The sequence below is a fragment of the Poecile atricapillus genome, chromosome W (assembly GCF_030490865.1).
Source record: "Poecile atricapillus isolate bPoeAtr1 chromosome W, bPoeAtr1.hap1, whole genome shotgun sequence".
Lineage (NCBI taxonomy): Eukaryota > Metazoa > Chordata > Aves > Passeriformes > Paridae > Poecile > Poecile atricapillus.
Window position 1 is genome coordinate 54,988,417 of NC_081288.1, and position 120,106 is coordinate 55,108,522.

General features: G+C 39.2%; 3 protein-coding genes across 4 annotated transcripts; 2 read left to right on the plus strand and 1 right to left on the minus strand.

Annotated features, from left to right (window-relative positions):
• Nucleotides 1–401: 401 nt before the first annotated feature.
• On the plus strand, nt 402–6,774 carry LOC131592473 (leiomodin-2). Its single transcript, XM_058864003.1, has 3 exons — nt 402–914; nt 4,670–5,995; nt 6,340–6,774. Exons 1-3 carry the CDS (start codon nt 642–644, stop codon nt 6,364–6,366), a joined length of 1,626 nt encoding a protein of 541 aa, XP_058719986.1. The 5' UTR covers nt 402–641; the 3' UTR covers nt 6,367–6,774.
• A 17,784-nt stretch (nt 6,775–24,558) lies between these two features.
• On the minus strand, nt 24,559–75,365 carry LOC131591870 (actin nucleation-promoting factor WASL). Of its 2 annotated transcripts, XM_058862977.1 has the most exons (12): nt 74,895–75,365; nt 49,332–49,466; nt 47,962–48,048; nt 47,356–47,452; nt 42,493–42,516; nt 37,511–37,679; nt 34,260–34,302; nt 33,711–33,864; nt 32,902–32,919; nt 30,105–30,625; nt 28,861–28,969; nt 24,559–27,376 (listed from the first exon to the last, which is right to left on the minus strand). In XM_058862977.1, exons 1-12 carry the CDS (start codon nt 75,006–75,008, stop codon nt 27,315–27,317), a joined length of 1,533 nt encoding a protein of 510 aa, XP_058718960.1. In that variant the 5' UTR covers nt 75,009–75,365; the 3' UTR covers nt 24,559–27,314. The 2 variants fall into 2 exon arrangements, with proteins under 2 accessions (XP_058718960.1, XP_058718961.1); XM_058862978.1 differs by lacking the exon at nt 32,902–32,919.
• Nucleotides 75,366–107,623: 32,258 nt separating this feature from the next.
• Nucleotides 107,624–116,622, plus strand: LOC131592099 (hyaluronidase-1-like). The gene is made up of 3 exons (XM_058863376.1): nt 107,624–108,541; nt 114,992–115,081; nt 116,194–116,622. Exons 1-3 carry the CDS (start codon nt 107,624–107,626, stop codon nt 116,620–116,622), a joined length of 1,437 nt encoding a protein of 478 aa, XP_058719359.1.
• Nucleotides 116,623–120,106: the final 3,484 nt, after the last annotated feature.

Below are 120,106 nucleotides of genomic sequence, written 5' to 3' on the forward strand. Positions count from 1 at the left end.
ATTTGTTACAGGCAACATGTGGCACTGCAGGAGCAGTGCTCCCCACAGCTGCCGGCACGCTCACCTCTTCCCCTTGGCTGCCTTTCCACCGATCCCAACCTCCTGCAAACACCTTGGTGGGATAACAGCCTTCCACTAGAAAACCGTGAGAGTGAGAGGAAGTCCACTGAACAACAGCAAGGGTGTTTTATTTCCAGCCCCTGTGACAGCTCAGGATTAAATGGATTTTCATTGTTCTTCCCTGCTGCAATTTGGACATGATGCCAGTGTAAGTGCACCCAGGTTTTTATTTGGTGCCGCCCCCCCGTCTGCAAGGCTGGTATTCTCCCACTAGCTGCCTGTTCTAAATATGGCCATGGCCAGTGTGTCAATAATCCCCCTCTTTAAGGGACTTGCAAACATTAGTGTTGGGACATTCTTGCTGTTCAGATGTCTAGCTGACGTCTGATGCTTAAAACGGAGCATGCTTTCATCCCTTCATGCATTGTCGTAAGCCCCCAGTGATTACTCTTAAAAGGGTGCCTCTGGCTATGCAGGGAAACAGTTGCTGACCACAGGAGACACAGCTTGCTTGCTGTGCTTGCTTGCCTTCTTGAATGCCTGGTCACTTTAGCTTTGTACCAGCCTGACCAAGCAGGACCATGTCTACCTTTGGGTATAGAAGAGAGCTCAGTAAATATGAAGACATTGATGAAGATGAGCTCCTCGCGTCCCTCACTGAAGAGGAGCTGAAGGAGCTGGAGCGGGAGCTAGAGGACATAGAGCCCGACCGTAACCTTCCAGTGGGACAGCGGCAGAAGAGCCTGACAGAGAAAACACCGACAGGGACTTTCAGCCGGGAAGCACTGATGGCCTACTGGGAGAGGGAGACCAAGAAACTCCTAGAAAAAGAGAGGCTGGGTGCATGCGAGAAGGTAAGATGCTGAGGCATTTGCTGTTTCCTATAGGTGTTTGTTTTTTTCTTCATTGGCATGATCTCACTGACTGATTTAATTTCTTTTCAGTCTCTTGTAGAATTTTTAAGAACATTGTTAGCCATACCTCTATGCCTGCTAAAGCACTGAGTATTAGCTCAGAGAGTTTTTGCTCTCTCTGGAGGTACCTTAAGGGCTCAGCTCAGAACAGAGGAAAGTGCCATAAAAACTATAATTAGTGATTAAAATAGGAAAAAAATTAAAGGGCTTGTTAAAAAATATTAATAGGTAGAGATGTGGACTTTTGGATAGCATTTGATTTTTTAAGAAAGCTACAAAAACTGCCTTTTCCTTTTCTTAAAAAACAGCCAGTATTGACTACTGAGAAGCATGTAAGGAAGATAATTTTGACTACATGTTATGTCAGAAGTTGAGTAAGCGGATGCCAGGCTTTGTGCTCACTGGAAGAAAGCAGCTTGTGTTGCTTTGTTCCTGCTGAGGATCCTTGGCATGGTTCAGCGGTCTTCTGGCAACTGTTGTCAGAGGGCAGCTGTACATTATTTAAAAAGTGGCCTGGGATAGAGTCATCAGTCAAACCATTTAACTGCATTCCCAAAAAAAACAACCAATAATGTTTGTTAGGCAACTCATCTCCCAAAATAAAAATGTTAGTAATAAAAGCCATTTCCTGAACTGCAAATGAACAGTACAGCTGGGCAGGAGTGAAGGGCTTAGTTTTGGCAAGCAGTGAGCACTCTAAGTCTCAGCTGATGTCCACATTGGCACTCCTGATCTGTGCTAAAAGTGTATGTGATACTGAGCCCAGCCAAAAAGCAACTTCTATTTTCATGATGGCTCCATGTAATTTCAAAGCAAAGCGGGACTTGGTAATTTTTAAGCACTGCTTCATATCAAGCTCTTACTCTGTTTTTAGGGAGACATTTTCCCATGTTTAAGCACAAAGTAATTCAACAAAGGCAAAGACAGCAAAACTGAACTCAGAACCTCTAACAGCCCTCATTTGGGAGCTAATTTAATTTGCAAGGTAATAATTTCAGTTTATACATTAGATAAAATATCCTCCTAGAGGAAAGTCAGATGGATTAAATTACCCTGCAATATCCAGGATGTTTTTACATGTAAGTATTTTCTCTTGTTCGTGAATGGTGATATAAGGCCTTTGCAAGCAAGAGCACAGAGCAGTAGCTGTCATCAGACCATTAGTATCAGCTTGCAGACATCGACTTCACTCCCTGTTTGTCAGTCCTAGAGAGTAAATGGCAAGATTAATGTTTATTTCCAGCTTAGCCTGGAACTTGAAACCTGGGCAGCTCTAGAAAACCTGCTGAACAGGTCTAGTTCAGTATCTTATACAATGTCAGGATCTTCCTTTTTTTTTTTCCTCCTTTTTCCATGTATACACAGCATTAATGATGGGTAGTGGCTAAACCTCCAAGTCCTGGCAAAAGACTCTATACTTTTTGATCTGAGAAAAAACATCCTAAATGCATCCTTAAATAAGAAAAGGTTGATATGCTGATATAGAGATCACAAAGACTCTAGTGATGGCAATAAGAAAGCTCCTTGAAAATAATTTTCTTCTTGGTTTCAACTGTCTGGAAATGTTGCACCTTTATCTAAGATGGTTATTCATGCTCCTTCTATAGTTAGTGGTGACAGATGAGCTGGTCCAAAAGGCAAACAACTTGCAGATAGCCTTTTAGGGTGAGTAACTTGTCCTCCAGAGATATTTACCTCTACATTGACTCTCTTAGTCCTAACTTTTCATTAAATTACCCCCACAGAGTAAGGTGAAGCCCTACAGGCTGCCAGCAGCAGTCCTGTACCACAGTGCTGCCACAGTAAGAATACATCTCTGTATTAAATTTCAAAATTATCATGCAGATTATTATGACACCAGACAATGTACATGACAGGCAACTAAATTCTGCATTTGACCTCAGAAATGCCACTCAAAAATGCTTTTATTAATCTAGCAACACTAAACATATCAATAGTGCATTTAAAGGCACCTCCTTCTGCTCATCTGTAGCATATATTCCTCAAGATATAAAACCAAAGCGGTGAAAACAGGACTTTGGATACCTGGTGTTTTCAGGCCTTAAAGCCCTACACATATATAGAAGATACAGATACAAATCTTGATCCCATAATAAGCCTATAGGTGGCAAAATATCTCTCAGCATAAGGGCGTTGCTGCACATGTTCTGCAGGAGAAGCAATGGGCCTGGGTCCTACAAGATCTCTGTGTCCAGGCCAATGCAATCAGACCCTGCAAGACCCCCAGGTACTGACTGCTCAGGAACATCAGGCAGAAACAGCTCAATGTTCTGTTTCATTAAGAGTCACAGTTCTGCAAACATTACAATTGGCATCTTTTTTGCATATATCCCAGCACAGAATTGTGCTGAAAATTGTGAAACAGTAGTACCATGCATTTTAACAGTTTTCTATTTTCAGAACCAGATAACTAAAACTGCACAGGTTGTCTAAAAAGAGGCTGTCCTGTTAGTAACACTTTTGTTTTCCAGAAACAGAATCACCATGTCTCTGCAGAGTGTACTCATTTTGGAAAATGCACTCTAGTATTTTACAGAGATTAAAACATGAATATTGCTAAACTAGTGCATACAGAAAAAATATAATTCATCATGTAAAGAAAAATACTTACCTCTAGTTTTTCCAGTAGACAAAACATGACATGGAAGGTCTTTTTGAGCAAGAAGTTTAAGGTTGATTGTTGATTCTGGGTTCTGTCATGCCCCATAGATCCCCATCACACTACTGGAGTCTCCATGTGGAGAGTGAGGCTTTCCTGGGTGAAGACCTATTCCTGCTCCTCTGTAGAGTGCTCTCTTTTGCCACCATAACTGCCAAAGGCAGCAAGCAGGGCTTTGGGGCATGGTTCCAAACTTGCCTTCCTGGTACCCACCAAACACACTAAAATAACCTTGTGTTTCAGCAAAACAGTGCATTGGCTCTGTAGGCAATGAGTTATAACAATTCACAGTATGGCAGCTGACCTGTGACAGCTGGCAGTGAGCACCAGTTTAGCTCTTGACAAGCACAAAGAAATTCAGGGGTTATTGACATGTGATTATATGTTACCTGTGGGAGTGCATCTCAATCCTTTCTTCACAAATAGTTTATTAGTATGTACAGCCCATGCAGTACATCCAAAGTATTTTTGACATGACTTCTGTGATTCTGTACAGAATGTTTTGCATGCTGGTATACAAGACTACACATGGAGACACTATTTGTTTTGCAAATCATGGCAACCTTTAATTTTTTAGATATACTGACATATTCAAGGGAGTCCGAGATGTCTAATCCTCATGAAATGAAGAAGCTTGTTGCTCATGTTCATTCTGAAACTGTTGTCTTATGTTTCTGCTGTCAAGGATCCAAATTGTATCCCCTTGTAGACATGCCAACACATAGAAAACCTGAAGTATGTCCGTGTCATAATACCTTGTATCAAGTTTTCTTTTGGCAGAAATCTCTGGCATTGGTAAAGTGGTTGCAGTTTTTGCTGAGCATTTTCTAAAGTATGTAAAAGAAATAATGTTAAAAAGGTGTTAATTGAAACATTTTCTGTTCTCCTAACTATCTGTTTGCTTTTAGCTTTCAATGTTAACTTACATAGTGTCAGTATAATTGTTCCTGTGCTAAAAGGCAGTAGTTACATTACTTCAATCATGTTTAACACCCACACCTGCATTCCTGTTCAGGATTCTGAGCAAGAAGAAGACAATTCAGAAGAACTTCAAGAAGAATGTTTCACAGAAAGCAATAGTGAAGTGTCTGAGGAGGCATATACCGAAGAGGATGATGAAGAAGAAGATGAAGAGGAAGATGAAGCTGAGAGTGATGATGAACATGAGGACGAGCAAAATGCTGCAGCTGGCAGGCGTTCTGACCACATCAGACACAAAAAGTGTAATGGTGCAAAGGACAATGAAAACTTCCTCAATGGCCATCATGGAAAAGACAGTGATAATCGGAGCTTAAAAAGCAGTGCCATCCACCCTTGTGGAAATCCAACAGTTATTGAAGATGCTTTGGAAAAAGTTAGGAGCAATGACCCTGACACCACGGAGGTCAATCTGAACAACATTGAAAACATCACTTCACAGATGCTTATACAATTTTCTCAAGCGCTGAGGGACAACACAGTGGTTAAGTCGTTCAGCTTGGCTAACACCCATGCTGATGACAACGTGGCAATAGCTATTGCTGGTATGTTAAAGGTTAATCAGCATATAACTAGTCTGAATATTGAGTCAAATTTTATCACAGGTAAAGGTGTGCTGGCCATCATGAGAGCTTTGCAGCATAACAAGGTTCTAACAGAACTGCGGTTCCACAATCAGAGGCACATCATGGGCAGCCAGGTGGAAATGGACATAGTCAAACTGTTGAAAGAGAACACCACCCTGGTAAAGCTGGGGTACCACTTTGACCTTGCTGGCCCAAGAATGAGCATGACAAGTATCCTGACAAGAAATATGGATAAACAAAGGCAAAAGCGTATGCAGGAGCAGCGGCAACAAGAGTCAGGTTGTGATGGAGCTGTCAGTCCAAAGACCAAAGTTTTGCAGAAGGGGACACCTCGGTCCTCACCTTATGTGTCGCCTAGAAGCTCACCATGGTCTTCCCCAAAGCTCCCTAAGAAAGCACTGCCAGTGAAATGTCAGCCTTCAGCACCTGCACCCCCACCTCCCCTTCCCCCCTCGCCCCCACCTCCCCCTCCTCCTCCCCCTCTTCCAGTTGTTCCAGAGAAGAAGGCACCTACCAGGAATATAGCTGAAGTCATCAAACAGCAAGAAAGCTCAAAAAAAGCCTTACATAATGGACAGAAAAAGAAAAAAGGCAAAAAAAGCAGAAAACATGAGAACAGCATATTGAAAGAAATTAAAGATTCTTTAAAATCAGTCTCAGACAGAAAATCAGAGGAAGGTTCACGACCCTCCACCCGGCCATCCACCCCACAAAGGTCTCTCCATGACAACCTTATGGAAGCAATTCGGGCAAGCAGCATAAAGCAATTAAGGAGGGTAAGTGAGAGATCCTAGTTCAGTAACTGATTGTGGTCCAAATATAGCGCAAGTTCAGTTAATTTTAGTACACTTAGTTTTAAAAAAAAAAAAAAATCTTAGAAATGTGAGCATAATAAAGCACTTGGGAGGAGACCTCCCTCTGATTTGGCTTTTCTCAGCACAGTGATTTCTGTCTGACTGTGATTTTAACAGCAAGTGGGGTACTTTCCGAGTCTCAGTCTTGTGGGAGATGATGTGTAGCACAGAGCTCTTGGCAGTATGTCTGGCCGTAGTTTCAGGTATTTTTCCATCTAGACTGTATAGCAAATGTAATGAATGTCCTTCCTACCACTGTTTCATAGGTGGAGGTACCAGAAGCCCTTCGGTGAAAGCCCGGGTGACAGGAGAAGCAGAGCAGTGATCGAGGGGAGGCTGCTTGTCCTTTCACTGGTGGTAACAGACTGTCTAGAAAGCTGCTTCCGAAGTACACTCTTAGATTCAAGCCATTTCTCTTTTATTTCAAAGAAATAAACCCGCTAAATATAAAATAATGCTTTAAGGATCCACTTACATTGTAATCTGTAAATATGGAAATAATTTTCTTTTTTATTTAATGAGATTTATATTGAGAAGTTGTTGCTTATTTAGATACTCTTGTCAATATCCAATTGCACATCACTGAACAAGTTCTTTACACTGAGATGTAATAGTTTACCAGCCTGTAATTTCTTCTTTTTCTTTCTTTTTTTTTTTTTTTTTTTTCCATTAATTTACAATAAATGTGGTTTGAAGCTTTCAAGCAGGCACATAGTCCTGGATTTCTGTGAGTGAAAACCCACCAGATGATTGCACCAAGTTCATGAGCATTTGGGAAGTCTCATGGGAAAGAACCTGAAATCTTTCTCAGCTGCACCTGAGCCTGTGAGGAGGATAGTATCTGAGACCACATGAGTGCAGTTTCATATTTGCATTGGGAAAAATGGTTTATAAAGCTATATACCACTAAAACTAAGCCATGAGTTGTGTCAGGTCACCAGTGTTGCACACCAGGTCCTGAATCTTGGCCTAAAGAACTGGGAGATGAGTAGAGCTGTAGTTCACCTTTACTTACAGGCTGATAGTTAATGACAATATGTTAAGGATGCAACAGATTTATTCAAGTGAGATCCATTCAGTACAAGTACTGTTGGTAATCAGAACTAACCCCAGTGCAGACATCCAGTCAGAGGAACTTGAAAAGCAGCCTACCCTCCAGGTGGAAAAAGGCTTTCCAATAGTATCAGTTGAACAACAAGCAGGGTGTGAACTGTCAGTATGATACAGTGGAAGCAGAGCCAACATCTCTTGGAGATGAACGACTGGAGGTATCACATCACGGGCAATGGCACAAATAGCCCTTCTTCATGTAGCACTAGGCATCTCCCTCTGTCAAATTAGTTATGGTTCTTGGTGCTTCAGCTACTGTGAAGGCAGTGATAACATGAAGAAGATTGAGTAGTGGCCAAAATGTTGAAAGGTGAGAAAAGAGATATGTTCAGAAACACTACTAAGTATTAGTTTGCTCATTGCAATGATAAATAACAGAATTAGTATTTCTTTTATATAAAGCCACATCAAAGAGAATTACTTAGGGTTACCCAGTAGCGGCACTGAAAAAATATGGGTAAGCTTGTACCTACAAATATTAATGAGACAGATTTTCACAGAAATAGGAACAAATTACTGGAGGGAAATAAGCCTAATGGAGAGGGAGTCTTCTAATGAGTTGTCACAAATGTTACTGCCATGGCAAGGAAACAGTGAAGACACCTTTTTCTTTTGTATTTATTGACCAAAACATACCAAAAGCAATTTATAACTGAAACACTTTCCAACAATTTTCTTCCTGCTCAGGATCACAACAACTTATGAGTATTTCTAGATCCAGTATTACAGGAAATATGTACAATTGGTCTTTAGCTGCCTTTATAATTGCATAAGCTCCCATAACATAAAAATCAACCTATGGTCAATCTCCCATGACGAAATGCAAACTGGGGCTTGGGATCTTCTGAGGATGGAAGCAATACTGGAATGCAGACCACATTCAGGTGTAGACCTGTGGCTCCAGAAACTTGGGAAGGATGAGAAACATCCTGGATGTTTAATCAAATGGCAAAAGCAGCTAAGCAGCTGCAAGGGAAAACAAAAAGCAATGAGAGAACTCATGGAAAGCATGATGGAGAGGATTTGGTCAAGTAAATGTTTTTTAAAAACAATACCATACTTTTGAGGAAAGAAGTAGAGTGACAAGTGAGGAAATTGTCTGTATGAGAGGTGAAAAATTACATAGAAAAAGGAGACAATAAAGAAGAAAATGAATACTTGAAAGTGGCAGATGAGAGAAGAGAAGAGAAGAGAAGAGAAGAGAAGAGAAGAGAAGAGAAGAGAAGAGAAGAGAAGAGAAGAGAAGAGAAGAGAAGAGAAGAGAAGAGAAGAGAAGAGAAGAGAAGAGAAGAGAAGAGAAGAGAAGAGAAGAGAAGAGAAGAGAAGAGAAGAGAAGAGAAGAGAAGAGAAGAGAAGAGAAGAGAAGAGAAGAGAAGAGAAGAGAAGAGAAGAGAAGAGAAGAGAAGAGAAGAGAAGAGAAGAGAAGAGAAGAGAAGAGAAGAGAAGAGAAGAGAAAAATGTGGAAGAATAAAAAGCCTAGAAGAAAGGAAGAGGGTAGAATTCATTTTTCAGGTTGGTGAGAGCTGTTGTAATTACCCTTTTGCAGAAGGAGAGAACAATGAGCACAGCTCCTATGAGGCTCTGTGTGGAGCTTCTGCCTGTGGGGGCTGTCAAGTGGCCATCAGCCCTCGCAGGTGTGAGCCCTGCTCCGAGGTGTTGTGCAGTCAGGAAGGAGCAGCCACAAGCAGTTATCAAAGCCCCTGCAGCACACTCCCTCACCAAGTGTCAAGTCCTGTGCCTTAGCCAAAGTCTAATCTGGGCAATTACCTTCTGCCTACATACATTTCACAGCAGTTTCCCTTGGAGGCATTTCAAGGCATGGCTCTTATTTGCAGAGCCACGAGGCACCCCCGAATACCTTGTTAAGGTTTTGATGCCCCACTGAAAGGAAAGCCAGTCCCCTCCTCTCCGGGGTGTCAGCTCAGCTGCCAGTGCTGCTGAGCTCCCTCACAGATGTGTCCAAGAAGCAATTTCTTTTCCATTCAAACAGGCAAGCAAGCACTGTATCACAAGCATGCCAACCCCTCTGGGAGCTACTGTGCTGCCTTCCTGGACAGTAATATGGTTCATTCATAAACCATTCATATGGTTTAGCAGGAGCCAAGAGGTGCCAAGACATGTTTCTGCTTTGGGAACAGACACCCCTGGGCCATTTCCCCTGGGGCCCAGGTCCTGCCTGTAAGCTCTGTCCACTTCTTTTTGATCACAGGGAGACAAGTGATCTCTGCTGGAGGCCTGACTGCCTCTTGTTTGACCCGCAGGAAAGGTGTCCTGGAGTCAGCTCCTGCACGCCCTGTGCTATGCTCCCATCAGGGTTGGACATGGGAGCCCCAGGATGCGGGCATGCTCCTCATTTGGACTCATGAGGCTCCTGCAGTGGGTGGCCAGTCAGAAAAACACACATCAAAATCCATCATCTACATGTTCCATGTGGAACACAGGACAACTCAGCAGCATGAGGCCGCACCTCAAATCCTGTGTGCCGCAAAAAAGACATTGAGGGGCTGGAGCATGTCCAGAGAAGGACAACAGAGCTGGTGAAGGGTCTAGAGAGTGACCCATATGAGGAGTGTCTGGGGTAGCTGTGTGTGCTCAGCCTGAAGAAAAGGGAGACCTTGTTGCTATCTGTAATTACCTGACAGAAGGCTGAAGCCAGATGGGCGTCAGTCTCCTCTCCTGGATAAAAAGTGACAGAACGAGAGGAAATGCCATCAAATTTTACCAGGAGAAGTTTAAACTGGTTATTTTAAAAAATTTCTTCAGCAAAATGCGATCAAGTCCTAGAATAGGGTGCCCAAGTAAGCTGCGGAGGTGTCCCTGGAAGTGTTCAGAAAATGTGTAGGTGTGGTGCTTAGAGACATGGTTTAGAGGTGAATCTGGCTCTACTGGGTTAAGGGTTAGACTCAATGATCTTAGAGTAATGACCTTAGGGCAACCTTAAGGATTCTGTGATTCTATAAAAAAGCTGATCTTTGAAAGAACCAGATACCAGAGCCTGACTGTTACCTGTAAATCCAGTATGTGGCCCTTTAGTTCATGCCTCACCACCTAGAGAAGTGTCTGAAATTATAGAAAGAAAAGGAGCTCATAAAAGAGCAAGAAATTTTATTTTCATGTCTTCTGGAAGTTTTGCTGCCTCCTTTTGAGTCCCCTGTTGATGTTCTGGAGAGTGGCCCACCTTTCTAGGGCTTGGCTGAGGGCAAAGGTGCTGGTCCAACCACCCTGCAGAGGTGACACCTTCCCACCAAACAGGGCAGGTGACCATGGGGACTCCTGCCAGGTGAAGCCACATGCATTTCTGGAGGCCAAGTCTGTGCTGCACACAGGTGGGGAGCCAGAAGGGCTGGTGTAGGACAGTCATATAGCCAAGGCCTCTCCATTGCCCACATGGTAGCACAACACCGTTACAACTCTTGCAGAATGCAGCAGAAGCTGGGAGTATTGCAGACTTCCACGCCACCACCTGTACATCTTTCTCAGAAGTCCATCAGTTCAGTGGAAGTAATGATTAAGGCAGAGCAGCTCCACACCCAAAATAGAGAGGACTTGTCTGCAGGCTGTTTAGAGGGTGGCACGAATGACCACGGTGAGTGAGCCACGAAGGGGGTACTTGCAATGCTGGATGTAAGGGGAGGGGTAGCTCCAAACACTATTTTCACAGGTGCAGGCCCAAATGAAACAGCATCTGGAAGGGTGTGTACAATTTCAGTAACCACCAGCCAGGAAAAATTGTTTTGAATTGGAAGAGGGACAGAAAATGGCTGAGATAATTGGGGAACTGAGGAGCTGTCCTGTGAGAGAGATGAGAACAGGTGGTTGGATCAATCTAGCCAAACAAAGGCTCAAAGGGATTTCTGCTCATGTCTATAAATACTGCAATGTGGAAAGAGCTACAGGACATAGTTAGCAGTAGAAAAAAAAATCCAGAAACTGTGCATGACTGCATTTGGATCAGAAATTAGAAGCCATATCCAAACTCTTAGAACAAGAAGGTGCTTGGAACAGTCTTCCCATTAAAAAAGAATGGGGAAATTCTTACTGTTAAAATAATGCAAGAAGCTTATGAAAATAAGCTTCTATGGTTTGGTGTTTTCAGAAGCAGAAGCTTGAAACTGGTAACACAGAAGCCCTGCCATTATTAAATTAATGCTCTTAGATGTGATAACTCCACAGGATCTGCAACATGGAATAGTACTGAAAGTTGTAAAAATATCCTACAATTTGTAGTAAGATGCTCTATTTTCAAATCCATGTGAGATGTAACTTTAGACAGAGACTATCACATGGAAATTGAAGTCTTCTACTAGATTCTGGCTTACTATCATCCATACTTGATGCCAGCAGGAAACTAATAATTTACTAGAGGGAGTACAATTTGATTCACATATTGATAAGCCCAGCACTGCATGTAGACTCTCTGATTCTGTCAGATCTGTTTGTCCAATACTGCACTTATGACAGAATTAATTTTTAGATTCATTCCGCAAAAAATATAAAACAAGTTTACTTTGACTTGCCAGATCAATTACTTGATTTTGAATTTTGAGTTCTTAAATAGGATAGTAATAATTGTGCCACACACATAATGAGAAATACTGCACCCAGGAAAAAAAGCCTTGCTTAAAAAAATTGTGTACCTATATCACTGAGAAGATGCTCTTCAGAATCACCTCGTGATTTTTCATGGCCCCTTTTATTTAAGTAGCATGAGATATTTTTCTTTACACATGTGTGAAATATCTGCCCACTAACAGTGTTTCAAGTTAGGCACTAAATGAAGTTTCTGTTTGGGACTGTGTTTTTTGCAGTATTTTAGTAATTTTATTTTATATGACAGTTCTCTTGCTCTGAGAAGTACAGAGGACTCATGTTGAAGAGTTTTTTTACTCAGAAAACACCATTATCAAGGGTGTATACTCAATATCCTACCTATTGGCTGGGTCTTGAGCTTCTCAGTCCTCAGCCTGACCCTGAGCTGCCAAGACCTGGAGCCAGAGAGGATTAGGGACAAGGGGTGCTGTCACAGCTTGGGTAGGCAGAGTGAAGGTGTACATCTGGACAAAGTGGGTGATTGGTAAGGATGAGGTAGCTCCCAGCACAGACTGACCAATTGCCCCAGCTCCACACTGCTCCCTGCCTTGCCAGGGCTGTCCTGCAAGGGCAGCATGGGCTGGAGGTCCATGGTGGTGGTGGGTCTGCTGGGGGGATGCAACCTTGTGCTGAAACTGGAAGGCAAAGGAGAGAATTGCAGTGAGAGAGAGCACAGCAGCTGAGGGCTTTCTTTCTGCATAGATAGTGGAAAAATAGGGCAACTGTCATGCATGGGCTGCAGGGTAGCTGGGGAACTATCAGATCTAAATGTAACTGTTCTGTGTGAAAAGGATGGATCAGTCCAAAGGAAAAATGGAGATATGAAAAAATTCTGTCGTTGTGGAAAGTGAGGAAACAGTCTATCTGCTGAATGTATTTATTTCTATCTGTAACCTTTGACTACTTTCAGCTTCAAATGAATATTAATTTTATAAAGCTTTTTTAATGGCAAAAAAATTGGGTTATTTTCTACAGAACTATACCACAGAGAGACGTTTTTCTTTTAATAAAATACAGTCACAGTAAAAAATCTTACTGAGTGTCTGGTAAGAGCCCAGACATGTATCTCAAAGCCAAGACTGAGGGGTATGGGCTGTTTGTGTACTCTGGGGTATATTTTTAAATTTGTTATGCCTCTACTTTGCCTTGGAGAGATCAGTACTGATCCATCTCACAGTGCTGATCCATCTCACAGTACTGCAAGGTTATGGTCACACGGGCTGAAGTGTGCTCCAAGACCCTCAGGCATCAAGTGCTATTGGATTCACTATTACTATATTTATTTTATTTTTATTTTTGCTAACAGGAATACTTTGACTGGTGGAATATAACTTCATATTTCTAAATGGTGTATTTCTAAATGGTGAGAGAAGCACAGCCTATGATCCAATGCAGGAAATTTTGCAAATGCAGATGAGGCAAGCCATGAGGACAGGAGTCACCTGGCTGTGAAAGAATGCCTGTGAAAAGGAAGACTTCCTCACTTAAGAAAAGGGCAGCTAAGGAACTGATAGTCAGAAATGCTTATGCAATCTGAGGAGGATAAATTTGGGATTATTCCCAGGAGTGGCCTAAAAGACATTTCACCAGACTAACCAAGTATAGCCTCCATGCATGAGACTATTTTTCTTGTGTAGGACATACTTGAAGTTTCAATTCTGTAGGTAAGAAATTCCTTCTGCAGCCCATTATGCCTTTCTCCTGAGAGCATTAGGTCAATCCACCCATGAAGGACTAAGTATATCCTGGGCTTTTCTTTCCAGTTGCTTGTGTGGTTTTTTTTGCGAGAAACATTTGGAGCTATAGGTTTATTTTTTAATTATTACATTCATGAGTGTTCTTGAGGGCTGTCACTGACCTACAGTTAAAGCAGTGAATTTTGCAGGCACCTGAAGGAAGTGTTTATGTGTACACAGTGTGGGGTCACCCCTGTTGCTCGGTCTCAGCTTACTGCTCTCTAAATCTGCAACCCATGCATGTGTTGCTGTGTTTCACAAACAAGTTGGAAGGCAACAGTGCTCAGGTTTCATGTGCTCTTAATCACTTCTGCCAAATTCCAGGCCTTTGTTTTCCTCCTCCCCAAGTGTGCCTGGACTGTGGCAGGTCAGTCTCAGCTGTGGAGGATGGGCAGGTACACACAAACTCTGCCTGTATTGTGAGTGGTGGGACAGGAGCACCAGTCCAGGAGGTTTGTGACTGCACAGGCAGCACCCAGACAAGGCAAATACTGCCTTTCATCCCAATTTAGCATGGGTTTGGGTGTGTTACAAGTCCTTGTTACAAGATTTATGTCATCCCATGCCAGGATTATCTTCTGTCTAACCAGTCATGAGCTAAACTTGTCAGTCTCTGCTATAGTTTAAAGTGACTAAAATCAGTTTGAGGTCCAATCACTCCAAATATACCAGTAGTTGGATTTTAGGTGCAACACCAGGACAATTTTGCAGCTCTGGATGTACACTGTAGAAAAAAAATATAAATCAACCAACATAAAGGAAGACTCTTCCAGTTTTCTTCCTTAGACCTCTCACTGCAGTTTCAGAGCTGTGTTGCTGGTGCAAAGGAGATGCTGGGAACCTCTAGCTAGGAGCAGAGGGAGGACAGTATTGGGCAGCATGGATTTAGCTTGGATTTAATTTTTCTGGATCAGTACCCTGACTACAGAGCCACAGATGTTGATAATTGATAGCCCAGCACAGCTGAGCAGCCTGAATAACCCCACCGTGCCACTGGCTGCCACTCTCAAATTCCCACTGCAAAGAATCCCACAGGTCACATAGAGAACTGAGCTCACAGCTGGGTGTCAGACAATCCTGAGCCCTAATCCTGCTCTGACAGCTCCCTGTTACAAGACATGGTGTTACCTCAAGGGCGCTGAGCACATTTTGTCAGCTTCCTGTCTGTAGAGCATAAAGACTCCTCCAGACTGGCCTTTGCTCCAAGAAAACATCAAACGTAATTAAATCGGCTCTTAAAAATACATAGTAGATAGAGTTCTTAGTCTGCCTAAACAATATCCACTGGAAAGTCTTATTTAGTACATTGTCATCTTCCTAGGTGAAAAGTAAAGTCATTAATACCAACCTCACTGGACATGGAGGACCATTCCCACTGGATAGTATCACCTCAGTGTGGCAATGAGCGGCCTTGCCTATGAGTGTACAGAATGTCAATACTCCAACTTGCTGTGTCTCATTCTAATGCTTACTTAAATGCAGGGTGAGCAGTTGCAAAGGGCACGAGGTGCTCAGACTGCCTCCTCAGGGCCCATGTCAGCCAGCTGTGATCCCACCTACAGACTGATTCTGAAGCCGTCAGCTTTCCCCTCTGCAGTGTGTTTCTCCTCAGCTTTATTCCACACCAGAGGAGATGTGGTGCTGAGTAACTGGGAAAGCGGGGTCCTCATCACATTTGGGGACCTGCATTACCCAAGACTGCTCTCCCATCACTTGCTCTGCCTCACATGCCTGAGATGGCTCAGAGCAAAGACCTGAACTTCACTCTGTCATATTTCAATGAATGTATAAACACCTGCTTTCCAAATCAGCTTCTTTCCAAGATGATAAATATTTAACCCCTCCTACAAATGGAGCAATGGTCTCAAAAGATTTTAAATTTGACTATAGTTTTGTTTAAAGGATATTTTCTTTGAAATTCAAAGTTAATGTGTCTCTTGGGCAAACTCAGGGTCTCTGTCTCATTTGATTTTAAATTAAGAACTCTGGACAGTTCATTACTTCTGGGGAAAATGGTAAAACTGCTCAGTTCTTCAACAAGCCATGAGGTGGAAAACTGCAGGGTCGTTCAGTCCTCTTGCTGGTTCTGGGGGAGTTGCAATGGTCTGTGAAAAGAAGATTCACATGTGGTCACCTTGTTCCATTATTTGTCAGCGAAAGATGCTACCTGCTGTCCTGAAGTCATGGGAGATTTCCAGGGTGCTTCCTGGCATGTAAAAGCAAGCAGTGGGCTTGAGTAGCTATTTCTGACACAGAATATCACACTTTAAAAGCAGAACATCTGGTTTAGTTGAAATCAGCTGTGCATGACCTGAAGGCAAATCAGGAGTTGCATAATTACACTTAGCTTCTAAGTGAAATTAGGGATTTAGTCTGGAAATTCTGTAGAAGCTCTTGCTCTGCTCTGCTCTCCTGCCTCTTACACCAGATATATTATAATCCTTCAAAATACAAACACGGAGCTAACCAGTGCCAGCAGTATTTCCTTCACGGTAGCTGCTTTTGGGCGGGGCCCACACCGTGCTGCGGAGGGGAAGGCTGCATTCAAATGCATGAGGAAGAAAAGATACCACACCCCAGCACAGTAAGGACATGTACCTTGAAGCAATCCAGAGGAGGCCATCAAGTTGATTAGAGGGATGGAGCACTTTTCCTGTGTAAAAAGACTAAGATAAATGGGATTGTACAGCCTGGAAAAAAAAGGGCTTTGGGGTGACCTAATTGCAGCCTTCCAGTACCTGAAGGGAGCCTACAAGAAGGCTGGAGGGGATTTTTCTAGATCAGGCAGTGACAGGACAAGGGGAATGGCTTCAAACTGAAAGACAGCAGGTTAAGATTAGATATTAGGAAGAGATTCTTTACTGTAAGGGTGGTGACACACTGGAACAGGCTGCTTAGAGAATCTGTGGATGCCTCATCCCTAGAAATCTTTAGGGCCAGGTTGGATGGAGCTCTGAGAAACCTGATCCAGTGCAAGGTGTCCCTGTCCATTGGCAGGGGGTTGGAACTAAATGCTCTTTAAGGTCCCTTCCAGCTCAGGCTCTATGACTCTATGATTTTACTTGCCTTTCCCCCAAGCGGTGTGTGAAGATCACCTTGCAGTGGGGCAGAGGTGAGCACCATCCTGCCAGTGATCTGACTTCTCACTTGAAGGGCCTTCTCACAGCCTGGCCTCCGTGCTGCACAGCACCAAGAAAAGCTTGGCTATGGCCAGTTTTTCTTTTTTCTTCCCATATCTCTCGTCATTCCTCCAATTACCGCTTTCAAAATTATGGAGGAATATGCTCTATCCCTTCAATTTTCTTCTGCTGACCCTTCCCTTCATTGCAGTGTTTTGCATAGAAGAGGCTTGATTTTTTTCTCGTTTGCTTTGGGACATTTGTCTGTTTAATAACTCTCTCGGAGACATAACCAGGGTGATTCAAATGTTATCAGCTTGGGCTCAGGGGCTCTCATCAGTGTCAACCCTTTCCTCACATGTCTGCTTAAGTTCACATTTTTATGTCAAAAGACACCGTGCAACCTTTTCCTCTTTAATCCTCATCTGTCATTATTTGGATAATGGAAGAGGAAAGTACCTGAGGTAAGAAAATCCAAGCCTAATCCATGAAGACAGTCTGAATCAAAGTTTCATCAAGCTGCCTTTTCCTTCCCACTGGCTCTGAACCGAAACAAAGGATAAGAAATCTTTTCATCTTATGTCTCACTACTGATAAAGAATATTCTCTCCTAGTATATATCACACAATCCCTCAATTGACATCCCTCACTGTGTTTCAGGTAAAGGGTTGTGTCCTTGTGGTTGTGGTACCAAGCCCCTCAAGATCCGAGCCCCCCAAAATCTGAATCAAACTGCAACTTTTTTTGTTGCTAGTCAGTAGCTAGAGATGGATAGTTATGATTAAGCAATTGCATTGTGAACATTGTGTGCTGAACTAATCTTTTAAGGGAAAGGGAAGACAGTCCCAAGCTAAATGGACTGTTTGGACAAGAGCCACCAGGAGTGAAGTCAGCACAACTGAGCAGTAACTGGGGGAAAGGTAATACCAGCAGTGGGAGATCCTGACCACCAACCCACTGACCACCAACTCAAAATGAACCCAACTCCAGTGGAGGGAACAACTGTGCATGCCGACTAATTAGCATGAGAATGAGAGACATAACTTGGGAATAGGAGTTTCAACACTAATTAATGAAAAAGTTATGTAATCTGTAACCAATGAATGCTGAGGCCTTTGTTAAAATGTATAAATAACATGAAGCTCTGATGATTGAGAAGCCAGCCTTTTGTGAGTTACGTCCCAGCTCCCTACTTTGCACGAACTTGAATAAAAAATAGAAATACCTCATCTCAGTGTGAATTGGTGCCCTGCACCCAATAGCAAGCTTGTGTTTGGGACAACAGCTGGAAATGTGATAAACACGAGAGGCTTACTTGGTATATAAAGATAAAACTGAAACTTCCACTGTGAATCTAAATAAATGTTCTTCAGCATTGATTTCTCAAAAGCAAAAAAATCACAAAGCATTTTTAATACAGATTTGCTTCTGTTCTGTATTGTAAAAATCTTTCTTATAGATTTTATTAGAAAACATTTACATAATCACCTGCACTGCATATAAAATATGTAATTGTATCTAGGGGGACAAAATAGGCCTGTTCTGGTAATAAAAATTCTCTATCAGTAGAATTTTGTAAATACAGTGCAGCATGCAGAATCAGCCTTTTTTTAAACTGCCTTCTCCAGTACCACAGAGCTATGTCCTCTATATAGCTCCAACCTCTGCTCAGCCTAACGATGACCCCTGATACTATGCAATGTTTTGCCAGTTTGCAAGAACCACCAAAACTGTAGCAAGAACTTGTGGAACTCTTGAAACCCACTGATATCCTTCTGTGTAATGGGGCACTGCTTCAGATCGCCTGGAAAATCCCTTCTGAACTCTGTAACTCCTGCCTTTGTTTTGCCCTGTGAATTCTGCCAATCCACAGCAGAGAGAACGGGGCTTTGTACACACTGCGCAGATTGCTTCAGATGCTCCCATCTGCAGTGTAAGCTTGTACCTTGTGTATCAGCTGTGTGCTTCTCTGAACTAGCTCACACTTCAGAGAAGCAGGGAAGAGATGCAGAGACAACCTCACAGCACAGTTAGCTAGGGCACAGTGGCCATTATGAATCCTACAGGGACTCACTCTCTGCAGACTGTTAACTCTATTCCTGTGGTTGAAGTATCAAACCAATTAAATAGATATTCTTCTCTGGGACTGAGACTACTGCTAGGGAAGTACAACTGTACCTCTGCACTTGCTGCTGTAGAGCTCCCATCCTGGCTGTTTCCAGGACATCCCAACAGCATGCACATGCATGCACAGAACAAACAATAGTTAAACTAAGTAAAAAAACTTGGTGTGAGTGCCTCTATGAGCTTCTGCTCAGTAAGACCTTAAGAAATTGTGTAGGGCAGAAACATTTTGCCAGTTTCACTCAAATTAGCAACACAATGGACAAAGGTTTTGCTTCTTTTTTCCTTCTTTAATGCAACAACATAGATGCTGCTAAATAAGCGCCGTCTTCATAGGGACAAAATAGGAGGTCAGATTTAAAGAGCTGCGCTTGCCCTTGTGTTTCTTAGAAGCCTTCTCTGTCTCCATGTTGACAGTGCAGCTGTCCACTGAAAATTATGCAGAAAGATTAATAAAATCTTAGCTGGAATCTAAAAATGTATGCAAGTCCTAAATTTTTTTAAGTAAGCAAGGATCATGTCGTTCAGATGCAATGGCTGACACATTTTTACCTTATGGCTGTAGTAGTTATCAAGTGCAAATTGTAAAAAAAGAAATTTAATAGAGGAAAGTAAATCAATCTGACTTCAGCCACATCCTGTCACAATTTCTCCTAATGTCCCATGATGACCCAAGAGGCTGGGGAATATAGTGTGACTATCATCCAGCAGCAAAAATATTATCACACGCTTCGAAGCTACTGGCTGCCTTTCCTCTAACAAAGTCAGAGCTGTAACGTGCACCCTGATGAAAACAGGATGGCCCCTTTCAAACCGAGGTGACAGAGACAGACGAGGCAGTAAGACGAAACCAGCAGAAGCCAGCACACACAGAGCTGCAGTAAATCTAAGCCATAAACAGAATGCCTTCTGTACTTCCAGTCTTCCAAGGGCCCTGCACTTTCTGAAAGCACAGCAGCAGCACTGCTGCGCCTTTGACCTTGCAGACCTACAGGCAGTCGGAGAAGCAACGATTCTGGTGATTTTAAAATGACTCAGGCCCATGAAACTCCATTTTCACCTGTTTGGGGAGGAATGTGTGGCTGTTGGTGGACAGCCAGGGAGGCAGCCTGGTGCAGCCTGGGCACAGCCATACGATAGGGCTGCCCACACAGTGCTGCAGGACTCCCTGTTCGGGATCAGCTAAGCTTCTGACACCGTCACTCACAGTGAAGTGCTCCTGATGCGAGCTGTGCTGCAAACCTGGCTTGTAAACCAAGGGATTAGCAACTAGTCTGTAGGTCCCAAACCTCCTGTCTTTCACACAGTATATTAAAACATTTTTAGTTTATTAAAACTAAATCCATGGGGAACTGCATGCTGTGGCTGGGTTTCCAAAATATTAAATTGAAAACCAGTTTGATGCAACACTAGAGCACGACCCAATATTTGCACCTACAAGTAATCAAACTGCTCAGATTAACTGCTCTACAGACATGATTCATGTTGTTTTGATTTTCATTTTGAGAGCTTAAAAATGGCTTCTGTTTCTGAAAACCAGACCTTGTGGAAATGAAGAAGTCTTACCTAATGTTTTTGTTCTGAGAACTGAGATAACTAAATTTGAACACGGAAAATTTAAAAATATTTTAAGTGTCACACGTCTGGACTGCAGTACATGTCTGGACTAGATGTATTTATATGCATTGTGCTATTAGCACCGTTAGACAAATGAGCAACTGAGGCACAGAGCAAGACAGATTTGGTTTCAGTTAAAACACCTGCATCGAAGTGTCTGGAGTACAAGATGGCACCTGCTCAGCGTCTACATGCTCATTGCAGCGGGTGGAGATGAGTACAGGGTCAGAAGAGTGACTGAGTTGGACAAATGCAGGATTCCACATTGAGCTGAATCCCCTATTGCTCAGTCACACGTCACACGTTTCTGAGCACAGCTACCCCTCCTGAGCGCTGGGCCATGGGGCCTGCTGTAGGGGACACGATCCCCACGCTGTTCTCTAGACTTTCAGTACACACTGCCGAGATGCCCTGTGCAGACAATCTGCCCTGATGGCCTGATGACTCTGTGGAGTCACCTTCAAACAAGCACCAACAGAGAACCTACTTGAGGTTACACAAGATGCTTCTGTCACACATAGCAGCAGTTTCAGTTCAGGGCTCTGTCCTCCTGCTAGCAACCTGAACTTGTTTTATGGCAAAGAATGGATGAGACAGCAAATGTACAGACAGCTTGACTCTTCTCTGTCTTTCAGAAGGCACTAGTTCTACCTAGGCAGAGAAGGAATATTTGATCACAAGCCCTAAGAGGCTGAAAATGGCTTGGGGAAGGACAGAAGGCAGCATATAATCTAGTTTAGGTGGAAAGTCAGAAACTATGAAGATCTGTAATGCTTCCATACTGTAATGATTTTGTATTCCATCACTCTTCTGGAAGATTTTAGAAGCAACAGAAAAGCTGTTCTGACTGAAAACACAAGGGATGCAACTAACAACTTGATCTACTACAGTATTTGATTTCAGTCAGGAGGTTGAAATTACAGCCTTTTAGAAAACAAAGATACCTTGTGTCTACAAGGGAGCACTGTGACATTTCACTTCTGCTTGGCAGAATACACAGGACTCACCAAATCCTCCCCACTGCAGCGTAGTTGAAGGCAACTCAGGTAAAACCTATCATCCAGGGCACAAAGTACAAGGAATCTGCTCTGAGCTCATTCCCAATCCAGGTATCATCTCTAGACTGAACAGGCAGCTTGAGCAAGGATGCATATCCTATATATAAATATATATAAATATGCATATCCTATATATAAAATGTTGGAATGATGATGATTAGCCTTGGTTGCTGCCAAGGTGTGCATGGTTTCCTGAGGTTTGTAGCCAGGAGAGTGAGCACACACAATGAACCAGGCAATGTGCCCAGTACCAAAGAAAGACTGTAGACTTTTTGTTTTCCACCCACCTCTTACAGTGCTCGTGAGAGCAACCAGCACAGTGTTTTCCCAACTGATCATTTAGGATCTCTGCTGTCCTTCACCTTGGTAGATAGATAATTTTTTTTCCCACAGAATCTATATCAGGACAACTGTTCCTTTGAAATGTGCTAAACAATAGCCGTGTGCTGTTAAGCTGTATTTCTACCTGGAAGTTTAGGGGAATTGTTAATGAAGACAAGAATGGTCAAGTAGCAAGGGCTGAGATGTTTTAACATCTGGGTTATTCAGGCAGGACATGAGTGTGAGTCAGGAGAGTATCCCAGCTCCTGTAGGGCAAGCACAGAAGATACTACAGCACAAAAGGGATCTTTTAACATTACAGAATTAATTCATACTCTTTTTCTTCTACTAGCTGCAGGCCTGAGCACTGTGAACACAACTGACAGGACACAGCTTTGCTCTCCAAAAATTCCTACACTTCTTACCTGTCTTGGAGACAGCAGGTGAGTTTCAGTAACATATTCTCTAGGGATTAGATACTAGCAGCTACTACAGGTGAAAAAGACTACTACTAACTACCAGATTTCTGCTTTAACTATGGGCCTTTCACATTCATACACAGGAGATGAACCACAGAAAACATTTTTTATGTTAATTTGGTGTAGTCTGTTTTTCCCATTTAATTTTGAATTTAAAAATAAAGCCAGATTCTCTGCTGACAGTTGGAGAGCCGTAAGTCTGAATGACTATATTCTGAGGATTATTTCTTCTCGATTATTAAATAAGCACTGTTTTGGTCCAAAGGACTACTGCTCTGTAGTATTATCCAGAAAGAAAGAGAACAGAAAATGTGCAAGCTTCTCAACAGTTTGTCCGTCCATGTTGCTTGTATCCTGAGCATCTGGGAATGACCCATCTACCAACAGAGTGCTCCAAATACAGCTCAGATGCTCCAGCAGTTCCCTGCTTTTTGACATCAACATCCAAAAGAGCCAGTTCACAATTCTGTGTTCCTGCCAATGTCATTTAAGCAAATACTTTGTGACTGATATATGATACAACCATTATCCTATTTCTTAAGCTTTAAACACCAGATTTCATTGTGTTCCCAAAGTGGTATATACAAAAATATAATGCTGGTCATGGGTGTTTTTTAAGCAAAATTTGCACTCCCTCATCTAGTCCTTAGGTAATAAATTCAGAATTCACACTGCACAAGTAACCAAACTCAAGATGATTAAGCTTCAGGGAGGAAAAAGCACGCACATGAAGTAATGGCTCAAGAATTTCACTCCAGAGAGTCTCCAAAAACCCTTTAGAGCACAAGAAAAAAGGCCTTAAAGTATATTTCTTGATACTAATAGATGGAAAAAACAACCAAAACCCACAATAAATGTAACATATCAAACTTCCTAATTTCAGGCATTGCTTATAGATGGATAAGTCCTGAAGTTATTACTTAAAATTATGTTAGAGAAAAATCTGAGTATCTGATAAATTACTAGTCTAATTAATTTTAGCAGGTCACACCTGCAAATTCTGTAAAATTCAGCATAAAATAAAATTTGTCAGAAAAACATCCCATTAATTATATTTGGGCAATGATTCTATTTCTCAACATGGATCTGAATTGTTTTCAAACCTGTGATTTCAAGCAACCAATTTTTTATTTTTCAAGCTCAATATAGCAGACAAGCCGCAGCAATTTGGAAATTAAAAAAAAACAAACCAAAAAGGCTCCTTCACAACTGGATAAACATCCTCCAACTTTCAGAGACTGTCTTAGACATGACAGGCTAGAGTCACTGACAAGGTAGTTAGAACACGGATATGAAACCTCCCCAGCTCATATTCTAGCTCTTACTACCCCATCCTTTCCATCTTCTCACTCACAAGAAAATTCCAGGCAGTAAACAAATACATAGCAACAGGAGTCCTTACTGCAGCACTAGAGGGTAACACTGGTCCTTTGAGAGACAAAGGCTGAGTATCTTCTAAGCTCCCCTAAACCATTTTCACTTTTCTATAAATAAAGCTGCTTATCACTGTACTTAAGCTTCAGGAACTTTAATTAGACCAAGAATTCCTCTAATGATTAGATAAAGGTTGTTGCAGTTGACTGCTCAAAGTCTTAAAAGCAATAGGAACTTTCCTCCTTTTTCCTCTTTACAAGAAACTTACTTGGGAAAGTGAGCACTGTCAAATAAAAAAAAAGCCTCTTTTCAAAAGCATATTTTGACCTTCTTCTTATGAAGTGGAAAGGAAATTATTATATACCTCAGCTCACCCTGCAATTAACAATTCCAACTTTGCCTCACACTTAAGGCCTAGAAATCAGATAAGCACTAAACCTCAAAGCCTAGTGTACACCAGGTGACAGCTTGAAATGCTGGATTCTTCAGATGCTTTAGGAGAGAGAAGCAAACTTCTGAAGTATCCTGAACTCAAACTCTGGAACATGCAGGACAAGGATTTACATCTGTATAACCCAGGTTAAGTCAGAGCATTCACTGACTAGAGTTAATTATTTAGAACTTCTAGAATGTTTATTAATGATCCCGTTTGTTTGACCTTGAAATGTTGCTGGTTTATTGCACTTGCCTGCAGCAGTAGCTGTTTCCAAGGAAGCTGCTTAGCAGTGGTGAGATCTGCCAGGACGGGGTGTCACATTCTTACTCATTGTGTTTATTCAACAGCACAATCCAACTTTCCAGAGACATGAAACTACTGCGATTTGACAGTGGCTATTTACTGCTTTGTGAACTTGGCCAGGTGACCAAAGTCACTTTTAAAGCGTGTAATCAATCTACAGATCTATTTTAAAACCTGTGCCGCAATCAGCACTTAAAAACCACACAGTTTTACACTAGTTGGGTCAAATTAATTTTATTATGCTTCATGATGAATTGCCACCAGTGCAACATCCTATTCACTGTACATTTCAAAAATTCACATACTAAAAATTTCAGTTTGATAAATGGAAAACTGAATGATTGAGAAGTTCTTACGAATTTCATACGTACAAGTGGCTAGCTGATATTGTCTATGCACATAGAGTGTTGAGATACAAAAGCCTCATGCTAGTTTGTTAATTGCTAAGGCTATCTGGACAGTCAATTAACCAGAATATATAGGAGGCCTTCATTACAATGTTTAGCAACAATGCACCAGTATCATGAAATGCTATCTTCTGCTTGGAGTGCAAGTGGCAGAGTGCTGAAGCATGCAGCTATGACTAACTTAACTGCCGTCACAGTCTTTATGCCTGAAATTTATCATGAACAAACACTACTTTAAAGTAAATATTAACCTGGACACCACAGGTGTGAGTGTACTTCTTGTATGAAGAAATAGAAAACCCAAAAACTTTCTTTGGCCAGTATCTACAAATCAAAGTTTTATTCAATAATGCAACTTCAGAGCTCCTAAAATCCAGAACAGAAATTTGATTAATGAACTGTGGTGCTTAATTATGAACTATATTACAGAAATTCCAATTCTGGGAACAAAACAGCTAAACATATCTAGGAAGTAGCATGTTAGGAAAACCTCTAGGCCTCATCTGCTTAATTTTAAAATGCCCTATATGCAATAAAAATAAGAGTGCAGTGCCAGAAGTTATATGAAAGCCATACAAATATTTTCCTTAACTCCACTGCCATTAGCTACACCAGGCTGCACTTGCACTTGATCCAAAGCTCAAGCTATTACAGCAGCAAAGCTAGCAGGAAGTGTTTCCAGCAGCGGAGGCCAATGTGAAAGTTACTGCAAGAAAGTGAGACCACTTGGCAAATTTTTTCTCAAGTGATGTGCTTAAATTACTCTTGGAAGGAAGTTAGCATCCTCTGAATAATTTAACTACAACCATACCTCTCCCACTACTTTTCAGCAACTTTCTTTTCTCCTCCTACAACTAAATTAATTTGCTAAAGACTAGGTTATAATTGGGTTAGAAATCCAAGCCGTATCATGCAGGTCCAGCCTGTCAAGATCAGGTCAACACTGGGTTTCCGTCAATACTTTTCTGATAACTTAAATTCCGTTTGATACCCTGACTACAGTCAAAGACCCAGGACACTATGTATTAACTACACTCCAAATGTAACTGACTTAGCTAAACATTCTGTGTCAGATAATGTGGTTTTTAAAAAGATTTTCTACCTGAAAATTACAGTAAGTACAGTAATTAATGCTGCAGATATTAAATACCCACATAGCATAGATTAGTATTTCATAATAGGCAGATGTGCCAATGTTTACTGCGCTACAAAGTACAATGTATATAAATGTGCAAGCTGTGAAATGAAAATCCCATTTTCTGTCCATTTATTCAAATACTACTCTTGTGAATCAGGTTCTTGATCTTCATCACAACCCTCGGTCTTAAAGCCAACATATGAAGACAAAATAATGCCATAAAGTTCAGTACTTATCCAAAGTGTATAATTCTGAGTTAATGACTTTCCAACCTACAACAGGATGTAGGATTGGTGTTTCAGTATCTGCTGTGTACCATAAAGCAAAGACTGCAAAGTAATACCACTTGTGTTTATTAGTACACCAATGTCCTACAAATTTTAAAAAGTAATTAAATGCTATTGAAGCAAGCCTTAAATGCAGCCCTTCAGCCTAAAAAAACCACAAAAAATTGATTTTAAAAACAGATCACACTGTAGCAATTGCCAGCCTCCAGTACAGCCCCCAGTAATTTAGATATTTTCATTCTGAAAGTAAGAGCGGGGAACAAAAAAAACCAAATAAACAAAAACAAACAAAAAGCCCCCAAACCACCATAAACAAAAAATCCACCAAACAAAAAGCTAACCAACAGAACCCAACCACCCAAAAATCCCCTAGAAACCCATCCCAAAAACAAAACAAACCAACCAAAAGTTGAACCTGTCTGCATCAAAGTTGCCATTACCACTATGACAATATAGAGGCACCCTGTTTAACTTAGATAGAGGTCCCCAGTTGAAGAATTTAATTACTACTGCTGTTCATAGCAGTCAGTACTATAGTCAGGGCAAGGTAATTTTCACAACTACCTGTGCATTTCTGTAGTGCTTTTCTGTTATGTAAAGCATACTGCTAAGATTTGAACTGCAATGTTTTGATGTATTTGAAACCATGCAATCGTATAAACCAGCCTCAACATTCATATAGCATTGCATTTGAAATCAAGGGGCTAAATAAACTAAGAGCTGCATCACTTAAAGAACATAGTGCTATACTAGGCTTTAATAAGAAAATTTAGATACAGAAAAAGTAGGGTATGAAAATAGTGTTTTCCTTCTTGCATTATAACTAAATTACATTAAGGTTTTTGTCAGTCTCACATATTACATTTAAACTCCCTTATTGATGGAATGGAAAGTATTCACATGTACATGATCATCCAGGTGTAAACTTGCACACATTAACAGGGAGTAGCTTTGTAGAGGATTATGACAAACCTTTACAGATTAAATGAGGTATTGCACAGATTAATAAAAAAGCAAAAGGCAACAAAAATATACAGCAAAATTGGTAGAACATTTACATGATAATTTTACAGAATCCATAGACAGAAAGCAGTGTTTAGTATCTCATTCACCTTAAAAAATATATATATAATAATATATGATCAATCATCCCATTCGTCATCATCCTCAAAGTCTTCTTCATCGTCTTCATCCTCATCTTCATCTGCAAGACAGGAAAAGAAAGTCACTTGCATGCACAGAATTAACATGATAAAAGTATTACTGATTTCTGTCACAATTTTCTGAAAAGAGAATGATCAGTTCAAGGTCGTCATGACAATATGTTTAGTAATACTCCATTTTAAGATTGCTAGACATGACATCCAGTTCAGATAGTTACTAGCTGGAAGTTAAATCTAATTTTCTTCTTCTCTTACTCCTTTCCTCATGTAGGAAAAAAGTGTTTTGTTCTAGAGAAAAAGGAATCAGAAGCTCTCATTTAACAGTTACTACTTATTACTCTTTCTTAAAGAATGTGCAAGTAGCCAGCATGTTCCAGACTGGCTGTTAAACTTCAGGAACAGATTAATTCCTGGAATGTAAGAACTGCTTCCCCAGCTTTAGTACATAATGGAATTTGTTTACTTTACAAGCAGATAAAAAACAGTCCCCCATAAAAGGTCTGGTGAGCTAAAGACCATCATGGATACTGGAATATTCAAAGTTGTGTAATGAATATTAACTTCAAAGTCAATGTTTGTTGACTTTATTCAGCCTTCCACTTTTTTAATATACATAATACTTAAAAAAATGTAGCCTGCTAAAATTAAACTATTTATTTGTTGGACAAGAGCATTTCCTTCCCATAAGAAAACGTTGTATTTAGCTCCCTTCAGGTATTTAGTTTATATTAAGTACCAAAATTGTCAATTATTACATAGGGCAGCATATCAACAAACCATACTGCACTTGGTGAGATGCTCTGCAAACTGAATACCCAATTCTGATATCAAGGCAAGCTCTAGAAATGTATCAAAGCCTAGACAGAAGAAATGTACCCAAACAGCTGCATTGCAGCTACTGAACTAAATTTATTACAAGCTGGTATTTGAGAAATGCAAATCCTCTTGCAGCCCTAATTTCTCTCAGCTCTTTAGCATGGAAAGTTGTTTTGGTCCCGATAGAAGCCTAGTCAAGTAACACTGAATATCTGCTCCTTATCCAGGAGGTGGCAGCCAAAGCCCACTGGGAACCGCAGCACAGGAACTGAACACTGGCAAGAGATTTAGCATCAACAAACAGAAAGCATCAAAAACTTTCTTCCAAAATATTTTGACAGCTTATTTCATCAGATAGCTAGTAAATTAAAACAAGTCAGTTGCAACAACAACAACAAAACCTTTATAAGATAAAGCATATATGTTTTATCTTATATTATTATCTTATATATCTTTATATACAGAAATAAGCAGTATATTAACTCTGCTTAGTAACTTAATCGAGGATTACTGCAAATTGCTATACCCCAGTAGCTCAAAGCAGCATGAAGGAATCATTCAGCCCATTTCCAGGGCACTGCCAAGAGCATTCTACCCTGCACTACCTGCTGGAATTCATGCTTTTCTCCAGGAGTATTTTGTGATAAACACAAGTGCGAAGTCTTGAAAGCATGACATCATGAGGTCAGAAAAATTCCATCAGACACACCTGAAGAATGAATGGCTTTGCTCCTTTTCTGCATAACTTCCATTAACGCACCCACAATTCCTGAGGTGGGTGCAGGTGTAGGTGGTGCACTCTCCTGACCATCAGATACCTTGGAACAAAAAGGTTACAACAGAAAGATGCAATTAGCAAAACAGAACCTCTGTATTTTGAGACAAACTTCCTTTATGATTAATGAGTTTATTTTCCACTAGAAGAAAGTGTGGAACAGCTTGTTCATTTAGCTCAAACTGCAAAATCTTTATTAAGAAAAGTCAACTTTTTTAACATATAGCTGAACAGTAGTTAGCTATACCCAAGGTTAAATATTTCAGCTCTGATGAAGTGAGTACTCATCTAAAGGAAAGCTTCGTAATATGGCTGTACAGGAATGACTTGTGTGGCTGCATAAACATTATTTATTTAATCTTTGGTATATACATATATATATCACAAAATATTTTTCATTGTTTGGGTTTGTAAACTGAGACTGCTTTGGGCCAATAATCCCTTCTGAAGTAATTAACTTGGATAATGCCTACCTCTGATGGCAAATAAATATGAACACACCCTTACACTTTTTACAGTCAAAGCCTTGAGTGCAGAGGAGCGGTAAAAAATAAGCATAACAGGCAATATAGTTTTTAAGAAATTATTTTTAAGATAATCAGTGGCATCAGTAAGAAACAGTAATAGCCTGTGCTGCAGCAGGGACAGCTAAGGCATCTCTTATGGGCAGCACTTGTAGCAACACAAGCAGCCACCTTCTTATAAGCCTCAGTATTTGCAGAATACAGGCCCATTTTAGGATGAAAATAAAAACAAACTAATAAATCTAGTGCTTGCCTTCCACTACCATTACTCCTAAACTCATCCCCTGCAGTTTAGATTATTTTACTGTATAGTCAGGAAAGCAGTAATCTTTCATAATTCTTGCAAAAGTTCTGTACAGCCATGACACTATGGCATCACCATTTGTGGATTGTAGAAATTGTAGATTGTACAAATTGTAGGATTTACAGATTTTACTCAAAAATGATAAATGAGTTTGAAAGGGTAATTTCTTGCACCAAGACTCATCTATAGCAGATGTATGTTCTTTGCATTTTCTCAGTACTATTGTTAAGGAACCACTTCAAAAACTCTAAAACTTAAAATCCAGTCCCCAAAGCAGAGCCACATTTTACTGCTCATATTGCATTTGCAAGTCCCAAGGGGACCTAGATAAGAAAGAAGCTTTTACTCACAGATTTCAACTGTATACCCTGTCGTATCTGGTCTAGCAGTGCATCTCTTCCTGAGCAGGACACTGGTCGACTGTTCTGTTCTACCTTCTTTAACTGAGCTCCTTCTCTGATTTGATCCAAGAGTGCTGCTTTGTTTCCCACAGGAACTGGAAGCTGGTGATCAACCTCCGAAGGAAGGCCTGGTGGTGGAGGAGGACCAGGAGGGGGTGGAGGAGGCGGAGGGGGTGGAGGAACAGATGACCCACTTGCTGGTGGCGGTGGGGGCGGAGGAGGGCCGGATGGTGCAGATGAGGAATGCACTGGAGGTGGTGGAGGATACATCCGGTTGGGAGGAGGCGGGGGCACTGTTGCACCAGGTCTAGATGGAGGTGGGGGTGGAGGTGCCGCTGTGGGAGCTCTTGAAGGAGGTGGAGGTGGTGCCCCTCGGCCCCTAGCAGGTGGAGGAGGAGGGCCCGAGCTATGGGGAGGGGGAGGTGGAGGTGGAGGGGGTCCTCCTCTGCAAGGTGGTGGCGGAGGTGGAGCTGAAATGAAACAGAACAACTTTGAATTATCTGCTACTCAACACCTCTAAGTCTTTCAGACACCAGCAGAAAAAGAACACAGGCTGTGCCTTGCCTTTTGCAAGGATCTCTGTGCCTGTGCAAATTTTACCAATTCTGGATTAAATTGGATACAGCTGAATATAAGGTATGCCTATAGGGCAAATCAAGCTAAACATAGCCTATATCAGTTGTGTATTTTGTAAAAGAGTCAACCACTGCAGGAAGCAGGTGCAATACAAAAAATGACTGATTAAAATTCGTAAGAATCTTGTAAAATTTTGTTGAGCTAGGACAGAACAAAATAGAAAAACTTTTCAGAAAATACACTTAAAGTGAAATACAGAATTTCCACTTTCTAATATATCCATTATTTTATTAGGTAATTAAAGAAGCAAGCAGTTTTTGAAGCAGTATCTTCTAGTAACAATCTCCCCCAACTACTGCATTATAATGCAGCACAAACTGACTCTTAGTCTCCTACTGAAAATTACTTACAACAATGTCTTTATGGTAGGGGCTGTCAAAAGGAAACAACTTTAGGGCTACACACAGGGTCATTTCTCTGTGAAGTGGTGTTGAAATGTACTTGCTCTGCTAATGGCATTTTGAATAGCACTGTTTCATTTTTTCTTCCATTAAGCATCTAATGGCTCATGGTACTTGAGGTTGTGTGGTTGCTATACATAATTACTTAATAATCCAGGTGCCATCATATGACTAAGGAAATTCATGTTTGATTTCACATGCCTTTATAACAAAAAGGGTATTACACTCAAGAAGATAGTTCTTTACCCCTTCTATTATCCCCTTCACGTTATTTGCAAAGAAAGCAGGCTGGTTGCACTGGCATAGAGAAGGGAACATCCATAAAAATGGGATTGTGGGGAAGCAGGAGTCACTAGTACCTCAATGCCTCCTTCTCTGCTCATCTTTAGAGAAAGATACTACTCTAAATCATGTATTATGCTCTTAAGGTCCACGAGCTGCTGGTTTTTTTCCTACCCCTTCAAAAGAGCACTACAGAGAGAATTGCCTCTGAAATGCCATGTATTTTCCAAGAGATATACTACCAACATTCTTGATTTTAAAACCTGCCATTTTTGGCTGACATGGCTGTAGTTCATGTAGTAATGCCACTGGAGGGCGGCATTACCAGGTGTAACAACCTGCCAAGCACTACAGATGGGTTTTTGTGATACTGAGGAGATACTCGGTGTGGTCAGGGCTCCAGAGCCTCAGCTGCTCCTAAGATTTCAAACACAAGGTTTAGGTTTTCCAGTGGGGAAATGGTTTATTCATATTATAACTAGAGAGATATGCCACATCCAATTTGCAGAACCAGCATTCTGCCTGTCTGCACTCAAGTGTAGTGAAATGAGGGAGAAGCAGCAAGGAAGAGCACCATTAACTTATCCTCTGTCCCTTCCCCCTAAAACAGGTGGAACAATCAAAGCAAGAAAATAATTTTAGTTTTTTTTATAATTGCACACTAACCTGTACACTGCTATTAACAATAAAGTTCGTATAATTGTCTATAGATGGTAGTGACACCAAAAAAAACAACCACCAGTACCAAAACTAAGGAAAGGGCAGAGAAAACAGGAAAATAATTTCCATCTCAGGAGAATGGCTTGTCTGCAACTCTCTAGTCAGCATCCTAGCAGGGTGAATATGTAAGCACAGAAATTCTTGCAATAAACACAGAAAAATGTTTTTCAGTTGAGAAAGAGCACTTCAAACAGCAGTGAAGCCCATACATCAAATAACGCAATTGTGGATAAACCCACTGAAATACTGGAGTATTTTACCTACCTCTATCAAAAAGCACAGAGGTAGATTATCATCATGCATATTATAGATGAGGCAGTTTTTCTTTTAATTGCATACATGCAAATGGCCATAATGTGAAGTTAACACGTACGAAATAGAAAAATAGGCATTTAAAAAATATTTTAAGCTAGTCATAAGACTCCAAGGCAAGTCTCCTCAATCTAGTTTTAAAGTTAGCAATCTGGGATCAACAACCCTGTAAACATTTCAAACAGAGTTAAGATTCTATATAGAAGCTGACAGATTTCTTACTGAGCAAAAAATTTGTAATTAGGAGTTTTGCTTGAAGTTTAACTAGGAAGTTTGAACATATTTTTTAGTATTGCATTCAAACAGGTGCAGACTAAGGTATCATCTAGGAAAGAAATCACACAACAGCATGAATACTTTGAAGCATATGCTTAGACACCAGCTCAAGTACATACCACTCCACCGAGGGGGACCTAAGGAATAAATGTAACAAGTCATTGTACCCTGATTCTGTATCTCTTCAGTCACTGAACAATTTACTCACTGCTTTCAAACTGCTATAATTTCACCTTAGATATACTGTTAAGAAGAGCTCTAAGCAAATTTTTGGAAGTTTGATACTGGCAGTGTAATTTTCAACTGACTTGCTATCTTCACTAGATAATGCATCAGCTGGGGTCACATTTAAAGGTTAGGCAGGCAGCAGAGTATTTGAGAATTTTTTTGCAGCAGAGGCATGTTCAAAACTACTATTTTAAATTTCAAATTAGAAAAAACCCTAACTTTAAAAAATATAAAAATTGCAGGTCTGTAGCTGTTGCAAGTCTCTCTACAGAGTACTGCCAGGGTAAATGGGCAGCATACATACCTGCCAGCCATCTACTACCACTACAGTTGACAACAGCATTATGGCTTCCAATATTTTAATTTACTTATAAGATTGAGATTATAAATAAATATTTAATGTACACAGTCTGAAAAATCTGTATCAAACATACTACATAGCTTTGCATTCAGACTAAGTGCCACTGGAAATTACTTAACTGGCATAAATGTCCTTACTCCTCAGGGACAAGTACTCTCATGGATCATGCCAGAACGTTTTTACATGGTGTGTAGTGTGGAAACATGATCCAGTGCAACTGCAGTGACATGAAGCCCAGAGATGAGAATCAAAAACTGGTCACCATCAACAGTTTCTATGCTAATCCTTAAGATAAAAAATACCCTGTTAATTTTTATGTGGAAATGAAAAGAATCCCACCTTGTCTGCGCAGTTCATTTTTAACAGCCTCCACACCTCCTGTTTTTTCAATGAAATCGTATATGACCTTTGAAGTTTCTTTGTCTTTTAGCTGAGCCTCTGAAATCCCACACAGATCGAACAGATTTTTCAGTTCTGGGTCTAAGTTGTTCACCTGCAAGTCAGATAGATTAGTTTTGAGTAGCTTGGAATGTGGAGATATTTTAAAATATCATTTGTATTAGGGGGAAAAAAATACCCACAAACCATATAGTTTGGATAGGAACAGCAGGGTGACCTATCTGTCTCTGAATCAACTTTTCAAGTCAGAAAGTACTACTTTAGGAGTGGTAAGTACCCTGCATGAAAAACTGAAGGTTTTGAATCTTTTCCCCCCCTCACTCCCCCTGCCTATTCCCTTTCTACTCCAACATCTGTTTACATCACATCATAAAATCCCAATTTATAACTATGTAATTGTACAGTTAACTTTTTCTTAATGCAAATCTTTAATGCAAAAAGTCTCTAAAGCTTAAATCATTCTCTTCAGTAACTTATTAAATTACTTACATCAAAACCTGTGTTTGGATCCCAACCAACATGTCCAATGTGTCTAAAAAAGCAAAAAAGTCCATTTAATCAGCATAAAAAAGATCTTGTTAACTAAAACAAGAGGACGCCAAGACAACCAGAGACGACTACCAGCTTCTAAGCAATTCTTATTTCTCAGTGCCCCACCTGAGAATGGAATAGTGAAACCTCTTTACTTTCACTTTTTGTCTCATGTCCAGAAGACCAAGTAGATAATTTCTCTCCTTAGGTTACAATCTGTGGCAAAACATGAAGGTTTCATGCTACCCTGTGGTGCATACAGATAATGATGGAAGGACTGCACACAGATCAAGAAGTTTAGCCTTTACATAGCACCTGGACCTTGAACTACTGCCAAATTTTTCAGTGCCATGCTACTGGAAAACCTCCTCCTCCCTATCACCACTGGGTGTTCTCCTATCAGCCCTTTCCCACTCACATCTCTCAAAGGTAAGTCAGGACTGTTTTCAGCTGCCATCTTCCTAAGCCTCTAGTAGCTATTTCATGTGGCTACTAAAATATTATTTTATATGATGCTATAACCAGCTAGAACACAGACGAGTTTTGTGCCCCTCCAAGTTACATCACGATACTGCCACTGGATATGGAAAAGAGGGCCATCATGTTACCTACCAGGATTCCACGTTTTGTGATTCTTTTCACATACAGTGACTTCTAGAAGCAAGATACAGTTTTCAGGAAGTTCAACTCAGAGTTATAAAAAATACCAGGTGAGCTGTTAGTAGCCAATGCAGTGTAGGCTTAGCTTGCTAAATTACAAAGACTGTTTGGCTGCTGTTAAACAGTGCCTTGCACAACAGACCTTCCATTCTTGCTTGGGTCTGTTTTTATCAAGAGCACAAGTTTTCTTCATTAAAATACTGAAATACAATGATCAGTTTAGGTTTTGGTATAACTGTGACTAGTTAGCTAATTTTAAGAAGCAAGAAAAGTAAAAGACCTGGTTTAAAGTGACATTATGCCATTAAAAAGGAAACCAAAGTCCCCATTTTGCCAATTACTTAAATGCTTTTACCAAACTACCAGAATATGGGATGATTTGTTAATTACAGAATTTTGAATGCTAAACTACAGCTTGCTTCACATAAATTAGACATGCATTTCCCAACAGGGTCTCACAGCTGATCACCATGCATTAACCTGGCATACGTAAGTTGACATTAGTTTACCAATAACATAATCTTACCCACATATAAATATACAATATAATCTTACACACATCTATGCAACATGGGATGCTCTTAAGAGGCTCTGAGTGTACAAATCAGAATTTAGTGCACCTAATTGACACTAAAGTTTCATATGCCATAGTTTTAGCATTATTTTTCATTTATTTTTCACCCTTTCAGAATATGATAAATTACTTGTACACACTGACTGTAACACACTTTTTCAGATCTTTTCAATGCAAATACAATTAACAGGTAACCCCGAGTCTTATGCTACTTATAAGAATGTATACAGTAATAAGTTACATTCATGCTGAGTACAGACTGTTGCTTTTTTTCTGAAAACATTGAAACTCTACATCTGTCTAATAGAAGGCATTTAAAAATTTTATCCACCAATTGCAACTTTAATCTGGTATAAACAGTGACCATGTTGGTCTTCAGAAGTATCACAGCACATCACAGCACAAGTGATACAAGTTATCCTACTGGCTTATTTGCCCAACAATACCAAGTACCAGTTTGTACAAAACCAGCAATTAAAGTATCTTACATAATAAGATGACACATAACTGCTGCACTCTACAGGAAACTTAAATAGACCTTAAGCCACAAAGACTTTCAACAGACTTCTTTTGTAACATTAAATTGTAAATTTAGTGATACTGAAACGTATCTTTTGTTTGAATATCATTAAATATTTTATCATCTTACTCTCAGCTTCTCTAGGTCACAATCTGATACATAAACGATGTCTCAAAATAATTTTTTATCTATGCTGCTGCACAACCCCTTCCACAAATTCCAAACAGAGGTTTTGACAGGGCAATGCAAATTTTGTCTGCATATGCTCAAGTCTGCATCAGTAGACATCATCACAACAGTGACCACCTACTAAGCACTCTTCATTTTTGTTTTCCTTTTCCTTCTTTTCTGTATTTTTCCGTTCACTAATGTGACTAATGTGTTAGTGTGACACACGTGCAGAACTTCAGTGATACTCAGATCAGTAAGAAAAAGCCTGATGCCTGAATTTTCTATGCAGAGTCTGTTTAGGGAAGTGTTTTAGCCCACCTCTTGTGTTCCATCCACTATCCCATTCCACAGAGCACTGTCTCAAAACACTGCAGTAATGTTACTGTAACTAGTAAAGTCAATATTATTTTAATGGAATTTTATTCTGGGAAAACACATCAGTGTAATGATGCATCACACCAGTTCAAAAGAATAAGACATTCACTTGGCATGTAAGCATCACACTGGTTTTCTCATGCTTCACAGAAACAGATCTCTCCTGTAACTAACTCAAGCTCTTCAAATTCCTGTTGCTTCAGCAAATAAAGTACATTTATTTTAAAAGGCAGAAGATTATTATGTCAATTAATGTTCATGAAAGCAACAGTTAATTGAGTAAAGTGATCAAAATCAAGTTTCATGAAAGTAAAGCTTAAAGTGATACACTCTAACTACTCCAAAAGATTAAAGATACGTAAGAAATGACAACCGGAAAAATTCCTGAAGGGTGTATGCTGTACTTTCATCACAAGATACAGGTCCCAGCCTACACATCAGAAAAAGTTTGTAAACAGAAAGCCAAAGATGAAATGATGGCAAGTAATTTCAGCAATTATGACAAGTCAGGACCCAAATATGTATTTCACATGACAATGCACAGCTAAATATGCACAGGTGTAAGAATCACAGTGTTGAAGAGTTGACCACTGAGGGTGAATGTGTGTGTCCACTGAGCTGACAACTTCAATAAGGCAACTTTATGCAGCAAAAGTGTTTTCTAAGCTGATTCTGTATAGCAAGTTACTTTTTGTTTACAGCTGCAGGAAAATCTTCATCTGCGCATAAGCTAGCATTTACTTAGTTCAGGTTACACAGATTTAAGAGTTGGCCACTTTCAAGTGTAACTGACACAAAAAAAAAAAAAATCAGAAAAGCAAAATGCCAACATCACCTCAGCCCACCACCTCAGACAAAAAAAAAATCCCACCCATTCAAAACCAAACTCTAACTCAAGAACATACTTACTGGAAATTAGATGGAGTTCCAATATCTGCCTTCGTCAATCTTCTCTTTTTAGTTTTTCCTTTCTTTTTTTCTTTGGTATATGAAATATTGTTGACTTGTGGAGTATAAAATCTGTTAGTTGTAATTTCTGGGTTTTTGATATCAACAGTTGCCATTGGTAGATTTGGACCTGTGGAAGTCAAGTACGGGATTTTTACTGCTGTGTTTTACCAATGCCATTTTCAATCCACAAACTTCAGGAGTTGTTTTTGAGCTGTCGATTACCTGTACTCTAGGCCACATGCATCCAGAAGGGTTCTGAATGTCAGATGCATAAACAAAGATATTTGATGAAAAAAAAAAATGTTGCTAGAGCAGAGAGACAGGAATATTTTCTGAACTACAACTTTTTTTGCCACATGCACAGAACACATGGAATGATGAGATATATTAAGTAAGATACAACATGGCTACATCCTAGATAGGATCAAAGATGTGACTTTTATAAACAGTTAAACCCAAAGAGCCAGCAGGCCATTACCTGGGTAGCACATTAAACTGATCTTTCAGGAGACAGAATCTTCTTCTAATAAGCCCCAAGTGGGAATGCCCTCTGCCAGCACACACAGAACCTGAACATCACAACAGCTTCAGAAGGCTGCTCTGGACACACTACTGTCTTCAAATACAGGACAATATCTGTGGAACTATTCAGGATTTCTTGTCTTACTCTTTGACAGGTTTTCAAAACAGTAAAGTCCCAGATAAGAAACAGCTTTCAGAGACAGTAAAAAGGGCACTAGAAATACAATTCGTAATTCGTGTGTTTCATTTATGTTCTCAAACTTTGTTCTTAATTAAAAATAATTCTGAATTATTATTCTAGTTATTTTAAATGCATCTGAATTATACTCCCGCCAATTTTAGCATTTTAATATTATGTTACTTGTGCAATACCAGCAAATGAACATATCTAGCACATGTTCCACTCAGGTTTTTGGCTCTGATAGAAGATAACTCTTAAGCAAGTGATAGAAGTACTTAAATACTAAGAGCCAATTTATGCATTTATCATATATATACGTATGTATACATACATATACACACAGGTGTATTTTTAAAGAATCCTACAAAAATGGTAAGTAATTTCAGTTTTGGAAGAATGAGATTAAGCAGGTCATTTAAAAATAGTTTGGCAAAGAACAGTTTGAAAACATTCCATACCTCCCTGTGGTGTTAGGACCCAGTGGTTAGCAAATCAGCTAAAGTAAGACACAGTCTTACTGGGCAGATGATAAAAAAATGTCTCATTAGACTTTGATAAACCTGAACCTTGTTTTGACACTATTTTTTCATAAGTGCATTCAGAAAGAGCCAACAAGCCTTATGTTCACAGTCCAATGTAAAACCAGAAAGGACAAGTAGACAACACAACAGATAACATAGCTGACACCTGCTACACATCTCAGTGGGAAGCACCTAGTACTGGCTACAAGAAACAAGAAGAGAAACATGACTCTGGGCTAGACAAAACTCATCTAAAACATCATAAAAATTCCAACACTTCTGTAGGAATCTTAAAGAACAAGATTAAAACTGCATTGAAACTGCATGAAAAAAAAAATTCTAAACTGTTTCCTGCTAAGCTGAAATGCTTTTATCTAGAAATGTTTTGATCTAGACAACTGCCCTTTGAGAATACCAAAACACAAACTGACAACAGAAGTCTACACAAAACAATTTGCATTGTTAGCATTTCACTTAAAATTATTAGACTTGAATTGACTAATCATCAAGTATTATCAGCTCTAAACTTATTATTAAGTTCAGTAAAATCTTCAGAATTAATTGACAATTAAAGTCTTAATTTTCTTGGTACAGAACAAAAACCACTAGGAGTTAACCTTGACTTTAATCACCTATTACATTTTCTGTTACATTCTGCCCATTTTCACCTATTATATTAGTATTTACAGTTTCAATAGCTGTACTGACATTCAGAAAAGAAACGGGTACCTTTATAATGCTAGTAAGTTGGTGATATTCTTCTCTCAATTTCTAATAGTCTTTGAAATGCATCTTTTTGTGTACAGAATCTAAACTAACCGAACATGGTCAGTTGTATGTAAAGCAGCAGCAATTTGCAAATGGAAATTTTATTCAGCTGAGCTAAAATCAAGGACTGATAGCCTGATTCCTTGACAATAATATTCATACATGAAGTAACTGAAAATTTAAAGATGAAAATTTTTCTTACCGTCTGGTTTAGACCTTAGCTGTCCACGAGGGATAAAAGAACCTTGGAAAGAATTGTACTCCTCTAGAACTGCCATATTTATATCCAGTAAAATTTTTCCCATCATTAAACATGCACCTTCCCCAGCAGGTGTAGACAGCTCAATAAACGAAGATGAGAGAGGCATATAGAGCTCATCATTAGGAAGTACCTGACAGTACAGTGGCTTTAAGCATCCACTGTTATCAATATCTGTTACATCTTCAGAAGGGGCTCCAGAAAATGTTGTACAGAACATTTTGAAATGTTAACTCTAGTCTGTATTTTATTTAGAGCCTCTCTAGGTATCTGTCCCAGACTACAGACAGCCCTACAAGAAATGCAAACTGTTCTAGTTAACAGCTGAAACCAAATTCTGCTACATGGTTCTTCAAGATTCCCTTAAAACCTAATAATCTGACAAATCCTCATTTCATCCAGCACTTCACTATGAGGTCAGTTCAACCACAATAATTCTTCTTTATTTGCATAAAGAGACCTAGCTATTACAAATGAGTAGAACACAAATCCCAGGAAATTACAGACTAATACATTTTACATAACTGTTAATGCCAATTTGAGTTTAATCCTGCAATTCTAAAAAAAAAAAATAAAAAAAATCTTAAATCCCTACCATTGAAAACGTCATACAAAACACCAAGTGCTTTTTCCATGCAGCTTCAATGTATGCAGAAAATCCAGACTAACAAACCCCAGTAAAACCAAATTCCTCACAGTATTTCAACTATGGGTCATGTGAGTACAGAAATGTGACTGTTCTTGTTTTTCAGTTTTAGAGCAATTAATGCATTAAGACGCAGCACAAAAAAAAAAAAAAAATGTTTTAGCTTTTCTCCCCAACAGAATTTGTGAAAAGAAACTGCATATAGAGAGTAAAATAAAAACTAGCTTTTATTACAACAGGTGCATTTTTTTTTTTTCTGGTTACATGCTGATAGTATGTACCTGCTCTAGTCTTAATTTCAAATACTGAAATGTGAAGTCTGTGTAGGGTGTAACAACCTGAGGCTATAACCCATGCCCTGACCACATCTTATCTGTGACTACTGAGGACACAGCCACACAGCTTTTAATCAGCAGAGAAGCCAAGCATTAAAGAATTTGATAAAATCAGAAAAGGAAAAGGTTTTGACAGGTTTTGTAAGAGTATGTGGATGTCCCAGGGAAACAGTTTATTAAAAAACAGATGCTGAAACCTTTTAAGTGATTATAAATCTGAAACACTGAGTATAAACTCTGCCTTCCACAGAACACTCAGGATAAATTCAGCACAGGGACAATGACCCTAAGTTTAGCATGAGAGAATTTTTCTCAGAAAAATATTGTTCCCAAGGTCTTCTAGCATGAGTTATGGAGAGCATTTTAAGAACAAAAGTTTTTCCAGCCTTAGTTTTCTTAAATCTTACTCTATTCAAGGATAGAAAACTAGACCAATAAATTGTTTGTGTTATAACAGAGACAAAGACTACATTTTTTGTGGGAGGTGTTACTACATGATCACCACTACTGATGTAATTCTCATCTGCTGTGCAGACATTGCTATCAGGGATGTGCTGTTTAGGTGAACAGAGCAGTTAAAACCTTCTGAAAGCTCAGAAAGCTGCACATATGGTATTACTATAAGTGTTTCAAAACTTAACAGCCCAGTCAAAGTTTAATCTATACTAAAAATGACTGACCTAAATTGATGATTGCCTGACATTCCTCAAAACTTAAGCATTTATGAAAAAAAAAATAGCAATTTTTTGAGGAGGATTTCATATGAGGGAAGTTTTATCTGTGTATATAAAAGGAATCATTAGTTATCATAATTCAGGATTAGTTATGAATTACTTATTTTGGTGATCGACAGAGAAATGCCTGAATGACTTGGTTAGAACAAATTTTTAGGCTATGACCTCAAGCCATAAGTAGATTTCAGAAGACCAGTCGACTCTACCCTTGCTCAAGCAGCACACTCACAGATACATGCTATGACCTATGACCTGGATCACTGACAGAAATATGACAGGGGAAAACCCTTTTCAACTTCAGTGTGAACTCAGAAATCAACATCACCAAACTTGATATTCATTGATGTGCCTTTGTCAAGAGTTTAGAATGGATGGTAAAAAAAGTTCTGTATCAAACTGATGCACAGTTTGATTCCTTCCATCAATTTAATAAGAGAATCTCCTGAAGAACCTGTATCTTCATGCTAGTGAGACATGATCCTGAGAGGCAAGGAGATTCAAATAATTCTTGATGAACATATGACATAAACCCGAAAGACCATGTTACATAGTTAGCCAGATACACTGAAATTGAAATATTATATTCTATTAAATCCATCATTATTATGCCTGCCATTAAGACAAATGGACAAACTTTGTGCAGTGATCCTATACATGCATATTCTGAAGATCAAGCAGCAAATGCAAGGTACAAAGTTTTCGTCTCAGTTTAAGCTGAAGGGCCCTCTCTCCCACTTGCAACAAAATATGTTCCTCCAGAAACATTCTTTACAAATGCCAGCTAAGCCACAAAGTTTTCAAGCCACAACTAAACAAATACCAAAGAACAGAAACAAAAAGAATACTGTAACCTCCAGTTTACTGCTTTGTCACTACATGACTGTCCTGAACAAATCTGAAACAAAGCTATACATAAACAGTAAATGAAAGCAGAAGGAAAAAATAAAATGCAGTGATTCATGCAAAAAGCTTACCATTTGGTGGGTCTCGTCTTTTCTCTGTTGAAAAAGAAAAAAAACCTTTTAATCACAAGTATCACAGGAAAAATGAATTCTAAATTTTAGTCTCTAGTGAAGCTTTCTTTCAATGACCTTGACCTCAAACTTAAGAATCTATTAATATCCTTGGAGTCCACTAGTGCAGTTGAAAAGAAGTATTACAGAATAAAAAAATGCCAATCTTAGATAATAAACACTGATTTCAACTGTACAAACTGAGCAGGAGCATAAGGTAATAGTTACTGACTTGGTTTTGGGCATTTCAACTATGAAGTAGAGTGAAATATTCAAAAAGTGTCTGTTTTAAATACAACCTATCAAAGTAAGATTTTTGAAGCATTATATTTTCTGATGTCTACTGAATGAAATTGTTCTTTCATTTTAATCTGAAATGTAATTAGCACGTTTATTGAGTATTGTTTCCTCACAGAACCTGAACTTAAATTTTTGCTTTATGCATAAAAAACAGAACACAGAGGGGCAAACACTTTACCTATGATATTCAAGGTAACTGAACAAAATGGAAAGAACTAGAATCTCCTTGACACTATGATATTCTATGCACAGCACTGAAGTGTTTCACAGGCTGTGAAGAATCTGGCTAAATTATTTAAAATGTAATATTCAATATTCTCAGCTTATAAATTCCCCTTTAAAGTTTCTCAGTTACTATTAATTCCTATCCACCCCCAGTATACATTTACACTATTTGTGTATCTATACACACACTCTAAAGACCTTTGGATTCAGCAGCAGCCATAAAGGCAAGCAGTTTATCATCTCACTACGACAAAAACCACAGCTCTGTAAGGATCTGTATCTGTAGTTTAATAACAGGGGCTCCCAAGAGTTGTATTATCAGAATTTGTAACAGCCATTTCACTTTCCAGCAAGCCCCAAAAACTGTTAACTTGTTATATTTTTCCAGACTCACAAACATAAGAAGGGAGAGAGCACCTCCACAGATGGTGCTGACCCTGTCCTCGGAATACTTAAAACCAAAAAAACACCATCTTAAGTATGCAAGGCAAGTCAGCCTTATGCCAGTCTGCTGATCTTTAGGTAGGAATAAAGGAATCTGTCAAGATTATAAAACCTTCATGGGAAAGTGACCAAAACCTGTTGAGGATCAACTTTTGATGAACAAGCCTTCCAAAGACAGTTGATTTTTAGGTCACAGCAGGTTAGTTTCAGGGATAGAGATGGAGAACGTCTGCAAGGGTGCCTCAGGATAAGGTAGAGGGTCTGAGGTGAGAAAAAGATAAAAGGCTTTTTGGCTAAGTACTCTGCTCTCTCTTCCTACAAGATTCAGTTTGAGAAACTACATCTTGCACTGTCCCCTAGAAATAAATTAAAAAAGAAAAAAATCAACCCCCAACTCAACCTTTGGACCATAATCTAGTTCTAGTCAGCAACTCAGAGATGGCAAAGGAGAGTGCAGGACTGGTTGCAAGTCATCTGTCATAGGATGGGAAGATGGCAAAAACAAGAGGCATTCATAGGAAGTGTTAGGCAGCCTTGAGTCAAGTCAAGGGAATCCTTTACAATTTTCATTATAATAAACAGCTCTAGAGAAAAAATAGTGGGAAACAGACCAAAATATATATATACACTTCCTGTAATTTTTACTGGCTAGATTAATTTGTGGCCCAAAGAGACTAGTTCTGTTTTTCTGTGGTTACCACTGTTGACAAGAAAGTATGAACTTTTGTTCCTGAAGTGCAGATGACTTGACGAGAGTGGCAGATTTTCCGGTTTTTGAAGATGAACATGCCTACTGATCTAAAACAGATGAATATCAGCAGCTGCCTATGTACAAAAAAACACAGCTTCCTTCAATAAGCATTCCTGGAAATGAGAATAATCTCTGCCAAGACTTGAATCCAATGCACACTGAGCAGGTTAGAAATGTCCTTGTCACCCAGGCAACAAAAATAGAAGCTGTGACCAAAGATGAGAGAAAAAAAACAGAGCAAATCCCTCTCCAAATGAAGTATCTACCTTGAAACTTACTTAGTCCATTATGAAGGTACTCAGGAGCTAAAAGCTTGTGAAGGAAAGAAGCAGTTTCATGGAAGGTTAACAGAGCTCCCATCCATGAGCTACAAGCAGTATACAAAAATTAGTCAAGAAGCCTCCTGTTTCAGAAAGAACTACTTGCAGTTAAGAACAAATGTCTGTTTCCCTTTCAAGGATGAGTGCTCAGCATGGGGAGAAGGCACCTGTGTCTGCTACACACGTTAACATTTTTGAGGCAAGATAATAAAAATAAAAACTAATGATATCTATGTGCACTACTTGAACCGAGAGTGTACTGCAGTGACAAGCCCTGAGAAAACACACACTGTTCACCCTGTTTACTGGAGGACCTATTTGGGATTGGTTTAAGAAGTAAATGGAGAGATTATTTAAGTAAATCTACAGACAAATTAATGTATTATAGTAATTTTTTTCTAACCTAAGGTTAAGAATTTAATTGACTAAAGAAAAAAAAAACAACTCAAAACTGAAAACACAAAACCTCCAAAGCCTCAAAATCAAAAGGCCAACCCAAACCAGAGTTTATCTAGATTAAACCCTGCACGATTACAAAGATTAGGACAACAGATCAAGAATTCTCTCTCTGCCTTTGTTCCTCATTCTGTTCTCTACTTGATATTTACAAGCTTCTATACATTTTCCGTTTGGAGCCAAACTCTCACCTCTCTGGAACTCCAGATGCACTTACTCAGGGGTTGTCTGTATACTGGGGTGCATCTCATGCTGAGTGAGGAAGAGCAGAACACTGTTGTGTCTCCTCTTAGCTGTCAGACAGTGTTTTATATACTATCCTCAGCACCAAGCCATAGCTTTGTGAGCCAGAACTGCTGTTACTGCTACCTTTCAACAACCTAAGTTTTCCATAAAACTCTTGGAGAAGTCTCCCAGCAAGCCCTGAATGGCATAACAGGCAGCTACATGATCACATGGGATACTCAGTTGAGTTGAAAGCATCTCAAGTGGCACTGCTATGAAATGAAACACAGTTTGGAAAGCATTAACGTAAAAATCCCATTAAAACAGAAAAGCATCAAAATTATTAGACTATTACCTCGGTGAGAAATTAAGATGTATTAATATTATAAATTACATACAACTCTGGTATCATATAAATATATATATAAAATAATATATATTTTATATAAGCATTTATAAAAAACTGAAAGCATAAACACCAACAGCAAATCAGCTCTGATTTGAACAGTGTAAAGCCTGTTATTTTAGAAGCGCAATTAGTCACAAGGACAAATACAGAACTCCATCTGGTGGCTTAACTAAGGAATCTCGTAACTGTTTTAAATTCTTGGTTTGCAGCTCCTAACAAGGAAAAATCTGAAATGTTTTGTTTTGAGGGTTATTATTTGTTTTCCATTTAATTTTCTTTTTTAAATGAAAGCTATCTTGAAGTTGCAAGTGTTTGGGGAGGTGGAAGTGTTAAAACAATATATGAAGCAATGTGACCTTTACCATACAAACCAAGACATTAGTTCAGAGAGTAAACAAGAAAAACTTCATGTGGTCCTGTGAAAAAGAATCACTATGTGGAAGAAAAACTGCAAACAGAAGGTCTGAGTGAACCATTATTTTCCAAGTTTGCTATAGCCAATAATACAAACATACTTCTTCCTACATCGTGTCTGTGCATTGTAGCAGTGTGTTTCAGACACGTAATAGAGTAAAACTTCAGGAACAGTAGATGCGAAATTACTTTTTTGCAATGTGAGTATGAGAAATTTGATAACTGCCACTTCTTAATGATCCCACTTCTCATGAAACTTTATGAACTTATTCTGAGCTGAGGGAATCTTAAAGAAGTCATTTAAGCTCGAGGATCAAGTGTTCTGCTCCTGAGTCACCATGCTTTGGTGAAATCCAAGTGAATACATCCAGGTAATGCACATTTGCAAGAGTACTTGCAAGGGTTGGTCTCCGGGAAAAAGGCTTGCTCCTTTTTCAGTAGTCTCACTGCATTGCTAGTACGATTCCAAAATGGATTACAAAAATGCATCCTGTAGCTTGCACACGAGTCCAACTACATCTTACAACAAGCCTGATCACATCTGCTTGTTCCAAGCCTGTATTTTGTATCACTACCCTTCATGGACATATGGCTGTCAAGACAGGAAAGTTGTTTATGGGTTCCCTGGAAAATGACCAAGACCAGATCTGTAGGAAGTCTGAGCTGCCTTTAAAGCACTAACCACGTTTCCAAGGCATCTTGCAGCTGGCAAAAAGCATGCTGTGCTTCACTGTCTGTCCTGTGCTGCTAAGGACAGTATAGGCACATTATGTCTTCTGTTCTTGGCCTGAGCCACGAACACTAGTTCTGAATAAAAGATATTTCTCTACTAACTGTTGGATCAATGCCAAAAATTCATGAACTACTGAACGTACCAGATGGTAAATTTTTTGTTACAACCCGTTTGGGCTGAATTTAACCGACCAGTTATAAACAGCCCAGGGCTAAAAGAGGGTTTATTCAAATATGAAAACAACTTAGAAAAAGATTTCCAGTTTTCCCAATGTCAGCTTACAATTTTTGTTTCCCCCAATCTGTATTTTCAAATCACAACCTTGGGATCTCAGCTTACACACAGACTTATAGAACAGAACATCAAGGTGGGTTGTTTCAGGAAAGTTCCACAATAGAGAAAGAAGCCCAGTTTAATAGCATAATTACTTCAAAATATAAATATGGCAGTAGTGCCTCCAGAAGCTTTCAGACATAGCAGTGTCTTCCTGCCTCCCCCCCAAAACAAGACAAACAAGCCTGAAGTTAAGATTAATTTGAATATTTACCAGATCTTCTCTGCCGTCGTCCAAGTAAATCTGTTACTGTTTTGCGGAATAGTTTAGCTTCTTCTTCATTAGCAAAATTAAGACCAACTTGACATGTCTGAAAAACATTAATATTTCCCCCCCCATGACTAAGATAATGTTTTAAAGGCTTTCTTAAATGTTGTCTTATGCCTTTCTAAAGATATAACAAGAAAAAAATCACTGCAAATTTGGAACCAAGTCTTAGTGACACGTATCTTAGGAATGTTTACTAATCAACTTTCTGAAGATCATGGCTAACAGATATGAGCAAAATCTTGTAGCTTCAAATCGAAGAGGGGAAAGGAAAGGAAAATTTGTGTTTTAATTTATGACATGATATGTCATAAATATTATCTCCAAGTCAGAAAGTAGTTTCATTAAAGAAAGTTGAAAATTAAGAACCATGCTTTATACTCCTGTATTATATGTTAAATTTTCTTGTTGAGATATCACAAAAATTCCTTTAATAAATAAGCTTTTACAAATAATTCACAGAATTAATTAATAACCTCAGTTACATTGAAAGAAGATACTGTTCAAACCAAAGGCATTTTAAAACAGGTATTCAAAGACATTGAGACTCACATCTCCAGCAAAGGTGTGAAAATATCCTCTAGGACTATTATATACAAAGTTATTGTACAGCTCCTGCTCCCACAATAATTTCCCATCCTGAAAAGAAGAAAACAAACAAAAAAAGAAATGAAAATATGATGAAAACAAACAAGCAAAAACAGAGATGAAATTGCAGAGTTTAACTTATTTTACAATAGAACCTATTAAGAATTGGACACAGCTTAGTGTTTAACATCTGCCTTGCTATTAACCCAATGGATAAGCTCTATCAAAACCAAAGTACACCAGAGCTTGTGGAAGAGTTGTGAAAGTCTATTCCATGGGGTCACTGTATTTGGGTCAAATTCCTGGATGTCTCCAAAAACTTCTTTCAAGTTCTACAACCCTGCAACACTGATACTGAGAGCAGTAATAGTGACCAGTCACAGGAATATAGCAATGGAACAGCAACAGCAATAAAGGAGGCTTTGAATCTCCTTATCTCAGGCTTAACTTGAAAACGGTTAACTTAAAGAGAACAAAAATATCATCTTCTTAAGAAGTCTCATGTATTTAAATGACACTATAGTTCAGCACCCACGGAAGAGATTTCTGACAGTCTTGATAATCAAGTGACCAAATCACAAAGTCAAATGCAAGGGCCACCTGGCAAACCTGAACAAATCTGAGAGACTTCAAGCACTGAATGCTGACAGATAAGGAGCTGTTTCCTGGCTGCAGAGATAATGGGAAGCTTTCCAAAGTCTCAGCACAGTCATTAGGGCTTAGGTTTCTCAGCATCATTTTTGTTATGAAAACACATCTTGGACACTTTGTCTCTCAGTTCCCACCCCCGAGTGGAATATTATAATAGGACAAAGATCTTCAGTGTGAGTATTTTTTGTGGAGGGGGGAATGAAAGAAAAAGCCACCCACCCCACCAGAAAGTCAGAACACACTATTTGTTTATCCTGCAGTTTTCACATGCACCACCACACCAATCAAAAAGATTGTTTCCACCCATACATAAGACAGCATCTATTTTCTTAAACCATCCAAAGTAGTGACACCTGCTAGAATTTAGACAGCTATCCTTATCAGTGACACTATACTGATTTTCACTAATATGACTAATCAGATCTGTAGAGGACAACTTCTGAGAGCCGTAAAAAAAAAAAAAAGATATTTATTTCATCCATTAAAGATTACATATATGAAATTGTTTTGAGTACCTGAAAAAGTTGCAATTGCCTACTGATAACATCTGCACTGCTTAAAGCACAACCACTTACTTGAGAATGTCTATGAATGCATACCCAACAACCTATACTCATTGAATTCAAAATGGAGAATTAATACAACCAAATTTAAAGGCTCTGAAAAAGAAAAAAGATGCTTACCTTAATGTCAAATATTCTGATAAAATACGACCTCTGCGGATTGTCCTTTACAAGGCAAGCTACACCACAGCACTTCTTTGACCACATGGCATTGCGATCTGCTGCGTATATCTGAACAACTGCTGAAGACATCGTCTGAAAAGAAAAGGTAGCTATTACTTTTAAGGAAAAAAATAATAAATTCTGTAATTGATCCTTTCTCAAAGCATCTCTTGGTTTTGTCCCTTGTTCTAGGCAGCAATTTTGCTGATTTCCCAGGTAGATAATACCGTAAGGTTTAAATGACCCCAAATTAGTCCTGTGCTTTAGATTTTCACTCACCTTATGAACCCAAATTAACTTTTCATCCTTTTTCATGAAAATAAGGTTTTACCAAAGAGATTTTGCCTGTAAGAAGTAGACCAGTAACTATAACAGTCTATAACACAGAGTAGCTCTACTGTGCAAGGAAATGTCTGTTTAGTACTTCAAACTCAATACAAACACAATACACAAGATGAAACTATAAATTGCACAGTGCCTGGACATACTCCTGGGTACTGGAATGCAATTGGAATACATTGTTTAATTGTTCAAGTGATCTCTGGCACAATTTTAACCTATGCCAACTAGAGAACTCCTAAAATTTCTGGGTATGGTTTGAGAATTCACATGAGCTACGCTCATTCCCAGCTGGCAATCAGAAATTGTCCTGCTTTCAAACGGAGAGATTTTAATAAGAGATGAAGATTATTCCACACCAGATTGCTTCAGTAGCTAGAACATTCTTGAGCATATTGTCTAGTATGTATGTGTCTTTTACCTTAAGAGTCCCATAAGGAAAGAAAAATGGAAGCCCTTGAAGAATGTTTAGAAGCCAAGTCATAAGGACACAAAGCTTAAATGATCTGTAATGGGCAAGACCAGAGGCTATCTAGCCTAGGTTCTACACTCCAGCAGCACCAGATGCCAAAAGAAGGTAAGAATACAAGAATATACCATTACAACTATGGAACTATATCCCCATGAAACGCCAGGCTGGAACTCAAAGCTTCCCAGGACAGCAGCACATACTGTGTTTTTCCTTTGTGAATTTGTCTATTCACTCTTCAGACTCATGTGAAATTCTGAGCATGATAACACTGGACAGGATTGTGTTTCAGAGTTTTCTTATGCACTGGGCAAATAATTAGCTCCTTTTATCTAGACTTTTGCCACCTGCTAGTTTCAGTTGATTATCCCTTGTTACTCTTACACTAAGAGATAGTATTGATGGCTTCACAGTTATTCCTTTATGCTGCACATGCTTTTATAGATATTTGCCACACTTTTTTTGCCTCTATGCTCTCTTTAGGAAGTTTAGAAGCAACACTAGTTTTGTGTTGTTCTTGTACCAAGAAAAAAAAAATATCACACTACACATTACCCTTGTCACTCTTACATGGATATTAACTAGTCCTACTATGTCCTCCTTTGACTGGGGATGAGACTCATGCTATATGAATACAGTTTGTTAGCCCTTTGAACATAGGGTCACAATAATAGCTTCCTTCTTTGTTCTCTACTTATTTCATTATCAGTCAAAAAGCTGCATTTCCTTTATCACTATGAAATATTAAGCAGTTGTTTTCTTACATCTGTTATAATTCCAAGAACTTTCTGGATGATTTATACCTAATCTGAGTAATGGACTCCCTGTTAGATTTTCCCCACTTGCTCAAGGATTACTTTGCCTTCATCAACACTGACTACTAGCCAAAACAGTAGACATCTAGAATGCAGGCATGTCTTCTTGCATTATAAAATTATCTACTAAATATCATTGTCACCATGGTCATACTTTTCAAATGGCTTAAAACCCCCCAAAATAGCCTAAGTTTCACTGGATTTTTTTTAATCAAAAACCCTTCAGTTTTGTTAAAATAGAGTCAACATAATATAGTCAGACTGACAGCTACACCTTAGGGAAGCTACATAAACTTTGCCCATGCACTGTGATGCTAACTTTCACAAGTCAAGATATATTTCTGTTTCTCTTTGCAGCTACCTTGTCAGAAGTTGCCAAACTGACTACTAATCTTGCTGGTAACCTACAGAAGAAGTTAAAGCATGATTGTTTGATGAAAAGAGTGCTTTGTAGTTGCTTCCTCAAATGCTCTATAACTATGCATGGAGTAAAACTTCTCTCCCTATAATCTACAGAGTAATATGAGTAATTTAATCCTAGCTGCACTTGTCAGATGAGTAAAAAGGGACCTAAGAATTAGCCATACTACCACAACAAAACAGTTATATCTGCAACTCTGTGCCATCCAAGAGATGCCATTTTCCTCTCTATGTTACAAACAGGCAATGACCTAATTTTGGGCACAGCCTGGCAGATTTTGTTCAAAATCTCTGCTTCTCTAACAACCTAGTTCCCCTCATTTCTCCAGTATTGTCTAATTGTTAAATTGATAACCTTGTAGACACAAGACAACACACTGGGGCAAAATGGGCCATTCTACAGTTCACATTTAAGCACAGCAACTATCTCACCACCCCTGCAAGAAACCTTCTTAACACTCCAAGAAAAGTGTTGGAGTTAGCTCCACTAACCTCCACCCAACAGGACTTCTCACATAAATGAGTGGTCTTGGCGGGAATTATACAACTTAAATTCAAGGCACAGGAGACAGTGACTTGTGTCAAGACACAGCTCCCTATGCATTGCTCATTATCATATCTAACTGCAAAAGAACCAACTGGATTATCTGGGTAAACCTGTAACTGTCGTAACTCAACAATTGCTTATAAAACCTCAAACCAACACCTACCTCATGAGTACAAACAAGAACATTACACTGAGTGTGTCCTCATTCTGCATAATCATAATATATTTAATGTATATTTGGTTACCCTATGACTAGAGTTTGATTTACAAGAAACAATTTCACTGAATCTAAACTACATTTTGTTTTGAGGTCTACCAAGTTTAGAGTTCAATTGCATTTTAACTTACTCATAAGTTTTGTACAAATTCCTAGTGTCGACAAGCTGTAATGAAGATTTGCATGTTAGAATATAAAGTTACAAATTCTGCTGTTGTACCACTTAGTTTTTTTTTGTTAAAAGGGCAATACAGGAAAAAAATACAAGAGGGAGTAGGACAATAAAATCCAGCTCCTTTTACTTCATTCCCTAATCATTTTCATTATGTGGAGCAGTGGAGTCAAGCTTTCTGCTGTTTAGCTTCCGAAACAAAGATGGTAAAAGTAATCATCCACACCATTTGGAAATTTAGACTCACAGTGAAATTTAAAACCTGAGAAAATAAAATTCATCTACCACTATTCAGTATGAATCCTAGCCACATAAATTCAATTTTTAAAGTTAAAATTTAATTGCATAATTGCAGCATCAGAGAACATTTACACAAATATCATAATTTGAGTATTCTACAGTATTTACTGAGTATTCACTGTCTATTTTGAAGCCAAGTAATATACTCAGCTCAGTTTCTCACAACATTCTTGAAGAGAATCATGCATTTAAAAGTATGGGCTCTTTTGTATGTACATATTTCTTCAGAACACGTCAGACTACCAATTCATTATAATGATTGTATTTTTTTCCAACATGTAGTAGGTTACTTTGTTACACTACTGTATTTTCAGGAGGAGGATTTTGAAGCTGTCACTACTTCTTTTTTTTAAGCATTTTGGTGAGGAACTTGTCCTTTTTACATAGCTGTATATTTAGAAAAGGTGCATAGGGTAAAGAAATAAGGTAGTCCACCAAAAACTGATGGCCATGGCGGTGAAAAACAATCCTGCTCAGTTCCCTTTATTTTTTCCACAGTCAACCTCCACCTGGAGGACATACCATTGATTCCAGGAACCTGTCACACACCCTTCAAGCTGATGAGCCATGAAGCAGTAGGTCTGTGCTGTCAACAGTGCCCTGGCTGTCTCACTGGAAGAGCTGGTCCTACCCTTTGACCCATACCACAGGATATGTGGTATCAACAAAGGGCTCATGAAAACACCTTCTGCCTGCAAAACTTAGCCACAACCACTCATCACACATTTGCAGAATGTGATCACAGCAGCCACTGACAGTTTCTGACTGGGCAGTAGATAGCTGTGTACTTTGACTGGCTTCTGGTGTGAACATTTGCTACAGTGGCCTGTCAAGTTAATGACTAGCTGTAACTCAAGTGTTTCTCAAAAAACAGTGAAGCAAGCCAACACAGACGGTGGCACATCTCATTACAAGAAAGAATCATTACAATGCATGGCTTATGGCTGACAGACATTAAAACATAGAGGGCTGAAAGCCACAACAAAGAGTGGCAAGCAAGATTAAAACTGCAAGATATTCAGCAGTCTCAGTATACACCAGAACAGAAAGCAAGACCCATTGGGATGTTTTTTTGCAGTGCTTACATACAGTTGACAACAGGCTGTGGTGCAAAGATCAAAGACTCATAAAACAACTTTGGTTGGATGTGACCTCTGTAGGTCTTCCAGGCCAAACTCCTGCTCCAAAATGGGTAATGAAAAGCCTAGAGTTCATTTGTTCATTTTGCAGTCCAGTTAAGTTTAAGGGCTAGAAAATCACCTCTGTGCTTAATCACTCCCACCTGGGTGCTTGTACAAATGTATCTACGTTTCAAGAATTTCTCTAATGGCTCAGTATTGTTGTGTCACATGTTGACAATACTACTGAAGACACACTAGCATTAACTTTCAACCTTTTCCCAATTCTAAGAGATGTTTTTTTCCCATAAAGGTGCAAAACCCTGCATACACACATAAGCTGATCACAGACGATAGGGCTTGCTTTTCTGAAATTACCCTTCCCGGCCCCTGGAAGTGTCTTACAGATAAAACCAGGAAAAAAAGGATTAAAAAAAAAAGAAGACTGTCCTGTAATGCCAGAATGCGAGTAGTAGCAGTTGCTTCCAAGCAGAGTAACCTCTTGAAAACACCCATGTTTATACAATGGCTATAGCTTCTTCACTAAATCAGTCTGAGGACTTTCTGCTCACTTAGCTACTTTTACATTACTGGGGGAAAAAGCAAGCTACGGTGAACAGTTGTGGGCAATCCAAACCTCATAAGAACAGAAATCAGTATTTCTATTCTCTTTCCCATAAAGCAGGTATCTGGAAACATTGTCCTAGTCAATACTAGAGCTGGTATGAAGACACCTATGGCAGGTATTTCTAAGACATGCTATAGTCAGCCTGACCAGATGATGCTGGGTGCTCCTGGGTCCCACATTTCTTCTTTGGTACAAAACCAGGAAGATAACCCACAGTTGACTTTTAGGGAAACTGTTCAAAAATAAAGGTCTGTTGCTATTCAGACACTACAACAGTGGTAATAGTTTTCCTCAGAGTGAAGGGTTCAGGAACAGAGGCATGCTAACATCAAGTACCACTTCACTGTAGAAATGCTTAGTAATCTTAGTAAGATCCAACTTTAATCCTGACCACAAGAACAGCAGAAGCTTCAGTACCAAAGCAATCTCTAATAGCCTAGCACTGGCTGAGTCACGAAGGAACATATGGGAACAATATCATTAAGACTCATGAATGAGAAAGATGAGAAGCAGAAGTGAGACCATGTTCTATAGAAAACTGATCTTCATTCACAGCAAATTAGGCAATTAGATATAATTCAGTGGCTGACATTTTTTTCTCCAGATGACAAATATTCTGTCGGAAAAAAACAACCAAAATATAGCATTGACTAATCAAGCAGAGACAGTGCTTGAAATCTTAGGTTTTTATCCAAAATAAGCTTAGGGTTTAACAATTACACTTTCAAATGTTGGTGCTTTAATAAATTCACGTTTTTCAATGCAAACAAAATTGTAATTAGACAGAGATAATAACTCCCTGTTGTTTTGTACTTGCCTTATCTTCAGTGTCATAAATATATGGATGGAGCTTCCAAAAATGTTTCTGCAGTGCTCAATACAGCTATGCATTTTATCTCATTGCTCAATACAGAAACATAAAACCTGCTGCAGGGACTAGGCACCAAAACTTCCACCTCTTTCTCAAGGGAAGACTTGTGCCCTACACAATCAAGCTCTACTTGCTTTTTCTCGCAGTTTAATTTTCCTTCTGTACAGTGGTCCTGTTTCAAGAAAAAAATGTAGCTTTTCTTCTTGGCATTGAGGAGTCTATCATGTGGGAACAGTATGTTCCCTTCCAGCTAGAAAGGGCTGATAACCCACTTCCAGGGAGAATGTTCTCTCCACCATGCACTCCTACAGAAGGCATGCACTGCAACCTCCTCCAATGGCAATTTTAAATGAATTGACTAAGACTGCCACTGTAGAAATGACCCCCAACTAATTAGGCCACATAAAAAACATGCAAATATGCTTCCCTAACAATTGCAACATTTTAAGTTAGAGAGGAATTTGCTAGAGTAGACAAAAAGATTTCCTAGCACTTTCACAGAAACTTAGGAGAGTTTAAATAGATTCAGAATCCTACAATATTTATTAGCCCTGTAGAGTAGGTAAGCCAAACTTCTTAAGCGTGGCTGTCTAGTATGATGATACAGGTGCAATTCAGGCCAAACAGAGAAAAAATATGAACACAAATTAACATCAACACCAAATTTTAAAAAGCTCAGGAAGTGTTCGTAAGTGTCAACTTGTAATTACTTTTCAGTTACGGGTGGGAAAGGATTGAGATTTGAAGAAACTGGAGAGAAAAGACTGGTGACACTGAAGACAGGCTACTCTTGCTTACTGCTGACACTTTCAACTGAAGGACTGCAAGGATTAGGGCCCCAGACAACAGAATAAGTACAATAGATGCATCTAACTGTCTTTTTAGGCTGTTCCGCTCTAAAAAGAGTGTATTTAGGTTACTGCATCTTGTACAAATAAAGTGTGATGATGCTATCTTGATAGCATCCACACACACATACACGTGTGCTAAAAATATTCTTCAAGGACTCCACAACATTTTGACTACAAAATTAGATTTTCCTCAGTCATATTTTGCAACTCTCAGACATAGTTTATGTTTTCACAGCAGACTGCCTCCAGAATCATCACAACTGAGTCTAAATGTGACAGCACTCATCCACTGGGGATTTGACTACTACCTAATTTTTATCCTGGACAAGCTATCGCAGCTTCTAAAGATATATTTAGCAAATTATTAAGAATCTCTTCTTTAAAGACAATTGTGTATTGCAAAAAAGATACCTTCAGATGTTACCAACGCTATTTTAAACTAGTTTCACATAGAAAGAAGACATACAGAACTTCAGAAGTTTGCTGGCAGATTTCAGTAAGCTAAGCAGCTAGAAACAATCTTCTAATTTTTATGCCATTTATAGGACACTGTTTTCCAAAGACCAACTGATTGCTCCAAAGACAGGAAAACTAAAGCAAGACTCCACATTATTTGACGGAATTGACAAAAGAAAGCATTTTATAAATATCCAATCACATGAGTAAAATTTTATTTTGTGGAAAACACAGAGGCCTAATCAGTTTCTACTGCTTGTGAAATTATTTGCAACAATTACCAAGTGTTCAGTTTTAAGCTTAAAGCTTGCTTTTCATCTTAATTTCCCATGATTACCCACTGATTTAAAAATGCTGCATATATAGATGCCAAGAAAATAGTAAATTGTTTCCACCTATACACAAAGATAGGCTATTAGAAATAAAGCCACTGCACAAGAGATGCTGCTTTTTCTTATTTGAAGGCAGAAGGAAGAAAGAAATTTTTTTTAGAAATAACAAAACCACTTCAAGTATTTTCTATCACTTCTGAAACATGAGAAGATAGTTCTGCTTAACACATAGCCAAAACATTTAAGGAAATAAGAGACTAAAATTAATTAAATAAATAAATAATTAACACCTAAGAACAGATTCCCTGTCTTGCTTGTGCCCTGATAGCCAGACAAGTCAGCTGCAATATTCCTTAATGAAGTTTACTGATGTGAAGGTATCAATGATCATTAAGTAATGCTACAAGAAAAGGGATGAAACAAGGGACTGCTGTTTAACAAATAAAACTACTTGTCTGAACTTAAGTCTGCTGTTGTCCAGTAAAGAGATCCTTCACTCCTAATCCTCAGTCAGCCAGTTACAGACAGCTCACATTTTAACAAGTGTCCTCAGATACAAATTCATTTGCCTTTCCAGTACCTCCCACAACCCCCCAGTTCGGTTAGAGCTGGCCAACTCCTTTTCAAAACATTGCTCACATTGCTCAATGGTAGATCGCAGAAGACCAACAATTAAGGTGTGGGTAAACAGCATAGCATATAAAGCCTAATCAAACAGCACATGATTAAGAGAGACATTCTTTTATATGACACAGCATGAAGATATTTTTAAATCCCACAACCTCAGTTGTAGATGTAGAGAAGTCTTCCTCAGCACATAGAAGACTTCAGCCTTCATAAGATATGACATAACCATAAGAATGCTGTGGATTATAATATTTCAAGCTATCTCAGTTTAGCAGATCATTTACCACCTGACGTACACAACCTGGGGCTTCCAGCAATGAGCAAACTGAAAACCATCACTTCCTGTTAACCTGCACAGCATCACTCACTGAGCTGCACCTCACTGCTTAGTGATGCTGAAGCCTTGGCTGGACACAAAACAGCACACATAGCAAAAGAGTTACTTGGGTTCTGGAGTTTAAGTTGTTCATATAGTTACCTTCAGAAATAGAGAATGTGCTGCATTATGGGCTTTCCATAAATTTGTCACTGTCTACTGCCATGGAACAGAAATTCTCATTAAAGATATTTCTCTTGCAGTTCCATTCCCTCTCCAATCTCCCTAGAACCACTCAGATTCAAAGCATGTAAGACTGTTCTTGCCAAAGCTCAGAGAATTTTTAGACAAAATGCTGAAGTCTACCTTTCAATTTTGATCCATTTTAAATTTGTCAAGACTCCTAAGGCTAGAATGAACCTTTTGCAACCAGACCATTGTAAAGATACATAGATGAACCAGTTCTAAAAACTGTTTCATGGTCATACACAGAAACTGCAGATTCAAGTCAAGAATCACGAGTTTCATGAAATGCACAGGATAAAATTGTTCGCCTCTGTTTTGTTCTATTCCACTGCCCATCCAGCTACAAGAAAATCCAGCTTCCTTCCCACAACATGCCCTTCTCTTCTACAGTAACTCACTGCCTTCATGCACTAAAGTCCTCTTTCTCCAGCCCTCACCAATCATTCCATTCTCTGCACAGTAATATTTTGTAGATGCTAGTTCCTTATTAAATGCAGATTCTTACAAGCAAATCCTCAAACCCACTTAAATATAATATACGATATAAGATATGAGAGTGCTTTGAGAAAAGACATTAGAATTCAGGCCCATTTTTTCAGAGTTAGACCCACTGCATTCCTTATTGACCTACTCAATGAAATAGGTATCATTTAGTTCACAAGCAAAAATCTGTAGAACAACAGTTAAATTGATTAAGGAAAGGATGTGAAGCATAAACCTCAGGAATTCATGAATTATCCCAGCTCTGGAACACTCATTAATGAGCCCTTGAAAATGCTTTTCAGCATCCACTTGATACTCCCAGGTCCAGAGTTAAAAAACAGATTAAAAAATGAGTATTTGCTTTGCAGAGGTGATGTTTAGGTAAACTGCATTGACAAACTTTACACTTGAAGACAGAAAGTAGTATGGAATTTTGACTTTTGATACTTAGGGAAGATTGAAATAAAACAGCTTAAGTTGTTTTAAAAACTCTTTTATAAGAGTACATTAATTACATGCCAACATAAAACAAAGAACTCCCTTCAAAATATTAAGAAATATTGAGAAAAGGCTATTAAAAGTAAAACCTCTTTGAATAATAGCCAGCAACTGGTCTCACAATTGTGTATAGAAGTTGTGTCCTGTCCTGTAAAGCAGACTCAATCCACTTACATAAAGGTGCTTAGAGATGCAACCCCCCCCCATTTTCACCATGCCACAATTCAACATGTATTAATTCCTCCTTAAGCAGTTCACTTTTGAATAGAATTTATGACAATTCAAGTCAGACACAAGAAAATGTATCTGCATATAAGATTTTTTTTTTTTAATATATACCAGCAACTGAGTCTGCTATGAATAGTTATTCCCAGTGACAAGTCTTAGAAAGTAGATATAGTATGGGGAATGAAAAAAGGCATGAAGATGTGTTAGTTCTATGATCCCTTACCATATTCAAAGTTTACTGCAGGATAAAACATTAGATATGAATGCCCAAGAGACTGCTGGCTTTCATTTTGTTCTGGCAACAAGAAGTTGCATGCTAGTGTTTGCTTCTCCCCTGTGCCTCAGTTTCCTTATCCGTAACATTGAAGGTAGACACTGACCTCTACCTCTGTAAACTGCTTTGATAACTACTGATGAAGAAGCATTATGCTGTCACAGACAGAAATTACTTTTGGAGGGTGTGGGATATGTGTCAACATTATTGTCTCTGCTAACAGCAAAGGTTAAAACAGGCTAATTTTCACATCTGTTTTAGACAGGAAATGGAGATATTCTTTTACCATGAGGGATGCCCCTCGAGTCTAATGACATTTATTACAGCTAACAGTTTCAATTATCACTGCCCAAAGGGGCTCCCTTCTTTGCAGGTACCTGCACTACGTTTACCAATGTTCTGGAGGCCAAAAGACACTTTAAATTCACCTGTCTGTAAACAAACTTTAGTGGTTTGGAAGCAGTGTCACAGAATGGTGGTCTTAGATGGCCAAATGTATGAAGATCTCAGGCTTAGAATTTAAATCACCTATTTCCATTCTAGACAAACCATGGCTGCAAATTCTTAGCAACAAACTTACTAATGCTTTTGGTAAGTCACCATCACACTACTTCTTTACACAGTACATCTAACTTGTGATTCTTAAGATGGAAGACTAAAGAGTACATGATGTATAACTCAAAACTTCCTATGTACCTGGAATTTCTCAATGGTCTATTCCACAACAACCCCTGAGCAATAATAATCCATGAAGTCTCAGCATGTAAGCATTGAAAGAAATGTAAGACGATGCACCAAAAACCAACAACAACAACAAGTTGTTTTGAAAACCAGGCACTCTATCCTAGTTCTGTCACAGCCCTTTTAATAAGGGCAATCTCACCATCCCCATATAGCTAGGTCCTTTTACAAAGGATTAAGATTACATTGAAAAATGCTAGGGAGAGTTTAGTTGAGCTTTTGGCATTGCTACTTGGACCTCTAAACTCCCCCGAGAACTGAAAAATCCACTGTAACATGGCCTTTGCAGCTCAAGATTTGTGTTTGAACTCTCAGGTCAGGTATTACAAACCTTCAATTTCTACAACTGAAAAAAAGTCCCCAACAAAAAATAGTTTGTGTTTTTGTTACACTCTCCCCCTTGATTGTCCAAATGAGTAGAACAAAGGTAATATTTGAGTGTAGTGTATTAAAGGGAAAGAACACACAGCCTTAAGGAAAGAATTGCTGAGTTTGCAGTATTCAATTTCCAGGGTGAAAAAAGAAATTAATAAAACTGATCTCTGCTAAGCTAGGACTTAATAAAAAGTTCAGATTAAGAATTATTTTGAAATTCAGATATTAACAATGGAGTTGACAATTTCCTTTCTGAACTTGCTACCCACTATCTAAAAATAAATGAAGATGGCTGCTGAATGGGACAGCTCCTTCAAGGAAGCCAAAATTCTTCTGTAACTCCTTATAGTGCCAGAATGTTTCTTATAATGAAGTTGCCCGCTCTACTGAACACACCTAGAAGAGCAAGAACTGTAAAGAATCTACTTATTTAAAGTTAATGATAAAGTGCTTATTTATACAGGAAAAATAATGTAGAAAGAAGGCAGCAAGATGTATTTTTCCACTGCACTTAACACTTCAGTGTCCAAATGTAGTCACCAGTTTCCAGTTTAAGAAAAAAATTAAAATATCACGTAGTACTTATTTTTTCTTTCTGGTAGAGGTGGTAGTACACATAGAAAAGGGGAGGAACAGATACAGTGATATTGTTCTCAATTTTTAATTCTTTAATATTAATGTCTGAATGATCAGAACAAAATCACCCTCATCTTCATTGGAGATACTTAGCTCCCCATAACTGCTGCATTCCTGTTTGTAACTTGTGAACATTGTTCAATAGCAGTAACATATATGCTACATGAAAAGTTACATGTACCCACCTGAACTTACAAGTAATATAAAAATTATTTCACTCTACTTAGAATAGTACTAGTAGTACTAGACTCATATGAGAAACAAAGCTTACAATAAAAATCAAAATTTATTAGACCAATATGGGAGTTTAGAATGCACAAAGTCACACCAATATAATTAACATGGACACATGAAAGATACTTTAACAACTCTTAGGACAGAAAATATTTGTTCCAAAGAATAGCTAAAAGAAACATCTGGTCTGAAGCTGACCTTTAATCTTTTTGGTGAGTATCATCTGAATTAATAAAATCCAACAAGTTGAGCCAAATATTAACTTAAATGAAAAAGATATGAAGATAGCTTTGCTTGTGATCACAGTGAAGTTGTAACACTGACAATCACCAAACTTTTGCACTAATTGCAGTCCAATTAGCCAGTATTATTATCCTAATCAAGCATCAGATTTGACGCATTACATGCTTCAGTTTCTGAACTACTTTTCTGCAAGTCTCCAAGTCTGTTCTGGAGCTGAGAGAAGCTAACATGCTCAATGTTACTGGATCCTGCTGCTTGGGAGAACTGGCAACTGTTTTCTTGTCATGTGAAGTGTTTGTCACTATTCTGAAAACCTCCACTTATGCAATAAATTACAGTACTTTTACAACAGTGCAAAATCAGCAGATAAATTGTTACACCATACTAACATAATAAAAATGTACATAATAAATGTTATGCTATTTATAATCATTGAACAGATAAAAGTTATTAGTGACATAGTGATTATTTTTTTCAGATGTGCAACACTTTTGGAAACAAGACATTCCTCTGTAAGGGCACTGATGTTCCTTAAATTGCAATGACTGAAAGAAGGTATGCCTTGTCAAAGCAGACTTTGGATTTCCAGGTTTTGTGTGAATACACCCTCCCTTCCTTTGTGACCAACGAACTACATCAATTGCTCTGAGCACCTAACAGCCTCAATCTGTTAGTACAGAAACAGAAAACTCCTGATGTTGAGTGTATGACAGATAATAACACTCCCATGAGTATACAGTTTAGACAAAAAACAAGCTGGTTACCACACTAAGACAAAATTCAAGGAAAATTACAGCCTACTCAAGAGACTTTACATGAATACAGAAATAGGGTACCTCTCCCAGTTTCCCGGAGTAAATTATCACAGGTGTGGGACCTACATAATAGCAATACATTGCTAGAAGTTCAGTATGGTTGATTGTATGCACATCATACAATCTGTATCATTAGGTCTCAAAAGACCTGTAAGATAAACTGTGAGAAGCTTTTAACACCATGGTACAAAGATTTCCTACAGGAAGATGGTGATGGAGAGTGCCAGTAACACAGCTGGATCTTGACAAAGTCTTGTTGGGGGGGGGGGGGAAGGAGGGGGGGGCCTGAGGTAAATAAATCCTGATTTTGATAGTCTAGTATCCATTCCTGGGCACACAGAACAGATTTACAGAATAAATTGAAGGCTAGTCAGCTTCACCAATGGAAGTGTCTCATTGAACATCTGTTAGATCTCTGAAAACTGCATCCTTCAGAAGGCCACTGCCACCCACCATGTTATGTGCAGTATAATTGCACATAGCTTGATACATAGCTTGAGAGTTTTTTATTAGCTTATGTGGAACTAAGATCTTTAAATCTACCAATCCCTACGTAAAAGCTTCAGTCCTGCAACAAATCCAACAGTCCTCTGCAGAATTCCAGACTTCAAGAAGTGACATGTCAGTCAGCTCATACCAGGACTAGGTTGCTCTAACAAACCAGGCACCATGCTGCACTTCAAGTGCCCAGAGCACCTGAATTGAAAAACAACCTTTGATCATGCATGGCAGACATCTGTATTCACAGCTGATTTGTTTATTTGGAGTAAGCCAACTATGTAACACCCTTTGCTAATTCAGAGTTGCATCATAGTGATATTTTTTGTATGTGGTGACCTTGGAGAAGTTATTTCCAGTCAAATGGATATTGGTACTGCATCACTGCATCGCTAAAACAATTACTGCAGCCAGAATTGACATGCAAGCCACCATCCTGAAATAAAGCCTAAAAACACTCAGTTTCTAAATCCACGACAGATTGCTATCTCCCTTCTGCTCTGAACCAAATGCTACCTGTTGTAGGAGAGAACTGCTTGCACAGCACCAAGCCTCACGAGAGGACCTGTTCCTGACAGTGTTGACTTTTAAAAGTGACATTGGGAAAAAAATATGGCCTGAAGGGAGAGAGGGAATAACCAAACACTCAAGGGGAAAAAATGATAAACTAAAAACTTGAGAAGAGTGTTTTACAGAACTGAGGCATGCAAACACTATCTAGCAGATCTTGTGGACACAGAAGACAGAACGAACTGAAAAAGTTTCCTCGGACTGAAAGAGTCTCCTGACCTCATACTTTTATACCTCAAACCAAACCATTGATTAAGGTGACTTACCAGAACAGACACAGTATGTGATGATTTAACTATCACTAATTACACTACTTCACACCCTAGAACAGTCTCTGGACCTCAATCAGGAAACAAATTATTGAATCTATGCTTACAGAAACTGCGACAACACTCCAAAATGCAGCTTCAAGTAAGATTCCAAGAGAACTAAGCACACCCCTGGAGGCTCTGAAGATGCACAGAACTTGTCTAACATTACTCACAAAGTACTCATCAGAAAAGAAACCTTCAGACAGGATACATTTTCTTGGTAGGCCATCCCTCTGCAAATGAGAAGTGAAGTGAAAGAAATGCAGCATCCTTTGAAGTCATCTCTCCTGTACCTCATGTACTCTGTAGAAGCACAGCCACAAGTCAGCTATATCTTCCTACAGAAGGCAAAATATTTTTTTTCCCTCCTGAAATCAGAGATTAGAAACCTTATGAGTTTGTGTTCACAGTATCAGTATCAAATAGACTTGATAATTTGTCCACTGCAGCGGGTGATTGCATGCACAGGCACACTTTCATCTGCTGTAAACTTCTAGGCACTTGCATTTTCTCAGGTTTCCAAAAGCAATTTCTGGGAGCAGAAAGACAATACTGAATTTTGCTGCTGCCAGGAAAACCAGGTTTGACTTGACGTTAATGTCAAAGCAGGCATCTGCACAGCAGCAGAGCTGACCCTTATTCTCTGATCTACATGTTACTGACAATGCTAGAATAGACAACTCGCATCTCCCCATCCCCAGAACTGCGTTTGTCTCCTTGCAGATTTTCCTGGTTGTGCAGATATGAGCTACTAAGACCTGGGGCCACTTTCTGGATATGATGGGAAATGGTGCAGAATGCATATATGCATAGAGGAACAAATTCTCTTCCCAACACAACACAAATTGGGTAATGATGCCTCTACCCCATATGATGTACAAGGAGCTATTTACACCATTCTAATCCCAAAACCACACATATTAATTTGAGCAGCTATAACTCAAATCTGTGCCAGGAAGTGTGCCAACAAATTGAACACCACAGACGGACACGGAACAGTGCCTGAGTTCGTGCTACTGCCCCACTTAGGTCTCTTAGCCATCAGTATGTTACTACAGCTGGCTGACAGACCAGAGGTAAGAAAAAGGACAAGATACATCCTTCTGCCACCAAACTTAAATGTTATCAGCGACATAAAGGTATGGTCCAGACAGGTATGGCCACTGTGAGAGATGGACTCCTTGGTAACACTGTGTGAATCCTGGAGCAGCAGCATGAATACTTAATTTTTCAACAAACAATTTTCATAAACAATATGAAAAGAGGACAGAGAAATAAACAGGATTTGCCATTTACAGGCAGAAAAGACCAGAGATGTTCAAAGAGGTTGCTAAGGAAAAGCCTCAGTGACGAACTGAAGCATTCAAAGCAAGAGCTCCTAACAGACACAAAAAGATGAAGTTAAAGCCATGACATGGAGTGAGATCTATATATCCCAGCAAAACATTTAGCACCAAATCTATCTCCATGCATCCTATCAAACAAAACTGTAACACAGCTATAGGCATCTAGATGCTTGAACTAAGCCAAGGAAGGGCATGCCCTGAGCAGAGACAGAAGTTGTATTATCAGTCTCTCAGTTATAGAAATACTGACACCTGAATATGATAGGGAAAAATCTCTTAAAGACAACACTATTTTTTAAAATAAAGAAATGGTGTACTGAATTGCTACTGAGTTCTAGACACCAAGCGCAACCAGTATATACGTGTTGCAATCACACTTTAAATTTCAAGCTATACCAGGTTTTAAAGTTCCAGCTACGCAAACCGAACACAATCTAACAGTACAGTGTAACACAAAGAGAACAACATTGTTTAAGAAAGGTCAAAATTACACCACCTATTGCATGGCTAAAATATACTGGTTCACTTAACATTGTACAAAATTAAGCCCAAACCCTAAATTTTTAAAACTGTTATCAGGTTGCTAAAGATATAAATGCCAACAAATGCATGCCCAGTTATAAAATTAATTTCATACCTGAAGTACTCTTAACTAAAACCTAAAGCAAATAAACAAGAAAACAGCCCTGCATTTAATTTGTTAGAAACTACTGCTTCCTTCTCTGTAAATGCAAGGGGAAGCTTTTGCCTGTGGCATTGCACAGAACACACACCACTACAGGATGTTCATAGCTTTCTTCCTCTTTTCAGTTAACCACAAAAATCAAGCACAGTTTTACAGAGAGGAGCTTATTTGGATGCCTTTGTGTGTATTTAGTGTCATAAGCCAAGTGATGTTTCTGTTTGCTTTGTCTGACTGAGGGGGAGTAAAGGGAAAAAATGTCTACTTAGAAAGAATGACCACATCTTAGCTGTGCTCAGAGAGAGCTGTCACATGGTTAGAGGAGCGGGAAATAACTTACAGTTCAGTCAAAGCAGGACTAAGCAATTCTGTGGTTTTAAATCTGAGCCTGCAGAATTGCTGAAACTGTATCTTTCAGTATACAGTTTCTTAATATAGCAGCTTACAAACTGGAGAGTCCGGTCTTGCCTGGAGAAGCAGCAGTGAAGGGTGGAGCAAGAAGCCTGAGGAATACCATACTCCTGTTTTTGTCTACCCTTCCCATATCCACTAAAAGTTCTCTTCCCTATAACGACATTAACGTGACTTTGGCCAGTGAAGATAAATATAGGTGAGAAATGTATAATGGCCAGGTCTCAGGCTCAAGTGTACTCCATGTCTGCATCAGCTAACAGCTGCCTGGCATAGACACTGCCTCCTCTCCAAATGTCTCTCCTTATGCAGCACTCTGCTGAGCTACAATGAATGCCATGTCTATCCCAGCACTGTGTATGGGTAGGACTACACATCTGATGAGACACAAATCAGGTTCTCCTTTGTTCATCCTCAAGAACAAAACAGTTGAGGAACTGAGGAGGGGGTATAAGGGAGTGGAGGAGAGAATGGCAAGGAGGAGAGTCAGTCCTACCTGGAGATATTTGCGCAGTTTATGCATGCAGGAGCAGCTGAAGGGAGAAAGGAAGATTTTGGAAGCACTTGAGGTGCCAGAGGGAAACAGGAAAGGAGGAAACCCTGTTACTGTGACAGGACAGAAAACTTACTAAAAACAAAAAGAGCACGTGTTAAGAGAGTGCAAGGAGAATATCATGAAAGCAGAGACCTGAGATTTTGAGGGCAGTCACTACGCAGGACTACAAGGTACATCAGCAGGATGGGGCTTACAAAAGAAATAGTGGTTAAATTAATTGCTAAAACAGAAAATTCTTTTAAAGTCAATAAATTACTGCTTCTGTTAGAAAATGTACTAAGGAGGTTGTAAAAAATCCCTTACTTTCCTTTATCCCCAGCATAGAAGAATATTAATACAACAAATTAATACCCATTCCTTATCCACAAATCACACAAATTGGTTGTCGCCTTGAGAGGGGAGAAAACCTTTAAAATTTACTGCCAAATTCCCACTTTCAAATATTCTAGCTCTTCAGCCTAAACAGCAAGACAAGTACTAGGGCTTGTTACTTAATGTCAGCAAGTGCTGGCTAACTTTTGGGAAAACCATTATCATCAGTAATACTTGCAGTAAATGCACTTTTTAAAAGGATTTGCAATCTCAGAGGCAAGAGTTATCTTTGCATAATTGAAGTTCAAATAATGAAAAACAGTTTTCTAAGCTGTTCAAAAAGGCAAAAGTCACACTTTCTTTTGCTAGGTTGATGTTTCTCAAATTGCAGGCACTGTACCTTCACATGCAAAATATGCTTATATGGGAGTGTATCTGTGCTCACTAAATACAATACCCTGTTGCTGCATAGTGGTTAATGAACAAGGGGAGATAAAGCCAAAATAACACATTTGCATTGAAGGGAAAGGAGATGAATGCAGGGAAATTCTGAATTACATGAAGTTCTGCAGGGGAAAATGGTGTGTGAAACTGTCTTACAGAAATTGAAACACAACCTTAGTGTGATCTTTCAGCTTTAAGCTAGACACACTGGAGAACTGAAAAATGTATTAACACTATTCCTCAGAAAACCTAAAAAGAAAATGCTGCCTTAAGAGTGAGGATTTTAAGGACAGTGAAATAAACAGCAGAGGGAAAACAGCCTCACCAAGGTGGGGATGCATGAAAGCAAGTGCCTAAAGTGAGAAGCAATCTGCAAATGTGTTGTGGAGCTCTGCAGCAACAGTTTCCTTGCCAGCAATGATCATCTCTACAGAACATTATGTCTACAGGAATTGAGTAATTCATTTAATGAACTTATTCCAGAATCATATATTCTTAACACAGACATTCTAATCTGAGTTGCCTTAAGTGTTATTTACTGCACAACGAGGTGTCAGCAAAACTGTCTACCTTTAACTGAGAAGTGTCTGAGAAAACACTACTAAATTTTAAGAATTAAGTGAGCAGCTTTCTAGGAAAGTGTCCCTATGATTGAACTGCATCTTTTCTTTTTCTATTTGGACCTTCTAGAACACTGCTCCTATCATGTGATGAACACAATACACTTCAGGATCTTCAACTTTAACTTCAACTGCCCCTGAAGGTAACTGCACACCTACTGTTCCCATTTTATTGGATATTCAGGCATCAACAACATGTCTGGAAGCCACAAAAGATAGGGTGGCAGTGTACCCAAGCAAATACCCTGAGAAAGTATCTTGTACAGCATCTGAATCATGTTCCAGTAGAGTGGGCTGTTTAAAACTACCCATGAAGGCACACTTCTAGTTCCATTAAATCCACTCTGCAAGATTTACTGCTACAAGGAAAACAAACTAGCCAATAAAAAACAGTCCATCTGTGCATAAGAAACACAATGTCAGCCTTTCTTCAGGAAACTGTACCCTAACCTACCAATAAGCAACTCTGTCGAGTGCCTGTGACACATTTTCTTTACTTCCTGTAGTTTATTATTTAGGTATTAGGTAATGAAACCATAAGTCTCCTGCATACTAAGATTTATTTCTGTACTACAAAGATTCCTCAAGAGACAAGCCTATGAAACATGCTCACTGGAGGAGAGGATACTGTAAATCTTAGCACACAGCTTCAAGTCAACAGCAAATATTCCCAGCAAACTGAGCATTTACAGCTCCACAAACCCCATCTACTCTGCAGACAGTTCTGCCTATAAGAGGTCAATGACAGGACTGGGCCTTTTTTCACTTTGGTTAATACACTAGTACAGAGTTCCTAGGTGGTACTCACTCATCACATACAAATACCTTCAATGCTTTACTCCACCCATGCCAGCACTAAGCTAAAAGCTGCCAGTGGCAATTGCTGCCACTGTTGGTACCTGCAGCCACTATGAGTGAAAGCAATACACAAGCTCTTAATGCTGGTACTATTAAAAGTAGAGCAATAAGGGTCATAGAAACTTCTAAAGGAAAAAACAGGTGATATTTTTCAGCCAGAAGTACCAGAACTCTTTCAGAAAAAGAAATTCAAGATTTAAAACTAGAGCATTCCCCATTATTATGTTTTTAGTCTGAAACTGCATGGTTCTTATGCAATGGATCTTGAACTCTTCACTTGTGACAAGTTCAGCAGCTGCTACATCTTTCAGAACTCCAGAAGAAATAATCAGAGAGAAAAAACATTCTAGTTATAAAAAAATAAAAACAGTATTTACAAGCAGATAATGCCAAGAAATCACATCAATTTTCCATTAAAGGAAGAACAAAGTAGTCTTTAAATTTACAAATTCGCTTGAAATAGCAAACTCAATATTTTATCTTCTAACACGAGCCGACCTCTTCCTTGGGCATTCTCCTTAGCAAGGGCTATCTAGACATCTTGGTGAAAAACTTGCAGTCAAAACTTGACTGTTCATCTGAATCCTACATTAAAATTTTGCCCTCTTCTAAATTACTTAATATGAGTCTTAGCTGTGAAAAACCAGTAAGTTACAACACAACAGCTTGTGACTACAAATCGTTCTCATCCTGTTGTTTTATGTATACCATAGGATTCCAAAGCACTTATCAGGAGCGTGAGTAGCATAATTAACCATCTGATTCACCACAGAGACGCTGAGAGACTTTCAGCACCTGATTGACTTCAAAACAGACAAAATATATCTACAAAGATGCTCAGAAAAGAATGTAATAATGCTGAAGCCTTAATAGTGAGGTCCAGGTTCCAGGTCTATGTTAGTAGATCACCTTTCATTCAGCAATACATAATGCTTCACAACAGACACACAGTGACTGAAACTTGTACCAGGAATCACTCCTTGTATCAAGACACAATTTGTCTAGCACATGAGGTACAAGAACAGCCAGGAGATATGTAACCACTTCAGTCACTGAAGCAAAGTAAAAACTTCTGTTAACTGAGTTTCTATCCTAAAATCAGATTAATAGGAGATTCAGATAACTGACAGTGAGGTTTATTGAAATTATGGGATTTTAACACCTACATTTCTGTCTCTTAGTCCTTAATAATATCCCACACTTTGTGAATTGATGTTTTGTCTCAAATACATACTATGAGATGCAGTGCCTTCTAGACTGTTCCCAAGCAGTCTCAAAACATTTATCATCCATGGGTAAATAAGCTAAAGCAGTGAAGTATGCTGTAAAGACTTCAACAGCAAGCTGTGAGGAAAACGAGCATGAGCAACACACTATGATAAGGATGATGGTTGTACCACTTGCTCTACAGAGTCTGATATGATCCATTACTGTGAAAATCAGTTTTATAGGCACAGGTTTGGTTTAAAGCAGCTGTCAAAACCCCCCTGTTATTCCCTCTAGAATAGAAGATTATCATTGAAAAATTGTTCAGGGAACTCACTCTAGTGGATACTAGTGAGGTGTCTAAAGATGTTATATGTCTTTTATAGAAGAGTGTGAATCTCAAAAGAAATACAGGCGTAATTCTCAATAATCTCCTGTTCAACAAGACCCCATCCTTTACACTATATCTTCTCCCTCTACAACTCATTTAAAAATAAATGCAAAGATGAGAGAATCACCACTGAATTAATGACTCAGTTCTCCCTACTTGTACAGGTGATAAGTCCTTTTTAAACTGCAACGTCAATGTTTTCTGGATGTACAGACTGCAGCCTGAACTCAAACTGAGGAGTCCTAACACTTCTCAGACACGTGAAGCTGCCCATTACTTAGACCTGTAGTCTACCTTCAAATCTTAGTTCATGCTGTTTTCATGAGCACAAGTAATCTTACTAGTCCCCTCCTGATAAAACATTTAATTCTTATCAATTAAGAGCTATAACTGCTATTCAAGTTTCTATTTTGTTTAATCTCAACTATTACTGCAATTTGTTCTTTGGCTCCGATATACAAACTTACTCTGGTCACATGCACTTTTAAAAGCAGCCAAAACAGTCTTCTTAGTTAGCTTACTGCTGTGTTACTTCTTTCTGCAACCTTCCTGTTTACCGTATGAACCATGGCAAGATCTTACAAAGAACAACATACTCCTAGCCTTATTCATTACAACTTATCCAAGTGTGAGTCCTACTTCTAAGAAGCATAAAATATCTATACTCCATTTTATCTATTTCTAATGCTACCAAACAAATATTTCTCATGCTTTTTTTTTTGTTTCCTAAGGCCTCTCAAAATTATTTCTATAGAATAAACTAGTTTTTCATTACTGACATATCTGACCAATATTAATCATGCAAATTATAAAAACTACTTCTTTATTACAGATTATAAAAGGGACACCTAGCATTTACTTTTTCTTACAAAACTCATTGTTATTTAAAGTAATGATCTGTAACTAACCAGAACTTCCACAAAAACATCTAAGTTGGGCATAATCACCAAAAAAAAAAATCATTAATATGCACAAAACTAATCTCATAGCTCCCCTTAGTATAAGTGTACATAAATTTTATTTCTATGGTATTACTAAGAAGTTATTGAAAGCTTTTTACAGATAGCAAATTTTACACCTGACCCAGACAACAAAGGTCACAAGCCTGAATGAAAATTAATTACATGACTAAACAATGGAAGTCCTAAAAGGCTTTACCCTGGATACATTCTGTAAGTAGTGCTATAGTTGGATTTATATTTCAGCCAAATTAACTATAGCTACGGCTTTGACTATTAGCCAGTGGCTTGGCTTTGAAAGCCTGATGTGTCATGGACAAAGGTATTTTAATTGCTTATAGATTCAGATAAACATTTTACAGCTCAGCAAATGGAAGGGGAAAAAAAAGAGTAGGAAAAAAAAGGTCAATTACCCTCTGTACGTACATTTGGTTAGTAGTAAGTTCCTCAAAGTACCGGTAGCAGTCTGCGAAATGGTATCAATCTCAGCAACACACAGAGTGATGGCTCTTTACCACTTCCCCCACTCATAGGAAATTTTTCCATCAGGCTTCATTATTTAAGATGCCATTGGAACTATGTCCATTTCCAAGTTCACAGACTGTGAGTACTCAATTGAAGTTATACTACTTGATAAATTCCTTTGCTTTTCCACAGAACAAATTCAGATAGTTGAATCCTCAACGTTATTTCAAAATAACTGCCTTGTTACCAGTCAGAAATAAAGGAAAGACTGAAATAAATCAGATTCAGAGCACCACATACTTTCTTAACTAAGCCCTTCAGGCCTGATGGCAGCACAATGGCATCCATTAAGAACTCTATAAATTATTACTACAAAGAGTATCTAGGAGCATAGTTTAATATCTCAATTTTCCTCTGGTGTTCATTGCAGTAGTGATCTAAACACAAGGTCTAGTCAAACAAAACCCAAAATTATGTCAATGTGGCTGATACACATCACATCCAGTAGCCTCTCCATGCCCCAGAGTGACAGAAACACCACCTGCAGCAGCAAGGCAGCCCAGATATTTCAGGTGATTGCAAGACCAAGCATTCAGCACCCTACAGAACTCACAAAATTTTCCTTTCTTAAAAAGCAGCACTTACAGTCTGAAACTTCACTAATGAATAATTCAAATATGGATATTATGAGATCAAGTATCATAAGCATTACAGCAAAAAAGCATTTATCAGCCTTTTTGAGTTAATGTTGAGTCAAGCTAGAAGGTCAAGAGTCCCAAGAGTCCTACTGGGATCAAAGAGGTACTGCGGTTTCAAGTTAGACAGCCGAGGCTGTTACCATCTCCAGGTACTCATTCCACTTCTCTCCTTAAGACAATGCCCTGCAAGGGACAGAATATTTTATTTGTTCACTTGTTTCTCAATTTCTGGCTAATGCCACACAGTAAGCCAAAAAAGCTTGGTTAAATACCTCTAGACCTTCAATGCCCAAGTCCTCAAGATTGAGCAGAAAACCTCAACTGTACTAAAATAAGCCTATTTTAATAAATAAAATAAGCCTAAACTAAGAGATCATAAAGGGCTGGGGAAAAGGGTAAACAGACCACAATTATAAGAACCTCAACTGTAAAGTCATCCAATATTTACTGTAAATCAGAAGAATGTGTAATTTCAAGCAAGCCATCAATCCCATGACACCCAGATACTGTGAAGATATTTACCTCCAGTCTGCTTTCAATATACTATTTATGCAGAAAAGTTGGGAGCTTAACTAGGTGAGTTTTACAGCTGAGTATAATAGAAATCAAAAGTGCATTCGCCTGACAAGAAAAATATCAAGTTATAGAAAAGCAAAAACTGGAAATCAATTTAGACATGAATACATGCACTGTTTTTCATATTTAAAGTTGACATTTTTTTTTTTTCTTTCTTAGCAAAGAAGCTGAAAATATGACATGTTGCCTCAAAGCAACTGAGGCATTTCTACAAATCCATACTTTTCAAAACATATACCTTCTGACACACAACTTAGTTACTGTGACAGCATCTTATCTAACCCACCCCAACATAAATATTCTCTACTTCCTGTTCAGTTGCTGCATCTTATGTTTTCCTTGCAACAGTCAGTTTGATCAACAATACTATTTCAAAGTCCAAAGTTATGTGGAATCAGAATGACTACACGGATATCCTGCTTTAAGTCACAGTTTTAAGCTCATGAAAACTCTCCATAGCTCTACAGCAAGTGCATAACAGTATTTTACGTACCGGACACAATGCACCTGAATAGTCATTGTTTTGAAAAATACGATTTTTTAAAAAGCAGCTTCTTTTCCAACGAAAGTGGTTATCTTTTGAAGCTTTCAAACAGTTCTTTAATACAGCTAAGTAGTTTTAGTACAGTTTTATGTTACATGCAAGAAGGTATTCTGAAACCGAACTTACTGATACAGAAATAGGAAAATATGCGGTATTTGAGTACACGAACCTGTTGTTTAGGCTAAGAAAGTACAGACTAAACCAAGACAGGCCTAGCACTGACAGGAGCCTTCCTACAACTTCGTCCAGCACTGCTTTGTTGTACCGCTGGTGCACCTGGAGTCTGTCCCAGCCTTGTCGAGCAATGGAACTTTTACTCCCCAAGCCCCGCGACTGCTTCTTTGCAGCCGGTTCCCCCTGCAGCGTACGAGTCGGCTGCAGGGCAGGAGGAGCCCCGCCGGCCCCGGGAGCTCCATATGCCGGTGGACAGCGAGGGGCAGAAAGACGGCGCCCACACCGGTCCCCGAGGCGGTTTCGGAGCCACCCAGCGCGCCCGGCTTCGAAGGGAGCGAGGCCGGGCCCGGCGCTCAGGGCCGGCAGCCCCGCCGGACCGGGCCGGCCGAGGGGCCGCTGCCGCCGCCGTTCATCGCTCGCCGCCCTGCGCTGCGGGCGAGCCGGGCGGGCAGCGAGGCCTGCGAGGGCCGCCCCCCTCCCGACGCCGGGACGGGGCAGTGGAGCGGGATGAAACTTCCGCAGCCTCAACTTCGCAGCGCCCGGCCGGGCTGTCCTCACACGCCCCCGCCCGCCCCGGGCCCCGACCCGCCGCGCCCTGGTGGGGCGGCTGGGGGTGCCCCAGTCCCCTCGCCCCCCGGTCGGGACTTACCACGCATTTCTTGCCGAGGAAGCCGAAGAGGCTCTCGTTCTCCTGCGGGGTGAGCAGCAGCGAGCCCACGTTGGTGACCCGCCGCGGGGGCTGCTGCTGCGGGGCGCCGCTCATGGCCGGGGCCGGCCCGGCGCTGCCCTCGCCGCCCTGCGACCGATGGCGCCCGCGGCCCCTTCCTCCCCTTCCTCCGCCGCCGCCGGGGCCTCACAGCAGCCGCATCGCGGAGCCTCCCTCACGGGGCCGGGCAAGGAGGGAGGAGAAGAGGGGCGGCGGGGAGGGTGCCCGGGAGGTGGGCAGCCGTGAAACGGGGTGCCGGGCAGCGGTACAGCCCCCCCGGAGCCGCTCCGCGCCGGGGCCGATCCCGATCGCTCCCGCCCCTAAACTTCCAACTCCGGCCCGGCCCCGGCGGCCGCGCGATCCAACATGGCAGCGGGGGCGGGCGAGACCACGGCGCGCGGCAGCCAAGGGGGAGCCCGGCGAGCGCGCGGCCGCCGCGACCATGCGCCGTGCGGGGGGAAGGAGAGGGCGTCGCCTTCCGCGCCCGCCCCCTCGGTACCTGCCGGGCCGGGCGGTGCCGGGCACGGGGTCCCGGCGGGGGCGAGAGGAGGAGAGTGATCAGAGCACGAAGAAGAAGAAAGACAAGAAGAAGACGAAAAGGAGGAGCGGTCGCCGCCGTAGGGACGCGGCCGCTATCCCGCAGCCGTGGGAACCTCCGGGGCGCCGTGAGGGGCAGTGCCGCCCGGTGCTCCGGGCTGAGGTCATGGGGAGCCCGGGTCTGTGGGCGAATCGCCCGGAGCGCAAAGGGGCCCGGATAACATCGCATGAGCGCGAGTATCGGGGCCGCCCGCGGGGATGCGGGAACCAGCGTGTGCTGGAAGCCCTTCAGCTGTCAGTGGAACCCGGTGTAATTTGTAACCCAAAAGTCTTTTCTCGTTTTGTGGCAGAAGGGAAGCTTGTTGCCCGCGCAGGTCGCCCGGCCGGGGTTTCACTGTGCTCAGCCAGCGGGGACGCCGGGCGGGGGTGTCAGCACCCCCGGCCGAGCGCTGCCTGCTTTAGTCTGAGGTGAATAGTAGGTATTTCACTCTCTCCAGGGGCCAGCTGCTGAGGAGAAATCACGTATACAATCAACAGCCTTTGTCAGCCAGATTTCCGCCTGCTGCTTTCCATTTGACAGCAACCAGCTGCGATGAAGGTTGAAGACATTTCAAAAACCAAAGACCCAAAGCACTGGTGCTTATACTCAGCTTTCAGCTGCACAAAATAAATGTTCATGTTTCTCACGTGCAAAGGTGAAAAACAGATATCAAAGTAAGCACCTTGCTAGTTTTCTGTGGTTTTAGGTGAAGAGTGTGTCTCATCCGCTGATAAATTAATTGTGTGGAAGGTGCTAGGTGAAAGGTCTCCCACTATAATTAACTGTACATTGTAGAGAACTGAAGAAATACAAGAGGAAACGAACCAGGGAAGACAGGAGAAAATCCTGGGAACACAAGTCTTTATATGATGCTGTACTGACTTAGTATCTTCCAAAATATCAGGTGGGGACAAGATGGCAGCCCCTTCTGCTCTACTTACAGGCCCTTTTGCCTGTACTTAAGAGCTTGTAACTGTGTCCAAAAGTGCAAGGAAGGAAGAATATAGAAGAAAATCCTGATTTTGCACCATAAAAATAGATTTAAATGCATGCATATACAAGACTCCTCAATCTGCAGATCTCTCGGGAGTGACTTGAGTCTTACTGTAAAGGAAAACCACTAGGAACCAAGTTCTTCCAAATCCTTCTCAGCAATCCTAGGTTCTTCAGTTTTACACACTTTCTGTAAAGTACACACTTTCTGTGTAAGTACATGTGTATTTTAGTGGAATGGGAAATGCTTAAACTATAGAATACTGGCAGCATTTCTTTCCTTGCAAACATATGTAAAAAGATAAAACACTTGGAAGCACTTTACAAGATGGTATTTTGTGGGATTTTTTGTGGATTTTATTTTTTGAGGTTTGTTTGTATGTTTTGGTTTTTTTTTTATTTTATAGACCAGACAATTATTGTATCCTGAAGCCATCTTAGGGAAATTTACATGCCTCCCTTGTGGGTAGTGTAAATAACAAGAAATATAGTACATGTCCAGTGGCTATATGCTGGTACTGTCCTCATCTTCTAATCAGTTGTATTCCTTCATTATTTTTTCTTTTTAAAAACTTTTGATGTTTGTTCCTGTGTAGATCTTGCCATACTGCCTGGGTGTTACAGGTGATGCATTTTGCTTCATACTGCGCTTTTCAGACCAGCTGGCTGGTGGTTATTCTTAAGGGCCTTTTAACCTTCAGGCTCTATTGTTAGGATTTTGTTTGCTTTTTCAATAAGGGGAGGCAGGAAAGGGAAGAAAAGAGGTCTATTTTCAGTTCCTGTGTTTCATTAATTATTCAAAAGCTGTTTCTGTTTTTATACCATGGCTAAGCAATGAAGAGGAGGATAAATACCAGTATCTGTCAATACATCCAAGGGATCCACTGAAAAAATATTTTTGCCTTCTATATGTTTGCAGTAATTTCAGCAAAAGCCTGTTGTTTCTGCATAAAACATCCAATTTGTAGCAAAGTTCTCTCAAGGAAAGCCATCAAGTTGAGTTATCTGTCTGTATTTTGAAAATGTAGGAGTGCTCTTGCTGACTTAGGGCAATTGCTGTTTATTGGAGGCTGTGTTCTGAATTTCTCACTTCAATCCTTAGGGTTCAAATTGTGTTACCTATTGCTGATGTTTATGAGCTTCTTGGGAAGCTGCTCTTTCATATTTTTTCCATTTCAGGATGCCAGCTCATAGCACTAAGGTACTGAAATACATTGGAAATTGCATAATGCGCATCAATATAAGTAAGTGGCTTTAAAGATCTATAATATAAATACTTATTTAATAAATAGATTTTATTATCCTTATCAGAGTTACCTTTGACAGAAAATTGAATTTTGTCTTTAAATGTGATCCTCTACAGTAATAGTTCATACTTTGAGTTTCACAGTTTAAATATTCACACAATTTCAGAAGTAACATTCTACAATTGAAAATGGAATAAGAATGTGAGGAAAACTTCCTACCTAAAGTTCATTTTTCTAGTGCTATGAATCATACCTTAAATATTTTATTAATGATTGAACTATATAAGTGAAAAAAAATAGTTATCCAAGGATTTATTATTTTTTTTAGTATCATCACTGCATTTCCAAAGTCTTGATCCTGTCACAGTCCTGGTTTTAGGTCATGGTTTGGTTTTCTGGTTTTCCATAAAATGAAGAGATAGTTGATTACACCAAAGAAGAAGCAAGGGTAACAGAGAATATGCCTTTCCATGGGGAAAAAAAAAATCCTACCATCTCTTCCATCTCATGCTATTTGCAGTGACAGGTGGAATGGTCTGGGACAAGTGCAAACCTCACTGCAGTGACCACAAGACTGTGGTTGGGGGAGATCAGGAGTGAGAGCATATGATTACTGTGACCACACAGGAGGGGTATGTCAACAGGGCAGACTGGGAATGAACAAAAGTGAAGCAGGCTGCCATTCCCTCAGTACCCTTTTTGGTTGGGCCTGTAGAAGACACCAGTCTGCTCACTGCAAAACCGCTTGTGGTAACTGAAAATGAGGAACTGTCTTTGTGGTTGGAAGTGGGTTTGCAGCTGTGAAGACACAAGTTCTCTTTTTTGAGTAAATCATATTTTTCTCAACAGAGACCCTGTTGAAGAGGATTGATTTGCGCTGTTACTGAATTGATATCAGATAATGTATTAGTTATTTGACTGATAACAGCCTCATTCACTTTCACTCCGTGTCCTGAACCTTTAAAAGCTGAGGAATTGCAGCCCTGAGAGGTACCCCCTGGAGGTGACTGAATCATCTATTAAGTTAGGGTTCATTATGGACTCAGTCACAGTATTTCCTTTCTCAGAAATTTTTCATAATCTGTTTCAGGTGAGGAATAGTCTAGAAGAAAAAGGATCAAACCTATGGTGATTCATTTTCTCTATACTGAATTGGTATGCTGTAGGTTTCAGTAACAAAATGACATGATTTAGCAACAAATGTTGCCAAAGACAAGGGTGAAGTTTTATTTTAATTGGTCAGTAAAGCCTCTGCTGATTCCATGTGGATGTGGAAGTGTGTCAGTAGGCAGCAGCCTCCCCCTTGATGGGCAGTCTGTGCAGCCAAGTGTCCTTGCCGCAAGAGTGAGCAGGCTGCAGCCTGAGAACCAATGCTGTGGTACAATAAGTTCTTTCATTTCTTGCACGAATCCTGTCTTAGGTGCCAGCTTTTCTCTTCCTGTAGTGCCCATTGTATACGTAATTTGTATCTTTTCTAGCTCTCATTTTTGACATCAGACAACTTACTTGAAGAAAAGCAAATTGTGCCCTTCCAGTTTACTCAACAAAGGATAAGGTTGGTTTGCTTTGGATATAGAATTGTACTTTCAAGTTATGGGGATATCTAGCTCCTTTCAAGAGCTCTTCAGCAGTTTTTTTGTGGCCTAAAGCATCAGGCTATATTGCTCTCCTTTTCAAGACTCTGGGGAGGATGGACCAAAAACATACTGGAATTTGAGGTGTCCTCTCTCTCCTCTTAGTTACTGATCATTGCCTGCAGCAGCTGTGCAACAGTTCTATAGCTGCTCTGCAAATTAGAGGAAAACATTTTTCTTTCCCCAGCCCAGGTAACATCTGGCCTTGTGTTAGAGCTCATTGGCACAGGGTTTGTTGAAACGCTCTTCTTATTCTCTTTGCTTAGTCTATAACTCAGCAAAGGTATGACTTCTTTAATTTTACACTCAGCAATAACCATGAGTGGGGTAAATAAGTTAATCTTGTTTTATTTGCAGGTATTAATGGGAATATTTATTCCTTCCTGTAAGTTTCCTGACAATTTTTGTATTCAATGTAATTAAATTCCCCTTTAGCCATTAGTCAGCCACCATAGAGCTCAAGAACTTCACCAGTTAAAAAAAGCAAAAAAGAAACATGTTCTTTCCTTACTGTGATCTACAAATCTGTTGTTAGAGCACATTTTCTTAACAACAAAAATCTTGCTCTGGCTTTAAAACGTCAATTCTTATTTGCAGCGTGACTGACCTCCCGCCCTGATCAGCATGGTTCTGACCAGGAAGCCACGTCTTTACTGAGAGGAGGGAAGCACAGGCAAGTGCATGGAAAATACACTCTTTTTACTGTAAGTGCTAAGAAAAAAGTATATACTTGCCCTCTAAAATCCGCCTTCAGGTCAATAGTTTACTCCCAACAGGTCAATGAACAACTGGCAAATATGTAATGCAACTCAGCAACAATTGCTTTTTGGATCCTGATGGATGACTTAATAACTTTTATACAGTTTTTATTTTTTCTATTTTTTAAATTTTCTTCTTTTCTTTAGTTCTTTATCTGGCACATAACAACATTAAGGAGTTCTCTGCTGAGTTTGTGCTGCAGCTCAGATCCTTACTGCAGCCCTGTAGTGTATCAGGGCTGGCCATGTCCTGGCAGTCCTGCTCTGCTGCTGCTGCTCATCAAGAGGTCAAAGATTGAGATTCTGTCAAAGGGCAGATTTGGGTCCAGACATGGGGTTTCTCTGTTGCATCATACTGTCTCTGATACTTCAATTGTTTTGCTTACAAGTGGGTTTTGCCAGTTGATGCAAATATTTGGGGAGGAGGGGGAAAAGAGAGAGCAGTATTTATGCATCAGTGTTCTTGCAGGTGTACGGCTCCACCTCATAAAGCAAGATTGAGAACATGCATATCTTGATCAGCCTGATTTTTGTGTTTGGTGAGGTTATTTATATAAGCTGCAGGCCAACTAGAGTAACTGGTACAGTGAATTATATTGTTTTTATAGGGAAAAGAGAATGTACTTTAAAAATCTAAAAGCTTAACAAATGTATATTGTAGGAGTTTTAATATATGTAAACAAAACAAAATTGAATATGCTTCAAACTGGCTTGAGAAGATGGATGAAAACTATCAATTTAATTTTTTTTCAAAACTATTATGTTGCTTAGTGCATATGATCCATCAATAAGGAAATCTGTGGTTTGTGCAGTTGTTTCACTTCTGAGAGAATTAAGTCTAAAAGTACTTTTTTGTTTTTGATTGCGTTCTAGTAAGTAAATACAGTTAAATTTCCTTAAAGACCTTTGGAATATCTGGAATTTAGCACAGACAGTCAGGTTATTTTGATTGGTACATTCCTGGCTCCCCTATTATTATTTTCAATTAAGGACTCTTCCCATGGTATGTTAGAATGGCACATACAGATTATGTCAGTGCTTTATGTGGATATCTACTTGGCTCATGCTCACCACTCTACCTGAAGGAGAAGTTGTCCAATAAGAAAATACCTACCTGACTTTTTATAACTAAAATGTTGGTATATGTGTAGCATAGCACTTCTTGAAGCCCTATATTGTTTTGGTGCCCAGCTGCCTTTTAAGTACATATGAGAGCCCAGTGGCTGATCTGAGGAGGAACTGTTAAACTTGGAGAACATCCGCAGCAGTCCCCCTCCTAAAACTAATCAGCCTTTAATAAATATTAAATAAATATTTATTTAATAAATAAATAAAATTAATAAAACATCCTGAAGTAGTGAAATTTAGTTTGGTTTCTATACTTTGTGACAAATAAATTTTGGAAGATGTGTAACATTTTATTCATAGATATTGTCATTCTTCAAGTCTATCATTACATGTGTTAAAATTAAATATATATATTTATGACATTATATATATATGTCAGCTTCAGACCTACCATTTTGAAATGTAGATTTGGTTGTTGCTACAGTATAACATGTAACACTGACCTGTTTTTGTCTGGTTAGCTTTCTTGACCTTGATTTTTCTCATGTCTATTTAAAAGATGAAACCCGGCATTTTTATTTAAAATACTGTCACAACAACTAAAGTACAACAAGTTGCTGTTCAATAACTAGAAAACCTACAGCACAGCTAATAAGTTTTTCTGAGAGCATACTTGCTACTGCTGTAGCAGCTCTTTCACAGAGGTCATGGCGGGGAGCCAGAAGAGGTTGGTAGACAGCTAGGCAACCAGAAAAGAACAAGTTTGTCAGCATGTATAGCTGATTAACGTGAGGATAATTTTCCATAAGCATAGCCTGCAGTGCTTGCTTAAGGTGGGGGGGGGGGGGGGGTTAATTTTTCACTAAACTTCCTAAAAGCTAAGCCATTTTTAACTGTAGTAGAAAGTAATTTGTTCAATTCAAATGGAATAAGGCTCCATAAGAGTTTTATGCTATTTTAATTTTGCCTACACATTGCGTTAGACTGAGGTGTATTTCATATATAGGCAATATAAGGTTATTCCCATAAAGATACATTATGACAATTATTTTTGATAGGTAATTTTATTTCTACTAGTTCGAGTGATCAGAACAAGAGAACATGAGAAACATTTAGTGGCAGAAGAGGCAGCCTTTAGCTATGTTCTCCTGCTTGTGAATGCCATCTAGATTGCTAGCACGTAATAGGAAATAAATTAACTTGCTTTTCTAGGTTGCTTATTGTTATACATGTTACATAAGTCTGTGGGAATATGAATGGTCTAAATTTTATGGTGTTCTGTAACCCAGAATCTCCATGCAAGTATAACTGAATCATAGTTCCAATCTCCAGAGCGGGTTTAGGTGTATTCAACTGCTGCACTGAATCCTGAATCTATACTTCTCCTTTCTCCGGCTTCTCTCCAGGTGCAAGGTCAAGGATGAAAAGAGAATATTATTACCCAGGCCTGTGTCATGCAGAGACTTCCTTCACGCTGAAATAACCCAGTGTTTGCCTAAGGAATGGTATAAAGCAGATGGACTAAAACAAATGCACAAACTCTAAACTTTCAAAAGAGAAGACAGAAATCAATTCATATTTATACTGTTGGATTTTTAAAAAATGAACTAATAACTTACTCAATTCTTAATACTGTTCTCAAATATACTGGATATTTGCCGATATAACCATGTATGGTTTATTTCAAATGTGATGCAACCCCTAACCTGCATTCTGCTTGATTTTGCAGTATGAGCTGCCTTTATCCATTATTTATTGTGTTCAAATATGAGGAGGATCAAAATATTAGGCAGAAAGAGCACAGTGGCATTGAGGATGAGTTGTAAAAATGAGATGAAACTGAGTAGTAAAAACAGCAGTGCTTAAGTGTCTGGATTGAGAATGACTGAAGGGGAGATCCAGGAGCATTCAGAGTTGCACTGGCAATGTGGCCTTGGTAAGGTGAATGCGGGTCCCTGAGCCTTTTGGCGAGACATTCTTGCTAAAGCCAGGGAGGCACTAGTGACATTATGCAAGGCCCTAAAGCACCTTATTAGGAATAATGTGTGTGATTCTCTTAGTCCATTTTCTAGAAGTGAATTTAGATTGGAACAGGTTCAGAGGACAGATAGCATATGTCTGTGAGAATAGGAAAGAGGAGATGAGGTATGGCAAAACAAAATGACATAAGACAAAAGAAAAGATATAAAAGTTATAAGTGTAGTACACTTCCTGATCAATGAGTAGGTACAATTTCTGTTGACTTGATATAATTCTTGTTCCTATATGTAATTTCTTAACAATCAACACTGGCTGCACTGTGATTTTTCAGATTTTTATGAGCAATAGGGAGGAAATGTTTTGGGTTTTTTTTAAGTAAAAGATGATGTTAGTTCCAGAGAAGTGTTGAGAAATTAATAACTGATACATTTCTAGAGAAACGTACAGATTCCTAATTCTGAGAACAGTCTATAACATGTCTCCAGCCAAATTAAGTGGAGACAAAAAGATTTTCCTGCTTTAAAGCTGGAGCTCAAGACAAAGTGATTCTATACAGTGTTGTTTTTAACACCAAAGGACAGGACTCGGTTCAGAAAATCCCTTTAGTTTTTCTGTTCATCTTTGTCTTTTAGATATCTTGCCATCTAAAAAGTAATAATAAACCAAATCACTGTTATGGAAGGAATTTAAAATCCTTCTGTCTGAAGTTTTCTGAAACTAATAATGATTTGTGGGTCTGTTGAAGAACAGTAGCTTCTAAACAAATCTATCAAATATTAATTTAAGTCTCTATTTAGTCTACAGCAATGAAATTGCTTTGAATAGAAAATACATGATAAAATATGTGTAATGGATCTTGTCAAAAAGCTTTTTCATTCTATTTCACATTTTCCAATAACAGACGATCTCCACTGCATTTAATAAAGAGTAATAAAACTTCTGAAGCCAGAACTGATTGCTGGTTATTACCTCTCTTTTCAGTATATTGCTCATTCTCTGAATCTAGAAGTCACTGGTTAAATAAAGTCTCTCTGGGAGGAATTTTCCACTGTGAGTCATAAGCATTGGATTGACAACCTTTATAGAAATTTAAATGCAATCCTTTTAAACAATACACTTCAATAAATGCTGAGGGATAAATTTCTTTCACTGAGTGGCGGGGGGGGGCACTGAGATGCAGTATCTGAGAGAATGGCTTGTAGAGAGTTTATGTAGCTATGAGAAGCCATAAGGTTGGGATCTGCCTGGCTGGAAAACATATAGTATCCCATCAGGAGAACAGGATATCTAATGGTTCAGAGCCCATCAGCCAGCAGCAATTATCTAAATGGTCTTTGCCTACAGGAATAAAGCAACAGCCACATAAATAAAAAATAGTTGGGTTTCTTTCAATATCACATTAGGGATGGATATTGCTCTTGCAAACATCACTTGAAACAAGTATTTCAGTAAAATGGAAATAACTATCACAATACTTCCTGATCTGCATTTTGAATGTACAAAATTTAGAAAAAAAAAAGTCCTCTAAACTTATTTTGTGGTTTCTTTAACTTTGTCTCCCGTAAATATTAGTTTGGCTTAATTTTGAGTTTTCCCCTATAAACTCTGGGTAACCTATAAGTGAAAAATTTAAATGTGTACAAAATTATTAAAATTTCAAACACCACTCCTGTCACAAAAACAATAAGGCATAGGGGAAATTACTGTTTCCCATATTTACAATAACTGGCAAATGTAATGACAGTCAACCAACTTGGGATGCTGAGCATACACATGAAGGAGAAAACTAGAGAGATCATAGGTGAGGCTGTAACGATGCACAGGAAGAATGCTGAGAAGAGGATATATGAAGATGCTGGACAGATTTCTGGAACAGCAGAGAAGGCATCACCAGCAGGTGTTTTGGGAATGCATAACATCACCCTTTTGATTGAATCCAAGCACTCATAAATGCCAGCGTGTGGCCACGGTTTTGTGAAGCTGCCGTGGTTGCTGGGCTGGGCTCATGGTGACATTTTTAAACATGGATGCTTCTTGGTAGTGGCAATTCTCAGAGCAGTTCTCAAAGTCTTCACAGCTACATGAGTTTAAAAACCACCACTCCCAATATAATCCCTTCTGATATCAGGTCAGACATGTGGTGCTGTGCAAGTTATTTCTTGTTTTCACCCTTCTGCTATCACAACCTCTAGATCACTTAAGATCTGGCACTGCTGGTATCTTCCTGGGGAAGGACATGGCAAGGTGATTGCAAGCTACATGTGAACACAAACCCCATGCAGCTTGGTACTGTGTTTCTCAGAAAACAGGAGTGCCAGAAAAAATGCAGTGAGGCCATGCCACTGTTCAAGAGTGTTGCTAATAACATTTTCTGTCTTGTAGCAATAATTTCTGTCAACATCTACATGTTACTTCTTGTTTGTTAAAACAAATTATTATTTATTTCTAGTGATCAGCTGCTCTAACTCTCTTCTCCCTCAAAAACAGCTACTAATAAAACATCAAAGTTTGTGCTTTGCTGTACATACATTTTTTTCTTGGTAAAACTGAATAGCTAAAGTTATGCCAAAAGTTTTAACAAGCAAATGAACAAAACCCAGTAAAGAATCTACAGAAGTGAGCTGTGTTACCACACATTCTTCTGAGTCAGCAATCTGAGATTTAAAGTATTTGGAAACAAAACAATCCATTAACCAATGTAGTCCATAAAATTAATCAGCCATAATATACTCCCTCAGATTAGCAGTAATTTCCCACCAGCCATAACCTCTCTCCCTCCAGCAAAACAGGCACTTTACAGGTCTGTATCACTCCATGTCCCATGCCAGCCCACAATCCAGAGAGCAGCACAGCTATTTACAGTTGGTTTCATTAAAATTGCCATATATTGCAGAGACTGGAGCATTTGTGCTTGTATAGGTATGTATGTATTATATGTATATATGTACGTATCATTTGTCCAAATATAATCACTGATTTGTTTTGTCCTGCATTTCTGTTCCAACAAGGATGCATCCTGTCCACTTGGGTAAAGGAAAACTCTCATGAGAGAAGAACCATTTACTTTCAACAATCTTGTAGAGCATCACTTGTCTTTGGCCTTTCCAATGCATTTTATACTAGAACATCTGCAGCAGCAAAGGCTGTAACTGAACTTCTAATGTGGCTTTACTGTCTGGATGAGGTTTTATAGCCCGGGGCCTCAGGACAGGCAGGATATCCAAGATACAATTTATTGGAAAGCTTTGAATAGCTCTGCTTCTTCACATTGATTTTTGAGATCACTACTGGTCATGCAAGATTATTTGAATCCAAAGTCATGTGGAAAACCTCCCACTCCCAAAGTCCTGATGTATTTGCGAGTTTTGTAAGCAGTTGGCCTATAAATGTCTCTTCCTATGGTAAACATTTTCAGCTAATCAAAGAGATCTGTAGCGGGTGCATGTTCATTTCAACAGATGTATGAGACTTCAAAGGCACTGCAAACATGACTGGTTCTCCAGTGTGTAGCCTTACCTGCAGTGAGGTAGTTGATATTTTTACTAAGAAAAGGTGTGGGAATATTTCCAGACCCAAAACCAGCCGTAGCTCAGTACACAGCTCTTTCTTTTCAGCCACTGCTGACTTAAAATTCTAAATCATTCTATGAAATCTCTTTTTAGTTTGTTATCAGGAAGACTCATGCCTCTCTTGACTTTAATGGCAGACAGTGAAGGTTCAGAGACTTGATAATCAGTATTAAGATTTTTTAAATATATGATTATTAAATGATGAAATTTCAAATTATTCTGCTTTGTGCCATATTTTTATCATAATGTTAATAAAATCTTTCTTGATTGATAAATATTGCTGAAAATAAATCTGGATAAATCTTCTGATGGCTTCCCTTTCATAATAATATGTGTGTTTCCAGTGTCTAGTGATCTCTTACTTTGCCCCAACAAAAATACTGGAAAAGAGGAACTGTAATAAGGAATTGCTCATTCTAGTACAGGTACATCAAGGAAGTGCAGAGAGCACGGCAATTAGTATGGCAATCAGTATGCCAACTGATGGTGGCAATGCTTTCTGCAATTACAAACCTGGCTCTGGGTTCTCTCAGACTCTCTAAATTCTGTTCAAATTGATGAGGCAAAGTTTAATGTTCAGAGGATTTTCCACTGAAATTATGCCCTTGTCTTAATTCTGTGAGGATGGGATGCCAATGGCATGAGCAGAGATTTGGGGGAAAGCATCACACTTGCTGTCAGGCCCAGGATACTGCAGGAGCAGTTTCTAATCTTGATGACATTTTCTACCAAAGAAGCACAGCAGGAGATAAAAAGGTGGGTGGAGTGGCTGGCATTTAGATGAGCCAGAATGCTTCTAACATCAAAAGAGTTTCAATTCAGTAATTGGCCAAAGGGTCAACCAGATTCTTGCCTTGCCTAAGGCAGTATTTCCATAATGGTTTTGGTCTGTGCAATTGCTTCCATACAAACATGGAGACAGGGAGCCTAGGCAAACTCCTTTATTCTTACAGGGCTTTGTGCTGGGCTAGGAATTGTCATTTCCTTAAACATTGGACATGTAATTACACATTTTATCTTCCCAAATAATGTTTATTGTGCAGTTCTGGTATCTTTTCTCATCAGTTTAATAATAAGGCTGATTTGCAATACACACTTTTTATCTGCGTTGTCTACTTTCTAGGTAATTAAGGTCTTGCTAAATAGGTTTTTGTGGAAGCATTTTCTTACAATTTGCCTTTACAACTTGATACATATCTACATGTATATCTTTATATCTATATTTAAATCTCTTTATATTTTTTCTACCTTATTTTTAAGTGGTGTCATTGTATTTCAGTGATTAAAAAGAGCATTTATTGTTAATTCACACAATAACTTTTGTTAATGCCACTTTCTACATATACTTAGCAAAGGCAAAAATGAATGGAAAGTGCCTCTGAATGTAAAGCAACTGGTGCTATAATACATAGTTCCCCTTGTAGGTTCACCACAAAGGATAATGCCAACCTCCTGACACAGCATGTGTAGTCTTATATTAAGCTATTTTAATGGCTTTTAATTTGTTTTTTTATTTTTAGAGGTTGTTCTTGAAATATCTATTTAAGATTCTCTGTTTAAAGTCATTTGGGGTTCTGAATTAAATATCATTCACAGAGCTCAAAATATCTTGATAATGTTATTTCTACAGGGGGTTGGATTCATTTGACTGTGTGCAGATCACTACAGGAGTTATCTGCACCTATGCTAATCACATCATTTTCCCTTTATAACCAAAGAAGAGAAATAAGTATGAGTCAGCTGATCTACTTCTGATATGTGGTACAGGGTGAGATGAATTGCACCTTACTCCCTAGAGACCTCAAAACCATCTTTGGTGACCAGTTCAGGTATAGATATTTGCACTGGTGATATCTAAAGAGAGGTGAATCCCACTGAGGCGACTGGCAGTAATTATGAGCATGCTTTTGAACAAGCTTGAGCACTATGCATTTACTCTTATCTGTACAGCTGTTTGCATATTAAACAGTCTGGTAATACTCAGCTTCCACAATATCCTTTTTTTCCTATCTTTACAGTAGATTGCTGACAATTCTGACTAGTCCTTTGAAAGAAGAAATTTAGGTATTAAAAGAAAAAAGTCTGCAACTTGGAAATTCTAAGAGTGAAGGCAGGGGTATCAGTTTTTAAGTAAATTTCTATTTAACTATATTATTAGCTTTTAACTTGCAGGAACTTTACTAATGGTTCTGAAAACCTGTGAATCAAGGCAAACCCACACATTATGCTTAAATCCAGTTTGGATAATTTACTTGAGGCTCACATTTTAAGCTTAAAAATGTAAACAAATCTTCTGCATGTGGATTTGAAGAATTTTGACCCACTTCTTGGAGTAAGACATTGCCACTGCAAATGTAGGCATTATTTTCTTTATGAAGACGTTTTAGCTGACCTTTTCTTTTAATTTCATGGATCTGACCTCAAAAGAATTTTTCTAAAATCGTTCTGTGACATTAGCCAATGTGTCAGAAATCTGTGAGGCATGGTAGGTAATCATAATATTGTGCATGTTTTGCTTGATAGATCTGAGCTTTGTGCTAAAGTCTTCTGAAACAATGATTAGTTTTTAAACTCAAAGGGCTGGTCTGTAGCATTGGAAAAAAAAGAAAAAAAAAGAGGGGGAAATGAAAGAAAAGTGAAAAACAACTTAGCTGAAGAAAATACACTTTCATTTTCATCCACAAGATGGTGCCACTCCCTCAATTTAAAGTACAATTTTGAAAACTATAAAAATTACATTTGCCAAATTAATCCCCATGGAAAGAGTGAAGGAGCAGAGGAGTCCTACTACTGCCTTTAAAATAGCATTTAAATGGCATTTAAATGACATATGGTCCTTGTGCTGGCCCTCTGCAGAAGACTAGGATACATTCTGCCTGAATTCAGGGACATATTTGCTAATTGGTGTGACAGAAATAGCCTTTTAGTGCATATAGTCACTGTCAGCTCCTCAGCAAGTCACGGTGCTCCATCTGAGTGGGTTTCTGTTTCTTTCTGTATACCACAAATACAATTTAGCAAATTTCAAAGCTTTATATCTGAGGAAGAGTACTGAAGATTGGTGATCGGCAGAGATACAACTGAAATTTGAGAAGAGTGGGGCTGCCAGTGTGTGCCTGAGAACCCATCTGACCCATTCACAATATTCTTTTTAGGGCCATTTCAGAAGAACTTTTGGAATACTGACCATGGTTTATTATTCATTCCACCTTATATGGGTGAAAGCCTGAAAGAAAAAGGAGAAAACTCTATAGTTTGTGCAGCACTTTGTCTATAAAATTATCTTGAAGTCAGATGCTTAAAGAGTAGGAAATGGCAAAAGAGTCAGTCCCTTGGCAATTGCCTGTCCCCATGCTTTGCTCTACTTTGCTCATCCCCACTGGTCCCTCTGGAGGCCCTGGCCTTTGCCCCAACCTTCTCCAGGAATCTCCTACCTGTTGTTTGCCCTGACTGCTTCCCCTCACACTCATTTGGTAGTTGGTCACCCCAAAAAGGTACAGGGGAACAAAAGAGCATGGAGTGTCTCCTTGCTTTTACTTAGGGTTCAAGCACCCCAAAAACAGTGTGTAATGATGCAAAAATATTGGAAAAACTTGACCATGTGCATCATTACTAGTACAACATGTGATGAGACTGTGTTTTACTTTGGTAAGAATAGAGGTGTAATGTGTTTTATCATGGAAATCCTAGTCTGTATTTAAGGTGGAAAAATCAACCTTTCATTCAAATGAATTGTGTGAGCGATTCCTACTGAAAGTCAAAACATGTAGCCTCCTACATCTCTCAAGGAGTCTTGTGAGGCTTATTTGAGAGTGTAACCCAAAATTGCTTCCCTTCACATGGATAGGAGCAGCAGTGTGAATAACTGAAATGCTTTCAAGCATTTTTATTGCCCAGCAAACTCCTCTGAAATGTAGAAACCCTAATAACAGCAGCCCAGTGACGAAGCATGGGTACACCTCCGAGCCAGGAAGCGAGTCACTGTCTTGAGGCAGCTCTGCACTCACACCCTGGCCAGGTGGCACAGTGTCACCGATGTGGTAACCCCACATTCTGGAGGGAACAGGTTATTCACCACCTGGGGCATGTCACCATCCCGGTGGGTGTCAGAAGAGATCCTGCAATTCAAACTGCATTAAGTGTGGGATTCTGTGTGACTCACAGCGAGCTGATGACTCCCTACCTCATTTGTTTAGGCAAGCTGCAAGCCCAAGGATGTGTCCCAGCCTATGTCATGCAGGTTGTTTCTCCTGTTCCTTATGGGAGTTCCCGACATGCATATGCTGCCTATGTTTGAAAAACAAGTTATTTTAAAGATGAGACATGACATTTTATAGAAAATGACTGACTGTACTACTTCATTGAAATCTAGAGTTGGTCTTATGTAGCAAGGCCCTTGAATTTTACTAGTTATGTAAGATGTAAAAATTGCATTTTGTTTTTATGAAAATGGCAACAAAGGGAAGGTAAATAGAGGGGAGAAAGAAAACAGAAAAAGCTTTGAAATTAAGATTTTAAAAGAAGCGTTTAATTGAGTTTAATTTGAGTTAAAGCTTATTAAAAACTTCAGTACATCATGTTTCTGAATAGTTCTATTTTATAATACCATATTTTTATAATACCATATATTAGAGAAAAGAACCTCTCTTGGTATGCTTTAAAGTCATAACTAATGCTTCTTCTGTGAAAAAAAAAGTATTAGTTTCAGACATTTTCTTTCGTATTTCACAGTTAAAACTGAATCATATTTCCTTGTAAATCAAAATAAACCCCTCTGTTAGGAAGGAGGAAGACATAGCAAAGGCAGGAAAATTTAGCTTCTGTATCTGGATAGCTTTAGGAGCACATGATCCAAACTGTGATCTTCAAACCAGGAAACACATTTCAATTTTTGCTCTTATTTTCCTCTTTGCGCTCATGGAAATTTTTTTTTTTTTTTTAATTTTTAAATTTTTTTTTCCTTTTTAATCTAGATCTGATTGTTTGGGACATGTTTTTATCTTGCTGCACTACACTAAATGTAACAGGGTTAAGGTGATCTGCCTGGTGAAGATGGAATCCAAATCAGACAGAAAGCAGAAAGGATTGAAAAAAAAATACTGCAAAGAAGAAAAAGAAGCTGGAAAGTAAATTCACACATTAGAAGGATGGTTATTAGAAATGCTTGTGTCAGAGGCTTGAGGTGGCATTTTCCCCACTCTGACAGCTGCTGCCTCTTTGGAGCAAAGGGCTGCTGAGCCCTGCACCGTGCACACACAGCACCCCCAGGCTGCCAGGAACATCACCTGGGTGCTCCCTGCTGTAGGCGGCTGTGATGAAGGTGTGCAGTGCCAGTGGGCCTGGGTGCTGGTTCTCTGTTCCTCCATCCCTCTTTCATCTTCAGCACTTTTTACAGTCCTTCCTCTTTCAGTACTCCTACCCAGAGAGATTTTCAAAGGCCAGGGGGCATGACCAAAGTGAACACTTCTGCAAATATCTATATTTATGGTGTTTCTACTAGCTGACAAACAAGTTTTTGACAAGATTTCATGAACGTGAATGTTCAAAGAACAAAGAAAAGGATGGAATAATTTCAAAAAACCAAAATTCTAGGTTTTATAGTAGCTTACTGTTACGCTCCCAAGTTTACTTACAAGTCCTACTTACCCAAGTTTTGGTTAACAACACAGACTTTAGAAAAGTAGTCTAAAGTGTGAGGTGTGGTTTGTGCACAGTGTGTTCCTGGCTGTTACTTCTGCACACACACACACACACACACACACACACACACACACACACACACACACAGAGAAAGAGAAAAAAGCAAACTTTTTCTTCACATAAAAGTTTGTTCTTTACTGCTGTCTTATTATTTTCTATTAGCATTCAAATGTACTTATTGTTGCAGTTAAAAATCAATATGAAGAAATAACTTGATCTCCCGAGGTTTTTTAATGATCCTGCTTGCTTCCTTGTCATGTGAGAAAATACATGAAAATTGATGAGATGTGACTTAGCCACAGGCCTCAGCTTCTGCTTTCTGGCTATACAATAGAAACAGAAGAAAGTTGCCATGCAGAAGAAGTATGTGGGTAGTCATGGCTGTTCTTTAGCTTCCTCCATACTCAACATAAATTGGCATTTTTTTTCTCCTTATTAATTTATCTCCTGCTGTTGCCTGAAAGCACCGTCAGTTGCTCAGGCCTATGAGTCAGCCACCTCTCTGCATGAAGCTGAACAATAAATTCCATTTCTTCCTCCTTGCACTTTAAATATAGCTTCATTCCTGTGTTCCCCTGGGGCAAGGTCTGTTATTTATTCTCTTCCTGTGCGATTGGGTTACCAACTCCCTTTGGTGCGACAAGAAAAATTCATCTCTATTCATAAAAAAAGTGAATCCACACATCTTTTTTAAACCAATGCCAAAATAATGGCAATATCACAGAAAAAAAAGAAAAAAAAGAAAAAAAAGAAAAAAAGAAAAAGAAAAAAGAAAAAAAAAGAAAAATGAAGAAGAGTTCTTTGAGTAAAGTGTCTCTTCAGATATCAGTGTCTCAGACCTGGTAACTTGTATCTTCAGACCCCACTTTTCTGTTTGAGAGATGTCCAAAGAGCAGGGACAGCATAAATCTGATTTTGTGAGGGTTGTTGATAATGCATTAAGTTCTCCAAAACTGTGTTCTGAGAGTGATAAGCTTATAAATGTTTGCAAGCTTTGAGGTTTAAACACATATATCTTTTTATTGTAAGTGACCATCACCAGAGTAAGATCCCTGAGTGCAAAGGTCCACCAAGCCAAATGTGTTCTCAGGAGCTCCTTGCAAGAATACCTAAAATTAAGGTATTCTTAAAGGTATTCTAAAAACTAAGATTGGCCAAATCACTGGATCGATGCGGAGAATATTACTGAAGGATAGGCTCTTTACATTTACCTATGGAATTAAACATTTGTGGAAATGCAGAGGCATTGATGTAAGAGGTTCAGTCTTAAATGATTTTTTTGTTCTTTAGAAAACATAAGGAAAGTGGAGTTGTCTTAAATTTCTCATGATTATTATTAGACTAAGAATAGGTATCAGTTGTTCCTTGGGCAGAACCTCTAACCATATTACAAAACTTCCATGTAACACTATTAAACCCTTGATCTTTCTTCAGATGAAGTCAGATCGCTAGCCCAAACTTCACATTGCTGTTGACTGATTTGAAACTGCCCTGGTACACACAGGACTGACCTTTTTTTCACCTTAAAGCTGTGCACGCCCACTGTCCTTTCCTGTGTGGCAGAAGTGCCACTCACACGTAGGTTGTGCATATGTTTGTCAGAGACACTCCTACATGAAGGAGTTTGTGTATATATATATTTGTATGTATGTGTGCTTTGGCATCTGGGGTTGTGTTGGCAGTTGCCTCCAAGCCAAATGCTTGGGGTATATTGGATTTGGTCCTGCAGGCTGGGGGAGGTGGATATGACTCTGCACTGGAGGCTGGGTGCTGGCAACAGGGACCAAGTAATTTTTCTGGCAGAGGTGTCCTGGGCATCCTGAGCTTCAGCCAGACTTCACCAAAAACCTGTCACAATAGGCTCCCCAAAAAGGTGTTGGTGATAAGCATTGACAAAAAGGTGCCAATACCAACAATTGGTACCAGCACCCCAGACTTGTCCCTGTCCAAACAGAAAACTGGAAGAGGCAGCTTATTCTGTCTCATGGTTAGCTAGACTGGTTCAGGGTGTGCTCTAGTAGTTTATCTAGCCAAAAAATCAAGCATCTATTATTTATGATTAACTGTGTTCAGAAAGGCAAGAGAATGATCTAATCCTTTAACCCTTGAAGGGATAGATTTATAAAAGTACATAAAGGCTTAAAGTGTGGTGAACTATACCTTCAAAACTAGCAAACATGGTTCAGTGCCATCAGTTATGCCCAATGATAACTAGATGTCTCACTGCACTGAAATTGCCAATAAGCAAGAATAAAATATTTGAATATTTTTTACAGCTATGGACCCTTAGTCCTAGGATGCCCAATCATTCCAACTGCTTTTAACAGCACCAGTATGTTCCTGTTTGCATTTTTGGGCAATGATGTCACTTGGAAATCTGATAAGCCCTCTTACTTCACATGAACTTTAAATAAAGCAGATTCAGGAGCAAAATTCAGTTCTAGATACATGTATGAGCTTGAAGTGAAACCCACAGTCCACAGGTCTAAATAATCTGACAACATTTATTTTAAAAATTATTATTAAAAGTCAGACTAATACTAAATTATCCCCATGCTCCTTCTCACTTTTTTTCCTAGCTATCAAGAAAAGAAGTTATTCTGTAGGTAGTGTTGAATTTTTTTTTTCTAAACTCTCAAAACTCTTAAAAGCAATATTGTTATTAAATGCATAATCTGGATAGAATTGTTATGCTACCCTAGTTGTTAAATTACATATGAGTTTTTTAGAAGCCTTTGTTGTTCCAAATACATTTATGACATGGCACAAAACCTGGGTTTTAAATTATGTTAGGACTTGATCTTTTTCTTAAAGCCTTTAAACACTGATGTTAATAACTACTTGGTTATTAATTAGAAAATATGCATTCTAATTATTTTGTCAATAGTTTGAAAAAGATCCCCAAATCAGATCAGTTCTGCATTTGAGAATATATTACATTTTATTCAAGTGGCAACCCACATACCTATTGGGATTTCCTGAGGCATTTCTTCCTTGATGCATTGGAAGCCGAATTACATTTATCAGGAGTAAAATTGTAAATAAAAATATTATTCTTAGATACATAATAAGAAGCTGGAGACAGCTGAGATTTCTCTCCACCTCTAAACAAATGTGCTTTACATAAAATACAGCACTCTCTCTCAAATTCCTCCCACTACAAAGAACTTGGTTTCATTTCTAATTCAAGTAAAACCAAAGCACAAGTGACTCTCTAAATTATTTATCCAAACATGTCTCCTTATAGTTCCGCCTTGTCTGATGCAGCCCACCATTCCTTCTGTCCCTCAGAACATTTTCTGCATGGCTGGGGATGAGGCCTGGCTGCCAAGGAGGAGCAGGACCTGGGAAGACTCCTGATGCAGATGCCCACCCCCTGAGTTCAGGGTGACAGAGCAAGGCTGCTCTGGGCTTTTATTTTTAGCAGAGGTTTTGTATGGCACAGGAGGAAGCTGGCTGGAGCTAGACTGCAAGTCCTGGTGTCATTCTCCTCTCTGTCAGAAATATGTATATATACACACACAGGCATCCTTTGTCAGATGGTGGGAATCAATAGCTGCTGACTCATGGCAGTTGGTGCATCTCTCCCATGATCTCCGTTCCTAAAATGTCAAGTGAAACTACAATATTGAGTAGTTATTTATTTAGTCAAATTTATTGTTCTTTACCATTTTAGTTGGGGAAATGCAGTATTTTCTATTGATTTATCTAAGTTGTTTTTTCCACCATTCTTCTTTATATTAAATATGTTCAGTTCTATTTTTTGACTACAGCAAAGATTTTACCTACAAATGTATATAACCTAAATACATGTGAACAGTGTGTGCATATTTTACTCTTACATAATGATATTTTGTTAATATTTAATTGGGAAGTTATTCTTCACATGGCATTTTTGAACAGAAAGAAGAAAGAGATTAATGGGGAAAAAATCCTCACAAATTATGCCTCTGTTTGCTTCATATTCTGAGTGCAGATAAGAAAAGAGGAAATGTTTAAGTGGAGTGAAATGAGATGTAGAAGAATGAAAGTAAAGGAGAGGGTACATAACTGCAGATCTGTCAAGGCTGAGCTGCACAAAGCTGTGTCCAAGGGGATGCTAACCCTTGCTAAAAGGATAAGTGTGTAAGGGTAAGGAGGAGGTGGGCAGTGCCTGCAATAGCAACTACCCTCCAAAGGAAAAATTAATCTAGAAACACACGGAGAAAGAGGCATTTCAAACATGTGTCAGATTGGCCTCCACTCTCAAGCCTACAGGCTGAGATAATTTGACTTAAAAAAGAGATGGATGTAAAGCCAAACATGAAAAGCTGTCTATTTAATTTTACCCTTCGTCCTGTAATCTATTTTAGGCAAATGGATGGCTTTTTGTTTTGAATGAGGTGTTGCTGAGATCTGGCAGGTGCTCAGGAAGAGCTGTACTTGCTGGCTGAACTCTGGACAGGACTCTGAGCACTGCTGTGCTGCAGTTGGGTGCTGAGAGGCACCTACCAGTGCTGCAGGGCTGCTCTGTGCCATGGCTGGGATGGCTGATAATGCACCTTCTGCTGATGATATTGAGATGTCAGTAATCAGAAATTATTTCAGCATTTCCCAGTGTAGGAGGGATCTTCAAGCCCTCACTGACCATACAGATATGAGCAAAACCCTGCTGTTTGTCTGTCTGCAAGTGCATGGCTTCCTGACATCAAGTATCAGCCAGACACTTGAGAGAGACTGAGGTTTCACACACCATCTCAGAAACCAACTCATTGATGGAAACGACCTGCTGAGTAAAAGGCAAGAAAAAAGGGAGTCATGCTGCAAGCCGGAGAACCAGTGCAGAAGAGATCTTCTGTACATGCCCTAGCCTTGGGAAGCCTTAGTTTGGAGCTCAGTCAAGGATGAGACACAGGCCCATAGGAAACTTGCCTTTATTACTTCCAAGGCTCAGGGAGCTACTTGTTTCCTATCTAATCCAAACAGCTCTGCAGATTTGGAGACAAAAGCAGCAACAACAATAACAAAAATATCTGTAGTTGTTCCAATAACTCTTTGTACTTCTTTCCTTTATTTGTTTCTAGGTGAATACTTAAACGGCAGCTGTCATGCTTGACAAGATGAGGAAACCCAGGGTTTCCTTCTTTTACACTTCCAGTTCCCACGTGGGGATATGGACATTTTAGACCTCTTAGTCTGCATTTGTAGGATACACAAATGCCTTGGACCATCTAGCTAGTCCCTAGCTCTGTACGTAGAGACTCTTTCTGTCCATCCCTATACATCTGATGGGGGTTTGACTGGTCATGGAGGTGGCGTGTAGCTGTTGTCATGCTGGCCCACTTTAAAGGCCTCTTCACTGTGATGTCACTGGTCCCTTGTGCCCTTCTTTGTTCACTCACATCATCCCATGGCATGCAGACACTGGGATCAGGACGTGGTGGTCCCTGGGGTCCGCTTCCATGTGTCCTGTTCAAGGAATAGCAAAGACTGAGCATTTCATATTTAGTTTTAGGGAGGATTATGAACAAATGATAGAAACATGGAATGAGTTTGGAAAAGATCATCCCTGAGGAACACCACTAGTGACTAGCTGCCAACTGGATTTGAGTCCATTCACCACCAATCTTTGGACTCAGTCACCCAGCCAGTTTTTAAAATAACTCTTTGTGAGATATTTTGTTTGCTTGGTTTTCCCAGCATCCCTGCTTCTCCTCATGCTGCAGTGACCTAGATGTCCCTTCTGCTAATGCCTGTCGCTGCTGAGTCCAGTGTGTAACTCTCAAAACACAATTCCTCTCAAACACCAGTCTGGTTGATCCTATTCCAGGTCATAAAAGAAGGCGATACAAAATTATTACAAAAAGGGCCCAGATGCTTACAAGTAATATATCTACCATTTAAATGAATTTATTTACTCATTTTACAATTACATGATGAGTGCTTAGGTAAAATTCTACTCTCATCTTCAAATGCCCTCAGTTTCTCATTAGTTAAAAGCCCACTCATTAGGAGGAGCACATTCCTGGGACAAACACATCAGCTGTTGTAAATTGTTTCAGCAAAGTTTTCTGCTATTCATTGATTTTATGGAGGTAAGTGGCATGTTATTTACTTAATTAACAACCAGTAAAGACAAAGTTTTTGCTTCTGCTTGCAGTCTACCACTTAGGAAGGATTTCTCTGTTGTATTCTGTATCATGTCAATTCTAGATCGCATTTTATTTCTTGGTTTGTATTTTACCTATAACACTCCAATATGTAACTGCAATATGTAATTGTAAGCAATTTTGGGTTAGAAAACTGATACTGACATGCTGCTTGTGAATAAAAGTCACATTTCAAAAAAAAAAGAGTAATGTTTTGACTTAAAGGATATTTAAGAATCTGATTTATCAATTTAGCTCTTAAATGCACTGGGCTGTGCATGCAATGCTGCTCACCCAGAGGACAGCTAATTGTATGCTGTTTGAGTATTTAATCCCATATGAATAATAAAAAAATACTTCTTTCATTAGAAGAAGAGCATTTAGGGAAATTGTTTCAAAATGGCAGTCACGCCTATGAACAGTGCATTTTAAAATAATCTCAAGAGGGGACCAAAAGAAGATGCAGTTCCTTGTTTAAAAATGAGTTCTATTCATTAATGATTTGTGTCAATGTATTGTGCTGGGTTTTTGTAGAGCTAGAGGTATTTTAAATTCATTTATTTGAAACAATGTAGACAACAAACTAAGCTGTCTATTGGCATGCAAATAAAGTGTAAGTTAATTTCACCTCAAATGCTTTATGCATATCTTTCAAATTGTCTTGAGTTTCTGTTGCCAAAGTGTAAGATTCCCTTTTGTACTTTCCAAAGAACAGTAATTATTTACTGCAAGCAGAGATTTACAGTGGAAATACACAAATGTTTTAAGAGTTTGCCAACATATTAGGATTTTTTAACTGACTAAAGGTACATTTTTCCTCTCACAAGATTATAAATGCTTAATAACTCCATGAATTCAACTGGAATATTTCCAAATTTATACCCCTCAATTAATTGCAATTGGATTTTCTTGAATTACACTATCTGAAAGCATAATTTATCTTTTTGTGAATTGAAGTTAATTTAGCTTAGAGCATTTTCCAAGAATAAGCCAAGGCCTGATTGTAGGCATTCTCTCTGTTATCAATTTGACTTAATTTTCTCTCTTATAAGTGCCTCTAATAACAATAAACCTTTCAGAAAATGAATGTGTGAATTTAGCAGATGGTGTGAAAGAAGCGAAACTATTTTAAATGCTTTGCAACAATGTAAACTCATGTATTATTTATCATACAGTGTTACTCATTCATACATTCTTATAAGCTATTAAAATTCCATGCCAGAAGGTAGGATGTATTCTATTAGTGCCAATTAATGTTCATGGTCTTCGGTTAAGAATATTTAGCAATAAAATGAGAAGGAAAATCTATAAAAAGTGAGAACTTCTTTGCAGAATGCGGGTGGCTGGCACTTTAATTTTCACCCATTGAAGGTCAGCGACAGAAGAGTGTACTGAACAATGCTGAGGACATTAGTCTTAATTATTCAGGGAATTAAGGATTTAACAGCTCTGATAATCAATATGGCTCTTCTAAAAGGTATAACCCACCAATTTATTTTTCACCTTTATTCTTTGCATATGGAGAAGAAATAAATATTAAATTGAATGCAAAAGTTCATGCTTTTGACATGAATTTTGCAACTTTAAATATTGGAGTATTTTTTTCCTAGAATACTTTTGTCTTCAGTTTATAATGCAATAGAAGTAGATGGACTGGAATTGAAAATAACAATGCATCAGGCTTTTACATAAAAAATTAGATCAGGGATTCATGTATTAGATGCAAGCTAAATTCATATATCTGATAAATAAAATGGTATAATATTCCAGATGTTGAGTGGTTTCTTCCACCCACAAAATACTTCTTTTACTCAATCCTTCACTAATTGAAAAATTGTTTGTAGCACATATAAATTTAATCTCCCTGTACAGACGGATTTAAACCATATTACTTTATCTTCCTCTGGTATTCAAAGTGTCATCAATTATCTGCAGTGATTTAAAATGACAACACAATCTTTTAACTAGAATAATACTGGGAATTATGACCAGTATCTTTATTTTCCCTCTGTCAATGTGCTGAGTAGCCCTCAATCTTGCTGGTACTAATGAAACAGCTTGGCATAAGAAGCAATGTGCATGAGCATGTAGCAGTCTGGCCTCTAAGAGCTAGAAAGAAAGGCTTTACAGGTAGATGAGGATAGACAAAGTCATAGGAAATACTAAGTTATTCTTAATAGAATGATTTCAGGCTCCATGGGAGCAATATTTTGTCAATAGCAGTTTGCTCCAGTTGATTTCCATGCTTCCTTGCAGCCTTTTCTCTCAGTTTAAGGCATGACACCAGCTGCACATAACAGAAAGAATAAAACTAAACAGGAAATTCCTAAGCAAAACTCTGCCCCAAAAATGATTTACTGTAAATCTGTGATACGCACCAAAGAATGTCCTCTGGCATTTTCCATTTGCTTTTACATGAATAATCCACAGTTCACAAAAACGTCAGCAAAGAGAGCATATGCTTGAATCCCCTTGTCCTTGGTCTTTGAATTTCTTTTCATGCATTTTGCACGAAAATAAAGAGATACTACTCCATGCTTTGCCACCTGGTATTTATGCTCTTCCCTGGTATTGGAAGTGAACTGTAATATGTCAATCATATGTTCGTTTCTGAACTTTGATCTTTATGGAAGATAACAAACATAGAATCATTGAATAACAGAATTATAGAATGGTTTGGGTTGGGAAAGACCTTAAATATCACCCAGTTCCAACCCTCCTGTCATGGGCAGGTTTGCCACCCACTAGATCAGGTCACTGATCACTAGATCAGATCACTAGATCAAAGCCACATCCAACCTGGCCTTGAACATTTCCAGGGATGGGGCACCCACAGCTTCTCTGGGCAACCTGTCCCAGAGCCTCACCACCTTCACAGTGAAGAATTTGTTCCCTGCATCTAATCTAAACTTACTGTCTTTCAGTTTGAAGCCATTCCCCCCTGTTCTTTCACTACATTCTCTTGTAAAAAGTCCTTCTCCATCTCCCTTGTAGGCACCCATTAGGTACCTGGAGGCTGCTCTCAGGTCTCCCCAGAGCCTTCTGTTCTCCAGGATGAACAACCCAAATCTCTCAGCTTGTCTTTATAGGAGATGCTCTGATTATCTGAGCATCTTCGTAACCCCCTTCTGGATACACTGGGACAAATCCATGCCCTTCTTATATTGGGGTTCCTGGAGCTGGCTGCAGCATTCCAGGTGGGGTCTCACAGGGACAGAGCAGAGAGGCAGAACCAGCTCCCCTGGACTGCAGGTTATTATTCTCTTCATGCAGCCCTGGGTGTGGTTGGCTTTCTGGGCTGCAAACACAGGGTGCTGGGTCATGTTGAGCTTCTCATCCACCAACACCCCCAGGTCCTTCTCCTCAGGATGTTATTCTCCTGTTCACTTTTAACTTCACTTTTTAACTTGGGATCCAATCTGAGAAATATAACTGGAGAATTACAAAGGTGTGTGAGTCAAGAGACTAAAAAATGGTAGTTGTGAGGGTACAGTGGATGCTTAATCTCTCTCTAATGCAGTTTTACATTTTGGACCACAGAAGGTTTCAGGATAGAATACTTCTGTTAAGATGGTATTCTCTGTCCATTTTTCCATGTTACTAATGCAAGCCATTATTCAATAAAAACAGGAAAAGCAAGACTTTTTGCATAATTTTCAAGCAGAAAAATAACAACAGAGTGAGACCAAGACAGAGGCAGGCTGGACAGATTTGTTCACTCCTGTATTTCCTAAGACAGAGAAATAGACAAACATGGGTAGATAAACACACTGTAAATTCATATGATATGCATATAAATTATACCTCATAGGGAATAATGTATTCGTGCACAAGATTTTTCTACTTATTTGCAAGCAACTTTGAAATGTGATTGTGTGACAAAAAACCCCCTTTAAATACAGTTGAAATGTCTGTATTTATTAACCATAAGAAACTTCTACACCAAATGAGGTCAGTCTACATTCAAAAAAGGACACTTCTAGCTGCCAATTTTATATATTCCTTGGTAAAATTCAAACAATTCAGTTTCATTTTTTTCCATTTTTGTCATCAGATTTATTTCTTTTCCTAGGAAAATAATTTCCTACAAATATGAGAAATACTAATTAAAATGAATATGTTTACTATGAAACAAAGTGTGAAGTATACTCAGCAGTTGCAAGATAGGAGGCAATAGCACATATGAGAGGCTGAAAACAAACTTGGGAAAATGTTGTAAACTTGGTTTAGATCATAAAACATTACTATTTTTTGTTGGAAAAATCATCTTTCCTCTGTGAGTTAACTGTACTCTTTCCTATCCTGGATTTTAAATTTTGTTGATCACATACTGCTTATGAGGATGTCATAAGTGTCTGTTGCCATAGGAGCTACAGCTTTTATATTTTTTCTAAAGTCTGTTTCTGAATTTTGAAGTAATTATTGAGTTCCATGACAGATGTGCAGTATAACAATACTTCACAAATTAAACCAATCTGTCATAGCTAATTGTGTGGACTATACTTCAAGCCAACGCATAGATGAGGATAAAATGAGAGGATGAATTTGCTGGCTGTTATGAAGTTATGTTGTCTGGTTATATGACCAACATAAAAATCATAATATGCAGCAGCTGAAATGTCATGTGTTGCAGTGCAAAAAATGCTGGGATAATCAATAAAAGCCATTAGAGAAGAAGGACTGTCCATCTAGAAAACAACATTGATCTGTGTTGGAACACATGGTGTGCAAATAGGATTCTTTAGCATAAGAGTCTATATTTTTATTAATTTAAGTGGTATATTTTGTAATCAAGGTGTGCAATTAAGATGTCTAGTTCAGTTGTTTTCAACTGTTTGGAAATCAAAGTAGAGTGGAATTCTGAGTAATAAACACAGCTGAGTATGGGTTGGACTAAGTTAACAGCAGTTGCATGGAATATGTTTGCAATTCTAACAAAAATTATGAGAGGAATATGCAGAAATTAACTGATCTTTTCTATTCAAGAAACGGCAAATTCAAACTTATTAAATGATATATTGAAGTCCAGCCATAACCTGCTTCATCTTAAACTGCATAACAGAAACTGAGAAAAATAGAAAACTACGTTATATTGCACAGTGAAAACTGATCCAGAATTTCCTGAACACAATAAAAGAAACCTCATCAACTCTGCTAGATTTGTGACCAGACTCCATTTCATTCACTTATGAAGAACTCATTTTTTGTTTTTAGAATATAGAGCAGAAACTCGGAGAGCACATTCTACGCGGAAAACACTGTAGTGCCACAGAAAGCTATCTGCATGTTTGGGAAGCTAAACTGACCATGATAATGTGTCATTGAATTTAAAAAAAAAAAGATAAAAAAGGAGAATTTGAACCACAGTTGATAATGAGCTTCAGGGGCGAATCGCTATTGTCTGTGCTTATTAAAAACAGGGACTAAAGCAGTCCAATTAGTGCCCGTGCATGAGAGTAAAGAGGACAAAGTCCAAAGACAGAGCAATGGAAATTGTAATAAAAGATGTTTTGTTCTTGTTTAGAGGTTCCTCCATGCGTTTGTGAAACAAGAGATATTTTTTTTCTCATCATTCAGAACTATAGGCTTGTCTGCTTATTTGAAAACTTGTTCCCCTTGCCTTCAGAAGACTTTTTAAAGAAAAAGTATCTGTAATTAAATTCCCATCTGCAAATAACATCAGAATTAATTGCAGATTAATGCAACTGTATTGGAACTTCTTCAAATGATGATATTTTTCTTCTAATTATCTCCCCTTTCAGGAACTGGGTATATGGTAATGTCTCCTGTGTGGAATAAAAGGTAGCACAAAAAGTGAGATGCTTTGCAAGGAAATGCAGTGCTTTAATTGCAGTGAGATTCTTTAGCCATCTAAAATGTAGGTACATTATCTGTGCACTTGCCATCTTATTTAGATTAATAGAGATAGCTGGGTGGCTAATTCCATATAGCTTTAAATAAGGAATTTATGGCAACTTTCAGAGGTATCAAGTATTCACTAGAGGATCCTGAATGACCGTCATTGACCAGGTGCTGACTTCTAAACAGCTTGAGCAGGATTAGAGAGATTTCTGCCCCTTTTCTGTGGGATTTTTTGTGGATTGCAGGTGCAGAAATCTGCATGTCTAGAGTTGAGCAACATGTCCAGCCTTCTTTGAAATTTCAAAGATTTGGTCAATCCATATCTAGAGAATTACTTGACATTTCTTGAGATAAACATTTTCATTTTGTCACTTGTGATGTTTTGTCCTGAATGACTAGCTCTGGGGGTGAGCCAGATGACCTGCAGATGTTCCTTCCAACTTCAGCTACTCTGATATTTAAAGTCTTGTCAGGGACTTTAAAATCTTGTCAGGCAATAAGAATTGCCCAAAATAACTAAATTTAGCAAAAAAAACCCCTTAAAATTACCCTGCAATATTATCTCATGATCTAACTCTGTTATGATTTATTATCTTCAATGTTCTAATGTTTAGGGCTCTCAGATCTAAACAAGAACTGTACTGTATTAGTCATCATTATCTAACAAAATGATCTAATTATATGTACATAATAACACAAGGCTGAACAATCCAGCATTTGGATTGTGGAAATAGGAAGCTGGGATCTTTTCCTAGATCTTTTCTTACACAGAAATTCACTAAACTTCTTCTCCTTCTTCCTGGTGCTCTTCCCATTTCATCTGAGCTACCACTTCTTGAGAAAACTGGTGTTTATCTTAATGGATTTGTTCACATGTACTGCAAAGCAATCCAGTCCAAACCATGAAAAATCACCAGTGTAGTAAGATCATTTGCTGCGTCAAAGAGGAAATGCAGAGTACTGTGGTGCATTCCTCAGTCTGTATAAAACAAGAAGGGAAAGGCAGTTTTTGTGTCTTGTTAGTTTGTTTGTTTGTTTTTCTCAGATCATGGCATTACTTAGATGATTATGCAAGAGTGCAGGAAAATGGAGAAAAAAATACCAGCTGCAAGCATAAAAATTCCTTCCAACAGATCAATGGAGTGAAAGTAACCTTCCATCCTTTTTCAGCAGGCAGGCTTTTAAGTAGTGTTGGCTTGGTGGCAATGGACCATTTCACCCAAGGATGTTGTCCTTAATAGGATCTAGAGGATTATGAACAAAATTTTAAAACTTGGGCACTAAATCTATATTTATGTCTACAGAACAAGCATCCAGAGAGGATAAGTAAACAACGGAGCATAACTCTCTAGCTTGGTAGGGAGGTCTTGCTCCTAGGGAATCCTGCATTTTGGCTTGTTGCAGTCCTGCCCTTCGCTCCCTGCCTCAGCCACTGTTTCATGCAAATTGCTTCCTTCTCATCTTGGGAAGGTGCTCTCATATCACACCACAGGTGAGGGAACTCAGTGCTTTTCTGGGACTGGGGATGGAAAAACACAAAACTGAGCATAGAGAAGGGCTGTTCTGTAGGAGACATAAGGACAAAGTAGAGTTTAAGGGAAAGGTAGAAAAGTAGGAGAGCAGTGTCAGAGAGGAAAAGATCCTTCAAACCCAAAGGATGGAAGAATGGCATGGAAGATGACAAATGACAGAGGAAGAAATCCTGGTTTATGTAACTTATTAGAGCAAACATATTTTCAAACAGGGGAAAGCTCCTTTAGTCTTGAAGAGGAATCTAGCGATTAACTGATGTTAACTGAGGAAATACCGAGCACAAGTAAAGCTAGACTTTACAGGCAAGGAAAGAAATCACTAAAATGGATGTAAAAATAGGGAAACATCCAGTGTCAGGACATTTAAAATTCATGTGTCTGGTGCATGAATTAAACCTGCAGTGCACACAGTGATTGCAGTGATTTAACGTGTGCCTAAAATGGTGAATGACAGAAAACAACAATTGAGATTATAACTATGTCATACTATATATATTCATAGAGAAACCTTTTTAGTGATCTCTGTATCATAAAAAGATCAGCAAAGAAATCTGAATAACAAACACAGGACAGAGCTGAGTTGTGTTTCTTGGTGACAAGACTGGAGAAGAGACAGATTTTAGAACAGAGGCAGACTCTGGAGCAGCCACTTGTGGACAGTGGGTGAGCAGCTGCCCCATCAGGTGCAAAGTAGGCATGTGTCCAGGGCACCAGCAGCCTTGCAGCTCTGACAGCTCCCAGAGTACTGCAGCCCCAAGCCAGGGTATCAGGGAAAACATCAGACTCTGGAAGGAAAAATTAAGATGAACACCACTCATTTCTACAAAGTAGCTCCTTTTTCAAAGATACAACATGTTCCTTCAGCTAGTTCAGATTTGCTTAACGCAATTTATCTTCTTTAACATACAGATATTTAATTTGCCTTCAGAATAAGTAGCTTAGACTACTAAGTCATTAGTAGTATCCCTCTTCTATCCTGCAGATTGATTATCACTCTTGCATCTATTAATTTAGAAAATTAAATTCAGAGGTAGATAACAATAATTTCATATCCTGAAAACTGCGGAGTTTCTCAGTTGTCTTCATTAGTCTGTGCAAGGTAGAAGTGTCTGCCTTTCCCTTAAATTACTTTTCCTGTTGTGACCATTTAAATACACAGATAGTAAAGGCTGTAGCCCTGCTGGGATGATCTTTTAGGCAAGTCAGACTGACCACAGCAAAGCTTGTTTGGAAGCTGAAATTTCAAATTAGTGCACATTCTTTTTTTATACCATCATTTTAAGTTATTGCTTTATTATCTAGTTTTGTAGACATGAGGGAGAAAAGAAATGTTAAGAAAAGGTCTGAATCAACTGTGTGAGAAGTCTGGGTGAAAAGAAGGTGAAGTTTCCAGACAGTATAGTCTATCAAAATTTTTTTCAAAGCATTTCAAATTGGTGTTAACTTTTACAAGATCAGTTTTGCACTTTTCCCTCTTTGCGCCGAGTTTGATATTTTCAAAAGCAAATCAAACCAAAAGACATTCCCTTATCATCAAATATGCCTCCATGCTGTCCCTCTAACATCTTACCTTGGTTTTGTTTTCAAGGGCATGTCATAGCAATTTCCCTGAGCAAAGCAAGCCATGGCTGTTGGGGTCAAGCAGTGGGTGGTGATGGTGCTGCTCGCTCTGGCTGATGCTCACCTGCCGAAACCAGCACGGGCCCCTCTGGTCCTGCACAAGCCCTTCCTGGTTGTCTGGAACGCGCCAACCGAGCAGTGCAGGCTGCGGTACAAGGTGGACCTGGATCTCGGTGTTTTTGACATTGCATCCAACATCAATGAGACTCTGAGTGGATCCAATGTGACAATCTTCTATCACACTCACCTGGGATACTATCCCTACTACTCAGACAACGGAGATCCCGTTAATGGAGGGGTGCCCCAGAACGAAAGCCTTATCAAACACCTTAGCAAAGCAAAGTCTGACATCGACTATTGCATACCCATGAAGAAATTTCAGGGACTTGCAGTCATTGACTGGGAAAACTGGAGGCCCCAATGGGATAGGAACTGGGGCAATAAAAGCATTTATAGAAATAAATCTCTCGAGATTGTTAGGAGACGGCATCCTCGGTGGTCAGAGGACAAAATTAGGAAAGTGGCTAAAGAGGAATTTGAAAATGCTGGCAAGAGTTTTATGAATAACACCATCCTTCTGGCTGAGCATATGAGACCAAACGGTTTGTGGGGTTACTATCTTTACCCAGACTGCTACAATTATGATTACAAGGAACACCCCCAGAGATACACAGGGAAATGCCCACCCATTGAGTCTTTCCGCAATGACCTCCTGCTCTGGTTGTGGAAGGAAAGCACGGCTCTCTACCCTTCTGTATACCTGGATTATATACTGAAGTCAAGTCCAAATGCACTAAAATTTGTTCACTATCGGGTTAAAGAGGCAATACGTGTTGCCTCAATTGCCAGAAAAGACTATGTTTTGCCTGTGTTTGTTTACTCCAGACCGTTTTATGCCTATACTTTTCATGTTTTAACAGAGGTAAGCAGACAGACTTCTTTCAAAATTTAGAAATTAGAAATAGCCTCTTAGAAAAAAATATGTTCTAGAAGCTTCTCCTGTGTAAAAGCACTTATGCATTTGTTTTTCATATTTAAGGCAGCCCCCTGAGAGGAAGTACTGTAGCCATGGTACAAAACTCTATGCCTTTCAAAAGTTAATATTGCAGTGGTTTGATCTACCTCTGTGAGATAGTGTTGTATATTTTTAATGAAGGTAGTTTAGAAAGAAAGTACAAAGAAATATATTTCTTAAGGAAGTAATCCATTCTGATATTTTTATTCTTCAGGGCAGCTTGTGAAACAAGCTTGACAGATTTTTTGAAGTCTAAAATTAATTAGTGCAATGGAAAGATAAACTTTCATGAGACATAAGCCTCAGGGCTTTTTTGTTTCTTTATGCAAATGTAAATTCATTCAGTATAGAAATAAACTAGTCAAGTAAAGTAATCTGTCCTGGAGTTCCTAACTCCTGCATGATGAGCACTGGCCATCTATCTCACTTTTCAGAGGTACAACATCTTCACATCTAACATTTAGTGCTAGACTGTGGAGTTCTTTTATTAAAGAAATCCAGTTTTTGAGTCCAATGTTCCATCAACCAGTGATCAAGTGCAATAAATATGTAGTGGCCACAACGCTGATGGTAAATTATATATGTGCAAATCTCAGACTTTCTGAATATGTAATGATGGTTGTTGCTCTGACTTTGTTTATACACATAATAGGGATGCACAGACGCTTATTCATTTCTCTAATAGTTGCCTCAAGTGCCAAAAGTTTTTCTTTGGTTTCTATCAATTTCATGAGAAAGGAGAAAATCTGGAACAGGGAACTCATAGAAATAATCCCTTGATGACATAGGGCATATGGGGGTGCTCCCTCCCTTTATTTCATGGAAAGCTGCATGGGAAATTCCTTCTAACGCTGCCAGAGACAAGTTCTTGGCTCAAACCCGAACAGAAAAAGAGAGAGAAGTGGCAGGGAAAAGGTAAAGTTCAGTCCAGTGAACCACAGGCTGTGGGGGACTTCAGCCTGGAGCTGGAGCTGAGGAGGTGCAGCAGATCCCTGAGAATCTGAGAAATATTTCAGGCTGACCCCAGGAAGCAAATCGTACATAGAAGTAATTGGAATTTGGTCTGGTTCATTTTCAGCAATCAGGAGCTCTTTGGAGGTGTTTTCTCTGTGGAAATCTCAGGTGGTACTAGATGACTCAGAAATCATGGACGGATAGGCCAGTCTAGTCCTGAAGGCAAGGAGTCACTGGGGTCAGTACAGGCAGGATGTCACCCAGAACACCCTCACTGAAGAACTCAGGCTAGGAAATACGTAAGAATTCTTCAATTCAGTCTGTAATAATACATTTCTATAAAATTAATTAGTCCCTTGATCAATAAAAAAAAACCATGAATGTTACTGTAAGCTATGAAAACTAGCATGCTGTTACCAGTTCTGTGTGAGTTCAAAATCTGTGGTGGTACATAGTCACTGTTTCACCTGAAGTTATTTTCTGAACAGTACAGTAGTAATTTGAAGTGATGCTCCTCTCAGGTTACATTCTTTAACTCACCAGCCTGTAGCCATTTACTTTTGGATGCTTGAAAGACTGTTTTACTACTCTGCAGCCAGAAAAGATCTTTGCATAGCCAGAGAAACATATTTGGATTATGCACCACTACATATTTTCTAATAAGGACAGCATAGGCAGGGTACTCAACATGGGACAGGGCTTAATGTGTCCAGACTACAAACATCATCTGTGAGAACAGCTTGGGTCTGACAGGAGCTTGCAGGGCTGTATTTAAAAACCTTCTACATAGAAATGATCCAGAAAATAATGTTCTTGTATTCTTTCATAGTCCTGGAGCCACTGGGATAATTTAAATGCAGTCTTGTATGTTCAGGCTTTAGACTAGATTGGAGCTTCTCATTTGACCCATGTCATACCCCTAAGTGATGCTCACAAAGTTACAAACAAGGCATGAAACCTCTGAGCTCCAGAAACAATGTGCATGGAGGTGACAAGGAAAGGTCCCAGGACAATGACATCCAGGCTAAATGGCCACAGAAAAATTGAGACAGTAGGCAGATGGGATAGTTACCTGACCTCTGGCAGGGACTGGGCCAGGACAACCACAGCCTGGCTCCATCGAGCTGTGCAAGAACTGTACTTTCTATTCCAACTGAAACACTACTGACATTCAAGACTTGTGTGCAAGCCTTTCTGTACAAAGGGCTTATGTGAAATTGCACAGTGGAGTCAGAAAAAATGGTTGTAAGTCAGAGTCACTGAGGAAGAGACACAGGTCTATCAAACCTTCAAAGAGATGAAAGGCCCAGGTTCCAGACAGATGCTGTAGCTGTGTGTGCTGTACTTTTCACCCTGACTGCATCTGAAAATCAGGTGAGTTGTGCATAAGATGTCTGAGAAATTAATCCTGCTTTTTATCTTGGAAACAATTTATAGATTCTGAATTGGGATCCAAATCATTATGAAAGGTTTTTGTATTTGCTAGAAATGTGTATAAGCAGTTTGCCATCTGTAGGGTATTTAGAAACTTTCTGCTTAGACAATTCACTGCTAAGTGTGTGGGAGAGGGAAGTTGCACAGTAGCATCTGTGCTTCCTGACTAGATGTCTGGAATCATTAATAAAGCAGGATGACAACTGACAAATTATTAATAATGCATAGCAACCCTGTTGTTCCCCTATAGATAGTATTCTCTGATGACCAGGTGTGTATGTGTATAGAGACCAACTCCTGCAACCATACTAGGCTTGAACTACTATTGCTGAACACAGAAAACTCTTGTCTGAAACTAAGGCTCTTCAAGATTACAGATACACTTACTTTTCTTTCCTCAACATGTAACTAGAACTGACTGTCTTGATCCATCTCAAGCTCCAAAACTGATGGTTTAGTTCACCTCTTATCCTTTTAAGGTCCAGTACAGTGACTTGGGTGATCTAAACACAAAGAAACATTGACAGATGCTAGAGCCCCCACATCTCTGCCAAATCAGGTGTCCATTTGGGGATAGCCCAGCATAGTCTTGAGGACCTTAGGTAGTTGCACACTGTCCCCAAAAGCTTGAACAAGAATGAGCATCAAAAGTGAAGAGCCTTTGTTGACTTGTTAATCATTTGGACAAATACAAGTCGCCAAAATCTGATACAAGGATCAAATTAGGATTCCCCAGCTAGATAAATGCTAAGATATTCATATTTAAAATACCTATTTTTTTAATTTAAATTGCATGTTTTCTTCCCTGTGGGACTTTTATTACACTCTCAAAGAGCCATGCCAGTGAGTCCCCATCAGTGCCAAGCTGTGCTGTGTGAGAAGGGGCACTTGGTTCAGTCCCAAAAACAGGACTACAGTGTCTGTGGCTGCTGGTGGAGTTCATGCTCACACAGTTCTTCCTGGAGGCTCCTCCTTATCTCTGGCCCAAATTTGCCACGCTCAGCTATTAGGAGAGGCACATATCTTTCCTTTTCTCAAAATACCCAAATGAGGAATGAAACCTTTATTTTCTTATCCTGTCTGTGGCAGAGGAAGTAGGGTGTGGTGTCTCCTTCTTTGTATGACCCTCCGCTGGTCAGAGCGTCTGCCTCGGGTGCAGAAGCTCTTGGCTCTGTTCTCTTCCCAACCTGCTCAGGATGAATCCAGCACCCTGTGTCAGGCACCAGAAAAGAGTTAAGGAATCATCAGACCAAAAAGAACAAGCAGTCAGAGAGCAAAAATAATGCAAAGGTGCAACCTCCTGTCTATAGGTCAGTTGGGGAAGAGCCCTTCTGTGTTGATGGCTTTTGAGGTACTGAGCCTGACACATTCATTCAATAAAAGACATAACTATGCCTGGAAATGGCAGCCAGAAACCTTGTGTCTTTCCTTGTGGGCAGGTTACCTAATTATTAACACAAATTTATCATAAATGTTGTCAGCTTCCCACTTATTTCTCTTTCTCTCCTCTGAACCTTCATTGTTCTGGTGCACAGTGAAATGGCATCAGAGATGTCATCTGAAACCTCATGAGGAAGGTAGCCTTCTCTGGGTTATGTATCAGACCAAACTCTTTCTATTTCTCTCTCCTTCTGGGAAGGACTCTTAGCACTTGACTTTTGTTCCAAAGAATACAAAAAGAGGAAATTTAAGGCACAAGGAAAGTGTTTAAATGTAGTCCTATACAATATTTTTGCTATGAACTGCTGTTTTCACCAGCATTTAGCACCTGTCCAGGTGCTGTAAGAGTCCTTTAAGAATCCCTAGGAAAACATACCTTCCAATAAAATGCCAAATTTTGGTCTTAGCCCAAGAAAAGTGCTGAATTTCTCAGTGTTGTCGAGGTGGTAATTCTAGATTGCAGGAAAGTGGAAGAGAAGCTGCCCCAGGTGTGAAATTATCAGTGCCATTGGTCTTTACACATCTAAAGGCCTGGATGAAATGTAAGGATTATTTTTTTTCAGTTTCATATCCGTATGAATTAGACATGAAGTGCTGTAGTATTTTCGTGGACCTGATAAAACTAAAAAAGAGAGATGTGGAACATGGGGTTATAAAAACTAGATTTTATGACTTCTGGTCAAGCACTCTAATTCCCAGAGCATATTCCTTACGAAATGTTTATTTCAGTGTTTTCTCAGGTCTTAGTTCATCCAACAATGCTAAATATTTATTGAATATTTATTCTGATAAGTTTTAATTCATTTCTTAATGAGATCTGAAATGTGTTAGTGCAAAATTGCTCAACCGTCATGTGAATAATGTTGAATCACAGACCACTCTTTGCATCTGGGTAAACTTCATAAAATGTGTTGCAGATGATGAAGGCCCACTTACACAGAAGAATATATTATTTTGTAATTAATCATAATAATAACATGGTTCTTCCATTCTGTACTTTTGCTTTTCTAAATTTGCCACCACCATACTGAGATAATTTGGCTGGTATTTTTGATTGTTCTCTAGTTAAAGAGTTGCAAAGACTGTTTAAAAGACCATAAGTATCTTCTTAAAGGAATTTTTACTTTGTTGAATTGAGAAATGTTGTAATGTCTGTCATTACAAACATTGGTCAGGAATTACTTTTTAATGAATTATTGTATACAGAAATGGTTTTAGGTCTAGTTGATTATGCATAGAAATTTTGAGAAAAAGGTTCCTTCCTACATATTTTTTAAGATTTACTTGCATTTTTCTAGACATAATATTTATAATCTCAGAGAATGGCTTTAGGACACTGGCAAGATACATTGCCATGCTGTTGGTAAGGCACTGGTGACTCCTGTTCAACACTCAGGCTGCTCTGGTAGAGCTGTATTGTTTCTACTGCTACAACTCAGCTCCTTATTGGTTCAATTCTAAAAGTGGACATGGTTAAATCAAAATGCAAATGTGTGTGCATTTAGTTTTTCCCCCTCCACTTGGCACTTGGAGCAGGGAGAGAGGTTCATTGTTCAAAGATATGTTTCTTGGACTATTGGCACTCATGCTGGTAGAAACAGCAGCCCTGTAAGTCTGTTGGCTTGGCTAAAGCAGCACGAGTTAGACCCCTGCCTAAAGCCATCAACTGCAACTAGAACTGACCCAGTGATGTGTGGTCATACTGACCATCACCTGCCAAAAAATATTACCTAGGTAGGTTTGGTAACCATTCAAAGACTAGTAGATAAAATAGATCACTAAATTCTTACTCCACCAGCTTGGCTGGAGGAACCCTTGTGAATAAACAATAAAGATTTCATTATTTAGTAGGCACACTTATGAATGCTACCTATGCAAATGTTTGTAGAGATGCAAAAGAGCTTTCTAAACTAAACAGTGATTTTGATGCCTTAAGTTTTAGCTTTCATATTTTTCATATTCTGTGCTGCCTAGGGGTGTAGTTTGAGCTTCATATTAAGTGCTAGTGAGCTCTCTTCACAGGGTAGGCAGACAAAACAATTCCTTTTCTAGACTGAAATCAAGGATAATTGTTACAAGTTTCAGGCCCAAGAGCATAAACAACAATGGACTGAAGAGAGAAAACGAGGATGGGACTTCATAACCTGAAGTTGTGATTGGACAATTAATCCCAATATGCAGATGGACCAAAACTTATAAAAATGTGGGACCTTGTGACCAGTGGTCCATTTTGTGACCATTTTTAAATTCATCATGGGTGTAGCCCTGGCCAGGCTCTTGTACTGCCCAAGGTGTATCCTTTATGGCCTTTCAATAAACACCTACTTTATTCTTAACTCTGTCTAGCCTCTGTTCTAAGTCAGTCTGCTAAAGGCATCAGTTCTGTTGTGAAGAATATGCCACATCAATGGGTATATTCTGGACCAAAGTTGCCTCTGGGGAAAAAAATGAAATTATGCTAATAGCCTAGTGATTTTTTACTTTTGTATATTTGTTTTTCTCATGTGTGAATTTGGCCTTCTTTTTCAGAGGGATCTGGTCAATACCATTGGGGAAAGCGCGGCTTTGGGAGCTGCTGGAGTTGTTCTCTGGGGCAGTATGCAATATGCCAGCTCAAAGGTCGGTCATATCAGTTCAGCAGTTCTTAGGAATCACCACAATGCCTCTTGTCTGACACCACACCCTCCAGAGCACCTATCTACCTTTGTCAGTGTCATCAGCCAACAACAGAGGATGATGGCTCAGTACTGATTTCAGGTCTCATTAATTCTGTTAGGCTGAAAAGTCCTGTTGCTCCACAGCACATTGATTTGGGCAGGTCATTTGTAGCTCAGTGGAATAATGAGTCCAGGTGAGGAGAAAGACATGTTTCAAAAAAAGCCATGCAAATATAAGCACAGCTTGTTTTACAGTGTTCCACTTTGTAACTACAGCAGTTACCCAGATTGATTGGGAAGGAATGGAGTCTGGAGGTGAGGTATTTTCTCCAGTTGCTAATGTTGAAATGTTACATGGAAAATAATGTCACAAGACAAGCCCTAGTTACTTCTAAGTTCTTCAGACTTTCATGAATAAACCTTCTTGAGGAGATGGGAGGCAGCACTGGAATGTCCCAGGAGGCATGGGATAGCCCCCATTCTTAAACCTGGGCTCTGGTGCCCACTCTGCTTTTCATTTAGTCTGCTCTCCTACTCCTGAAGTCTCTGGAAAAGTACCACTGACTTGGGCAGAGGAACCAGGAGATTTGAACTGGAACTTTCCAGTTGCAATTGCAGCAACTTCTGTTCTGGTTTATGAAAATTATGTGGCTCCTGGTAAACTGAAGGTATTGGAATGATCAGGGCCAGAGTGATGACTTAATGGTTAGTCCCATGCACTTTGTCTAGTCAGCAGTTACCAGAAATCTCTACTTAAGGAACCAGTTAGTCTCAAATATGAACCACGTGAACTCTCTTTCTGCTTCCTGGGACTCCTCCCTACTCTCACACTACATGTTCCTACAAGACGCTAAAATAGAAACTATAGTAGAAGTCAATACTTTTCTAATCGTCCACATGGAATTAAACTCATTTAGAACAAATTGATCACTTCAGTGTGTAAGTCCAACAAGATCTATGTCAATGGATTACTTTAGGCAAGAACAGCTTAGTACTAGCATCTTTTTAGACATAGTAATCTTGGGCATAGTGCTAGATGCTGAGAAATGTGTTGTGGTCTTCTGTTATCCACAGGAGAGCTGCTTGACCGTGAAGCGGTACATTGATGGACCTTTAGGACATTATGTCATTAACGTGACCTCAGCAGCCAAACTCTGCAGCAAAGTTCTCTGCAAGAAGAATGGAAGATGTATCCGTAAAAACAGCGACTCTTCTGCTTACCTCCATTTGTCACCTGCTGATTTTAAGATCCATGACCATCACTCAGAGAGGGGCCCCAGGTTCCAGGTGACTGGTGAACCCAGCCTGGAGAGTATTGAAGCCATGAAGCAGAGATTTATTTGTCAGTGTTACCAGGGCTGGACAGGAATATTTTGTGAATTACCTGACCAAAAGCTATTGGAACACTGGGTTCATGTAGTGTTAAGTAGATCAAGGAAACAAAGCTTTTTTATCTTCCTCTTAGGAGCCATGCAGCTTCTTCTGCTTTGTTTTACACATTAAGGTCTTCTAAGGCAGTACAAGGGAATAAAAATGGTGCCTACAACAGTTCTATTTCTTAAAAAATATATATATTGTAAAGGGAAAAGGCATCCATGATTAAATAATTTCATTTTGTTTTAGTTATTTTCCACTACTGCAACTTTTTAAGACATTAAAAATTTTGGAAACATTTTTTTACCAGCTCCTTTACTCCTTCCTTCTGTTTCACTCATGTTCAACAGATAAAGATTCTGTTGTTGCAGTGGAAGTTTTACCTGAGGAAAGAAGTTGAATGAACTTGTACAAAGATTCAACCACATAGAAGTTTAAAAAGAAGAACACAGAACTTCTTTGTTTCAGGGCTGAGTGATTTAACATGTTGGTGAGGACAGTCTTGTGGACCAGGAATTAGGAACTGTTCTCTGCAGCTCTTGCTGAAATCAAGTGGTACCTTGTGTGAGCAGCTGCACTGTGCCCAGAGCCATATCCATTGATCCTACTGCTTCTGCACAAACAATGCGAAAAGTGTAGATTTATACACCAGAACACAGCTTTAAAAATTTATATTTGATTCATGCTACTTCTAGAGGTATCAGTATTTCCAGTATTAGTGTTCCGCCATCAGTTTCAAAGATACTGTCTGTCTGAACATCTCTCAATTACTTTTAGGTGAGGGGATTCTGAGCTCTGAGAGCAGTGCTGGCAGCTGGCAGCCAGCAGAACTTCTGCCTGGGCAGGAAATAGGGAAGAGCTTCCTTGCTCACCCCACCCCCTTGGGAAGGAGGCATCGCTGCTGCCTTTGGAGCTGGTGCAGGTCTTTGCTTTCTGCTGGCTGGTCAGGGAGTGGGAAATGAGAACAGATCCTACTGTCAGTGTGTGTTTCCCTCAGCAGGTCAGGAGAAAATGAAGAACTCCATTCATTGAAACATTTTGGCTTGAAGCCTTTGGCTTCAGATGGGGACCTCTCTGAAGGTGGTATAGCTTAATGAACTACTGATTACTGGTTAATTTAGCATCCATAACACGCTGTTCTGTCAGGCTGTGCCATGCCCGTTTGCAGTTATTCATTGATTCACGTTCATGTGTGAACAAATGTATTCCATCAAAAACCTATCTGTCTTCCACATAGCCTTTCAATGGAACAAACAATGGATGCCTTCACTGAATTGAAGACAAACCCAAGAAATTTCCTATACCACTCTGACTTACTAAAATAATTTTATTTGAGGTTTTTGTATGATGCATTGGACTGAGTATTGTTCCAGATCATGGACACAGACATTAATAAGAAACTCACATGTGAATCTAAAACCTCTTTTTTGTCCATACTAGTGTCTATATTGATCATCTGTGGCCTGACTACATTGCTTACATTACACAGTGCCCTAATCCTGCAGCAGTTTGACTAAAATCAGAAAGGTTCTATGGAGAAGATATTCAACTGTGTAAGGCAGTCTGAATCTGGCTCTTATCCAGGCCCCCTTCTTGACACTGTCCTAAATTACTTTAAACATTAACATGTTTTTATGAATTATAATCTTCTGTATTCTCTGTAATCTCCTTATCTCTGAACATTTCTTCATGGTAACCCTACATAACAAAAACTATCTTTGTTTTGCCCAGACCAGATTAACAGCTGGTGTGAAAGGTGATGCTCTGATTCACTTGAACCAAAGATCCAACTCACTACAGCCCTGCAGTGGATGTTAAGGCTGTCTTTAAACCTAAATGCTGAAACTGAACTGACTACAGTTGAGACTGAGTGACTTGGGGCCTATATTGAGTCATTGTAATGTCATGTGCTGAAAAGCTCCAGGAGAGCTTTGCCACTGACCTTTTGCTTTGTAATGTGTAACAGCAATGGATGACAGCAAAAATAAAGGTAAAAAACTTCCTTATTTTGGTGGGGGAGAGGAAGGATTAAAATTGAAGTTTAGAAAATCTGACAACTATTAAGATCCAAGCCTTTAAATTGAAATTATTGTGCTTACCTTATAAAATATTTATATCTATTGACATATTCTGCTTTACCTTCTTTATTCAGTTCATATTTTGGTAAACTTCAAGGGAACTTACACTGATTTTATTATCTTGAGAGCACAGAAACTATTAGCCCAGTTTTGCTAAATACCTGTCACCAGTGTTGGTCTGTATTTAAACTGGATACTCCTGGTTTGTGTAATGCTGTCCTATAGAGCTGAAGTGAAAATATTGTAGTACTTATACACTGTGTCAGTGAAATGTGTTTATAATATGTTCTGTTGTCACTTCATAATGTGTTTTCGTTATTCCTGTATGCTTATAAGAATAAATGATGTTGAAACTTAAATATACTATTTATTTGGGCAGCATAAATTCAATTAAACTGACATAAGGTCTTCATTAGCTAAAGTTCTGGTACTTTGTGGGAAATTTCTGCAAACTAAAAAAATTCTATGGGTGAAATGTCCATGTTCATGATTCAGTCTGTGGTGTATATGCTGTGTGAGGAAACACTGGTAGAGACTTGTACATAAGGCTCTGTCAGTTTATGTCAAGTCTGAATTTGTCCAGTGGTTCTTCTTTAGCCTAGGGTACAATTTCACACGGAGTGTGTGAGTGTCTGTGGTAGTATATCTATCTGGACACAAAGGTTTTTGAATTTGGGTCATATATTTCTGTGAAGAACTGCGAGCCCAGTTCTGCATCTGCATCACAAGGTTGTCTTAGGTAGAAGAGCAAAATCAGAATGTGGTCTAGGCTTCTTAACAGCTATTAAAGGAATCAAGTATCTAAGTGAATATAATTTTACAATTTATTTTCTATTTCACTAAGTTAGAGCCCTTTCTTTTGTGAAGAAAACACCATTTACCATATGACAATGTCCCTGGAAGAGGTGGAGTTGGAGGTAGCTCTGCTGCTGACTGAGGACAAGCTGCACTTCTGAATGTAAGGTATCTCATGTATTGAGTGGCCCTGTGTGGGACCACCAACTACACCAGCCAGTACCAAAGTTAGCATGTATTTGATTCCTTAGCTGCACAAATGGGTCACTTTCTGGGAGAGGGTCACTGTGTGGTGCTGCAGTAGTGCCCTTTACCTAGGAGAATCCAGGGTCTGGTCATGCCAGATTGGCTGGAAACTGATGCTGGGCAGGACCACAGAGCATGCACCTGTTGATATATTTTACATATTAGTAAAGGCCTGTCTGCACAAACCAGTCTTTGAAATAAGTTGTGATATTAAAGGCTAAAGTCCTTGAAACCTTCCTGCAGAAGAGAGAGTAAAGCAAAACAATATCCTTGTGTGTAAGAGAAGGAATGTAAACCTGTGTGTATTAGCCAATGGTAACTTGCTTAGCCCGCAGACCCTGTAGAACCCTATAAAAGGTGTGCTAAAGATAGAAATAAACGGCATTCACAATTACTTCTGTGAAGGGTTGTGAATAAGCTGGCAGTCTCTCAATATGCAACACATGTAGAAACATGAAATATAGTCAAACCCTTGGTAACAAGTTAAATTAATC

Coding starts and splice junctions, on each gene's coding strand:
- LOC131591870 (XM_058862977.1), bottom strand. CDS start 75,008: ATGAGCGGCGCCCCGCAGCAGCAGCCCCCGCGGCGGGTCACCAACGTG. Junction 49,467..74,894: donor TCCTCGGCAAGAAATGCGTG/GTAAGTCCCGAC, acceptor TTTTCTTTTCAG/ACGATGTCTTCAGCAGTTGT. Junction 33,865..34,259: donor ATCCAAACACAGGTTTTGAT/GTAAGTAATTTA, acceptor TCTGACTTGCAG/GTGAACAACTTAGACCCAGA.
- LOC131592099 (XM_058863376.1), top strand. CDS start 107,624: ATGGCTGTTGGGGTCAAGCAGTGGGTGGTGATGGTGCTGCTCGCTCTG. Junction 108,542..114,991: donor CTTTTCATGTTTTAACAGAG/GTAAGCAGACAG, acceptor CTTCTTTTTCAG/AGGGATCTGGTCAATACCAT. Junction 115,082..116,193: donor TGCAATATGCCAGCTCAAAG/GTCGGTCATATC, acceptor TGTTATCCACAG/GAGAGCTGCTTGACCGTGAA.
- LOC131592473 (XM_058864003.1), top strand. CDS start 642: ATGTCTACCTTTGGGTATAGAAGAGAGCTCAGTAAATATGAAGACATT. Junction 915..4,669: donor GGCTGGGTGCATGCGAGAAG/GTAAGATGCTGA, acceptor ATTCCTGTTCAG/GATTCTGAGCAAGAAGAAGA. Junction 5,996..6,339: donor GCATAAAGCAATTAAGGAGG/GTAAGTGAGAGA, acceptor ACTGTTTCATAG/GTGGAGGTACCAGAAGCCCT.